General features: G+C 38.5%; 1 long non-coding RNA gene across 1 annotated transcript; it reads right to left on the minus strand.

Moving 5' to 3' along the window:
- Positions 1-38,872: 38,872 nt before the first annotated feature.
- Positions 38,873-106,133, minus strand: LOC146002613 (uncharacterized). The gene is made up of 3 exons (XR_014443729.1): positions 106,003-106,133; positions 91,548-91,706; positions 38,873-39,009 (listed from the first exon to the last, which is right to left on the minus strand). It is a non-coding gene; the product is annotated as an uncharacterized LOC146002613 (long non-coding RNA).
- Positions 106,134-144,179: the final 38,046 nt, after the last annotated feature.

Below are 144,179 nucleotides of genomic sequence, written 5' to 3' on the forward strand. Positions count from 1 at the left end.
AGATTTGGGTTGGGTATGCAGCGGTTGTTAGGTAACTAAATCACGTTTGATGATTCCCAATGTAAATAGTACTTTCGTTCTATCCACGGGATTTTCGTCCCTGTCGCAATTATTAATCATTCATTGAACAAACCATTCGTTAACTTAATATTACGCACGTTCTCTCCAAGAACCAAGTACTAAAGTTAACTGTTGCATTTCGAAGTCCCTCCCGCCTTTCGTTTCACGCTACGGGGTTAAGAATTTCAAATAAGACGTCCTTATGTTTCTTTGTTTGATTTTCCTTGTAGATACAAGATTTAAAGAAGAATAATATAATATATAATAACGAAATATTGGATCACAGGTCTGTTTCCTAACTAAATCGTCAAAGAAAAGTAAACGCTGTTATTAATTTCGTTGATTCATAGTTCATTCTTTGCTATCTTCTTTATGTTAATTTTAGCGAAAGAGAAAACTATTTCACTAATTAATCTTTAATAATAATAATAATAATAATAATAATCGCCATGTTATAACACATGAGGTATAATTTTGTTACACATTGCTTGCAGCCAGCAGCGAAAATTACATACCAGTCAAAATAATTGAAAGCACTACTACTCTCGCAGCCTGGCAGGTGGAACACGGGAGTGTAGATTACTGAAGCAGATAACATCCACTCCTGCAAGCAGCAGAAGAGCTCTGAAGTTGAATTATATCGAGCTGAGGCATTTGTACATCTTATCATGATGCAAGAAAGGACAAGTGCAAAAACATGCTTTTCTGGGTTTCAAACACTAAAACTTTAACCTTTCGCGCTACACGTAAACAAAGACGGACTGCAAATAGAGAAACGCTCGTTTTTTTTAAAAAAAAAATTTTAGTTGATCTTTGTTATGAGGGAAAGGGTATATGCAGCAGATCTTTGGAAACACTCATATAGTTTGCAGGTAATGATAATTCCGTGTTAAAGTAGTATATTCTGTGAAGTAAGGTATTTTTTGGGGGATCAGTGTAGTATTTTTTTTGTCACCAAGTAACTTGAAGTTCTAAATTATAATTTGACTGGTACAGTCCGGCCAAGGGAAACGAAACTAGCTGGAAAGTACGATTCCAAACGCGAGAAGGGAAGCAGGTAGAACACCACCCTGTGGCTCTTGCTTGCTATAGTAAAACCACAAGCAAAAAAACCTGCTCAGACCAGCAAAGCCTGTGCACCGTACTCCTGCGAGGAGAGGAGGGGGAGAGTGGACCAGGCTTCCTTATGGCACGAGCTGAACGCTGGGACATTTCGTCCATGGTTTTTTTCCTTGTGGTCGCTCTGTATGGTCCGCTTGCTGTGTTTATTACTGCTTTCTGTGTTGTGTTTGTGATGTCTCTTACAATTCGTAACAAACCGTTTCGAAGTGGAACAAAGAAAACAAAGACGTATTGGTCCCTGTTGCACATTCTACAAAACACCCTTGATATAATACACAATGCCACAAACCAATCAGTTACTACATGTTCTTTACTGTATTTATAATAGTTTGCATAATAATACTGTTGATACTATTCTGATTACTGCTGTGTACATTTGTGCTAATTATACGATTTAATAAGGATACCAATTTAATTGAATGACCGAAAATGAAGTTCCATGTTTACAAACAAGTTTATCTACTAATGTGACGTAATGAATACTTTCCTGATATGTTCCGTTTGCTTATATAGTATATGGATGGTTATTTCTTTCATTCTGTACCCTTACATAATTCGTAAACATCTATACGTATTTTGGCGGCGATGTTACTACGTTTGAAACTTCATTGTTTTTTCAACAGCTGACGATTTTCACGAAACCGGCTTCCTGAACAAAGTGCCCCTATTTTGCCAATGCGCACTTTCGTCCATGGTCTCAGCTAAGGTAGCCAGACAGTATGTCTGTAGGGCCACCCCGATGGTGGCAATCTCTGTGCCTTGTAAGCAAGGGGTCCTGTGTTCGATGGAGACACGTAGTGTTATAATTCAACATTAAACTCTAGGTCCACCATGACTAACCTATTTGTACATAAAGTGGATTTATAATAAAACCTCAAATCAATTTAACTGATTCTTCTAAGCTTTTAGGCCCAAAACATTAACAAAATATAGGATATATATTATTCGTAACTCCTTTTCGCTCTTAAATTTTACAGTGATTTTATACTTCTTTTTTTTAAATCCTGCAATATTGTATATTTCCCACTATTGAAATTTTTCTATACATATATTAATGCTGGACTAAGAACGCCTCAATTTCCAATCAAGATTTGTAATCAAGGGGTCCCGGATTCGATGTCTAATAGACACACATATTGGTTCGGATCCCATTCAGTCCCGATTAGTCTATCTGTTCACAAATCAGACTTGCAACAATCCATTATCTCTTTACCTTAATATCCAGGAACGGTAACTTGTCGATCTGAATTCTAATTTGCTAATTCTTCACATGTTTACCAACACGAGTCTGCGAGGAGTAGCGATCGACAAGCGAAAATAACAATTATACCAATACAAAATTAGATTATAGCAGTATACATTGACTTGCATTTTGTTACTTCCAGTTTGCAAATGCAGCAGTAGTCACGTTGTCATTGTGCACATATTTTGATTGAAAGAAAAGCTATAAGAAAACCGAGGACAATGTCAGAATGTCAAAGAACACGGCACACAGTAGTGGCAAGAGAGAGGGGTGAAGGTACACGTCGCGAAAATTGGTTGCTATTGCTAAGACCCTTCATTCATTTCTGACATTCACTTGCAACCTCGCAATTAGCCAGAAGTGGTAGAAATGCGACGTCAAATAAACTAAGTAAACTAACAATAAGTATAAAACAATTGCAAAAAACATGCATGACGCTTCGAAATATGGATTTTTGAATTTAGTAATCCTCTCTCAACAGTGGCGTAGCAACATATAGCGAAGCCCTGGATGAGATTAGAATGCGAGGCCCCCATCCAATGGTGGAAATTAAATGGAAGTGGGGGTGAGCAGTCGCTCCCCTCTTTTTTCAGAACTGTGCTGAACCTTATCTGCCAAGGGAAACTAAACTGACCTTGTAATTTTTGTTTTCTAATCATTGATGCGTGTTTACAAGACATTCCAATTTAGTCGGAACAGTCTATTCTTTCAAATCCCTGTCCCAATTTCTTTCAAACTCAAGTCGTAATTTTACTAAATGTTTCGAGGTTTTATTTTGGAGGCGTTAACCCCCATTTAAACATGTTCTTCATTTTAATAATGATTGCTAATTATTAATAATAATTAATTAATAATTATTTCTTCCCGATACTTTGGACCTTAACATTGCAACTCTACAATTCTACAATTAGGAAAGATAATAGTAGGCAAATTGTTCACCACCATTTTAATTCTCTCATTACTCTTTAGTGTTGCCCATGGGACGAGACGGGACAGGCTTTTAAAAATTCGAGACGAGACGAGCTTGACCATGTGTCATAAGACAAACGAATATTTTCGAGACGAGACAGCATTTCCACGAGACTCCACGAGACGAGATAGGCCAAAGTCTCGTCTCGTGGGCAACACTACTCTACATCCTGTGTTCTTCTAAGGGGTCATTGATTCTTTTGATGCGAAGCTTATGTTGACTGCGTTTCTATTTCAACCCATTATCATGACACTGTGGAAAACAGACTGAATGAAAATACAGTGGAGATGGACATATTGCTTTTACCGTTGGGTGTACACTTAGCACTATTCGAGCTACGAGCTAGCACTAGCTCGTACAATAATACTACCGAAACATTGGTGGTCACATCCAGTACTCCCAACAGCATTTCACCGACCAGGGTCGACCACCTGGTTAGCACAACGCGCTACGACGCTGTGGGTTCCGGGTTCGAATCCAGGGTTGGGCATGAACGTTCTTTGTGAGTGTTCCGTGATCAATTTTCATCATATCATCACTCATCCTCATCATCGCGATCAGCCAAAAGTGTCAGAAAATCGACGTAAAATAACCTAACTCAACAAATCCAATAGAATTTCGGATCTTCTCTTTTGTTCCACATTTTCGGATCTGTCTCCAACCTCCTCAAAAAAATTCTGGGTACGGGCCTGTTCTAGGAAGGAAGGAAACAACGCAAGCGTTGAAATGTCTCGCGCTTGCTTCGTGCCAGTTAGAGGTGTTTGTTGTTAACTTATTAAAATCGGGAGTGCAGGGTCAAGAGATTGAAGAGAATACAAGACAAAGGACGTTCTATTCAATGAAAGAATAAATGTGTAAAAATGTCTAAGCAAGTTTTCGTAAATTTTTCCTAACTGTTTCACATGAGAAATACGACGATCATTTTTTACTTCTTTCGTGCCCCTTAGACCTGCCTGCCTGTATGTTATGCCTCTGATTGGACGTATTCTTTCAAATTATAACGTTTAACTAGAATTTAAAACCAGATAAATACAGAATGTTTTAATATTACTGCTCACAAAAAAATAGCATTTTCCATGACCCCCCCCCCACTTCTATTTATAACATTTTTCATATCAAGCTCCTTTAAGCGCGAAGTCCCGTGCGGTCGCGCACTTCTTCCACCCCTTGCTACACCCCTGCCTCTCAATGCCTTGGATTGTCTCGAAAGTGAATATTCTTTACGTTGCTAAACTAACATTTTCCCCCTAGGATAGTGAAATGATCCACATTAATGAAGCGACTGAAGAATGCGACGTATGTTTACGTTAATTTTAAGCGTTTTTCTACGTCGTAGGTTAATCGTTAATGAGCATTAATGGTGGAATCCGAATGAACACGATGATATATTCATTCCTCACCCAGGATTCAAAAGTAGGGCTTCTGGCTTCGTAGCCACTTCTTCATGGAGGCTGGAAGGTAAGTAATGAATACATTTGATTAGATGATTTTTAGCGTCGCTTTTTTCATTTTTGGCTAATCCAAACGACGAGGATGAGTAATAATATGATGAAATTGATGAAGGGCACCGTCAAGGGAACACCATGCCATGTTCCTCCACCGCGTGTCGAACCCGCGACCCCTAGATACATCAGAGCGTGGTGTGTATCATTCATGTATCCTTCACTACGGCAGAGATCGAGAATGTGTGGAGCCATATCATTTGCTCGAATGGTGTCACGGCAGACTGCCATACACAGGGGAGAACTTTACCTTTTGTAGCAGTCGCCACAGATATTTTGATGGCATAAAATCTTCGCTGTCCCTTCAAGTACAGTTGCTTCTGTAACTTTGTAAATATTGTTATATAAAGACCACACTGAGGGAAGGAATACGCTATCTTTCACTAAACCTGAATACTGTGTGACCATTTACTTCATTGCATTATTAATTATAAAATTCAATCAAATACACGGCTATAAATTATCAGGTTTAGAAACGGGAAGAGTATTTATGTCGTTTACATTTTATTTTGCCATCTAGAAAGTAATGTTTACTACAGTGGATTTAATATTTTCGTTAAGGTCATAGAAGGCAAATATGTTGTTTTCAGGCATTATATAAAAAATTAAATCGATGTCTTCAACTCGAGCTTTTTCCCTCAAAGTTTTCTGGTGGGGAACATTATCAAATGTACATGTCATTGTTCTCTCGGTTGTTTTATGCATAAGATGGCGCAGTGGTAGCGTCGTTGCCTTGTAATCAAGGGATCCTGGGTTCGATAACCGGTGGAAGCTCATAGTGGTTCGGATCCCACTTTAAACTGTAGGTCCAGTCCCGATTAGCCTTATTGTGCATAAAGTGGACTTAAAACACCAAATCAATTAATCAATTATATATAAGCGAATATCTCTGCGTAAGCATTTGTATGTTATCTTTTTACATTTGAACTATGAAGAAACACACGCAAACCGAAGTGACGAGCAGGACACAGTTCCTACTTTGTGAAAATAACGCAATGGAGAGATCAAGCGTAAGATACCGTGACAACAGACACAGGGGCAAAATGCGCGGTGAAGTTACTACAAGCAGGGAAGCAATTGTTTTGCCCCTGCGACGTTGTCGGGTGAAGACTTTCCCCTCTCGTTTAGTCGCACGTTAAACAGAGAGAGCGAGTACAGAAGACGTCAAATACGTGTAGCATGCAACGTCGCAAAAAGACATCGCAGCTCTCTGTCCACGGTTTCGGCACGGCTGCAGAGGCGAGAGTGAAAACTTCGCTTCACTTATCAGTGTTGCCAAACACGACTGTTAAAAAAGAACTGCATTGAAATTAAATGTAGTTAAGGATTGCAATCAAGCCGTTAACTTTGAGAAGTATAAACGTTTGTCTTCATGTTCTACGAATAGGGATCCTATGTTCGAATACCGTACGAGTCTTGGGATGCTTTCAGACCGAAGCGAGAAGCGACACGTGTCACTTGGAAACAAACACTCAATAATATATGCTATGCTGCACGGGTAGTGTTACTTCAGTGAGAAACCCCTCGTTGCTCGTCGCTTCGTCCCAATGGAACTTTCGTACCGAAGCGATAAATGGCTTTGGAAACAAAAATTCTTAAATAAATAAAACTTTCTAACAAATGTGATATGACAAACTACACGTGCCACTTGCATGTTTCACGCACTGGGGACGTTATGGTGTTACTTCGGTCTGGTGGTCATGCCTACGCATTGAATGCTTTCTTGCAGAGAGATTTTAAACCGAAACGACAGGCAACAAGTAGCAAACGACGGCTGCAAATGACACTGAAGTTCATACCGAAGTGACAAGCGAAAAGAAAGACAAGCCACTTCAGTCTTCAAGTAAGCATTCACTGTTAAAGCCCGAACACCAGACCTAGGTGACCCAATTCAGGATATTGACAAACGGAAGTAACAGGCGAGACTTGCTTCTTCGTTTCGAAACGTGTCGCTTCTCGGCTTCCGCTTCTGAAAGTCATGGATGTCATGCAGCGTGTCGCCTTGGTCTGTTAGAGCATTTGAGAAAAACGCTTGCTTGTAGACAGAGGTATCGTGTCACTTGTCACTTCGATATGAACACCCCCTCCCTTTTGCCGGATCGCTTGTCGCCTTGGTCAGAAATCTCCATTCTTATCCTCATCATGGCCGAAAGGAGACAAGTAACGAGTTTCTACTGATAGCATCGTTTCCTGGTAATGGAAGAAAATGAGCTTTACAAATGGATTTCTGTTTACCAGTATTATAGTAAAACCCAACTAATAATTTGTTATAGGCACATATAGAAGGGTCACATTTGGAGGAATAAATTCTATTGTAGCATTTTGTTTGATTGCAGGATTAAAGCCGACCCCCGTGGTGGAGTGGTTAACACATCGCGCTACGACACCAGGGTTCCCGAGTTCGAATCCCGGTCTGGGCATGGATGTTGTGGGAGTCGATTCATCAATTTCATGATATCATCAGTCATCCCCATCTTCGCAAATTAGCCATCAGTGGTACAAAAAGCGAAGTAAAACAAAACAAATCAATTACAATTACACTTGGAGGGTTAGAAGATAATAGAAAAACAGATCTGGTTCCAAAGTTTTAAGTTGGCAACATTGACAGCTCGGAAGCAACAAGACGGCCAGGCGAGAGGGGAACCCCGTCGGCATTTGCACGTACCTTTCCTCGCCTCTCAACCCCCTGGGATGTTCGGTACCAATACATGCGAAATAGATCCAAGATTTTACACACCCACACTTCTCGGTACCAAGGGATGCGATTAAACACCACAGTTTTACACAGCCTTGAAGGTACCAGGTTTCACCAGCAGGTGGCAGAGTGTAACACAGCGACATAAACACTAATCCAACAAATATGAACTTTTTGGTACCTTCGAAATACTTCGCGTACAGGTCGCAAGGGCTCTCAGGAGTCTCGAAATGCCTTTTCCTTATTGGGACCGGCAAAAAGTCCCAACATTTTTTTTGGTCCCATTAAGAAAGGTGTTTAAAGATACGCCGGTCCTAAGAAGAATATATCTGCGTACCCACACACACCCACACCCACACACACACACACCCACACCCACCCACACCCACCCACCCACACACACACACACACCCACACCCACCCACACACACACACACACCCACCCACACACACACACCCACACAAGTAGTATAATTGATGATACAACCAGTGCACTTATAGCGTAGAAAAGAAAAGGTCATTTGATTAAACAGCCCGATTTGCCTACACTTAAAATTATGCCAAGATGCCCATATTCCCCAATTCTTCAAGTGTGATATGCCCTTAATTCTAAGAATTTTGAATCCTAGTGTACAAAAGAAGAGTTCATGTGCCCCGATTTGCCCACACTTAAAATTATGTCAAGTACCCATATGATTTTATTGTTTATAGTGTGTTATTCTGTCAAAATCCCATGAATCTTGAATTCTAGTGTAGAAATGAAGAACTCCCCTCAGACAGATTTGCCGATGTGTGTAAAAGCTACATCTGCCAGATTGTTGTCCATAAACTTGTCAAAAATATGCCCCTCTTGATATTTTTTTGGCTACACTTAAAACTAAGGCAAAATGCCACACACACACACACACACACACACACACACACACACACACACACACACACAAAGCACATTGTTGAACCCAACTGATATTTTTTATTAAGTATGAGTTTTGATTTGAACCCCAAGAAATTTTATATAAATACCAAAGCCAAAAATATTAACACACATACACACATACACACAGTAAATATACAAAGCACATTGCTGAACCCAACTGATATTTTTTATTAAGCATAGAATTTTGATTTGAACCCCAAGAAATTTTATATAATAAACCAACAACAAAAATGCCAAATCAAAAATATTGTAATCAATGCAATAAGAATATATCCAGCCCCAATTGGGTTAAGCACCAAAAGAATTGTAATCCAGATAAAAGCAGAATTCTCACAAAAATATGCCCAAAATGCCATAGAAAATATAACATGAAATATTTCTCTTATACTTGTTCTGCAGAGTCATCAACATTTCCAAACAAAATTGATTGGAAATATTTGTGTGATTGCCCTGTATAATTTAGATTGCAAGGCCATATTTTGTAATTTTCTAGATCAGGAGCTAGACCCTGTGCACCAGAAATAGGCCATAAAATGCCTATCCACAAATTATGTGAGCATCATGGAGCACACAATACACTTTACAATTTTGAGAATCTCAATTTAAATTCAGGAACAAGAGATTTGGATTTGATGTATCTGGAAATATCTCTTTTTTTTCAAAAAATGTTTGCATCTTGAATCAATTTGCAAACAATATTACATGTTAGGCTGGGCTATCTCAATAGCAGAGGCATGCAGCTTAGTGGTTTCCCGCACTCACACTCTGTAAATATATTCCATGATTTTATTATCCTATTAAAGCACCCAATGCTGCAATTTTTAAATTTTTGCTGAAGAAGATACATGATTATCTCAGTCATGTTCAACATCTGAGAATTGTATGCATCAAAATATTGCAGGTGATGATTAAAATCTGCACCACTATACAACATTCCACTATCTGTTGTAACAAATTCTGCCTTTTTGAACCTATCCAGATGCATCATCAAAAATCTAAAATGTTTCCAGTTTGAGCTCTGATTGGGAAGAATCTCAAAATCATAGAATCTCCCCACACTTGCATGATTTGAAAACCATCCTCCATAATAGGAAAAATCAATATAATAATAAAAAAAACTGTCCCACAATTCTCCTTCAAGAATTATACCTGTGGCACTCAAAATCAGTGATGTATTTCAAGTTTAGATAATTGAATTTTTGTGTGCTGTTCAGGGCCCAGCGGAACTCTGTTTCATTATTGATTGAAAATAAATCATACTCTGAGAGTGTTGAGAATCTAATTTTGAAATCAGGAAGAAGAGATTCAGATCTAATATATTTTGTAACATCTCTTCTGTCAAAAAATGACATGAGCATTGATCCTATTGTGCACCTACACAATTGTGGAGAGTAATCATGTAGATATAAACAGAAATTGTACATGGCTCTGTGTACCTCCCGATCAGAATTTGAGGTTGAGATTTGAAGATTGCAAAAAATTGCAGTTTAAAGGTTCAAAATATCTCAAATCATGAAATTTTATCTTCAAACTCAGCAAATACAGAATAATCTCATTTGCATTTATGACCCCTGAGATATATTTTTCCCTTCTAACAAAATCCGCACCAGAAAACACCAAGCCTGTATCTGTGGTTACAAATTCAAAATCATCATAGGATTTCAAATAAGTATCATAATTTAAATGTTTCCAGATCTCAGATATGTCAAATGGGATATGAAAACAATACATTGATTCAAAATATTTTGTTGTGAACCAATAATTTTTTCTGTAACAATCATAAAAATCTACAAACAGCCCAACAATTCTCCTGTGCAACAGATATATGTATTTTTCCTTCTTGCCCAACAATCCCAGATGTATGCATCCAAATTCATGGTCACTGTCAAGCACCCACCTAAATTCTGTCTCATTTCTAACTGCAAACACATCATATTCACATAAATCGGAAAATGCAAGCTTGAACCTTTCCAACAGTGATTCCGATTGTATATATTGTGACAAATTCCTTCTCTCAAAAAACATTGCAACAAGTGCTGTGTGTTATCCATCTAAAGCAATGACACATTCAAAAATGCAATGCTGTAATTTTTTAAGAGCATGCCCAACACTATGCTTAATAATATTGTTCCTTTGTTGCTGATAATCCCGATTTATTTCCAAATCACACTGCCCGGGATACATGTTTGCTGAATAATATTGCAAAATTGGAACTGTAGCAACTATGTATGTATTATTGGGAGTTTAGATAATTGTTCCCCACACCTGCATGTTTCATTCCAAGAGGTTTTGTCTAGGCACAGTGCAAGGCACTTACTGCTGCAATTTCTGAATTTTTGCCTCAGAAAATACAGAACAAGCTCATTCAGGCATTTGTGCTTTATATACCCAACAAGATCCGGGTGGAAATCATCTGCACTGAACAAGTGCCCATCATCTGTGGTCACAAATTCAATATTCCTATTAAACAGATTGGGATTGGAAATTATTCTGTTCAAAAATTTAAAATGCACCCAATTTAAGCTCTGATCAGCCATGAGCTCTAAATCATAATCTTCATACCCATCACAACAATTGCTGTACCAACATTCATCAAACAATTTCAACCTGCAGAAATAATAATAGCTCCCAGTGTGGTGATGCACAAACATACCACAAATTCTCTTAAACTTGATGTGCATAAATTTTTCAAACTTGCTGATGCTCTTCAGTGACAAGTATTGAAAATTCTTGTCACTATCAAGCATCCAGTGCATTTCAGTCTCATTCTGAACTGTAAACAGGTCATACTCGGACAGGTTTAGGAACCTAAGCCTAAAATCCCCAACAAGTGATTTAGATTTAATGTATTTTGAAATTGATCTCCTGTCAAAACAATTCTGCATTATGACAGGCACAATGGCAGTGTGAACAATTCCCTGCCGCATTGGCATGTATTTTGTATGTTGTGTGCTTCAAGTGACAGGCATATGCATTCATGCTCACAGTTTTTAAATTTTTGCCTAAACATATACATGAGAATTTCATTGAAGTTTGTATGTTTTAAAAATTTGCTCATGCCTGGCTTAAAATCTTCAGGTAGGTATAAATTGCCCTCATCTGTAGTGGCATATTCAAGAGGATTCAGGTCCACATAAACTCTGTTTGAGATTTTATAATGGACCCAGTTTAGACTCTGCGGCATAATTATGTCCATTCTGTGCACAAAACAATTCTCATTGCAATTGTTGTACCAGTAATCATCATACATTGCAAATCCACAATGCCAATAATAACACTCTACAGAATAATGCACAAAAAAATCCAACAATTCTTTTGCATGTATTGAACATGGATATTTCAAATCTTGTCAGGGATTTCAGGGACAGGTAGTGAAAAGCAAAATCACTTGAAAGCACCCACTGCATCTCAGTTTCATTCTGCACAGAGAACAGGTCATGCACAGAGAGTCCAGAGAACCTATGCCTGAAATCCCCAACAAGTGATTCTGATTTTTTATATTTGTAAATAGATCTTCTGTCAAAAATTCCATACTTTTGATTCAATCCTCTCTCCCACTGCTCTGCTTTCCCTGCTGTTTCTGCTCTATCTGAAATTAAATTTTTAATCTAGATAATTGTTTCCCACAATTGCATGTTCCGCTGAGATTGCTCCCACCTAGAATCTTTGCAATGCAATCAGAGTCACAGTGTTTGAATTTTTCTCTTATGAAATATATAATAATCTCATTCAAGTATATATGCTTAGAGTACCACACACAATCAGGATCAAAATCATCCCCACTGTACAAGTGGCCACTGTCTGTTGTAACAAATTCAATATTATGATTTGTAGATATCCTGAATTTGTAATGCATCCAATTCAAGCTTGGGTATGAAACAATATTCATCCTACGCTCTGCAAACAAATTATAGCAATTACTCAACCAATGATTATTGAATATTTTAAGCATGAAATAATAACCATAATTATCTGTGTAAAAATTCACAAAAAATCCAGCCATTCTGCCACACTTGTTGTAAACAATTTTTTAATCTTACTTATATGTTTGAGGCATAGGTAGTGAAAGGGCAAGGTACAGTCAAGCAATCATTGCATCTCTGTTTCATTGCAAACTGCAAACAGGTCATACTCAGAGAATCCAGATAATCTGATTCTGATATTTTCCACCATTGTTCCTATACGTTGAACGTATGTTGAAACGTTTATATATTTCCACATGTGTGTTTTCAAGGTTCGATTAAATCTTTCCACGATGCTGGCTTTGATGTGACTGAAAGTCGAATAATGTCGAATGTCATGTTTTTGAATAAACTTTTGGAATACGGCGTTGTAGAATTCCTTCCCGTTGTCCGTGTGCAGAAACTGAGGTCGTCTGCCGCTTTTGCGAAAAATAGTCTTGAATGCTTCCGTGACGCATGTTCCCGTTTTCGCCTTCAAAGGTAGAGCCCATGCAAATTTCGAAAATGTGTCTATGACGGTGAGGAGGTACTTGTTGCCCTTGTTCAATTTATGTACATTTTTTAACTTGCCGCTGCTCATCTCCACTAGGTCACTTTCCCAGAGGTCATCGATGCCCTTGGCTACCACCGCCAAACGTTCGTAGTTGCGGCGTGCAGGTTTATGCAATTCTTCGACGATGGTTTGCCTAGACATTTTTAGAGATTACGTTTGAAGAGAAGCACGAGCGTGATGGGATTCAAAGAGGGTGGCACCTCACTCGTGTTTTGAATGATCAGCTTATCACCGGCACTCACGTCGAAAACGGTAAGATCTTCGTCTTCGTGTATTTCATATATGTTGCGCGTTTCGTTCCAACGTGCCAGAGGAATGTTTCCTGCTTTCTGGACACTACGATTCGATATCAACGTCATGGTGGGAACGCTAGCTTTTCTGCCGTGAGACCAGTACGAAAATTCGTTTACCTGAATCGTGCCATCGAGGAGAAACTTGTAATACGGATGATAAGGATGTAACATGTACAGTTTGTTACCTTCGACGAACGTGGAGATTCTCTGTTGATTGGGTACGCTGTTGATTTCGATGGCTTGCAAGGTGAACAATTTGGCGATTTTTAGTGTCGACGCTGAGCAGATTACTGTGAACGTGTCCAAGTTTATTTTCAATGGGCAACAAATGCTCGACTATGGTATCCGTTACGGCAGAAAATGACGGTTTGATTTTCACTTCCACGTTCAACTGCTTGTAGTTTTCGTTCAGTTCTTGCAACTTGGCACCGAAAGAGGTCAGCGTCGATTCCTGCGTGGATTCCAGCACTCCAACTTGATCTCTGATGTTGACGACAATGTTCTGAAAGTTCTCGACTTGATTCAATTTCGGACTTTTCTCGGTAAGATCGTTCACGATGCTTCGAATCTCGGTAAACTGCGTGTGAAGATCTGCGACGCTCTTCGAAGTGTCCAACGTCGACACCAGCGAAGTAATTTCATCTCGAATCTGTTCCACGTTTGCCGTTTCCGTTTCTAGTCGTTTCAGCATTCGAGATATGTTCCTTTTCAAAGCGTGTAATTCTTTGGAGGTGGGGAGATTGGCCACCGTACTTTCGAGATCGCTCAATGAACTTTTGATGTCACTCGATTCGGATAATGCCGTCGCTGCCGTTTTCAATTTTTCCAAATCTTCCTTCGAAGGCACGCTCGTCCGTAACGATTCCAAGTCACCCTGTACGTGATGAAAATGAGCAAGGTTCGATTCCACGTTCAAATTTTCTAAATATTCGATCTTCTGTTGAACCGTGCTTAACGTGTCTTGAATACTCGTCAACGCGCTTGCTTGAACGTGAATATTTTTAATTTCTTCGTTGATCAACTCCAGAGACGCCTGAAGCGTAGCGATGGTGGTTTGAATGTGTTCGAAATCTTGATAAGCCTCCAATTGAATTTTTATGTTCGCAACGCTTTTGCCTGCAGTTCGTCTGACGATGGTAGGTTCGTCATGGTATCTTCCAAAGTCTGTAACTTGGATTTAATTTCTTCCAACGTGCTGGTGAATTCTTCTTGTAATTTGGAAACGACGACATGCAAGCGTTCTACATCGATATCATTCACGACGGTTTGAAGTTCAGAGAAATTCTTTTCAATTGCGGAAGTTCGTTCTTCGATTTCGAGTTTCAATTTTTCCAAATCTTCATTCGATTGAAATTGCTGTAATTTGGCCAAATCATTTTGAAGCGAATCCACGCTCAACTGTATATTTTGAACGTTGTCGTAAGAAGGTACATCAACATAATTTTTTATGAGCGTTTTCAGTTCGGAATCGATTTTCAGAATAGGATCGAGATATTGCGTTTGGAGCGTAGCGATCTCCGACTCTAAACTTTTGTTTAAGGTCTCCTGCAAAGCGATCAAATCGCTCCTCAACTTTTTAACTCGAATATCCAACATGAGAATCTCTTCTGCGTGGTCTACACGCTTGGTGTGTCCGAAAATGTCGTTAGGCATTTTGTTAATGGTTATTTATAATAGGATAGACGATTCGTAATTCTGCGAAGAGAGGAACGAGTTTGTCGTAATCTCCGAGGAGTTCCACGTAAAGATAATCGCCTGCAGGAACATCGTATGCCATGTTAGAAAGCATCTTGTCGTGCTTCATTCGAAAAATGTTCTTGCCGGTAGAAATTTTGATTTCGCCTGCGTTCTCCGGATTCACGGTGATCCGAAGTTTCCCGTCGATCGGAATTTCGTAGAAATAAAAATTGTTATTGAAGACGTAAAAAATCTTGCCCACGTCTTCATCCAATTTCGTCCAAATGCTGCTGAGGTGAATGATCAACAGACCGTTGAGTTTAGTTAACACGGAAGGTAGAAATTCATGATCTGTCGTGCGGTGTACAGTCTCCATTGTTTGCTTTCGGAAACCAAAGAGATTCATTGTCCTTGCTAGTTATTTATTGTGTATGAGACAGTTAAAGTTTTTTTTATTTTAGTTATAGTTATTTAAGTTTATTTTTTTTCATTTGCATTGCCTACAATTTTTACTAATTTCTAAACGATAGTGCCCCCAAGGCAACGTGTGGATTCCACAAGACAAAATACATCTTTTATCGTCATGCGGATCTAATGCTACTTTCTTAACTTTGTTTGTGGTAAGCACGTGGTCTACGCTTTGTATCCTTGTCTTCAAACGTAGAATCATCGACTGTGAATTGAGGCAGTTGATGTAATCCTCGAACACAAGCTTGTTTTTCACGGTATTTTTACGAACACCTTTGGCTTTTTTGGTGATGCTGGTTTCTGTTTTCACCACATACATTTTGGAACGTAAGCCGGCGAACTCCAGAATGATTTCTCCGTTGCATTCATCCTTCATTTTACCAAGCACTTTTTATTGCGAGAAGGGAGATCAAATCTGTTTGGTTGAGGGAAGGAAGATGTGTCGAAATGATCAACCATTTTCAGTTGTTTCAAATTGTTGTAGAGGTCAGATGTCTGTACGGAATAAATAAAACTGTCCGTGTCCGTGTACAAAAGTGTTATATTTTAATTATAGAAGGGTTTCATGACATTATAATGAAATTCAAACATATGCAGTTTAGATAAATCCAAAACCGTCGCCCCCACGTAGATTGGTTTGTTGAACTTGATTATTTTTTTATCCATCACAAACAGGGCCAGGTTTTCATCATATATATTTCGTGATTTGAATGTCGGTGATGCTATCAATTTTCTACATTTATTTGAATCGGGAACTAATCTCACGTCCACGTGCTTCTTGACATTCTCCATTGTTTTTCCGTAAACAGCATTATTCATGATTTAAAAAAAATCTTTATCTAAATCTGATGTGGCGCGTGTTCTATGATACGTATTTTTTTCAATGTAAGGTTTTAACCACTCGGAATGTTTGAATTTCATTATTCTTCTCACATTTATTACTTGAACTCCCTTCTCAATTAAGAATTGAAGATTCTATCCAATGTTAACAGAAGCTTACGTTGATTTGAATCAGGCGAACATTTTAGTTCGGGTGCAGGAGGTAGATCTTTGAAGTAATCGTGTAGATGGTCGGGGAATTCGAGGTCCACCTCTATAAACAAGCCAAATTCACAGTCGTTGAAATTATTAATGTTAATGGAAGTGGTATCCACCCATTTGAACCCGCCGTAAGGAAGTTTTTGTATCATAGCATGTCCGTATAAATTATTTGCATCCACATAAAATATGTATTTCGATTGTTCGTTAGGATCGTATTCTTCTGTCATGTGAACGTTATTTGCTTTTGCATGTCTCTGTACGCATTGCACCATTCCACCTCGTATCCCCCTCTCGATAAAATATAACATGTCCACGTCCGGTATCAATTCGAGTTTTATTTTTGTCTGTAATAACATGGCAGACCACGCTAAGCCCGAGAGACCGTAAAAATATGCAGGATCTAATTTGTAAATATTCGCCGTCGTTTTCCTGAATGCTTGAAAAACATCCGCGAGTATTGTCACGTCCAGTTTTAAGTAGGCATCGTGATAATCGCCGAGTGTCCTACATCCTAATTTGTCCCACATCCGTTGCGCGTGTTCGTATTCATCGTCCGTGATTCCTTTCTCTCTGAGTCGACTGTAAAATTCTTTTTGAGGTGGAAGAGTGTCGTCGTTAAATTTAGAATTATCACTAACATATTCGTAAGGATAAATACCTTTACGTCTAATCATTTCTATGTCTACGTTGGGAAAACTAGCTCTCGTTATTCTAAATTGTTCAGCCGAAAGTTTGCTTGCAAGAGCGTCCAAGGTCGCAGATAAAAATCTGTAAGAATCTAAAAATCTCATCTCCACAGTTTCGTTTGTTCCCGGAATCAATACTCGCTTGCTGACACTGATGTACCTTTCTTCATTCTCTGCTAGAATATTTATTTTTTGTCTATCATATCCAAGATTCCGAATTAAGATATGGAAGTCGTAACCGCTGCCATTATGAAGGTATATGGGGACAAAGGTAGGTTTTTGGATCTTTAGATTACACGTGTTACAGATTCCACCGATGTAGTTTCCGGTGAAGTGATTATGGTGAAATACTTTCCGGTTCTCGTCGGTGAAACGTTGATCGCACACCGGACACGTTTCAATGTTATTGTGAGATTGAAGTTCATCGCTGGATAATGGAAGCATTGGTTTCGATTCGCGTAAGAGGCTGCCAATGGTCTCAACCTCTTCAACCATCTTTTCAAAAAAATGTTTGATTACGTCTGGTCCTCGGTAAACATACGGTTCATCTATCCTATCCTGTCGCACAACAACATATCCGAAACTCGAGGCTTCGTACAACTGATACGGTGTTGTGGAAGAAAGTCCGGGGTCTGGTTCGCAGTACGACAACGGTTTGAGAAAAGACTGAAAATCAGCAATGATGATTGCGGGATGTTCGAACAATGCCTTATGCATCCTAAATTCTTCGACCTCTTTTGATTTCGGCATCAACATGCGAGTCGGTCTGTTGTCACCGCAATAAATTTTATGTTCGGCAAGTTTCTCGATAGCAATCTGACGTCCGGTGTAATTTTGATAATCGGCTCGTTTTTTACCGTTGAATGTGGTTAGACATCTCGGGCAAACTTCGATGTGGTTTGCATACTTGGTAGTTTGACTTCTGACCAAGCGTGATAGTGAACGAATTAGTGTGTAGTGATGAACACTGTCGTTTGAAATTAGAAGAAGATTAATCACACGAGCATCATCATCGTCGACATCGCTTATCCTGACGGGATGCACGACATGTTTATCCAACGTATAGGAATACACGTTGATGATTAAGCGTTTTCCTTCTGCATCTCGTGCTCGTGTTTCGAATTTTGATATATCAGAAATGGTCACCGGGTATTCGATGCCAGCCATTGCATTTTCCAGTTCAGGTTCATGCTGCTTGTAATGATAAACCCGTTCTGGATTATTTGACCAATGAATCCGGTGAAGTTCCGCCAACACACACCAAAGAAAACACTTGTTATCGCTGTTCTGTATATTTAACACAGCCCTCTTGTGTTGAATGTTCGGTGGAAGAGGAACGTAGCTGGAAGAGCGAAGAGGCGAGAATCGGTTCACGTAAACTGTTAACGTGTGAGGACTACCACACAGTGACCATCCCGACCCTTTAACCTCGAAATCGTCGTGTTTCTTAACCAGCTCATTTGAAAGATCGGAATAAAATTCGTCCAAATTATCGACGTCCACCAAATGAAGAGCCTGGTTTTTTGTTCGATGATAAAAGACTCTTGTTGTACCATCGACTTTTTCGTATTCGGAAAATAGATCAACGTATACTTTTATAGAATTATTTTCCAATTCATTTTTTAGAATATTTATCACGGATGTTTTCGTTTCACGCAAGAAACTAAGAATGTCGCAGCCTGGTTCCGAAGTAAAAGAGAAATCCTGAATATGACGGTTAAATGCAGATCTATATGTAATTGGTTTGCATTCATTAGATAATTTAATTTGCTTGGAAGTGGAAGCTTCGGTTCCTGGATCATCGATTTTTCCATCAATGTTCCTTGTTCGGTCGATGGTTTGCAAATTTTCAGGTGTTTACTTAAATTTGTAATGCTGATCATCTTTCCGCATCGAGCACAAGGCTTAGATGGTAACGAACGATTAATTCTCGAACCTGTTTCGCTACATCTTGCCCTGTGCTTGCTAATATTAGTTTTAGATATTAATTTTTCGCAAGTAACACATTCGATGAAACTGGTGGATTCCATTATGCTTTCTCAGATCACACAAACCAAAAAGTCTAGTATATAGCGATACAATTTTCAGGTATGTTATATTATATAGAATTTCTTGGTGTGATTACAAAACTCAAGAAGTCAATCTACTGTGAATACAATTTTCAGATATGTTATTTTATATAGAATTTCTTGGGGTGATTACAAAACTCAAGAAGTCAATCTACTGTGAATACAATTTTCAGGTATGTTATTTTATATAGAATTTCTTGGGGTGATTACAAAACTTAAAAATTCAATCTACTCTGAATAGAATTTCAGGTATGTTATTTATATAGAATTTCTCGGGGGAATACAAAAATTAAAATTCAGTCTACTGTGAATATAATTTCCAGGTATGTTATTTTATATAGAATTTCTCGGGATGATTACAAAAATCAAAATTCAACTTAACGTGAATATAATTTCCAGGTATGTTATTTTATATAGAATTTCTAGGGGTGATTACAAAAATCAAAATTCAACTTAACGTGAATATAATTTCCAGGTATGTTATTTTATATAGAATTTCTCGGGGTGATTACAAAAATCAAAATTCAACTTAACGTGAATATAATTTCCAGGTATGTTATTTTATATAGAATTTCTCGGGATGATTAAAAAAATCAAAATTCAACTTAACGTGAATATAATTTTCAGGTATGTTAGTAGTGGTATTTGCTATAGGATAAACCCGAGAAATGAGGAGGTCTTGCCTGTGCTAAAATTTGGCTAAGATGTCTATAAAAGTTTATTGCTCAAGTGTCCTCCTCTATCAAATTTAAGATTTTTGTACAAGAAAACTTTTTGAGAAATGAGGACCCACCTTTCAGATTGATTTGACTACACCTGAATCTGCCACCTACCCACCCACACCCACCCACCTACACCCACATATATATTTACTTCCGGTCCATTTCTGGTTTATTAAATTTAGAATATTAATATGTTAACTCAAATATTTTAATTCAGGACCAGGCTCAACTTGTTTATCTAATACTAAACACAATATAATATGCAAAGGTTTTCTAGAATTGCTCTGTGACTCTCTCATTTCTTACATCATAAACATATGATTTTTCACCTATAAGAATAACACTACATATGGTATCATCAGGAAGTGTTTCATGGAATTCACAGATAATTTTAATGTTTGTCCTGTCATTAACCTCAACTTGTTTTCTTTTTGAGGTGTTGATAACAAACATGGGTCTCTGTGTTTTGAATTCATCTGGTGAGTAATACATGTCAGTATTCCCAATTGTAACCCTTTTGTATGCTGTAAATGCTTCATATAATTTGAGGAAATCATCCTTGGACATGTTTAAATTATAACTTTCTCTAGGGAACACCTCATTTCTGCCATTTTTAAGATATATCTTTTTGATGTTGCAGTTATCAAATTTACTTGAATTTTTTTCTTGATTATTGTGTCTTCCAGTCTGAAACAGTACCACCACAAAATCTGGCATGTCATATTGTATACTGGAGAATGAGTTTGTAGCATCAAATTCATAATAGCTACCAGTGGCAGGCTTCTGCACACATTGATATGTATAAAATTGTAAATGTATCTGTGGATTTTTTAGTATATCTGCTTTGTATTTAAGAGCATAACTGGCTTCATATTCAACTACTGGAATTCTTAGCTCCATAGTCTGAATAAGGCATTTGCCTTCATCAGGTAGGGTATTAGGCAGAGCTGCCCCAGTAGAATTTAATGAACTGTACCCCATCAAAGCATTATTATCATTGGCAGATTTTCTAAATGTAATTCTTAAACCACCCTTCCACATAATTTCTTTGTAATCTGTGAAGAAACCAGGCAACAGGCGCATAGGAAATAATACTGTGTGGCTCTTAGATATTATTTTATCACCAGCCTCAAATCCACCTATTTTGTAGTAAGAAGCCTCGGTCTTGGATAATTTTAGTGTGGCCAAAGCAGTAGATGTAATACCAGGGTAGTCTATTCTGTTTATAACAACACCATGTTTTCTGATCTCAATTTCAGAGAACAGATGTGGCACAAAATTGTCTACCAGTCTTATATTTGAGTTAGCCGGATAATCTGTACCATCGAGTTTTACAACATCAAATTTAATGTATAGGTCTGCTCTGTGAGGGTGTATAAACCCATCTCCTACATCAAGGTCAACCTCAATCTCTGTGTTGGCTTGATTTAAATTTGCAAAAGTCCTCCGGTTTGGAGGGAATGATTGTAACTCATAACTCTCAATATTTTCCATTCTATTTATTTATTTATTTATTTATTTTTTGTATGTATTTTTATTTAAATATTAATTTCTGTGATGGAAGTTGTTGTGGCTCCAGCAAAGTCAACTAATTCTTCTTTTTCATTAGTGACCATCAACTCAATATAATCTATTCTATTATGGCACACAGGAAAATATAATGTTGGTGATGGAGTGTAGATGATCGGTTCCTTAAATTCAGAGTTAGGTTTGAATGTTGCAATGATGCCAGTTTGTTTGTGAGTGCCTATGCCATTTGATTTGGTGATCATACCCTCGGCCACATTGCAGTGAATATTTAGTGTCTATGGCTAAGAATTTAGGTATATTAATAGCAGTGTGTTTGATGGCTGGTTCAAGTTTTGTGTTGTTCTCGAATCCTAATAGCTCTCCTATAGTACCCAGATCTACTCTTTCTGTAGCAGACACAATTTCTACTCTGAGAGTAACAGAATTTTGAGTTAACAATATACCTCTAGGTAACTGAGCATTTAAAGTAGACAAATTATACTGGCCTGGAGTAATGACAATTTTTTGGTTACCAACTGTGATTGTGTTGTTGTGGTGTGTAATATTAGGTATCAAGTACATGCCATAAAATGCTCTGAGAGCTATTGTTTTGGGTTATACTATATCATAATGTAGTTTGAGCTTCAATATTGAATTTTGGCTGGTAAGATGGAATACCCCCATGATGTTTCAGATACCACAAGGCTTTTTGAAAATTTTCAATTTATGGTTTATTAATTTGAGACAGATATCTAAGAACAGATAAACATAGATGTCCACAATTAATATCTTTGAAATTTTGAATACGGGTATTATTATAATAAAGATTAGTTGATTTTACATATTTCACTAAATTCTCAGGTGGAACACCTCCAAATGAATCAAACACAAATGCCTCATTGTTTAAATATTTAAGATAACAAATCCAGTGAGTGCCCTGATTTTTGTACTTATCCAAATTAACTATGCCACACTCTTTGTTGAGTGATTGTTCTGGTAAAGAATCGGACATGTATACTCCTCTAAATTTTTTGATGCCTAGTGGTTTTATTAAAGCTTCAATATCTTGGTTGGTAAGCGGCTCTTGTTTTTTTAACTTATTCATAACTTTCTTAACACCTTTGCCTTGTTTTTCTATGGACAGATTATGGCGCTTTTGTTCATCTAATTCTGCCTTATTCTTCTTGGCATCTATTACTGTTTTTGCTATGGCAGCCGATCCCCCAGCCAAGCTCCCAACAGCCCCAAGTGCTGCTAAGATGGCCGGGATAGTAAATATGAAGCCACCCACATGTGATTTTTTCCTGGATTACTGTAATTTTTTTAATTGGGGGTACTAAGTAATAATTTCATACCATGTCCCTTGGCAAGACAAGAACTTTTCTTCTTGCGCTGTTTTTTGGTTAGAAGACTATCAATAGTTTTAAGATTTTTGAGACCGGCATAAGGTATTTGATACATAACACCCTTGGCCTTCATTTTTGGTTTATTATATACATATTCTGGGATTAACTACCTCAATTAAATTGTAACTAATTTACTTAATTTATTACAACCCCCACCCCAATTTTTGTTTGGTATTCATAGCTATGGTGGTCCCCAATGCTGCTATTCTCTCACCCAAAGAAGCATTTTTGCTTACAAATCTACCAAATGCAGCCTCTTCTAATTTTGTGTCTGCCAAATGTCGCTTGTTCAGATCGGTATGTGTGTTGTATGCTATGTCATGGTCTCTGCAAGCAGCATCTAGAGGATTAACACCAGGGTTACCTCTGTTTAATCTATGGTCTAGTTTGGTACCGGGACCACAATACTGATAGCCTGGTATATGTAGCTCAAATGGCAACTTTTTTATAATGTCATTAACTAGCCCTCGACCCTCAGAGATATTCCAAAATTTAGGTGGTAGAGTATTAATAATTTTTATAAGATATCCAATGCCCTTAGTGTCATTTACTATAAAATTAGACAATTTGGTGCTTATCATGTCCATAATTCCAAACTTTTCATTGTAAAAATTGTGGTTACCGGCATTTTCCTCCCCAGCTATCACCAGCAACCTATCTACAAGTTTCCTGACATCGTCAACCCACACAAATTCTTTAGGCAGGGTGTTGCATTGTTTGATTCCACTACCTGTCTTGATCTGTGACCATATGGGTTTGATTAAGTTGTTGTATTTTGCTCCACTGCTAGACTTGACTCTTTTTTGTGTGGGATCATTGTTCTGGTATAAAGCATCTGATTTTATTAATATTTCTTTGTAGTGCTCATAATCTTGATCTGTGTAGTTGAAAGGTCTCTTCCTAGTCATCAGTTCCCACAATCCAGGTGTGCCAGGATACTTAACAAAAGCACCTCTTTCTCCAAGGTGAGATTCTGAATATACTATTAGATCATCTCCCATAAATGTTTTTCTAAAATTGCCAATTTTATGTATGATGCTACCATCAATTTCTGTGTCAGCATATAAACAAAAACCTCATCTTTGTTGTCTTTAGGTGTGCTTAAATATTTTTGAGCAAGAAGACCCAATTCAATAGGATCCTGAGTAGCTTCAATTCTTCGAGGAGCAACAGGACTAGGTGTATGAATACTAGAAAGTGGGGTGATTGGATAATCTAATATGTTCCTAGCAGCTACAGGTACAAGCTCTGTGATCAAATTTTGATTCTGCTTTGTAACAGTTTTAATATTTTTACCTAGTTCACTAATAGCATCAATAATCGGCTGTTCTGTGCGCTTGTGTTGTTCATAGATTCCTCGGTTCTCTACTTTCCATCCCTTAAATCTTTTTACAAGATAGTCTTTTAATTTAAGATCATCAATAATCGGTCTTTTCATGGTTATTTATATATGTTTCAATGTCTAGATAATTGTTAATTTTATTTCTATATTTGCCACTATTAGGTTTTCTTGTCATATCAATTGTGACAAGCCCATAACTGTCCTGATTCCAGCACCTACTGCAAAACTTAGAAAAATTATTGTAACTCAAGTCGCCACCTACATATTCATCATGTATGTGTTTGAGGTTGGTATGGTCTTGATGAAACACACATATAAAATTGCTGTTGTCTCTTATCAATTGTTTTGGTATTTTAGAAAAAGTTTGTGCCAGGTAGAAGCAATCTATATTTTTGTGTCGGCCCTGTGTAAAAAAATTTCTAACCTTGTTTTGGTTTTCTAATATAATATCATCAAATACAACATCAGAGTTATCGAGACATTCATGAAGTGGTTTAACATCTGATTCAAAAGTGGCTATATCCAGTCCATCATATATCTTCATCAGTTGCTGATATTTTAATTGTTCTAAACTCTTAGAGAAGACATACAAATGCCTATTTTTCCAGTCTAGCCAGTTGGGTGCCAATAAAAAATTATCAATCATTAGTGTAGTTTTACCACAAGCCGATGGCCCAACAATAAGACATCTAATATTATCAGGCAGCATCTGGTCATTTCTCTTATTCTCCTGTTCAGGATCTGGTAGTCTCTTTATAACATCCCAGGTGTTCATAGTATCACTTTGTCTGCCTCGATCCAACTGTGTTCTGGGAGACCTAGCCATTTGACCAGTATTTTGTTGCCTTTTTTGCGGATGACTTTTTCTATAAGATATGTGTCTGGCTGTTTAGTTTTGTTAAGTTCTTCTTCATAAAACCTGCCTTTGAGAATTTCACCTCGGTGATCTTTTATTATATATGTGTTACAGGTCCCAGGTTTAACTTGAACCACTGTAAATAATTCGGTACTCCAATTTCTTGTAAAACCTTTTTTAAATAAGTGCTTATATTTGCTAATTCTTACTTGATCACCAACTTTGTATTTAGCTCTTTTGGTTGTTGGCTGATATCTAGGATAGTAAACAGTGCTGATTAATTTCTGCTCATCAGATGAAGTTACCTCAGAGGGTTTCATGTTAATTGTAGTGTGAACTGAATTATTATATCTATCTAAAAGTTCTGGTAGAATAGTAAGCCATTTATAATTACCTTGAAGGGTAAATTGTTTATACATATGATTTTTTAGAGTTCTGTTGAATCTTTCTACAATAGATGCCTTGAGATCACTGTAACTCGAGTAATGTTTTATTGACTGGCTTTTAATAAATTGTTGGAACACCAAATTATAGAATTCTTTGCCATTATCTGTTTGTAGATAGCGTGGTAATCTTCCACTCTGATTAATAATTGTCCTGAAGGCTTCTGTAACACATTTTCCAGTTTTAGATTTTAGCGGCAATGCCCAGGCAAATTTTGAAAATGTATCTATGACAGTAAGTATATACTTGTATCCTTTGTTGACCTTGTCTAAGTTTTTCAACTGTCCCCCATGAGGTGCCATCTCGACCAAGTCGCACTGCCATAAATCATCTATGCCTTTTGTGACCACTGGCAGTCGCTTATAGTTACGTCTGGCTGGTTTGTGTAATTCATCAACAATAATTTGTCTAGACATAGTATGTAAACAAGAATATTGCAACTATAGGGTGTTCAGCAGCAGATACCACAGGATTTTCTAAATATAATTTGTCTCCTATTTGTATTTTAAATTCCAGAGATCCATCATCTTCAGCATAAGATGTTTCTAATGTATTGGGATCTGTAAAATCTTCTAACTCTATATTGGTGACCTTTGGTTTGTTGTCAGCATTAGTTATTGATAAGGTAGGGTAGTGGTGTGCCTGTGGTTGTAACCAATATTTGATCTTAATTGGTCTAAGTGTACCTCCAACAAAAAACTGGTAATAAAATTGTGCAGGGGACAGCTTATACAGTTTCCCACCTGGTGTAAATGGTGAATTATATTCATTGTTAGGGATACTGTTTAATTCAAGAATTACTGCTTAGGATTCTCGATTATGCCAGTTATTTCTTTTTCTGCTGTAAGCAATCTATTTATTACAGATTCAAGATGCTCGTTGATAGTCCTAACAATTTCATCGTGGCCTGGTTTTATTCTTATGTCTACAGCAAGTTTTTTGTATTGTTGGATAATTTCTTGAAGTTGGGTGGCAAAAACAGACAGAGTATTTGCTTGGTTGGATTCCATGGTCCCTAGTTGTTGCTTGATGTTTGCTACAATTTGCTGTAAATTTTCAACAACTGCCAATTTAGAATTTTGGGTAGTAAGATCATGGACTTGTCTTCTGATATCTTCAAACAAAGCATAAAGTTCATTAATATGTTGATTAGTTGGAAGAGTGGCCACTGTCTGAGTAAGTTGTTTGATCTCTGTCTGGATATTCTTGATATCTTCTGATTTTAGTATGCGATTTACTGCTCTTTTAATATTTTTAAGTTCCTGTGATGTACGCAGATTTGCTACAGTATTCTGCAAAGATTCAAGTGCTAATTTCACACTATTTAATTCCCTAGCGTCAGCCACACTACGCATAGCACCTTGGAGCAGAGTTATGTCTGCCTGAGTAGGTGTCGATTGTTGTAAAATTTCAAGTTTTGTTTGGATATCATCGATCAAGTGGTGAAAATGAGATAGCTCAGATTCAGTGTTGAGGTTTTCAAGTTTTGTGATCTGTTGCTGAACACTGACAAGAGTGTCTACAATACCAGGCAAGCGGGATTCTAGTGTTTCTTGTACATTTGTCAGATCACTTTGTACTGCTGCTATGGTACCCTCAAGGTGAGTTATGGTACTCTGAATTTTTCCAAAATCTTCATATGTCTCAAGTTGCAGCTTGATGTTGGCTACACTGCGAGTTATAGCACTCAGAGCATCAGAAGATGGTAAGTTGTTCATAAAATTTTCAAGTGTCTCAATTTTTTCTTTAACCTCGGCTATGGCATTGTTCAAGGGGTCCAGATTAGGTATTTGTAGTGATTGAATTTGTTCTTTTAGAGTAGAAATTACTAGATCAAAATCTTCTTGTGATTTTATGCTTTTGACAATTGTTTGAAGTTGTGCCTGGACACTACTAATCTGCTCTTCTAGTTGTTGTTTCAATTGTTCAGAGTTGGTATTCTGAGTTTTTAATTTGGCTTGAAGAGTTGCTACAGCTTCCTCTAAATTTTGAAAATTATCCAATGTTGTCAAATCAGTATATTTTTGAAGCAATAATTTAAGTTCTGAATCAATTTTAAGAAGAGGGTCCATGCATTGTGATTGTAAATTTGTAATTTCTAGTTGAAGACTGGCATTAAGTGTGCTTTGTAAAACTTGTAAATCACTTCTTAATTTTTTCACTCTGACATCAAGCATCAGAATCTCATCACTGTGATCTTCATGTCTTGAATGGCCAAATATATCATTAGGCATATTTATTTTTATTTTATTTTAGGGGTTATTTATTATTGAATATCTAATTCTTAATTCTATAAAAAAGGTATAAATTTGTCATAATATCCCGGGACCTCAATATATAAACAATCACCGGCAGAGACGGTATATACAGTACCAGAAATCATGTTTGAGTGCTTAATTCTATAAATATTTCTCCCTACTGAAATTTTGACATCACCCTCGGGAGTTGTAATAAATTGTAATTGACCACCTATAGGTAATTGGTAGTGGTTTAAATTATTGTTAAATATGTATAATGTTTTACCTGTTTTATCATCAACATCTGTAAGTATGCTATTGAGATGAATAATTAGCAAACCAGTTAGTTTAGATATTATATCAGGAGAGGGTGCTGGTGTCGGCAGGTCCATAATAGCTTTTTTTTTAAATCCAAATAAATTCATTGGCATGTTTTATTTATTTTAAATTATGCTCTGTAATTGGGCATTGATTACCACTTCTCAAGTCATAATTTCCCCATGGTAGAGTATGTATGCCACATGATAAAATTCATCTCTTATCGTCATGTGGGTCTAGAGCCACTTTTCTTACAATATTTGTGGTCAACAAATGATCCACACTCTGGATTCTACATTCGGATGTTCTAATTAACCTATCTGATTTAAGACAATCTTCATAATCTTTAAATTCAAGCTCTTTATCTCCAATTACTCTACCAACGCCCTTGGCTTTTTTAGTAACACCACCACTACATGTTTTAAAACTATACATTTTGGCCCTTAACCCAGCAAATCCTACAATAACATCGCCAAGGGTCTCATCTTTTAACTTACCAGGCACCTTTTTGTTGTGTGGGTGAATTTTTGAATGTTCACTGGTATCAAAATATTTAATTAATTCAGGATGTGATATATCTTTATAAACATCTTCTGTTTGAATATCAAGAATAAAACTATCTGTATCCATATATATTAATTTTATACTATTACCATAAAAAGGCTTCAACACATCATAATAAATTTTTAACATATGTAATTTCGCTAATTCTAATATCACCGCCCCTACATAAATAGGTTTATCAAACTTAATCTTCGTTTTTTTCATATTAAAAAGTGCCATATTCTCATCATAAATTCTCCTATAATTGAAATTCGGCTTTGCCACTAATTTTTTGCTCCAGCTGGGGTCGGTATCTAATTTAACATCACTATGCTTTCTGACATTTTCTATAGTTTTGCCATATACTGAATTAACCATTAATTTAAACAATGTTTTATCAAATTGGCTCACTGCAGATGTTCGAAGCTCGGTGTTCGTATCAATATATGTTTTCAACCATCTTGAGTGCCTGAACCTCAAAACTTTGCCAACCTTAGTTACTTTAACACCATGACGCATCAAAAACTGCAGGTTTTTGTAATATATTACATAATCCTGTTTTGCTTTCAAAGTCATCATCAATTTCTTTTGTTTAGAACCGGGTGAACACTCAACCTCAGAAATTGGGGGCAAATCAGAAAACTTATTGTGTAAATCTTCAGGAATTATCGAATCAACTTCTAAGAACAGACCATAGTTAATGTCATCAAAATCCTGAAGATCCCCAATACTAAAATTTTCAACCCACTCAAGTCCTGCATATGGCAATTTATCCATCATAGCGTAACCATACAAGCTATTTGCATCCACATAAAGTATATAATTTGATGGCAATTCTGGATCATAATCAGAAATATATTTATTATTAGCTCTGGCATATCTCTGAGAGCATTGCACCATGCCCCCTCTTATACACTGTTCCATAAATAGATACATATCTTGATCTTGGATTAAATTTAACTCCATTTTAGTGTTTAAAAACATTGCAGACCATGCTAGACCTGGTGCACTATAGAAATAAATTGGATCTAGCTTATAATTTTCTATTGAAGATTTTCTAAATGCCTGAAGTATATCGGCTAAAAGAGTTACATCAAGTTTTAAATATGCATTATGATAATCACCAAATATCTGGCATTTGAAGTTGTCCCACATCAACTTGGCATGGTGATAATCTTCATCAGTGATTTCGGATGCCCTGAGTTTACTATAGAATGCTTCTTTTGGTGGCAAAGAACACTCATCAAATTTAGAAAAATCAGTAACATAGTCATATGGATATACACCTTTTCGCCTAATTAATTTCAAATCCTGATTTGGAAACATATTACAAGTAATTTTAAATTGATCATCAGATAATTGACTGGCCAGAGTAGTCAAGCTAGCCGACAGAATTCTATATGAATCAAGAAATCTTAAGTGAATAGGAACACCATTAACTTTAATTATCTTGCTAATAGATATATATTTCTCATCATTTTCTGCTAAAATATTTAAATTCTGCTTGTCAAACCCCTCGTACCTGATCAGATGATGAAAATCATAATTACATGCACCATGGCAAAATATCGGGACAAATTTTGGTCTTTGGATCTTAATATTACAGTTATTACACAGTGCTATTAAAAATTTACCATTTGTATGGGAATGGTGTTTCACCTTGATATTTTTATCTGAAAATTCACAATCACATACCAGACATTTTTTTGTATTTTTAAAATTTTGCATTTGTTCTTCTGTTAAAGGCATCATAGGCCTGGATTTTAATAAAATATTAGATGCTATGTCATGGCACTCATTTTCTATTCTATGTGCAAATTCTTTGATAGCATTTGGTCCCATGTATAATTGTGGTTCACTAGCAACACCATCCCGTATAATTATATAACAAAAACTAGAAGGTTCATGTAACTGGTATGATGTAATTGAAGATTCATCAGGATCTGGGTTGCAGAATGCAAGAGGTTTCAGGTTTGACTCAAAATCACAAACTATATATGCTGGGTGTTCCAACAAGGCTTCAAATTTTTTAAATTTGGCATTTTCACTTGGCATAGGTATCACCATATGAACAGGTTTATGGTTGCCACAGTATTTTAAATGTTCAATTAACTTGTTTTTAGCAATTTCTGCATTCACTTCACTAACACCATTTATCATTTTTCTACCATCAAATACAGTTAAACATCTTCGGCACAACTTGAATATTGTATTAGATTTGTCTAGTTGTTTTCTTACTAAAGCTTCAAGATTGCGTATTAGAGTGTAATGGTATGTGCCATCCCCCTCAATTAAGAGTAAATCAATCGGAATAGCCAAATTATCATCAAGTGTACTAATTCTGAGAGGTTCTATCAAGCATTTCCCAGCACCAGTGGAACAAATAAATACATTAATAGATAATGGTTTACCATTGATATCTCTGGCCTTTTTTTCAAATTTATCAATATTTTGAACATACATTGGATATTCTAAGCCCTCCATTGCATTAATAAAATCATTTTCATATTATTTATAATAAGTTATTCTCTCAGGATGCCTTAAAACTGGATATAAAGCAGCTAAAATACACCACAGAAAGCATTTCTCATCAATATTTTCTATGTTGACCACGGCTCTTTTGTTTTTAATATTGGCAGGTAATGGCAAATATGTAGAACCTTGTAGTGGGTTAAAATATAGAAATATTAATATATAACTTGTGTGGACTTCCACATAAACTCCATCCAGATTCTTTTGCTGCAAATTCAGAATGTTTAATAATTAATTGCTCTATCAAACTGTTTATTATTTTGTCTAAATTTCTATTTGAATATATAACTACAGTTTCTGTTATGTGGGGGTGTGTAAATTTCGTTCCATTTGGCTTCTTATATTGTGTAAATAATTTGAAAGATAATTTATAAGATCTATTTTGTTTATTTAGAATATTCTGCACATCAGAATTTATATTATTTAAAAAATTCTCAATATCACATTTTGGCTCTGATATAAAACGGTAATCTTTTAGTTGGTTATTAACACTACTTTGAATAGGCGCATAGCATGGCTTTTTTGCTGATCTAGTATTATTAGATGTTTCAAGTTTTCTTTTTAGACCAGATGAAGATGTAGATGGTTGTACATAACAAGTATTTTTATGTTTATATAAGAAATATTCCAGATTATATTTTCTATGGCATTTTGGGCATATTTTTGTTAGTGTTCTGCATTTTTCTGGATCACAATTCTTTTGGTGCCTAGTCCAGTTATGGCTAGATATATTTTTATTGCATTGATTACAATATTTTTGATTTGGCATTTTTATTATTAATTTATTATATAAGATTTCTTGGGGATTCAAATTAAAACTTTATACTTAATATGTTAATATTTTTTATTATTAATAATTTATTATATAAGATTTCTTTTATTATTATATAAGATTTCTTGGGGTTTAAATTCAAACTCTATCTTTATTATGAAATATCAATTAAGTTTAGCAATATGTTTTGTGTACTTAGTGTATATATTTAGATTGTGAGTATTTTTTTATCCTAGGTTTATCATATACAATTTTTTGGGGTTCAAATCAAAATTCTGTACTTAATAAAACTATGACAGATTGTCTAACTAAAGCCACTTGTGTGAAGGTAGAATAATTGGTTGGTTGGTTAATTTAGTTTATTTTACTTCGCGTTTTGTGCCTCTTGGCTAATTTGCGAAGATGAGGATGAATGATGAAAGGATGAAATTAATAAATGGACATTCACAAACAACCAAGCCCGACTGGGATTCGAACCCGGGACTCTTAGCGCGGCAGCGCAATATGATGACTGCTCAGCCACAGAGTCGGGCGAAGGTAGAATAAATATTGATCTACGGAAGCACCGACTCCAGAATCAGTGACCTCGTGCAATTGCATGTTTCTACGGGCATAAAAGCAGTGACCATAATAGCGTGTGTTATGTTTCGATCTTGTATATTGCTATATCTATCAAACAACAAAACTTGCCCACGCAAAACCAAGCTGCAACACTCAACAAACTGAGAATAGCCACGCGAAGCCCAAACAGCAAAACTCGGCAAATTGAGAATACCTACGCAGAGCCAAGCATCGAGACTCACCCATGCAGAGCCAAGCAGCGAGATTCAACAAATTGAGAATAGCCACGCGAAGCCAAGCAGAGCAATTCTAGAAAACCTTTGCATATTATATTGTGTTTAGTATTAGATAAACAAGTTGAGCCTGGTCCTGAATTAAAATATTTGAGTTAACATATTAATATTCTAAATTTAATAAACCAGAAATGGACCGGAAGTAAATATATGTGTGGGTGTAGGTGGGTGGGTGTGGGTGGGTAGGTGGCAGATTCAGGTGTAGTCAAATCAATCTGAGAGGGGGGTCCTCATTTCTCAAAAAGTTTTCTTGTACAAAAATCTTAAATTTGATAGAGGAGGACACTTGAGCAATAAACTTTTATAGACATCTTAGCCTAATTTTAGCACAGGCAAGACCTCCTCATTTCTCGGGTTTATCCTATAGCAAATACCACTACTTATGTTATTTTATATAGAATTTTCTCGGGGCAAATACAAAACTCAAAATCCGAGACAGTTCAGTTTTAACGTATTCATATTTGAAAAAAAATGCAAAATACGCCTTGGATATTTCAACCAATCCACTTTACTAGATTGGAGAAAATCTAACTATTGTCATTTCGAACCTTTAATTGCCCCCCTTGTTATTTTTGGATCAATTACCTTTTCCAAATTAACAACAGAACTGAGGCGGTTCCTAAATGACAATAGTTAAAGACATATTTTAGCGAATTACGCCGGCATAAGCTAAGTACGTGTTGCTAGAAGGCCTTCGTCGTTGCAAGTCACCTAACCCATTCACTAAGAAATAAGAAACAAAATATTGACGTACTGAAAAAAGTTGACTTGTGTTCACCGAGTTCAGATGTTTACTCATTGATGACTCCGTCGTTGTCGTCTATCAAAAACCTATAAGTACCTTGGAAACAGTGAGAGTTATCGAAAAATCTCCCCTTGTCGATTTCTTTTTGGTGACGTATAGAGTACGCGTAGAGAGGTCGGGTTTAGTGTGTCGGTCGAGTCTCGGTGTCCTCTGTCCTCCCATACCAAAATAAACATAGGTCGTCATGGAACCAATTTTTCATCAATCGAAAATTTTCTAAGTCCAGCGTTAAAAAATCTTAAATTGCAAATATCTCGAAAATGGTAAGAGTTATCGAAAAAATATATCGAAAAACACCCCCATCCTGGTATCAGTATACCCCCCTGTCGATTTTGGAGGTGTAGAATACGTGTACCAAGTTTTGGTGGTCCTGGGGTCAAGGGGTAAGAAGTTAGCCCACACGCCAAAACTTTGATCACTCGTAACTTTTGAACGAATAGTCGTAGAGAGGTCGGGTTTACTGTGTCGGTCGAGTCTCGGTGTCCTCTGTCCTCCCATACCAAAATAAACATAGGTCGTCATGGAACCAATTTTTTTTTCATCAATCGAAAATTTTCCACAGCGTTAAAAAAAATCTTAAATTGCAAATATCTCGAATTTTTGACAAAAAAACCCTACAAAGACAGAGACATGGACATAGACATTACACATAGACATTAGACAACTTAACCTAACTTAACCTAACTTAACCGGGACAGGGATAGGACCCCGGGGACAGGGGTCCAGGGACAAGGGGAAGGGGACTCCCGGGAACACGAGCCCGGGGACAGTGATAGGACCCCGGGGACAGTGGTCCAGGGACAAGGGGTAGGACTCCCGGGAACACGAGCCCGGGGGATAGGGGTCCAGGGACAGGGGGACCCCCGGGGACAGGGGGTAGTTACTCCTCCGTAGCGATGATCGAATATTTAGACAGTGAAACAACAAACCCGTCAAACCTCGCTCACTCAGGATTCATGATTTCCTTAAATCCCAGCCTGCAGACCAGGAACACGAGCTAAAGTAAGGGGCCATTATTCACACTGAAAAACTACCGACCACGACAGGATTCGAACCTGTATCACATGTATGTCAAGAACATGTCAAGAACGAGTGAACGCGCACGGCTACGGAGGAGAACCGAGAGAGGTCGTGTATAATTGTTCTTATATACCCAACAAAACTCAGAAACTGTCATACGCGAGAGCTATATTTTGCAACAAAATAATTACCCAACACTAGCAACAAGAACAAAAAAAATATATCAATTACTTGTATAATATTAATTAGTAACTTTAGATAATATTAATTATTAGTTTTCAGTTGTAATTAATTTTAAAAAAACAATTAATAACATGTTAGGTGATGATAACCAAGTGCAAAAAGCATTGCATTTTTTTTTTACACACAGACAAAGCACCACTTAGTTCACAAAAGCTCTAACAGATGGCAGATAGTTACATGGTTCTAGTTAGGATGATCATTTTTGGGTTGTTGGATTGGGGTTGAAGAAGACTATTTGTTGTAGTGACCACAGTATTATTTTTTTTGTTTTTTTTTGTGTTTTTTGTTCTCTTAAGAGAATTAATATTGGTTGTCATAGAACCCTCCAATTCATGACTTAGGAGAAATCCGTTTGCGGATTCATCATGTACGCCTATACGTGAGAAAAAGTATGAATAGAACCTATGTTCGGAAATCCAAAATGGCGACCGGAAGTGGGGTTATCTTGGAAACGGTAAGACTTAGGAGAAATCTGTTTGCGGATTCATCACGTACATCTATACGTGAGAAAAAGTATGAATAGAACCTATGATCGGAAATCCAAAATGGCGACCGGAAGTGCGGTTATCTTGGAAACGGTAAGACTTAGGAGAAATCTGTTTGCGGATTCATCATGTACACCTATAAGTGAGAAAAAGTATGAATAGAACCTATGCTCGGAAATCGAAAATGGCGACCGGAAGTGGGGTTATCTTGGAAACGGTAAGACTTAGGAAAAATCTGTTTGGGGGTCACCGAGCTATATTTCGGGCAATAAAGTACAACAACTCACCCTAAGACAAGTGCCTAAAACAACAGCATAGCCTTTCACAAGAGAAGAGGGGAAGAGAACATTACAACAACTCACCCCTAAGGCAAGTGCCTAAAACAAGAGCGTAGCTTTTTACGATGTATATTTTTGAGGGGAAATCTGTTCGAACGATCGAACCAACATCAAGATCGTTTGCGAGTTCAACAGTCCATTGCCCGAGGATACCGTGTGCAGCGTCATCCTGGTCGCAGAGAAGTCCTTCGCGTACGACGTGAAGAACGAGAGGGTCACAGAGCAGTTTTAAAATTCGTAAAAAAAAAATTTGCCATATACTAAAAAAAAAAATCTACTAAGTTTACTACCACAACTAATTATTATTCAATTATGTCATTTGCTTAGGTGAAAGGGAAAAGAATGGTCCAAAAAGGGAAATTTTGCCCCTTGGGAAGGGAAATTGTTCCCTCATACTGTGGCAACACTGCGTCCAAGTCGCCGGTGGTGACATCTAGTAGCAAACACTAGAAATATTTCCACAGGTATCGTCTTCATGTTCTCGACTGAAATATTAAAACAAACGCGGAGTCCAATGTAAGTTAGTTCGGTGCGCAAATAAAAAAGAAATGATAGGTTAAGTTATATCACTGAAGATCGTAAAAAAAAATCGTAAGAAAAAAGGATAGGTTAAGTTATATCACGTAAGATCGTGGCGTTCGTACCAAGTACGAGGTGGGAAAAAAGGGAAATTTCACTAAAACATCGCTAAACGCTAAAACATCGACAAAAAATTGTCAAAATATGTCAAAAACTGATATTCAATTGATAAAATAAAAGGATAAAAAAGGGCTCGTACCAAGTACGGCGTAGAAACAATCAATAAGCACTACTCTTGCGTATTCGATTTTCACTCTAACGTAAGCATTTTAAAACATCATTAAGCTTCCGACATTTTTGAACTCTTTGCATGTACGCATTATAAATCCCAGAAGTCTGTAAGCCTCGTTTGTTATAAAGTTAACGCGCGCGAGAAATGTAAGTTTAGAATCAAACAGAACTCCTAGATCTTTGATTGTTTCTACCCGTTTTAATTTTTGTTTATTTATGCAATAGTCGTATTTTATTGATGTAGTGTTTCGAGTATATGACATTTGGTAACATTTTTCGCTATTTAAGATTAGTTTGTTGCTTTCGCACCATTCCACAAGACTGTTTATGTCCGCTTGTAACTCGGTACAGTCACTGCAACTGCAAATTCTTTTGTATATTTTTAAATCGTCCTCAAAAAGTAGTTTACCCGATTGATTCAGATGTTCGTGAAGATCATATATGTACATTAGAAAGAATAAGGGACCAAGGTTAGAGCCTTGGGGAACTCCGGATGTAGCTTCAAATTCATCGGAAGTATTTCCCTGAAACGTTACGTACTGTTTGCGGTTTGTTAAGTAGGATTGACACAATTGTAACATCGGATTCGATAGATTGTATGATTTCAGTTTTTCTATTAAGATTCTATGGTTTACGGTATCAAACGCTTTCGAAAAATCTGTATATATTACATCTACTTGAGCTCCGCTATCCATCAGGGTTGCGTTAAAATGAGTTATTTCTGATAGGTTGGTACAGACAGACTTTTTACATAAGAAACCATGTTGATAAGGAGAGATCACTGATCGTATGTGATAAGAAATGTGCTTGTAAAGAATTTGCTCTAAGAGCTTGGCAGGTCCTGCCAGGACTGCTATCGGCCTGTAATTCTCTACATCATTTTGCTTATTTGTTTTTGGTATCGGGGTAATTTTTGCTAATTTCCAAATATCTGGAAATGTTGAGGTGGAAAGTACAAGATTGAACAGCGTGTGCAGGGGGTATTTGAGAATCTCACCGCATCCTTTAAGTATGTAAGGCGGAATTTTATCGGAACCAATAGATTTTTTCGGTTTAAGATTTTTAATGACATCTTCGATTTCTTTAAGACTAATATTAGTTTATCGATTTCACTGTAAGATTGAATATTCAAAGTCTTATTTTTTCCATCATCCTGCCGGTACACCGATTGAAAATATTTAGCAAACGCTGTTGTTACTTCTAGAGTGTCAGAAAGTACTTTACCTTGATATTGAAAAGGTTCTGCTATTTTTTTTTCATATTTTTGGCAAAGCTGTAGATGAGATTAGGAGTATGAAGTATGTTATATATACTCTGTGCTTGAAATATAATGCGTATATGCTTTTTGAATCCCTCGTTTAACAATATTCCGAAGTTCTTTAAATTTCTCATGATGATGTTCAGCGTGGGGAGCGTTATTTTTCCATTTTTGCCTATGATATGCTTCTTGTTGAAAGTTTTAGCATCATCTGAAAGTGTGTATGGGATTGGTGGAGAGAATGTGTTAACATAATTGGGTAGGTTGACAATACTAATGGTGTATTCCTCCGCCTAGGAAAACCTAAACAAATTTGCCAAATACAAATTATTTTGGGTAGATTTACATGTTTCTTGATTCTGCATACAGTAAAACCTCGTTAATCCAGACCCCGTTAAGCCGGACGTCGCTTAATCCGACCAAAAAATGCAAGATTTTAAATGTGGCTAGAAGTCAACAAGAGAACTTCACAAAGAGAAGGCAGTCAACCACTGATGAAATTCTTTTTCCCGCAGACTTTGTACTGTACTGTATAGTGTATTTAGGCCTATGCCCTTTAAATACACCGTAATAATCGTGTTTTGTTGCTATAAACGGAGTTCTACTGTTCTTTTAGGTTATTTCAGTAAATCCGGACTTTCGTTAAACCGGTCAACTTATCCCCCCATTAGTCCGGATTGACGAGGTTTTACTGTACTAAACAAATCAGCCAAATATGGTTAAATGAAGCTGAATTCGTGAAAAGATTAGTAGATAGATGTGTTCATTGCTCTTAGAAATAGGTGCACGTCTATTGGTCGGTAACGTCTTTCAAGATATACTATTGATAGTTATTTGAAATGAAGATATCTAAATTCTGATTAAGATTTGTGTTAATTGAATACTCCGTTGTATATATTGCTACCTATATCAGAACACAAATCCATCTAAATGTAAATTGACTGAGTAATAATTGTGTTATAAATAACAAAATAACTTTCATACACTCACACACTTTATTTAGGCAAAAATGCATTGTCAAGATGCCATACAGAACGAAAAATATATCTACTAGTTGTATTACAAGATCCAAAAAAGACATTCTCATTTAAATTTTCGTAGTACTCCTCTCCAGAAATAGAATCACTAGCAACGAATTTGTTGAAAAAGTGGGCCTATGACGTCATAACAATCATGTGACGCATTACTAGCGCAGCTGCATCAGGATCGTGTAGTATGAGAATGATGCTGTTACAATCTGAAAGAAAAGTAATAATGTATGAACAACTATATATAAATAAATATAAATAAAATATTTATTTTATTTGTGCAGAGGGGCTTTCTGGATGTAAAGTTCCGGGTTCGATTCTATATGGAATCACATTTCACTTCAAATTTTCAACAATAAAATAAACTTCTATATAAGAGTATATAAAAATGGATGTATGTGTATATGTTTCTTCCAGCATAACTCTTGAACGCCTGGAGCAATATCAACCCAACTTGGTACACATGTGACTTAGAATTTGGAAAGAAATACTATTGGGGTAAGACACCCCCTGACACCCCTAGGGGAGGGATTGGAAGGGGGTGACATGTAAAAATAATGGAAAACGACCGATATTAGTGTGGAATCCATAGTTTTCGGGGTCGCTAAGATGAATAGTGACATTCCGAATGCCGTTCAATTTATTTATTCCTGCTCCTGGAGGTGAAACTGAAAATGTTGTTTATAATCAAGTTGTGAGTTAAATTAATATTACAGTGAATCTGTAAAAGATTTTAGTTTATAATTTGTATACTGTACTTATACCTGTGAATGAAATTAGTTACATCATACACTATACGTAGTTAAAATTCTATATTATCCTGTCTAATAGAGGATTAACTAACTAACTAACTCTCTAGCCTTCTTAAACCCGTAGGTGCATGACTGCAGCAACACAGGTCTGTCCCTATCCTGAGCAAGATCTATATCTATACTCTTTACCATCCGTACCGATTTAATTTAGGTCCATCTCAATATTATCCCTCCATCTTCGTCTTGGTCTTCCTAATGGTCTCTTACCATCAGGTTTCCCAACAAGAATCCTGGAAACTCCCCTTTTCTCTCCCATTCGTGCCACATGGCCTGCCCTCTTAAGTCTTCTTGATTTAATCATTCTAATAATATCTGGATATGAATACAAATTATGTAGTTCTAAATTATGTAACCTTCTTCACTCACCTGTCTCCTCATCCCTTTAGGACCAAATATTTTCCTAGGGATCTTATTTTCAAATACTCTCAATTTATGTTCCTCTTTTAATATGAGGGACCAAGTTTCACATCCATATAATATTACATGCAAAATTACTGTTTTGTATATTTCCACTATTAGTTTCTTAAATATTAAACTAGAAGACAAAAGTTTATGAAGAAAGAAGTAACATATAAGATAGAAGATAACTAATAGAAGATTTGGATAAATAAATACCCGGCAACGCCTGATAATCAGCTAGTATAATTAAAGAAACATTAATTATCTCGGTTTGTATACCGAGTGTATCACAATAGAGTAGACAACTTCTCAGGTTACTGTAAATATATCTGAAACACAACAATGAGGTTTATTGTACAAAAATGAGAAAATCTTCAAGTTTTGCTTTCGCAAACAGGATCATTCTGGCGCTGGTATAGTGTTAAAGAATATGGCGACTTTCACAGGTGCAGATAGAGCAAACTGCGTCTTAAAATTTCATGCAGTGGCGCAACTACAGAGGGACAGGGGGTTTTGTCCCCCACCCAACCTTCGACGGAAGTCGTTTCTAGGGGGGGCAATCATTGACGGCCAAGGGCACCTGCAGGGGACGCACATAGGAGCAATTGCCCCCCTCGATTTCAGATTTTATGCAAATAAATATACATTTCGTAAAAATTTGTTAATCGCAATGCCTGTTTTTCTCAGTCTTATCAAGTTCAGAGCAGCAGCTGTGGACGTTGGGAGTCGGCGATAGATGCCGAGCGATCTAAATGAAAAAAGTTGTAAAACAGAGAATGCGATGGTGTCCAGTGAATTTATTTTCGCCCAATAGCTGTAATCAATATTGTTTTCAATTTCAAGAATTAGATCTATGTGTAAATCATATGTTGTACATAAAAGTTAAACATGTTATATGTGCAAAAAGAATCTTCGGAATGCATTTATCATTCATTTTCTGCCATTCAAAAATACAGTTTGCGTGCTTGTTTTCCATTATTAGGTAAGTAGTATCGGAATACGATAAGCTCAATCGCTATTTAATATTCGCAATTCATTTGCACGTACTTATAACTAATTTGCACGGGTTTTAATTAATTCGCATGTACTTAGAATTTATTTGCAAGTATTTAGAATACTTTACATTTATGTATTTGCATGTTTATAACTTTTTATGAATATATAATTATTTATTTTATGCAAAATATGTATATAGAAGGTAATTAGAGGTATTTAACGCTATGCATATGGTTTTATATTCATTACTGCAAAGTATGTAATGTATAAAATGTTAATAATTAATGTTTATAGTATTGAAAATAAGTTTTCTATGGTTTATGAACCGCTATGAACGTTGTTAATGGGTGTAGGTACAGGTCCAATTACGAAAGAAGACGGTCCCGGTACTCGAACCCGCGATATGTAATATTATTAATTAGTACTATGTAATAATGTATGTTATTATGTTATGAAAGACGATGATCTCAGACGCTAGACAGAATACTGTCTCAGAATCTCGACTCGGCGGTGATGCCAGACAGAGAGAATGAATTAATATTCAGCGCAGGTATCAAGAATGAAGCCTCTGTTAATGTAGGTCAAGGCGAAAGGGTTTGCTGACGAGACGGGTTGTTGTTGTGATGGGAGAAATATACAACAAGTCATTTTGGGTAAAATAAATTGGTTAGAGAAACGAACCGCTTCGATTTCAGGTGGAAAAAGAAAATGTATCACGGGGTGATTGTGTCCCTTGAAAAAATACAAAATATTGTAAAATGCTAATTTTAAAAGTCTCCCGCTAAGCGGAAACTCCCTCTCTGTGTGGGTGTGGTGGGGCGATACGGACTTTAAAATAGTAATCGCCAAACCAGGTAGAGAATTTGGACGAAAAAGGATTTTAAGTTAAAAGGACATGAGGTGAAGGTGATATAATTCAAGGCGGGTGGACGTAAGGAATTTATCTAATGGAAAAAAGAGGCTGTGGGTTTTAAATTTGGACTCGTAGAGTTAGTTAACGAGGCAGCGAGAATTTAAAGGGAATGTTAGTTTTCAAGTATTGAAAATAAGGGTGGGTAGAAAAGGCTTTGATTTTTCGGCCTTGAACCTTTGGGGTATTTAAACTTGGGAATCCGAATTTGACCGCACATTTCTACTTTTTCTATTGAGTTTGTTGGTGTGTTTGTTTTCTGAGTTTTTCTTCACCATGATGATCCATATTGTAAGTATTGCATTTTTTATCTAAGTACAAGTGTTATACGAGAATGGAATTTGACTAGTGTTTTATTGTAAATACAAACTAACTTGTCAAGTTCTATCTCGGTTGTGTTTTTTTGTTTAGCGGCAAAGTGTTTAGCGTGGCGAGACGGAATAAAAGTGAATTGTAGTAACACTCGCGATTAATGTATTTGAGATTTGTGCAAGATCCCTAACAAGGATCGAACCTAGGACCGTTTGCACCAACAATATTAGCTTTTTTTTACTCTACATATAACTATAAACCTTTTATTTTTTAAAAGAAATAAAACGCACAAGTCTACTACATACAAGTTTATTGTTCTAAAACTAATCTACTACAAAATAAATACAGAGTCAAATTAATTTTACAAATTATTTATACATAGCGTTTACACAACGCTTTACAGTTTTTTATAAGTCAGGTTATACATATACAGAATACATAGCGTTAACACAACGCTTTACAGTTTTTTATAAGTCATTTTGTACACATGTTGTAATACATAGCGTTCACACAACGCTTTTATTTTCTCATTCATTTTGTTATGTACCCGCACATGTAAACCATATTCAAATGACAGTGTTACTTTTATAGAAAGTTTTTTCTATGGCGTGTCAACCTTGACACGCCAGAAGTTTTTCATTTTTCTCACACCAAGTTCACATTCAGAACATGTAGGCTTGGGATAATTTTCTACTATTGCTTGTGCAATAGAGAAAATAAGACACTGGTCTTCGATGCACTATTCACTGCAGGCACACTGTAAATTAATTAAAGGCACTTGAGAATTTTGTCCATACAATTCTGTCATTTCTTTTTAAGTTTGTTCCAAACAATGACAGAAAATAGGTTAGGGGTAACTCACGGCACATATAATGTAAAAACATAATACAATAAATTCCACACATTGATGAGTTTGGGTTTTGAACCACCGTTTCACTGATGCACCATGATATACAGTTCTTTTTTATAAATTTTAGTACATTTGCACTAGGAGGCTGACCAAAACTATCAAAGTACATGGCCTCCTTATCACTGTTTATAAACAAACTTGTCCAGTGTATCCCTGGTCCAGATTCATTGTCGGTGTTAATAATCAATGCAGCAGGCAATTGCACATTTTTTGGCAATGTGTTATTAGCAAAAACACCTCGAAAAATAAAAGACAGACATTTGTCTGATTGAACAGTTTTTTCAATTTCAATGTTATTCATTGTTCACTATCCGAAAATGCACTATTTTCGGAAGAGCAACCTTGCTCGGATAAGTAATACACACTTGAAACGTCGTTGTAAAACGAAGCTAAAGAGGAATATCCACTGTCTGATGTTGAGGTGTTCTGTTTAGGTGCAGTCCTTGTGGCTTCTCCTATAATATGCTGTTGAAGCATGAAGCTACGGAGATAAGATGCGTATAAATGTGCGTCTCTAAGAGCACATTTGATTGTCCTTAATCTGTGATAATTGCGACAGCAATTTTGTGCAGGGAAGGCTAACAGTGACGCTTTAGGGCATCCTAGGTCCTCGAGGTTAACCACAGTGCGGTGAAGTATTGTAATCAGAAACTTGCATTTATCAGCTCCAAAAGAATAAATAACTGATGCGTTTTTGGTGTACTGCGAAAGTACGGAAACCAATTTTGAATAGCAAAGTTCACCGATAGGCCATTCGAGAGAATGCTTGTTTTGTGTTTGCCACATATTTTCGTTTTTTGCTCCAATATCTAAAGTATCCCATTCGTAAGGTGGTAGAAATATCCATGATTGCATACTATCTGAGTCTGCATCGACTATAGCTAGTTCTTTAGGAATAAAATTGCCAGAATTGTCTCGGAATCCTTGAAAATCAACGACAGCCCTCATATTGTGATCCGTACTCCTTCCTGGCTGGTACTCAACTGACTATTATTATTTTGTATTATCTGGGAAAATACCTCTATGCTTGTCTATTTGGAGCAGAGAATCGAACTCTCCATAAATAATGCACGTGACCGCCGTAGGCAACGGCGCAGAGAATGACAGTTTAGCACTTACACTCCCATCGCGTAATATGTCCCAAGTAGAGTCAATTTCCATTGTGGGTGAAAGAATAAAGGGATACAAAGCAAATCCATTATCAAAATCTTCTCGGGAGAGACTATTTCCTGTATCCTGGTAATGTATTCCCGTTCCAGAGAATAAATTGTAATATGCTTGGATAATATTTTTGTCTGTGAAGCTGGGGTAGAGAGGTTGGTTTGGAATGGTTCTAGTTCCAACTTGGAGTTGAATTTTATTCAATCCGAAATGATGGAAATTAAAGGGGTTTTTATGTATTTGACCATTGAAAGCTGAATTTTCAACAAAACCTAATATTACACGTTTAGGAACAGTACCTAAAAATATATTATCTAGATTATAAGAAGTAATATTTTGAGGGATAGTTATTGATTTTACTTCCACGCGTGTAATTGGGTATTTAGCTGTAGTAGTTTCAAGAGCATTTGCATGAGCAAGACCTATATCTGGAGATACAGTAACTCTTTTTACATAAAGAGAAATGTCCTGTATTTCTACACGATAAGAAGAATTCTCGGCGGCCATCAATGAAAATGGATCGTTTGATCTATGTAATTTAATTCTCATGGACACATTGTTCAAGAGAAGACGAGGTTGGCACATAAAATCAGAATACAGTCGCCCATACATGTCGAATGACCGACTTTGCGCAGCAAGACTCATTCGTTTTTCAATTCCTTTATTTTCAGTTAGATTTTCTAATTTCCCAGGCGTATCGCGATACCAGAGAGCAGCAGTGAGATGAGATTTTTTTAGCCTCATTAGAATAGTTGAGTAATGTTTCAATGTATGCCCTGTAAGCGTAACACCCTGCAGAGGACGAAATCAATTTGTCATTTAACGAAACGTCGACCTGACTGAATGCTGTATGTAGAAAATTGTTTCCGGGGGCAACCAGGTTATCGGCAGCTAAGGCCGTACCATCTGGTTTAGTTATTTTACATTTTAGGTACAGATAAATGTGTGCTGGATCAATGTATTCCCCACTGTCTCCAGTAATGGCAAACTCGACTGGACTTTTACTAGTTAAAGATGAAATGGGACGATACTCCACTAAACAAGAATTTTCAATGCTAGTTTGAGTTAATGGCAGAGAAAACAAATCCAATTCTGTATTTGTGCATTCCGATGAGTTACAGTTTACTAACGACATGGTAGTTAATTAGCGAATATATCTCTGTGTACCCTTCGCCTCTTTTTGCGTGACTGGCAGGTAATAAAGGGTGGTTCGAATTTTATAGTTTTACCCTTTCTTTTTTGTCTCCCCTTTCCTGAAAGAATCTGAGAAATTTTTCTCTCGCCTTTTTCACGAAGAGCTTCTCCCGCCTGATTTACACGATCTCTGAAAGATTGTTTGAGAGGCCTGTTTTGTAGAACATCCCCAACAAATTCCATTCCCGATTGTAATGCTTGATGGCCAATTGCTTTAGCACCCTGTTTTAATAAAGGGGCCGCAAAACGAAACAAGCTTTTAAATATTGAACCGAGGGCTCCGTGGCCTTTTTGATAGGGAGGACCAGAAAAATAAGGTAAACCTGTTCCCGCCTGGTTGAGATAATAATCTCGATACAACTGACGTCTATCGTATCTCATTGTCCCTTGAAATGTAGTTTAACACTCAGATCTCCGAAGGCAAATGAGAGTTTACGACCTGTGTTGTCTCTTAAAACTATTTCTATTGTATCAAATAAATATTTCGATACAGGCATATAATGAACGGGGTTAAATATTATAGATTGTGACCGACCATAAGGGACCGAAGAAAATGTAAACATTCTTAAAAGAGGTGCCTTTGTATCTCCTACAAACTGGTAACTGAGTACATTAGTGTATACTAAAACCTGCTGGGGATAACCAATATTTAGGTTGGTCTGTTTAGAACTATGCTGTTGTTTAACAAGATTTCTATTTGGTTCGAATCCTAACTGCAGAGCCAAAATATCAGAGAGGTTCAGTGTAGATAATTGTGCATTGTATTTTCCCTCAACAATATTGCTGGACGGGTTATAACCGAATCGAAATAGCCCTTCTCCAATATGATCTTGATTTAAAACTTGTAAAACAGACTCCACACTTGAATAATATCCAGGGGGAACGATTGTTTTACCGCTCTGTTTACTTGACTGATCCGAGTCTTGGTTATAAGAAGTCCACATAATTTCATTTTGTCCTTTTTGAATATTAAACAGACTGTTTGTGAAATGAATTTCAGACAGACCCACTAACCAGCCTCCAGACTCGAGCTTAACAGCATTAGAAAGTTTAGTTAAAAAATGAGAAGGTGTATTAGTCGGAAAAATATTTTTGGATGCATTTGAAACCAAAGTTACATAGTAATCATTATCACTGCCTTCAGAAATCATTATTCCACTTTTTTAAAATGTAATGTAACGCTTGACGCTCCAAACTCAAATGGAAGCAAAGTTCCATGCTCTGTTTTTAATATAATTTCAATTGTTTCAAAGTAACGCTTCTCTACTTTTAGATACTGCCTGGGCTCAAATATATAACTTTTTATTGCTCCATATTCATAATCAACCACACTAACCGTTCGTATTACGGGACCTATATTTGCTTGATATTTGACAATATCTGTGCATATGTTGATTTCACGGGGGATATGATAATCTAAATTACAAGGATAAATAGAACTTGATCTTGCCGTACCTGGACCAATAACCGAATGTATAGATATTTCTGACTTGGGAGTATCCAACGAAAAACCAAACACTGGAGCTAATTGTGGAGATATATACAATTCCATAATTTCATCTTCCTCTAGCGTTGTTTGTGTATACATACTATGCGTGGACAAAGTATAACCAAATCGGACATGTTGAGCAAGCAGTTTTCTTTTTGAAGGGGGAATATTGTTTAATAATAATTGAATATTGGAGTAGTAACCTTTAGGAACTATACTTTCACTATAAAAAATCTGGTCCTTCTTTTTCGGTTTAAATTGATATGAAATGCTATTTGTATCGGAAACAATATTATAAAAACTCCAAGTTAAATGAAGCTGTGTGGCCGCCACCACCCATTGTTCATTTAATTCTATTGGTTCGCTCAGCTTAGTACGGTAATGTGCTATTTTATTATCAGGAAACAAGTTCAAGTTTACATTGGAAGGTAATGTAACATAGAATTCGTCCAGCGGCATAATGGCAACTAACCTAAACACGCGTAATATCTGATTTATGTACATAACTTGCACATGCGAGGGGGTAGTTTTTCCATTTTACTAGGACAAAGTCTCCCTTTCGTTTTAGAATTTTCTCGATAGTAAATGGCTTGTCTGGATCAAGTGTAATTTTTTGTAATTCTGGTTCATAGAAAATGCCTTTGACAGGATCGTTACTCCAGTCTTTTATACGATATGTAGGGGGATCAGTACTCATACGATCACTAATTATAAAAATTTCCTCTGTCCAACTAGGTAGATATCCTTTCTCGAATTTCATTTTGGCTTTACTTATCCTTACGTAGTTACCGATATTAAATTTAAATTTGATATTATTGGTTTTTTGACTTGTATTGTTTCTAGACTGAGACCAGACCTGCAGCGCATTATTTTCTCTCACCTCAACAGGAGCCATTTTTATAGAACGGTGATACGAGTGATTATATGATTTTACTACAAGGGGGAGAATATCTACATAACGATACGTATTATTGGCTGAGAAGTGTTTATACAATTTTGATTTTAAAGTACGAATAAATCGTTCCACTACTGCTGCCTTTAGTTCTGAATAAACGCTATAATGAATAATATTGTACTTGTCAAACACTTTTTTCACTTGGGCGTTATAAAACTCTTTTCCTTGATCTGTCTGGGAGTAAACAGGAGGATATTCTAACATGTTTATAATCTTAGTGATTGCTTTTGCCATAATTTCACCCGTTTTGCTTTTCACTGGTATACAGAACGCTTGCTTTGAAAACACGTCAATTGCACAAAGTATATAGCGCATACCGTCATTGTACTTGGCGATATTCTGCATATCTGAGTAGGTGAAACCGTACGTTCTGGAACGGTCTTTTGACCTACTTTTGAAAGTGACTTACGACATTTTCCTATAAGGCGGCGCAGCCCTTTGACCTACTTTTTATTTTACGATGTTTTACGCACTAAACTAACCTACAATGAGAGAAAAATGGACAGAAAAAACTCTGGCATTATTTTTTAAGCTATTTTTTACCTCCTGCAAATTTTGCTCTTATGCTAACTCGCTTTTTGACCAATTTTTAAAATGACTTACGACATTTTCCTATAAGGCGGCGCAGCCCTTTGACCTACTTTTTATTTTACGATGTTTTACGCACTAAACTAACCTACAATGAGAGAAAAATGGACAGAAAAAGCTCTGGCATTATTTTTTAAGCTATTTTTTACCTCCTGCAAATTTTGCTCTTATGCTAACTCGCTTTTTGACCAATTTTTAAAATGACTTACGACATTTTCCTATAAGGCTGTCTCCTCTTACTGTAAAATTCCTCAGTGTAATCTAGCACGACCTGCTAATAGGCTTCTGCTCTGCTGGACGCATCCTTTCACCCATTTTTGAAATGACTTACGATATTTTCCTATAAGGCTGTCTCCCCTTACGATGTTTTCCTGTAAGGTGGCGATTTTACGATTTACGATGTTTTACGCACTAAACTAACCTACAATGAGAGAAAAATGGAGGGAAAAAGCTCTGGCATCACTTTTTAAGCTATTTTTTTACCTCGTGCAAATTTTGCTCTTATGCTAACTCGCTTTTTGACCTACCTTTGAAATGACTTTCCTATATGGCTGTTTTTTTTACTGTAAGGTCCCTCAGTGTAATCTAGCACGACCTTGCTCTCAGCGTAATCTGCTATGATGTGTTTTTATTTTTTAAAACTCTCAGGTGCGATCTTCTACGATGTGTGTGTGTGTGATAATCAAAATTTATTTTTGTTAAGAAAATCCCTGGCCCCTGCTACGACCTAACAGGGGACTTCTTCTACGATGTTTTGGGCTCCTGTTACGATATTTTTCTGTAAATTGCTCCTCATAATGTAAAAAATTGGTATTGTAGCGGTATGTGAAATCGAGTGTGCCGCGTGAAGGGGGGAAAATCTCTCCATGTTCACTGAACAATAGGAGAGCGGAAGAGTAGTTCCGGGCTTTTCATCGAAAATCGTTGGGGTGCGATGAAAAGCCCGGAAGAGCACTCCCCGGCTTTTCATCGAAATCGTAAGGTGCGATGAAAAGCCCCCGGAAGAGCAGCACTTCCGGGCTTTTCATCGAAAGCGTGGCGTGCGATGACGTTCAGTTCAGACAATGCGAATTGAGGGACTATTGCTCAACATATCACTCCTCGCATCCCCTTATAATCCGAAGCTCTGCCATGGAAACTTCCATATCATCTAGAGCGACTGTTCAGCGAGTTGATTCTTGAAACAAGCCAAACACCCCTTAACATATTGTTGAAGGAAAATATACTAGCAGAACACAAAGTATAGAAAGTTTTTTTGTTCCTGTTGAGTGTGTGTTCCAGAGAAAAGTAAGTACCTTGCATGATATGTTTTCTTATTGGTGTTTTATTCTGTGAGTTGATTCTTGAAACAAGCGACTCGCATGAAACAAACCAAAACAGCCTCTTAACGTATTGTAGAAGAAAATATACACGCAGAACTACACATACATTTTAGCATGCATTTTTTGTTTGTGTACCGTTTGTTGATAGGAAAAAATGTGTGTGCGGGACACATTATTAGGCTATTTTTTTATTGCGCTTGATATCAAGTGGAAAGTGTGGTTCGGATTTTAACTGTTTTAATTTTTTATACTCAAAAAAAAAAAACAACTGTAGGCCTATTTATGTTCAGAAGAAAAAAAAGTGTAGACCCAAAATTTTATGAATGTGAATTTTCAGCTCAAAGGCTGTATTGCATGGGGGCTGTCTGCTGTTTTAAATCCACTTTATGCACAGTGAGGCTAATCGGGACTGGACCTACAGTTTAAAATGGGATCCGAACCAATGTGTGCCTCCACCGGGTATCGAACCCCGGGAGCTGCCGATTACAACAATGACGCTATTACTGCGCCATGGGGTAGGTCCTGTCTGCTGTGTTTTTCTTGGCTAATAACCGGTTGCGTGGTGCTAACCACATCACATATGCGAGTTGTTCTAAATCCAAAAAGCGGGAGAGTTAGGGGAGATCCGTGAAGGCACTAGACCAAAAAGTTACATTGTTGTAGGTCCCATAGGAGCCGAGAAAATCAATGTCTTGGAAAACGTCTTAAGACAATTATCTTAATCTTTAAGAAAGTCGACTTCCGGTCTGTCAAGATGTTACTTCCGATCCATCAAGAAAATTTTCTTAAGACAAATATCTTAAGACGTTTTCCAAGACATTGATTTTCTCGGCTCCTAATTGAGCTAGGATGATGATTGTGGGTTTGTTGGATAGGTTTTGATGATAACTACTCAACTACAAGCAAGTGCCCCCTCAAGTTTGTTTTTTTTTTTTTTACGAAATTCTAGTTTTGTTCCTGCATCCTATTGGAGTGCTTTGGACGTTTTTAGATTAAAAATTTTGTAATTGGGATTGTAGAAAAGCTATTCTTGCTCGACGAAAGGGGATATTTAAAACTGCTCTGTGACCCTCTCGTTCTTCACGTCGTACGCGAAAGACTTCTCTGCAATCAGGATGACGCTACACACGGTGTCCTCGGGCAAGGCATCGTGGAACTCGCAGACGACCTTGATGTTGGTGCGATCGTTGACCACAACCTGCTTTCTCTTAGATGTGTTAATGACAGTCATGGGTCTCCGTGCTTTGAATTCGCTGGGGGTGTAGTACATGTCCACGCTTCCCTCGGTCACGCGTTTGTAAGCCGAGAACGCTTCGTAAAGTTTGGGGTAATCGTTTTTGGTCATGTCGAGGTTGTAATTCTCGCGCGGGAACACTTCGTTCCTCCCGTTCTTGAGATAAACGTTCTTGATCTTGCAGTCGTCGAACTTGCTGGAATCTTTTTCCTGATTCTTATCGCGTCCGGTCTGAAAAAGCACTACGACAAAATCTGGCATGTCGAACTGTATGTTGTTGAACTGCGTCGTCACGTCGAATTCCATGTGACTTCCCGATGTCATCTTCTGCACGCACTGGTAACCGTGAAAGTGAATCGGCACCTGCGGACTTTTCAAGATCTCCGCTTTGTACTTGAGGGCGTAGTTCGTTTCGTATTCCACCACCGGCATTCTCAATTCCATGCTCCGGATGACGCATTTCGCTGCTTCGGGTAAAGTGTTGGCTATCGGCGTGGTGCCGTCCGGACCCAAAGTAGCATATCGCATCAGTGCGTCGTTGTCGTTGGCCGCTCTTCGAAACGTGATCCTCAGTCCTCCCTTCCACATGATCTCCTTGTAGTCTGAGAAGAAACCAGGCAGCAGACGCATGGGAAAAAGCACCGTGTGACTTCTCGTCGATATTTTGGCCCCGGCTTCGAATCCCCCGGCCTGGTAGTACGCTGCGTCCGTTTTGGATAATTTCAACGTTCCCACTGCCGTCGACGTGATGCCTGGATAATCTATTCTGTCGATGACGGTGTTGTGTTTCCTCACCTCCACCTGCGAGAACAGGTGAGGCACGAAGTTGTCCACGAGTATCAAGTTTGCTGCTGCAGGAAACGCGTCTCCGCTTTCCTTCTTCACCACGTCGAATTGAAGGTAGAGGTCCGCTCTGTGAGGATGAATGAACCCGTCGCCTACGTCCACGTCGTATTCGATCTCCCTGTTCGCTTCGTTCAGATTGGCGAACGTGCGACGGTTGGGAGGGAAAGATTGCAATTCGTAACTTTCGATTTGCTCCATTTTACATGTATGTTATTTATTATACGTTGATCTCCACGATGGCTGTCGTAGTGGCACCTGCGAAATCCACCACGTCTCCTTTCTCGTTCGTCACCACCAACTCTATGTCGTCTATGCGGTTGCGACATACTGGAAAATAGATCGGCGAAGAGGGCGTGTAGATGATCGGTTCCATGAACTCGGAACTTGGTTTGAAAGTGGCTATGATTCCCGTCTGCTTGTGACTTCCTAATAATCCGTCCGAAGATTTCCTGATCATGCCTTCCGCCACGTTGCAGTGTACGTTCAGAGTCTCTATGGCCAAGAATTTAGGAATGTTGGTTGCTACGTGCTTGATGCCAGCTTCGAGTTTTGGGTGGTTGTTCTCGAAACCTAAAAGTTCTCCCATGGTGCCCAGGTCCACGGTCTCCGTCGCGGATAAGATTTCCACTCTGTGCGTGACCGAATTTTGAGAAAGGTATGTGCCTTTGGGTAATTGAGCTTGCAAAGTGGAAAGATTGTATTGTCCTGGCGTGACGACGATGTGTTCGCTTCCGACGCTAATTTTGTTGTTGTGCTGCGTGACGTTAGGTATGAGGTACATGCTGTAGAATGCACGCAGAGCCACGGATTTAGGATAGACGATGTCGTCGTGCAGCGTGAGTTTCAAGATTGAAGATTCGCTCGTGAGATGGAACACGCCCATCCTAGTGATGCTGTTTGAGGTTCCACAATGCTTTCTGGAAATCCTCGATCGTAGGGTTATTTATTTTAGAGAGAAACGCGAGCACGGAGAGGCAGAGATGACCGCAGTTCACGTCTCCGAAATTTTGAATGCGTTCGTAGTTGTAGTATATAGAGGTTTTGTTCGTTTTCAGATAATGAATTAAATTTGTAGGTGGAACACCTCCGAAAGAATCGAAAACGAATGCTTTATCATTATTTTTGTGGTAACATATCCAATGCGTGCCTGGATTTTCTTGACCGTCCAAGTTGACTACTCCGCATTCTCTTCTTTTAACGCTTGAAGGTAACGAGTCGGACATGAAAACTCCTCTGAAGTGTTTGATTTGTAACGGTTCGATCAGAGATTCAATATCTCGGTTGGTGAGTGCTGTTTCTTTTTTTTAAACTTTTTCATCACGCCCACCCCCTTGCCCCCTTTCTTCTCCATGGCCAGGTTGTGACGTTTCTGTTCTTCCAATTCCGCCTTGTTCTTCTTCGAGTCGATGACGGTTTTCGCGATGGCGGCACTTCCGCCAGCCAAACTTCCAACGGCCCCCAATGCTGCCAGGATGGCCGGGATGCTGAATATGAAACCTCCGATCTTTTGCTGTTTCCGCGAACGCTGCAACCGTCTCAATTGAGGTGTGCTGAGCAGCAATTTCATTCCATGTCCTTTGCTCAAGCAAGAACGTTTCTTCTTGCGCTGTTTCTTGGTGAGTAACCCATCGAGGGCACCTAGATTTTTAAGATTGGAGTATGGTATCTGGTACACGATACCCTTGGGCTTCATGTTGATGCTTTATGTGTTATTTTCACGGTATGTTATTTATATATATATTCTGAGATTTTTTCTCGTGTAGTTTTTTTACGGTATGTTATTTATATATAAATGTTCTGAGATTTTTTTTCACGGCCTCGCACTCGTTACACAAATTCTATTACGTGCTTCGTTTTCTTGCCAAGAAGTTCCTTTGTCCCCTTGTACACGATTCGAGTTTTGTTCTCGATTAAAATAGATAGCTTCTCGTCGGATAACATGTTAGCGTATCGATCTGGTAAAAATAGACTGTATTGTGCGTTGAGCAACAGGCGTACCTTGGGACCATACTGGGTAGAAACAATTGAACCGGAAGTTATCGTGTAAGGTTTGTCGACTTCCAATTCCTGAATTTTTACATACTCGACTGACAAATTTAGTATTTGTTTTAATGCTTGGAGATCACTCATTTTTTCAGTCGTCACATCAAAAAAATTTCAGAGTGTTAGAGAGAAATTTAATTGTTTTTCACGATGTGTGTTATTTATATATACCAAAAATTTTTTTTTTTTCACGATGTGTGTTATTTATATATCAAGTTTTTTTTTTGATGCGTATATATATTATTATTTTTTAACAGAGGAAGAAAGTCCGTGCTTCGGAAAACGCGATGATGTGCGTAATGATATCTTCCGTCTCCTGCTTAGACTTGCGCCAATCTACTGTGTACCGTCTTCTTCCCTGCCTTGCCTCGTGCAATTCATCTAACCTATCGTTTAATTTTTCCCCTGCAGCCGAAAGCAGAATGTTGAGATCACCGCACCTCAGACCGCTGATCTCCCAAAGATGGTCCTTGAGAACCATTTCACAAGGGATGCGAAATTCCGGCGTCGTTCTTGCTATGATTACAAGTTTCCCTACATCCTCACAATCTCCGTTTACTGCGTGTTTGAATATTTTACATAGTAGCTCGGGCGGCAAATCGGTTATACGAGACATGTTGTTATTATTATTATTTTTTACTCTATGTTATTTATATACCCCACCCCAATTTTTGTTTCGTGTTCATGGCGATGGTGGTACCCAGTGCGGCGACCCGTTCACCCAGCGATGCGTCTCTGCTGACGAATCTTTCGAAAGCTGCGTGCTCTAACTTTCTGTCTGCTTCGTGACGCGCATCCAGATCCGTCTGCGTGGTGTTGTAAGCAATGTCGTGATCTTTGCATGCCGCGTCCAACGGATTCACACCCTTGTCTCCTCTCTCCAATCTTTTCTCGAGTTTGGTACCTGGTCCGCAGTACTGGTAGCCAGGTAAATGCATCTCGAAAGGTAACTTGTTGATGATGTCGTTCACGAGTCCCTTTCCTTCGGCCACGTTCCAAAATTTCGGAGGCAGCGTGTTGATGATTTTGATCAGGTAACCTATGCCCTTGTCGTCGTTCACGATGAAGTTGGAAAGTTTCGTGCTGATCATGTCCACGATGCCAACCTTCTCGTTGTAGAAATTACGGTTGCCTGCATTCTCTTCGCCGGCTATCACCAACAATCGGTCCACGAGTTTCCTCACATCATCCACCCAAACGAATTCTTTGGGTAACGTGTTGTAGCGTTTGACGCCGCTGCCTGTTTTGACCTGGTTCCAAATCGGTTTGATGAGATTCCTGTACTTCTCGCCGCTGCTCGATTTCACCCTATTCTGCGAGGCGTCGTTGTTCTGGTACAAGGCATCCGTCATGATCAGAATTTCCTTGTAACTCTGGTAATCTTCGTCGGTGTAATCTTTCGGCTGCTTTTTGGCGACAAGTTCCCACAGTCCCACCGTACCCGGATACCTATTCCAACTATCCTTGTCGCCTAAATTGACTTTAATGTCGTTGCCTTCGAAGGTCACCTTCGATTTCCCAATCTTCCACACCACACCGCCGCCTTCGCTGGTTTCCATGCTGGGATACAATCCGAACACTTCATCCTTGTCGAATTTTCCCGTACTCAGGTAGTCTCGCGCCAAAGGTCCCAACTCGATTTTATCCGAAGACGACGACGTGCTACCAATAGCTCGACGTCGTGCCGGTGCATCCTTCAGTTCGAACGGCGTCGAAGGAATGCTCGAAATGGGCGTGGGTACGGCGTAACTTTTAGCTGCGAGCGGTACGAGTTCGTTGATCAAATTTTTATTTTGTTCCGTGACACTTTTAATTTCTTTACCTAGACCGCTGATGGCATCGATCACAGGTTGATCCTGACGTTTCTTCTCTTCGTAAAATCCGCGATTCTCGGATTTCCAACCTTTGAAGCGTTTCGCGAGGTAATCGCGAAGCTTGAGATTTTCGTCCTCGATTTTTCGTTTCGTCATAACGTTATTTATACACGTCGTTTCTCACAACGTTGCAACGTTTAGAAAGTCGTTGATTTTGTTTCTGTATTTTCCGTCGTTGGGTTTCCTCGTCATGTCGATCGTCGCGAATCCGAAATCGTCACCGTTCCAGCAAGTAGAGCAGCAGCGTTCCGAAAATTGATTGTAGTTCATGTCTCCGCCTACGTAGTCATCGTACGCGTGCTTGAGGTTGGTGTGATCTTGACGAAACAAACATATGAAATTAGCGTTGTCGCGTACTAACTGTTTTGGAATTTTGGAAAACGTTTGAGCTAGGCAGAAGCAATCCATTCCTTTGTGACGACCTTGCGTGAAAAAGTTGCGAATTTCATTTTGATTTTCCAGGATGGCGTCGTCGAACACAACGACTGAATTTTCACGACAATCGTCGAGTGGTTTTATTTCCGATGCGAACGTTGCAATGTCCAGACCATCGTACAGTTTCATCAGTTGCTGGTATTTGGATTGCTCCAAACTTTTCGAGAACACGTACAGGTGCCTGTTCTTCCAATCTAACCAATTCGGTGCGAGGAGAAAATTGTCCACGAGCAGTGTCGTTTTCCCACACCCCGAAGGACCTACGATCAGACAGCGGATGCTGTTGGGAAGCAACTCGCCGTTCTTTTTTTTTTTTCTCGTTTGACTTTCCGGATCCGGTAGACGCTTCACCACGTTCCACGTACTCACAAGATCACTTCGTTCGCGTCGATCCAACTCTTTTCCGGAAGTCCCATCCATTTGACAAACAGTTTGTCACCTTTCCTACGCAATACTTTCTCGATGAGGTACGTGTCGGGGTGTTTCGTTTTAGAGAGTTCCTCTTCGTAAAATCTTCCTTTCAAAATCTCGCCGCTACTATCTTTTATTATATACGTGTGTCGGTTTCCGGGTAAAACTCGAACCACCGTAAAGAGTTCCGTGCTCCAATTTTTTGTGAACCCCTTCTCGAAGGTGCGTTTGAATTTGCTGATCCTCACCCGGTCTCCAATTTTGTATTTAGCTTTCTTTGTCGTGGGTGTGTACTTTGGACAGTAAACTGTAGAAATTAAACGCTGCTCGTCAGATTTCGTAACGTCAGCCGGCTTCATGCCTATCGTTCTGTGTACCGTATCATTATAGGTGTCGACGAGTTCCGGCAGGATGTCGACCCATTTGTAATTCCCCCGAAGCGTGAATCGTTTCCACATGTGTGTTTTCAAGGTTCGATTGAATCTTTCCACGATGCTGGCTTTGATGTGACTGAAGGTCGAATAATGTCGAATGCCATGTTTTTGAATAAACTTTTGGAATACGGCGTTGTAAAATTCTTTACCGTTGTCCGTTTGCAGAAACCGAGGTCGTCTGTCGCTTTCGCGAAAAATTAATTTGAATGCTTCCGTGACGCACGATCCCGTTTTCGCCTTCAAAGGTAGAGCCCATGCGAATTTCGAAAACGTGTCTATGACGGTGAGGAGGTACTTGTTGCCCTTGTTCAATTTATGTACATTTTTCAAATTGCCGCTGCTCATCTCCACGAGGTCACTTTGCCAGAGGTCGTCGATGCCCTTGGTTACCACAGCCAAACGTTCGTAGTTGCGGCGTGCAGGTTTATGCAATTCTTCGACGATGGCTTGCCTAGACATTTTTTGTTTAGAGATTACGTTTCAAGAGAAGCACCAGCGTGATGGGATTCAAAGAGGGTGGCACCTCGCTCGTGTTTTGAATGATCAGCTTATCGCCGGCACTCACGTCGAAAACGGTGAGATCTTCGTCTTCGTGTATTTCATATATGTTGCGCGTTTCGTTCCAACGTGCCAGAGGAATGTTTCCCGCTTTCTGGACACCACGATTCGATATCAAAGTCATGGTGGGAACGCTAGCTTTTCTGCCGTGAGACCAGTACGAAAATTCGTTTATCTGAATCGTGCCATCGAGGAGAAACTTGTAGTACGGATGATAAGGATGCAACATGTACAGTTTGTTACCTTCGACGAACGTGGAGATTCTCTGTTGATTGGGTACGCTGTTGATTTCGATGGCTTGCAAGGTGAACAATTTGGCAAATTTAGTGTCGACGCCGAGCAGATTACTGTGAACTTGTCCGAGTTTATTTTCGATGGGCAGCAAATGCTCGATTATGGTATCCGTTACGGTAGAAAACGACGGTTTGATTTTCACTTCCACGTTCAACTGCTTGTAGTTTTCGTTGAGTTCTTGCAACTTGGCACCGAAAGAGGCCAGCGTCGATTCCTGCGTGGATTCCAGCACTCCAACTTGATCTCTGACGTTGACGACAATGTTCTGAAGGTTCTCGACTTGATTCAATTTCGAGCTCTTCTCGGTAAGATCGTTCACGATGCTTCGCATCTCTGTAAACTGCGTGTGAAGGTCGGCGACGCTCTGCGAAGTGTGCAGCGTCGACACCAGCGAACTAATTTCGTCTCGAATCTGTTCCACGTTCGCCGTTTCCATTTCTAGTCGTTTCAGCATTCGAGATATGTTTCTTTTCAAAGCGTGCAATTCTTTGGAGGTGGGGAGATTGGTCACCCTACTCTCGAGATCGCTCAATGAACTTTTGATGTCGCTCGAATCGGATAGTGCCGTCACCGCCGTTTTCAATTTTTCCAAATCTTCGCTCGAAGGCACGCTCGTCCGTAACGATTCCAAGTCACCCTGTATGTTGTCGAGTACGTGATGAAAATGAGCGAGATTCGTTTCGACGTTCAAATTTTCTAAATATTCGATCTTCTGCTGAACCGTGCTCAACGTGTCTTGAATGCTCGTCAACGCTCTTGCTTCAGCGTGAATATTTTTAATTTCTTCGTTGATCAATTCCAGAGACGCCTGAAGCGTAGCGATGGTGGTTTGAATGTGTTCGAAATCTCGATACGCCTCCACTTGAATTTTTATGTTCGCTACGCTTTTACCGATGACCTGCAGTTCGTCCGACGATGGTAGGTTCGTCATTGTATCTTCCTTAAGTCTGCAACTTGGATTTAATTTCTTCCAACGTGCTTGTGAATTCTTCTTGTAATTTGGAAACGACGACGTGCAAGCGTTCTGCGTCTATATCGTTCACCACGGTTTGAAGTTCCGAGAAATTCTTTTCGATTGCGGAAGTTCGTTCTTCGATTTCGAGTTTCAATTTTTCCAAATCTTCATTTTTCGATTGAAATTGCTGTAATTTGGCCAAATCATTTTGAAGCGAATCCACGCTCAACTGTATATTTTGAACGCTGTCGTAAGAAGGTACGTCGACATAATTTTTTATCAGCGTCTTCAGTTCGGAATCGATTTTCAGAATGGGGTCGAGACATTGCGTTTGGAGCGTGGCGATTTCCGACTCTAAACTTTTGTTTAAGGTCTCCTGCAAAGCAATCAAATCGCTCCTCAACTTCTTAACTCGAATGTCCAACATGAGAATCTCTTCTGCATGGTCTACACGCTTGGTGTTGCCGAAAATGTCGTTAGGCATTTTTGGTTAACGGTTATTTATAATAGGATAGACGATTCGTAATTCTACGAAGAGAGGAATAAGTTTGTCATAATCTCCGAGGAGTTCCACGTAAAAGTAATCTCCTGCGGAAACATCGTATGCCATGTTAGAAAGCATTTTGTCGTGCTTGATTCGAAAAATGTTCTTGCCGGTAGATATTTTGATTTCGCCTACGTTCTCCGGATTCACGGTGATCCGAAGTTTCCCCTCGATCGGAATTTCATAGAAATGTAAATTGTTATTAAAAACATAAAACATCTTGCCCACGTCCTCATCCAATTTCGTCCAAATGCTGTTGAGGTGAATAATCAACAGACCGTTGAGTTTAGTTAACGCGGAAGGTAGAAATTCATGATCTGTCGTCGTGCGGTGTACAGTCTCCATTGTTTGCTTTCGGAAACCAAAAAGATTCATGTTGGTTATTTAAGAAAAAATTGAGATCGTATCTAATATAAATAACACCACAAAAAAATGTGCAATTTTTAGTAACTTCATCTTTTTTTTCTTAGCAAAAAAAAATGGAGAAGAAGGAAGCGAAACGTGCATGCGACCAATGTGGGAAATATATATCCATTTCTAACTTGAGAAGACATCGGAAGGATATGCATGGCGAAGGATCAAGTAAGAGAGAGCTCGATGTTGACGATCAAGCGCCACGAAAGAAGCAGAAGAGTGCCGGCGAAAGTATTCGAAATATTTTAACCGAGGAGACTTTCCGATCTGAAGAAACATCTGATCTAAACAACTTTTTTCGCTCGGTCAAAAGCAAGTTAATTTCGTCTATCACCGAAGCTTTGTTGCAATGCTCGTTGAAAATCCACCTCATCGTTTCCGTCATTTATGAAAACGTGAAAAAAGAGCGAGAAACTTTCCATCATTACACTGGTGTAAAGAGCCTCCACGCCGCCGACGTCGATGAGGTGGATGCCATTTGCAACCAGATGTTTGACGCTTTGTTGAACAAGCACGAGACTTTCCAAAAACGTGGATCGGGTTGGACACTTTGCGGTTCGCCTCACACTTTAACTTTGAAGGTGGCACGATACAACCCGATGGGAGCATCCAGCTACATAAATTTACCTCCGGAAATAGCCGATAAGAAAGCCATAATCAACATACAAAATGAAGATAACAGATACTTTTTGTGGTGCATCATTGCCGATCATCACCCAGCCAATAATAACAAACATCGTTTATACCACTACAACAAGCCAGAATATCTCTCAGAATTTGAAAAACCTATGGCTGGCATTAATTACCCTGTAAATCTACGAGACATTAGTAAATTTGAGGCACAGTACAAGACATATAAAAATGAAAGTATAGCCGTACACATATTCGGATTAGACAAAAACAACACCATCTACGTTCTCAGACATAGCAACATTAAAAGTAATCGTGTCATCAGATTACTCCTGATCGAAGATGATGATAATTATCATTACTGTCTAATTCAGAATCTTCCAAAATTAATAAGAAGTCAAATTACCACAAATCACCATAAAATTCGAGTATGCGACAGATGCCTGAGTATATTCTACGGTCAAGGAAAAAAGAACGCTGATGAAGAACTCAGAGATCATCATGAAATGTGTAGTAAACATCCGGCCACGGCTATCAAAATGCCTTCTCGAGACATGACATTTTCCAACTACAAGGCATTACTCTGGCATCCCGTGGTGATATGCGCCGACTTTGAAAGTTTCCAACTTCCACTCGCCACATGCGAACCGAATCCCAGCGTATCGAGCACTACCGAAATTCTACATCACGAAGCCTGCGCTTTTGGATTGATGGTCAACAACACAGGCAATGTTATTTTACATCGCGGCAATGATGCTCCACAAAAATTCGTTCAAACCTTGAAGCAGATGGCCATACAATTCGCTCCTCTACTAAGAGAAGACAAAGTAATGGAGTCTCTTACCCAGGAAGAGAAGAAAGCATACGACCTTGCCTCTCAGTGTGGTGTGTGCGAAAGTAACTTCACCCTCGAAAATGTCAAAGTTCGCCACCACAATCATCACACGGGAAAATATGTGGCCCCCGTGTGTAACAACTGTAATCTTCAAATCAAAAAACCAAATTTTATTCCTGTATTCATTCACAATTTGGAGGGCTACGACGCCAAAATCTTCATAAAGGAGATGGGATGCGACGCTCAACCCATTAGCGTCATAGCTCGCACCAACGAGAAATTCATTTCATTCAGCAAGAAGGTGGACGTTGGAAATGGCAATCACGTAGAAATTCGCTTCTTGGACTCCTACAACTTTCTGTCTTCGAGTTTGGCGACACTCGCGTCTCAACTCACCGACGATGATTTGGTCGCCACCAGGAAATGTTTCGGCGACCAACATTTAGCACTGTTGAGACGCAAGGGTGTTTACCCCTACGAATACATGACGGATGCTTCCAAATTCTCAGAAACATCGTTACCACCGAGAGAAGCATTCTACAGTCGTCTTAGCGACACCTGTTGCACCGAAGAGGACTACCATCATGCTCAGCTCGTCTGGTCTACATTCTCTTGTCAAACCATGGCCGACTATCACGATCTGTATCTGAAACTGGATGTTACGCTATTGAGCGACCGTTTTCATCTCCATCGCTCGAGAGGAATGGCAGCATATGGTTTGGACCCCGCTTTCAGCTACACCACACCGGGTTATTCTTGGCAGGCGATGTTAAAATCCACGAAGGTGGAGATAGAACTCATCAAAGACGTCAATCAACTTTTGTTTGTCGAAGAGGCAAAACGTGGTGGAATCGTCCAGTGTCCCCTTCGATACGTCAAGGCCAACAATCCATATGTCGCCGATTTTGATGCAAAGAAACCGACAAACTTCTTGGCATACTGGGACATGAACAATCACTATGGTTATGCCATGTCCAAGCCTCTGCCCATCGGAGAATACGAATGGATGAGCGAGCAGGAACTTCAAGATTGTTTGGAATGGAGCGAAGATCATGAAAATGGATGTTTCCTGAAAGTAGATTTGGAATATCCTGCATCGCTTCATCGAAAACACCATGGATTTGCGATGGCACCTGTGATGGAATCGGGTCCGGAGAAGAAGCTGATGCTCACCTTCAAGAGCAAAGAGAATTACGTGGTGCATTATCGTCTCCTACAATTCTACCTCCGGCATGGATTGGTTTTGAAGCGCGTGCACTCGGGATTGAAGTTTAGACAGACCAGGTGGCTAGCACCCTATATCGACGGCAACACTCAACGTCGAGCATCAGCTTCTTCTTCCGCAGACAAAAACCTATACAAATTGATGAACAACAGCATCTACGGCAAGAGCATGGAAGATGCGAGGAAAAAAAGAAATATCAACTTGGTCTCCAACCCGAAGAAAATAAACAAGCACGTCGCTCAGCCCACGTACAAAAACTTCACGATACTGAGCGACACGTTGGTATTGATCGAACGTGCTCTCCACCACATAACATTCGACAAACCAATCGCCGCGGGAGTCGCGATCCTCGAGTTGTCGAAGCTGGCCATGTACAAGTTTCACTACGACATCATGAAACCACGCTATGGAGAGGCGATCGAGGTGGCATACACCGACACGGACAGCTTCGTGTACAACATCCACACCGATAATCTATACGAAGATCTGAAAAACATGAGCCAGCATTTCGACTTCTCTAATTATCCGAAAGATCACGCTCTCTTCGACGACAGCCAGAAAATGACGATCGGGAAGATGAAGGATGAAGTCAACGGCCGCATCATCACAGAGTTTGCGGGTCTTCGAGCGAAAATATATGCCATCAAAATTCAGGATAAGACCGAAATAAAGAAGACAAAGGGGGTGGGGCGTTCGAGCACAAACAAACTAACCGTAGAAGATTACAAGTCGTGCTTGTTCGACAAAAAAATCAAACGCATGACCGAACATCGGATCACGAGCACCATCGACCAATTGCGTACATCCACGATCAACAAAGTGGCGCTTGATCCCCACGACACCAAATTAAGGGTGCTGGACTGTGACATCCACACCCGAGAATGGGGATACCATGACGAGGAAGAAATCTGCTCGCACCATTAGACTTCCGCATCAAAAAAATACGTATTATTTCTTGCACCACTTTTTATTTTTTTTTAAAAAAAAAAACAATCATTCAGACTAATTTTTGCATTCACACATTTTTTTTATATTTTTTCTATCATATTATGTACACTATTTGAGTATATTTTTTTTATTTTTTTTTAGATGCTGCACCCCCACGGAAACTTTTTTTTAGTTCTTACACATTCCATTCTTAACCAAATTTTTTTTTCTTCTCTTCAATCATAAAACACACACATTACACACGGAGGTCCTCTGTAGGGAGTCATGGGGGGGGGTTAAAAAAAAACACGTGAAACTCTACAGAGGCATGATTTTGTTAGCCGTGGCCATTAGAACTGTGTTGGGCACCACGCACCCTCGCGAGGTTATAGGGGCCAGGTATCCTAAAAAAAAACAATTATTATTTGTTTGTTTGCGTCACAATACAGGCGCGCGCGCGCGTGTGTGTGGCACATCGTTCCCCGAGAGAGGTTTACAAAGGTCACGATATACGGAGTTGGAAAATTACGATATGGCGCATTCGCTCACCACTGTTGCCAGCCATGGGTATCTCTCTCTCTCTCTTCATCTTACACCAACGTTGGCATCTCTATTTTTTTTTAGTTGTAAGTGGGTTTCCAACACACTCTAGTTAATAATGCTACATATTATACACACACATGCACACACATACTGCGTTGCCATCCATCCATCTCTCTCTCTTTTACGGCAGTGCCGGCTCTCCTTGCCCAGTGTGTGTAGGTTGGCAAAAATTGCTTTATGCACTGTAAGGCAAGCCTCAAGCAAAGTTGCCACCTCCTTGCTTTAGGTTGGGTTAGGTTAGAGAAAAAAAAAACCTTGGTGATTTTTTTTTCGAGTGAGGAGTTGGCAACGCTGATCTCCACTTGAGGGCGGTCAACCGGGTTGATTGCACAAGCAAAGTTGCCAGCTCCTTGCTTTAGGTTAGGTTAGAGCAAAAAAAAACCTTGGTGATTTTTTTTTCGAGTGAGGAGTTGGCAACGCTGATCTCCACTTGAGGGCGGTCAACCGGGCTGATTGCACAAGCAAAGTTGCCAGCTCCTTGCTTTAGGTTAGGTTAGGTTAGAGCAAAAAAAAACCTTGGTGATTTTTTTTTCGAGTGAGGAGTTGGCAACGCTGATCTCCACTTGAGGGCGGTCAACCGGGCTGATTGCACAAGCAAAGTTGCCAGCTCCTTGCTTTAGGTTAGGTTAGAGCAAAAAAAAGCCTTGGTGATTTTTTTTTCGAGTGAGGAGTTGGCAACGCTGATCTCCACTTGAGGGCGGTCAACCGGGTTGATTGCACAAGCAAAGTTGCCAGCTCCTTGCTTTAGGTTGGGTTAGGTTAGAGCAAAAAAAAATCTTGGTGATTTTTTTTTCGAGTGAGGAGTTGGCAACGCTGATCTCCACTTGAGGGCGGTCAACCGGGCTGATTGCACAAGCAAAGTTGCCACCTCCTTGCTTTAGGTTAGGTTAGAGCAAAAAAGGCTGTGGGTAAGCTGTCGGTTGTTTAACTCTTCCCTCTCTCTTTTTTTCGAGTGAGGAGTTGGCAACGCTGATCTCCACTTGAGGGCGGTCAACCGGGTTGATTACACAAGCAAAGTTGCCAGCTCCTTGCTTTAGGTTAGGTTAGGTTAGAGCAAAAAAGGCTGTGGGTAAGCTGTCGGTTGTTTAACTCTTCCCTCTCTCTTTTTTTCGAGTGAGGAGTTGGCAACGCTGATCTCCACTTGAGGGCGGTCAACCGGGCTGATTGCACAAGCAAAGTTGCCAGCTCCTTGCTTTAGGTTAGGTTAGAGCAAAAAAGGCTGTGGGTAAGCTGTCGGTTGTTTAACTCTTCCCTCTCTCTTTTTTTCTTGTAAAAGGCTATGGCAAAAATACTAGTGGGTTGGTAACCTTGCTTTATGCACTGTAAGGCAAGCCTCAAGCAAGGTTGCCAGCTTCTTGCTTTAGGTTAGGTTAGACCAAGAAAAAAACCTTGGTGATTTTTTCGAGTAAGGGGTTGGCAACACTGTCATTTCAAAAGTAGGTCAAAAGACCGTTCCAGAACGTACGGTTTCACCTACTTATCTGCCAAATCCATTTGCATAAGTTCCAGGGGAAAAGTGGTTTCGTAACGTTTACGTGGGAATTTTTTTCTAACTGGAACATGTAAAGTATATGCATCTTGTTTTGATAGCCACTCAGAAATATTCTTTCGTGATTGCGTAGAATGTTTGGATAATTTTTCAGTATTGGAAAATGAAGTCGGTAGTTCATGTGTATAATACAATGTTTTAAGATCCATACTTTATATATCTTCCCATATAAACTCAGCTTTCCTATTTCTTGAAGGGGGTGGGGGCGTGCGTGTAACTATATATTCTTTGGGTATGTTTAGAGAATGAAGGATAGATTGGAACTGATCTCTCCCGACAGGATCTCTACTTTTCTTACGGGGGCGAACAGAATCATTAATCAGATCGATGATATTTGAACCCTGAATTCTTTTTCCATTTATGTACACTGTTCCATATGCATCCCAATTTATATATTGAGAAGAGAATAGTCTTTTAAGTAAAAGTTCTGTTTTCTTCTGAACAGTTTTCGGTACTGAAGCAAGAATTTCTTCCCTGAGAGTAACACTAGGAGGGGGGTCGTCTTGTTGCACTGGTTCACTTATTTGTGGCAGCTTATTTTCTTCTTCGATCAATGGTAGGTGTGTGGGAATAGGCTTAGTAAAATTAACAAATTGTCGAAGTGCCTGTTGGTAAAGTTTCCATTTTTCACTTTCCCCTATATCTTCACGTGCTAATATTGTACGAATATTAGAATCTAATCTTGATTCGTGTCTCTGAGCTTTCTCAACGGAGGCATGCATATTAGTGGCAAAGTCCTCGGGAACAAGAATCATTTTTCTCACGCTCATTGTGAAAACAATGCACTACCTAATGCTGATATAATAGGACCGATTAAAAATGGCAAAAACCCGGCGCCTTTTTGAATTAATATTTTCTTTTCATTTTTGAGCGAAGTGCCCTTCGCCGCTAGTTTACGCAAACTGACCTTATACTTTTGAAGCTTAGTTTTTTGTACCCCTGAAAGTGGAATATTACCACGTACTGTATTGGCTGCACATTGTCCTAGTACACGAACTAGTCCTGGTGTTGCTCGTTGCAAAAGGCGTTTCCGTTGAATAGGTTTTAATTTACACAATAATTTAAGTGCCGGAGCATGTTCTTTTAGTTGTGATGTCATTCTGACGTTCGCACAAGAAATGGTTTGTTGACATGCTTTCCAGTGGCATAAATAGCCATTTGTTCATCGGGGAAAATATGTGCCCTCATAAGTAAAATTTCAGGTGTATTTTGTGTTAAATCGAACATTAAATAACTGTGTGGTGTTTCAGTTGCATTTTGAAAAGCTTCCAAAACACTTTTACTATTGTCGGGTTTGAATTGTCGTGCTAAATGGTATATTTGGTGTTTGTCACGTGGATTTTTGAATATCACAAGATAGTGTGAGTTGAGGCTTATGTCTCTCATTTTAGCACCTTTGTGAAATAAATTTTGTACTATAAAAATAACACTTATATTTTTGTGATGAGAATATTTCGTAAATATATCTGCGACTGCGGAATCTTTGCTGCTTTCATTCATTAGATCATCAATGACTATTAATCCAGGAGTTTCAATATCCATATTTGCTACATCAGGGATTCCTTCAATAAAGTGAATATTTGTATTTTGGCTTAATTTTAATCTGGGAGGAACCGCACCATACGCCCATATTACTGTTTTTGGAACTTGTGTAAACATTTTATGTTTATAAAATAGAAGCTTATCCACAAAAGTGGTTTTTCCACTTTGTGAGGGCCCGCAAACCATCATTGCAAACGGGTGTGTAAAACGCAATTCCATGTTGAACAACACACGTTCTCTGTTTGAAGCGCAGACACACAATGGCCCAAATATATACCACAAATTAATTTTATCTTTTATTTTCAGGATGAAATCAAAAGAGAATGCGATATCTGCTGGGAGGTGGGATTTAGGGGCAAAAAGGCCCTTATGGACCATATAAGGGCAGAACACCGCCTGCGCCTGGTGTCCCCTCCCTCGTCGCGTCAGAGGCGGCGAAGAACATCTGACAGATGTAGTGTCTGTGGAAGACAAAGAATTGAGGGGGAGTGCCCATGGATAAAGACCCAAATTGAGATTTTGCAGATGGCCCTTGGACTGTAAAAAAAAACAATAAAAAAATAAAAAAACACTCGTTTTTTATTTAGATTCCATATGGAACCGTTTCAAAATTTTCAATTTTTCTTCGTTTCGTGTGGACTGCTTGGTGAGTTTTCTGCTCAGATTCAGAAACAATTTCAAAATTGGCTTTTCGTTTAATTTTACGGGGGTTCTCAACAACTCGCTTTTCAATTTCCCCTTTGACCAGTTGCTTAAAATAATCAAAATTAATCTGGAGTCGAGTTCTGTAATTCATGGTAATGCCCCTTACTTTAATAATATGTTTCTCATCCTGAGGATCATGTTTGTTCCCCATTTTATATGCATAGTTTTTGGGACCACCACCCAAAAAGCATGTAATTTGGTAGGGCTCTTTAATCTCATCCGTCATTTCACCAAGAAATGAGCCTGTAGGAATAAGTTTTTCATGTTCTCTTTCTACATAGAACACAGAGTCCGTATCCACGTAGTGAATACTTTCCTTGACTTTGTCCATAAAAGAATATAAGTGCATTCTTCCATAAGCAGTAATAAACGCAGAGACAAGTACATTTGAGAGTACTAACGGTTCATTTTTGCTTTCCAGATCAATATAATTCACTAATAAACAAGATTCGGAAATAGGGACAACATTACTGATTTCATACTGCGGATTAAACACTATATCATGGAATTTCTGTTCAGTATTTACAAAAATAGACTTAGTTTTTAAAGGATTTTGGGCAAATTTCCCGTACAAAGAATTCAGCAGAATTTTGGAAATAAAACGAAGTCCCGGGTTAAATGCAATTTCATCTTTTACAAGTTGAATTCCCTCACGATCGAAATAATCTTGAATATACTTGTCTTTGTCATTTTCTGAACTGCAGCCGGAAGGATATCCTGAAGACTGTTGTTTCAGTCTAAGAAATGTTTCTACATAGTCTTTGAACACATTATCATTCTGGTGAGCCGAAGGAAAATCCCAAATTTCATATATTTTGAGTATTTTGTACCCTTTTTTTACAGTCAGTTTCAGTTCTTCCGATACCCAGGTGCCATGTAAGTATCTTTCTTTATCTGCGTGTGAACATTGTTCTTGATTCTCGCTTTGTGCACAAGTTCTGCATAAAGCAAACATTAATTTGTTGTTGCATGACATGCCCAGTACTGGTAAATATAAATCTTTAGGGGGGAGAATATCACATTTTACAACCCCAAACACATTATCCAAGGTAGGAAACTCTGACGTGTAAATCACTGGTTTCCCGGTAGGCATTTTTCTTTGCTTCATCATTGCAGGGTAAAGGGAAACTACATCTAGCAGTTTCATGCTCGTATTTTCATTCTCTTGTTTTTCATAAACTGCCCTGAAAAGTTCAGTGCGTCCCCCATTAAAAGCTTCTTTTGGGATAAGTGGGTTATTCAGTGAATAACAATTCTCAGCAATAAATTTGCGTAATTCTGGACCTTTTTTAATTTCCTCATTGAATTCACATTCCCATTTTTCTACAACCGTGTACCCCATTTGCTCTAATATTTCTTTACGGGTAACAGTACGTTCGTACCTATGGTCTAGGGTCTCGCCAGTCTCGTTAAGAGGCTTATCTCTGTTGTCAGGAAGACAAATCCGGCAAGCATGGTAGTAGCACCCTTGGAAACTATAAACAGTTTTGCTTTCTTCATGGAGCCCATCCAACTTATAACGTCCTATTTTAGCCTCCCCGAGATTCCCTGCGTGTCTTAGAGTGATCTTTTCAGTATTTTCTACCCACTTTAACCACTTTAAGGCAATTAGAGACTGTTGGTCTTGTTCCCGAAATCCAAATGGGGGACTTTAATAAGAGTGTTTTCTTTAAGATATTTACTTCTAAATATCAAAGACGCTAACGACGCAAGAGTCGCGCAGCGAACAAAGCACTGTGTTCCAGTCAGATCTTCGATCAGATTAGAAAATTTAATACATGCAGCAGCAAGAATTTCCACATCTTTAATACAGTATTCGCGCAACTCTTTTTGAAAATCAAAAATTTTCCCTGCTTGGACCGTTTCCTCGTGCCATTTTAGCATCTCTTCTCTTTCTTTTGGGGACTTGGAATCTATATCATAATATTGAATATCAGGGAATGGACCTACATAATTCTGATTTGCAGGGGTTGAAAACAAATACGGAAAATCGCCTTTCTACAAATCTTCCGCTAGTCCCAGACTTGTAGGCAGATCTTTCAATTTCATGAGCATGAAATTCAACGAGTCCCTGAAAACTATTTTCTTGGTAATAGACATTTCTATTATTTTCCTACCCTGCATAATTACGGAGGGGGTAATATTCTGTTTAGTAATCAAGTAATTTAAAACAAAATGTGAATCGTATCGCCCTGCATTATGTGCAATACACACAATTTTATCAAACCCTTCCCTTGGAGTTTGAATATATTGCATAAATTCTTGAATATTGGGGAAAATATGGACACGGGGACCACACGTCTCGCAGAAATCTGCATCAGTGTCTTTACAGACATGACAAGCTTGCTTAGCAACAGCCAGATTGACTTCGTGTTTCTGCTCATTTTCTCTTTCTACCAGCATACACTCGAAATCATAGAAAATGTAGAGAAACTTTGCACTTGGTTCGGGCTTAACAGGCTGAATATAGCATTTGTGTGCTGGATCAACAAAAGCATTACAGCTTTTACAAAAGAATTCATCGCATTTGTGTGGTGTTTTGCGATTTCTTTTGTTCACTACTTTGTAACAAACGTTACATTGGTGTATAGTTTGACAAACACTTGATTTCCGCCCTTCGGTGCGCAAATGATTTTCATAACATTCCGGGGACAAAAATCTCCTATTACATGCAGTGCATTTTCTGGGAATAGTGTTAGTGGATTGATCACTATGACTGTATTCACACAATGAACAATACCTCGTGCATTCAGTATGTTGATACTTGTGAGCGAACCCGACTTGGCATTTGGGGCAGTAGTAATTTTTAACAAGAAGTTTGGGGACAGAATTAACTATATCAAAATGTTGATCGTGATACAGTAAATTAATCTGTTTAGAGGCGAACGGCGTTGACCGGATAACTTCATACTCTCTTTCCCCCTCTTTCATTGAAAACACAACAATTTGGTACTCTGGTCCCAAATAATTCTGAAATTTAACAATGTCCTCTACAGTGCACCCATTGGTTGGATCGACGCGTGCTTCATGGCATAACCGCATAGCCGCTTCTTTCAGTTTGTTATCAGATCTTTGAAAGGATTGGGATTTGTTTCTATTCTTGTCGACTTTAGCTTGCGCAAATACAATAGCGCGCGGCAAGCATAAATTGTCATCGTTAGTCAGAACAGTGATAGCCCGCTGTCTCTGGTTAGCATTGTTTATTGATAGTAAAGGGGCATACTTTCTGTAAAGGGGGTACTTTTTCTTCCCTCTACCGCGCTTGGGTTCGACAATATGCGCCATGCATTTCAAAGAATTATCTACAAAGAAGGATTCATTGCTGTTCAGCACTTTGGTTACATAGTGTTGAATAATTTTAGGATTTAATGCCGAAAGGCGGCGCCAAGGGATATAAATATCCTTATTGGTTTCATTGCCGAAAATAATCAAACCAACCTGACTGTCCGGTGCCACATCAAAAAAAATCTTTTTCATTAGAAATTGAAACATAGACCCAACCAAATATTCAGGGTCGCCCACAACCTGATTAGGTATTTCAATGGATACCTCCCGCCCTAGCATTCCAAATCGCCTAAAATATCTTTCTCTTTCATCCACAATAGAAAACTGACTTGCCCCCACCCCTAATTGACACATTGCTGTTTGCACTGTCTCACAGAAAAAAGTCGGATCACATGAAGGGATATCGTCGTGGAAAATAACTCTGTCACACATATCATAGTATGCGTTAACAAGTTCAAGTGGGGAAGTATACTTTCCAGAATGAAAATTACATATAATTTCGTTCGAAGTACTCACCGCAGTGTGGTTAGCCTCGTTTGTGGAGCTTGTAGACGCCATCTTTCACTAACAGATCCTTCCAGTCGCACGCACACAGACAATAGAATCACCTGTAAAAAAATAGAAAACATAGTTGTAGTACTTGTTCACATTACGCATATTTGTTTCTTGCTTCGGTTCATTATTTGTTTTACGCATTATTTAAAAGCACCATATAATAAAAACACTTACCTTAATTATAGCTTCTTTTGAGTTCTTTGTCTTCAAATCTCAGACAATAATCACAAGTTGATATCTTTTCTGACACAATGGTTCAGAAATACTTCTCAAACTAACATCTTCTCGCTTTTACGCGTTTCTTTATACTTCATAAACAAAACTGACGCGTTCTCTGATTGGTTGAAATAAAACCGACGCGTTTTCTGATTGGTTGAAATATAAACAGACGCTTTCTTTGTTCTTGCGTTCTAGTTCACCTTGAACTCCTTCCCATCATCCTTTGTTCTAGTGTTCTCGGTAACCTTGGCATACTTTGACAGAAACATGTCGTAGCATGCAAGCGACGCTCAGTTTCAGAGATTTGACCCTTGCTGTGCATTTCCAGACATTCTTTGTTGTCTGGTTCAATCCCTCCCCTGCCCTACACTATTGCATAGCTTTCCCCTGTTCTTGCGTACTGGTTAACCTTGGGAAAAAAACCGGTTCTGAAAACCTACCGACGCGTTCTCTGATTGGTGAATCAGCTTCTTCCTTTGTTCTGACGTTGTGACGTCATTTGACCTTGACCGCTCTTCCCCCAAATTCCTTTCTCGTCTACCCTCAGCGCGGAGCGCGGAGTTCACCGTCTTCTGTCTGGCGTCTGAGATCATCGTCTTTCATAACATAATAACATACATTATTACATAGTACTAATTAATAATATTACATATCGCGGGTTCGAGTACCGGGACCGTCTTCTTTCGTAATTGGACCTGTACCTACACCCATTAACAACGTTCATAGCGGTTCATAAACCATAGAAAACTTATTTTCAATACTATAAACATTAATTATTAACATTTTATACATTACATACTTTGCAGTAATGAATATAAAACCATATGCATAGCGTTAAATACCTCTAATTACCTTCTATATACATATTTTGCATAAAATAAATAATTATATATTCATAAAAAGTTATAAACATGCAAATACATAAATGTAAAGTATTCTAAATACTTGCAAATAAATTCTAAGTACATGCGAATTAATTAAAACCCGTGCAAATTAGTTATAAGTACGTGCAAATGAATTGCGAATATTAAATAGCGATTGAGCTTATCGTATTCCGATACTACTTAGGTAATGTGAAATTGACGGCGTTGAAAAAATATTTCAAATAGTTTGTTCCAAACAAATGCTTTAGCACCGACTTCTACCCCATTTTTTCATAATTTATGAGGATAATAACGTATTTGATACTACTACTACTACTACTACTACTACTACTACTACTACTACTACTACTACCACCACTATCAGTATAGTGGAAAAGGCCTTAGAAAGAGCGTTTCGGGGACCAACAGCAGACGTCGCTCGCACACTATTGCCGATACTCTCGTGTCGTCTGCTCCTCAGCCGAACAAACAGGCCGAGGTAGCAAGAGGCAGAGGTCATTCACCCTTCCAGAAGGGTGCAGCGAGCTAGCTGTGGCAACCGGGCTCGCTCATTCGCGGACCTGATTTGTTCTCGCAAAAACACCCCCATATGTCGTCTGCTGTAAGCCCGCGAAGCGATCTTTCTAAGGCCTTTTGCACTATAATAATAATAATAATGATGCCATTATTAATGTTATTATTATTTTTTTTCATACTCTTATCCTGGTGCGTGCTCACCCCAGACAAAAATTCGTGGTTGCCTCTCTGGTTTCATGAAACAAAGTCCGCAACGATGGTTCCGTACTACGTGGACAAGAAGCCGGCGTCATCAAGACAATCTAGTTACCTGTTACACAAATATTTCCTTGAAACTGGTTGTATGTTTGCGAAGAACACAGAGAAAGACCATCGGTACCCTATAGAATATGAAATATGTTGTAGTTTATGAAGATTTTGATGTTTATGAACGCTTTCAGTTGATTTTAGCTCTCGGAAATGTGTCCTTGTGAAGTAAAGTACGTCTGTTACCTTAGCGTGTCACTTTACCGTGTAGCAGAACAGCCCGAAGGCTTCGCGCAAGTGAATATAGCACCCAAACGACGTTCCACAACAGCAGCTATAATTTTACGTAGTTAGGTTAGGATTGTTAGGTTTGGTACTGATCGTTATTTTCGACGTGTTCTTTCGCTATTTTAGTGTGCATACAAACAGCTTTTACTAACAAAGAGCGGCGAAAATACTCTGGAATTGGAGGTTTTAACATACGTGGGCCATTCTTTGGGATCAAATATCTCCATTATTTGTGCTTTCCTGGAACCACTTTTACATTACGTAAAATATTGAAATATGTCGATTAAAAGAAAATTCGACGTAATTCTCGAGGGGGTACAGTGGGTAAATGTTGATCGCTTGCGGGAAGTGTTGTTCCAACGTAGTCTACAAAAATCAACGATACAAGCAAGCAAAAATTTGGGTGATGTTTCTCATTGCACAGATTGGAGAGTGTTACGCAAGAGAAGTGTGGCAAGAACTCGAATTTCAATGCCTCCCCGATGGCGTAATGGTAACGTTGTCGCTCTGTAATCAACGGATCCAGGATTCGATACCGGTGGAGGCACACAGTGGATCCGGATCCCACTTTTAAACTGTAGGTGCAGTCCCGATTAGCCATACTGTGCATAAAATGGACTTAAAACACAATTTCAATCAACTATGAATCGAATTTCAATTGAATGTGTGTCGCATAACCATAGGCGCCGATTTCTTCTGATATTTGTTGAGGGGGGGGGACAAAGCTAAGTAAAGCATAAATACGGATTTCTTTCAATTTGCGGGCGGGGGTCGAGAGCAAGTTTTTTAATATCAATAGTAGGGACCTAAGAATAAACAATTGAGTTAACTTTGAAAAATTGTAATTACTAACTCTGAAAAAATAATTGTAGATATTTCGATTTTGATTAGCTGAACACAAAATCATTATAATATGATTAAATATAATTATTCAACATAATACTTTGTATGGAACGTTGGTTACGCATTATAGAAATGTGTAACTATGTACTATGAAGTAGCACACACACGTAAAGCTTTCAAAATTATTGATTTAACTACCAAAATGACAAAAACGAAAGAAACTGACCAAATACTGACAAATTACTGATCAAATACTGACCAATTTATTTACACCATATCAATAAATTGCCATTCTAAAATTAATACTGGTATTTCATTTTTTTAAAAAAACCTGATAGCTTAGCCATCACACAATTGTTTTATCAATGCTAGTTTTCATAAATGTACAAAATTATGCAATAAAATTTCTACGTAGTACATATCCTGTGTGCGCCTAATATACAATAAAACAATTATTTAAACAATAGTGTGTAGCAGAAACTGAAAAGAAACACGTATGTTGTGTTAATTTAAAGTCTGTCTTTGGTATTTTACACATAAAAAAATTATAACTAAACTCTTTTGAGATGGAAATCTGCGACTGCCTTCACAAGAGAGCACTTCAGACTGGCATTGCAGGTGTGTGCCTTCTTGCAAGAATGTCTTAAAGCACAGACCACAATTTGTAATCTATAGGGTTGAGGTCTTCATTGCCAGATGGCCAATCCAAGGGAGAAATGAAATCAGGCACATTAGTCACAAGCCAGTGATGGGTTGTTTGTGTCTTATGAGCTGGCGCAGAATCCTGCTGAAAACTCCACTACTGACCATGAAAAAGAGTGTTGAGATCCTCGACCATTATGTCCATGACTGTCTTCTGGTACACTCAGGCTGATGTTTTTAACCCTTAATGTCATCATAACTCACCCCTCACCCCATCATGATAGAAGCAGGACCCTTCCGGACCCTTCCGTCCCACTACCTTCTCATAAGCAAGTGCCGTACACCCTGTCATTTTGAGATATGAAAGCCTCCTCAACAGTAACAGTAAAATAGTTTTCCATTGGTAAACAGAATTCTTCTATGCCCATTTACTGTAACATTCTATCACTTCTGTACCCCAAATATTAATGATTCACGTGTTGAAGAAAGCAAATACTCAAGAAATGCTTTCATCACTGGTAGGAAAAATGTATACCCTTTCCTTTAGGTTAATCATCTCAGTGGGAAGTGAGATGTGAAGTAATTAAGTAACAAAATTATAAAAGTAAAAATTTGCATTGAGGCAAACACAATAATACTGACTTTACTGGCCATATTTTTCAAACAATACTGACAAATTACAGATTGACATGAAAAAACTAATTTTTACTGATTTTACTGACCATTTTCCACCCCTGTATACATCGACAATAGAGGAAGAGAAGGGAAGTTAAAGTAGCTTATTTTCTATGAACTCCTTCACTCACTCACTCAAGTACACTAGGACTGCTACTTCCTCCATTCTCGCACATAATCATGATATAACCTGCGTTTTCCGTAATTCAATGTGTACTTAGAAAAAATATATACTGAAATAGAATAAACGCACAGGTAAACTAGGAAACACTCAACTGAGTGATAGTCCCACATTGCTGACGTGCCCACTTCATAGGAGAATCCCACGTAATTTCGCTCCTTTGCATGCAAAGTTCCTGCATACACCTTGGACATTTATAGACATTTGTAGACATTCCCATTGATAAATAACAAATATTGTTGGATTCCATATAGTTTAAAGTTGTTTCCTCGATTATGATACACCATATATCTTGAAAACTTCGATTTGTAAAAAGATATAATAGAAATTAAAAGGAAATTTAATATTATTTTTAAATATATAAAAATGGATGTATGTGTGTGTGTATGTGAGTGTGTTTGTTCCGGCATAACTCTCGAACGCCTGGGGCGATTTCAACCAAACTTGGTACACGTATCACTTGCAATTTCGAAAGAAATACTGTGGGGTAATACACCCCTGGCACACCTAGGGGTGGGGATGGGAGGTGGGTGACATGTAAAAATAATCGAAAACGACCGATATTAGTGTGGAATAAATAGTTTTCGGGGTCACCAAGATGAATAGTAACACTCCGAATGCCGTTCAACTCCACGTTCATCACCTATCGGGATGGGGGATGAGAGGGGGTGAAAAATAAAATGTAAAAAATGACCTAGATTAGTGTCGAATCCATGGGGTTCTGAGTCTCTAAGCTAATTGGTGACATTCACGGTGACCAAACTTCGTACACATATGACTTACAATCTGGAAAGAAATACTGTGCTGGCAAGACGCCCCTGGCACCCATTGGAGTGGGAGTGGAAAGGAGTTGACATGTAAAAATAATCGAATACGACCGATATTAGTGTGGAATCCATAGTTGTCGAGGTCTATAAGATGAATGGTGACACTCCCAGTGCCGTTCTATTCCAAGTTCGTTTTACACTATAGTTGGATGCATAATATTCCTGTCTAATAGAAGACTGGGATAAATAAATACCCGGGCAGGCGGGCAATCGTATAGTATTAAAGAAATGTTAACCATGCCAAAACTATGTATTAAAACAAGGTTTGATATGATTTGATTTGCTTTGTTTTACTTCGCTTTTTGTGCCACTTTTGGCTAATTTGCCAAGTTAAGGATGAGTGATGATGGGAATGAGTGATGATATGATGAAATTGATGAATTGACACTCACAAATATACATGGCCAGGCCAGGATTCGAACCCGGCGTCGTAAGGCGATGTTATTAAAGCATGGTAAACATGTATTCCAACAAACTGATGTTCGAGTCCGGCGTTATTTCCGCCATGCCAATCCCGACGAGGTGTTTTATTGGTCGAATCTCGCCGTGACATGTTTTATTTACATTTTTGATTAATGCAAACATGTAAATAAATAAATAATTTAATAAATGTATAGAGCTTTGTGTTTCTGAAAAGTAACATTGATACAATTCATCCCTAGTAATGTAATTTGCAATACGTAAAGATTAAATATATGTTTGTTGAGAAAATCTGGTTTGTTTTGTATTTCTGCGTATTCCTGCATGCAGCGGGTTTGACAATCCATTGGGTTTATCATTTCAGTTTCAGTAAGGAGATACACACACTTACAGGCTGTGGTTTTGATACTCTGGCTTGCAGCAAAACAAGTGAAGCAAACTCTGACATATGCTACGGGGGTATTAAACCGATAAGACGCCTCGTCGGGATTGATACAGCGGAAATTACATAATTAATTCTGCTATTTATACACAAATTTAACATCTTAATATTATATAATTGAACTAGTGGTACGAACAACGTTGTAACTCAATATTTTTCACTATCGAGAGGAAAATTCATTGTTCTGTGATTTGCCATTATTGTAATGATCTCACTCATATTTCTCTTGTACAGTCTCTCTCAAAAGTTTTAGGACAACGACATTTTAAACTAGGCAACCCAATTTCCACAAGGCGTTGGTGGGTTGCGTGTAGAGTTAGGCTCAATTTCAGGGTTGCCACATGCACAATAGATATTTGTGAAATACGCGAAAGAAATGAAAAGAAGTATTTTTGTATAAAATTATTAAAAATATCAATTTTATATCGCAAATGACGAATTTCTTTCTAAAAGAAAAGAAACTAGGTTTTCTAGTATTTCATCGCTGATGAGCCTAAGGAAAGGATAAGAGGTTACAGGAAACGAAAGACGACAAAGGAGAGGAGAAAGAAAAGCGAAAGGAGAAGAGGAAATGTAGAGGAGAGAAGAAAGAGACGAGAAGAGGAGAAGTAGTGAGAAGAAGAAAAATCGAGGAGAGATGAGGAAAATGGAGCAAAGAAGAGAGGTGAGGAGAGGAGAGGAGGAGACGAGAAGAGGGGAGTGGAGAGTAGAGTAAAAGAGAGTAAAAGGGAACAATGAAAAGAAGAGGAGAAGAGTTCAGTGGAGTCGGAAATCTAAGACAGGAAAGGAGATAGGAGGAGTGGAGAAGAGTGGGATGGAGACAAGATGCGAGAAAAATAGAGAAGATGATATGAGAGGAGAAGGAGGGGAGAGAAGAATAAGAAGGAGAAGAGACAATTGAAGGGAATGGAAACGAAAGGAGAGAAGAGGTAGTTGGAGAAAATATCGTCTCGGCGTGAAGAATTGATGAATTGATCAAATTATCATGAAACAAAACACTCAATAACGTTTTGAAACATATTGGAGAATGTATTAGATCGGTGCCATATGCCTTTTGGCTGAGTTCAGAGCAAGATGAAATCTTTCACGTAAGATCATTGATTTTACCTGCGATTATACCACTAAAAACATGAATGTAATTTTAACATTTATAAGAATTATCCAATTTTTCTCGACTTCTCGGTTCGTTGAAATGAAGATATTGTAATTTAATATTTCCCCTCCCCCCATCGTTAATTCCAAACTGATTCATTCCGTTTCACACAGCGTGGACAATGAACACAATGGGATATGTCTAAAACTTACGAAAATTTTCTGCCACCGGAGGGGTTTGAACTTACGACCACCAGATTGACAACCCTTAACGGTAACCATTACCCTACAAGCCGTCGCTTCTGAAAGCAGCTAGAAGGAGCTGACCAACGTGAAATGTAGATGCAACTCTACTCCTACATGTAATGTGCAAAGAAAACTTGTTTGTAACAAAGAAAACGAAGGTAGAACGAATCGGCGAGAACATTTAACGGAGAATTGCACATGTTGAAAACTTTTCATTCGATATTTGCGGAGGTATCCTTTCATTGATCTCGAGTGGGAAAAGGGGTAAAATTAGTATATCCTGAATTGCCACAAATATAAAGAGTTATTTCATTAATATTTGTCAATGTCTTTAAACGAGTACAGAATTATTGTTAGAGTATCATAATTCATGATCTTATACATGAAAATATCCCTTTGAAAGTTTGTCAATTCATTGATTTGTTATTTTATATATACATTCCAGATGCAGAACAATGTAGCCACTTTACACTGCTATTACAAATAATGTTACCATGCTCTTGTTTAATAGAAGGGGAAATATGTTTTCTAGTATGAAGGATAACCTGGGACCCCAATCAATGCTTTCAAGAACTCTAACCAATACAGTACGCCCTTCGTTTTCCTTGGAGCAACAATTCTCAATCATTCTCTCGCCTCAATATTGTAAACGTTATCCTGCAAAAGAAAAGTTCAAAATCTCTGATATAACTCTGTACTTCTAGAATTAATTTATGCACATGCATTTAATTTTGAATTTCTTTCTGCGTATTAGTATATCTAAGCTTGTGAATAATTTATTTGTAATTTCATAACGGTTACATAAATATTTACGAGATAGTTCCTTACAACTTGGAATCTAGTAAATAGATACTTTCAAGTCTAATAACATGGGTACTTGGGGGAAACCTGAGGGGTAAAGGCGGTCAGGGGCGTGATGCTGATCACATCACCCCCACTCACGACCGGATCAAGAAAGTGTGGGGCGTTACCCCCACACCCCCTATACGCCTTCATGGCGTAGTGCTATGCACAGGGGAGCACTTTACCTTTACCTTTACCTATAAATTAATTTCAGACTACTAGATTTTTGCAAGGGAATTGTATATGTGATCCGTTTCCAGTCATTCATTGCTGAAGCAAAGTTTTAAAACTCTGTGGAATTTTCATTCTGAAATAAGTTTTTTTACTTGCTACATTACATTTACTACACTCAGCCCCACTTATCTCTGGAGCAGGTGAACGAAAACAAGTATCTGAGCAGCGATGAACACGTGAGAGGAACGGGATTGCGTGGAGGGAGGAAAGCCACTGCAGTTACCTGCCTTCCCAGCAGCCTGCACTGTTTCGCTCTGTTCAGTCGATCCCCCTTTCCCCTCTTCTCCCCTCTCCCCTTCTTTTCTGCTATGCGCGGCTTTGCTCCAGAGATGCTGGGACAGGACACAATTAATTGTTTTCGCAAGAAGTATCTCTGTGTGCCACACATTTCATTCTTACTCACATGAAAAAATGCCAATTTGCATTCAGGGCTAGTTTCACAGTTACAAACTCTTTTGTCCTCGATGAGAAGTTTAGTATAAATAGGCATTTTGTTTATAATTTTGAAATTGAGGTCTAAGGTTAAAATCCTCATATTTAGGGCATGAACTCGTAATCTAAGAGGCTTGAAGATCCGTCCTCTTCTTTGTGCGTGACCTTTTTTTTTATTTCTTTCTCTATTCATTATTCATCCTCATCGTCGCGATTAACCAAAAGTAAAATAAGAAAAGTTCCCATCCTTTACTGTGCTGTATAAGGCGCTGTGCATTGGACTCCGACTGCGGGACATCATGGGGTCATGGGTTCGAGCCCGCCTGTGTTCAGTCTTAGGGTTCTCGGCCTTTGGTATTGGACCGGTGGCAACCCACCATTGTGAGGAAATTGGGGAGCTACGAGTGAGTAGCGTAATCGGGTCTGGGAAACCTCCTATAACGGCTGGGGTTCGACGTGCTGATCCCACGTCACCCCATTACCGGTTGAAGAACTCCACACCTCTAGGTAGGATTGTGGCAGGGAGACTGGCAGTCGGGAGATAGGTCAAGGCCCTTCGAGGATTGTCGAGCCAAGGGTTATTATTATTATTAAAATAAGAAAATACAAGGGAATGAAGAAAAACATATTTTAAAAATATGTATCTATAATAAAACAACCATTCAGTTTTATTTTGTTTTTCATGGATCTATTGGCACTACTATGCTGTAATCCCGATAAGTATTTTACATGTTACAGGATAAAGCACGTGTTACTATTCGAATACTTATTTAATAAGCTTTTTGTTTGTCAGGAATTATGACTTAAACTTATGCATGTTGAGCTAGTGCCCACCCCCATACAGCACACAAAGTTTCAGACATATTTCAGAAATATTACAATCTTTCATTAATGTTTCTAACATTCTGGTTTCGCGTTGACATTACAGAAAGCATCACATGAAGTCCCAGTTTTGTTTCTGAAACATTGGAATGTTATAGTTTCATTGTCTAGTTTCTGCAACGTCTCATTTTTCTTACATCTCTGAGAAATGTTTCAGAGACATTTCCGCAACGTTGGATTCGGTCATCATGCATGCGTGGCGGCCATCCCGGACATTTTCTGCGGCGGCCATGTTGTTACCTTCAACGCTGACCGGGAGTCGTGCACATCTTATGAAGAATAATGTTGTTTATTGCGTGGTAAGTTGAATATTATTAATGCCAAAGTGTGTTTAATTGTGTTATACTTATGCACGCTATATATTTAATCCGTGTTGTATAACGTGTGTGAAAAAGTGAGTGGAAACAAGGCAGTTCAAGCCAGTGTTTAAAGAAGTATTTTGTTTTGTTTGTTTAATTAAAATATGTGGACGTAAAGAAGCACTGAACTTCTCCACTTCATGAAACTATAATCGCGAGAAATAAGTTGTCTACGTTGTGTGTAGTGAAAAAGTGAATGGTCGAGACGCAAAGTATTTCCCTGCATGTTTTTACTGTTAAAAATAGCTATATAGTTCTCGTTTACGGTATATGACCCCACCCCCCCGTAAATTTTGCACAAAGTTTGTCCTCTTCTTTTTAAAAAATGTTGTTTCTCACTTCCCTGTGCGTAGAATACCACGTAAGTTGTTACGTTCAGAGCCTCTATCTAATACAAATTACGAATCAACTGATTTGTTCTGTGACATCGTTACGTAATGTAAGTCTACGGCAGCACCACAGGCACAGTCATACTTGTTAGATCAGCTCTCGATTGGTTGCACAAGCTATCAAGAATAAAATTATCCTATGAAAAAACCTTTAATAATAGCTCAAATGAACATAGCAGTCATAATCAAAATTCTGTTTACAATGAAGTGCAATTATAAACAAAACAAACATGATGCTGGCTTAAAAAAAAAAAAACACAGCCCTCTGAAAGTGACAGTATGCCATGACTACTAGTAGTGTCACAGTGCCAGGACTAGACAGTGTATATTATAAAAGAATGACTAGCTATGCCAGGCTATCAAGCTAGTGTTTATATAAGTATTTTGACCTGTCTCATTATCCACTATAATGTGAGAAATTCTTGTGATGAAATACATGTAAAATCAGAAGAGATTTTATTGTATACTTTCATCTTTTCATGCTCCTTATCAGGTCAGGTAGATAATATGGAAAGCTAGCTTTTCCTATATTTCCAGCTATCAATCACCACATGGGTAATTTTTTGTGTGACAAAACTAAATTCCTAATTATATTTCTCTCTTGATCACTTGTTAGGTTACTCACTTATGTTAATAATCTCTCTCTTTCTCTCTCATGTAGTCTTGTATAGTTTTGTTTCTCATGAGGCTTGTCATGCCCTCCATATACTATATTCATAATTAGGTAGGTAGAATTATAGATTATTGACAAGAATAAAATAAAAGGTTAAAATGTAATTATGATGCTGCACGATTGCACAAGTTGCAGATGTTGTATTTAACTTGACATGCTAAAAGAAAGATGAAACATGAATTTTTTTGTACGGAATGCCGAGGAATTTTTAAAAAAGTAGATGGAAACACTGATTTTCACTCATATTAACGATTTGGATGTTACATGACATATTGAGCATTCACTAAAAACCTTTATGCTAGTTCTGAGCAAATAATATGAATTAAAAGCAATTTTTCTTGCCAAAATTCAATCTGTTTTACGGCATTCTCCGAGGTTACATTTATAAAAAAACTGATTGGTGCTGACATGAAGAATGTAAATTCTTGATGTTGCTTTGCAATTTTCTTCAAGGCTATGATGTTTATGACTCCCACGGTTAGTTTTTATGCAGATTTAGCAGTAATTGAATATTTTTTGGCTGATTTAAGATTAGTTTCTTTCGCAAGAATGATCATTTTTTGACAAAATTTGGATTTCAAGTTACAGTAATTCAAAACTATGAAACAATACAAGTTTAATATACTAGATTTGGGTCATTTGTGGTTCAATTGTTATTATTAAGTTTGAATAGGTAAAAAATTGGTAATATTTAGTTGTTTTTGTGCTAAAAATCCATTCAATCATCATTTTTTTTGTAATTAGGTAGGTAGAATTATGGATTATTGACAGAAATAAAATAAAAGGTTAAAATCAAATTATGATACTGCACGATTGCACAAGTTGCAGATGTTGTATTTAACTTGGCATGTTAAAAGAAAGATGAAGCATGAAATTTTTTCTGCGGAATGCCGAGGAGTTTTCTAAAAAAGTAGATGGAAACACTGATTTTCACTCATATTAACGATTTGGATGTTACATGACATATTGAGCATTCACTAAAAACCTTTATGCTAGTTCTGAGCAAATAATATGAAGTAAAAGCAATTTTTCTTGCCAAAATTCAATCTTTTTTACGGCATTCTCCGAGGTTACATTTATAAAAAAACTGATTGGTGCTGACATGAAGAATGTAAATTCTTGATGTTGCTTTGCAGTTTTCTTCAAGGCTAAGATGTGTATTTTACTTGTGTAAAATATTGTTTTTTGAAATGAAAATTCTGACCAGAATTGATATTATGACATTATTTCCTTTCAGGAAAAAATGAATGTTACTGCACTCCAACAAGAGGTTATAGCGGAGAACCTGCAATGAAATACTTCTTAACAGAACAGAAGCAATTGTATTTTGACAAATTTAGACAAATAAAGAATATATTTTATGAAAAAATATTATTTTTACGTATAATAATGTTTCTTTGATGTGATGCATGTCCAATTTTTAGAGTTCAATGGTGACATGGATAGTGTCTGATCACTCGCTGGTGTAAAAAAATGTATCAAAGAATGCTTATTTATATTTATTTGTTCTTTGAATTGATGCTTTAAGTCCACTTTATGCATAAATAGGGTAATCGGGACTGGACCTACAATTCAAAATGGGATCCGTATCACTGCAATGTGCCTCTACCAGAGTTTTGAACCAGAAATCCCTTCATTCCAAGGAGCTTAATTCAATTTCTCAGTGTATTCTGAAACTGACTAACCCATCCTAACCACTATAACAACGTTGAAAGTCAAACATGGGTGAAATATAAATTATTAAAAAATAATAGAAATGAGAACGTATTATTATATCTTTGAAGTAATAATTCAATGGAAATTGCTCACAAGTAACATTAAGAGAATTAATTTATCTAACTAGTAACCACAACCTCTGATAGACGCTGCACATTTAATATTATAGAGAATGTCAAAACTTTTCATTGATTTATAAATTTTTAGTTATTATTCAATTATATTATTCGTATTGTTACTGCCTAAAAATTGCTAAAGTTTAGCTTGTCTCCATTTTACACCTGTGAATTGATATTTATTTCCCAGTTGTGGTTACTGGTTCATTTACTGAATTTATTTTGTGGTCAAAGTGTATCTACATTTCTCCAATTATGTAAGTATATAGGATATTATTACATTCATTTTGAATTTTTATTTGAGATACGTAAAAGGTGAGAATGTCACATAGTAAATTTTAGTATCCGAAAGTTATATTTGAAGACATGTGCTCAATTTCTGATGTTTGAAATTAATTTGGAATATTGCTGTGTAATTCTGAAAGTTCGAACACCATATAGGTTGAAAACCATACATGTGGAACATGTATTCTGTCCAGGAAAAATGTTTTTATTCATACAGACACATTAGAGTAGAATTTTCAGATGACCGTGACTCATAGAATCATGAATGGATTTCATACAACACTAAAATGCTTCCAGCTTCTCATCTATTAGTAGAGGGGACGGGAGCATTATGCTGATCACAGCACTCAAATCCCACCTTCTTTGTTGGTTGGTGCTTTTAAGTCCACTTTATGCACAGTAAGGCAAATCGGGACTGGACCTACAGTTTAAAGTGGGATCCGAACCACTTGTGCCTCCACCGGGTATCGAACCCGGGACCCCTTGATTACAAGGCAATGACGCTACCACTGCGCCATCGGAGAGGCCCCACCTTCTTTGTGACATGGTGCAACAAACCACGGAGAGCTTTTTATTACATGTAAAACTTTACACACATTTGAAGGTAGTTTAGGATTTGGTGGCGAATACGAGTATTTTTCTTTTTTTTAGTTGTAACTGTTGTCTGGTTTGAATGAATGTGTATTTCGTAATTTTATGCACTTTTCCCCCCCTCGAGAATAATTGTAGCAATTGAGATACGTGGTCATTTGAGGAGAGGTAAAATAAATATAATTAAATATCATTCCTAATTAGGTATCAAACATTGTGAATTTTATTTTCAGGAAATGATTTACAAATAAATATTGAAATAAAGGGGCTTAACCCCAATAGGCCCCCTTAAATATTTCACTCGTGAATACAGTACTGATTCGATTCAATATAACCGTAATGTAAAATTATATCACTGTAATGTAGCTGAAATATCAAAAAACCTTACGGAAATGTATTTGTAATGTTACACTGACATGTTTCTGCAATGTTACATTGACACGTTTCTGTAGTGTTGCACTGATATGTTTCTGTAACATTACGAATGTTATGTTAGATTCGCGGACATTTTTACATTGCTGAAACATACCTGAAACATCACAGTAATGTTTCGCAATGTTGCTGCAATGTTACAATGTTTCACGAGTTACGTATCCGTAACATATCTGAAACCATGTTGTGCTGTATGGGCCTAACCGCCTCTGATGAAATCCATCATTCTTCAGATTCTTTTTAAAATTCGACTCTGGTCACTTGTAATTTGCTGGGTGCAGACGTTGTGCATCGACGCACAGTGTTTTGCGATAAGAAGCGGCCTTGAATATAGCGTGAGTCACTTTGAACGCGAGCAAGCTACGCTACCAAGATTGTCTGCCTTTGAAAACCAAGTATTTTTTTTTTCACCGTTTCCGAACGCGATTGCTATTGTAGAAGTATATATTCTCTCAAAAGAGCAAGAAAGGAAATTCGACCAATGTTCTCCCGTCGTTTTCTAAACATAGAATTATAATGAATTTTCAATGGCGCTCGTACAATTTGAACTGTTTTGTAATCTCAATCTCTCGCTCTCTCTCTCTTTCTCTCTCTCTATATATATACCTTCCTCAAAGAAATCCTGGATACGTGCCTGGTCTACGTCAATGACAGAAATGCAAGCAATATTTTTATTTATTTTTAACCCAATTAAAGGAATGTGTAAGAATTTAAAAGAAATTAGAAAGAGTGGAACTACTGTTGCTCTACCTTAAAAATTGTTGTTCTTCGATGAAGAAAAATAAGAAGCATTTAGTCCAGCACCTTAACACAATGTCCCACGAGTATCTCTTGACAAACACTGTCAAATGTGATGTGATTTCATGAATAAAATTGTTCCCCTGTCTACGTATAACGTTTCTTACATTTGGCAGTTCGCAAACAATTTTGCAAACGGTATAATTATTTCGTGTTACCTTGCGCAACAGCAAATACATTTCATAAGACTGTTCTGGACACGAGACTTGCGTCAGTAAACAAGCATTTCGTCTGTTACAGTATCACAGGAAGAGAGCATCGTTCTGCAATGTTCAAGCGTCTAGATATTTTCTGTTCCCATTCATAATATCTAATCACAATAATAAGTTAGAAGAAATAACTCGTATTTTCACAACTACTATCATTCTAGTTTTTCATCATCACATCAAATTATTTCTCGAAGATAGCTACTATTGATTGATTGATTTAGTGTTTTAAGTCCACTTTATGCACAGTAAGGCTAATCGGGCTGGACCTACAGTTTAAAGTGGGATCCGAACCACTATGTGACTCCACCGGGAATCGAACCCGATACCCCTTGATTACAAGGCAACGCGGAAAGAATTTACAATACCGGACCCTTCTGTAATTTCTATGCTACGTCTTATACTCACGAAATAATTAGTCGCGATGATTTATCTCAGGTCAACATGTTTGGGTGAGGTGAAGAAATTGTTATTAACGTGTAGAAGTTGTAAAATAATCTTTTCAATTCTCGCAATGACTCTCCGTATACAAGTATGGGAGCCATATTTGTTGATATGAACAATTGACGTTCGCAATTAGTAACGCTGTCTACAGCGTTGCCACACTGTTGATTTCATACTTGGAGAGCAAGGAAATGCGTCGAGGATGACGAAGACGACAGTGACAGTGACAATCACGATGTAGAAGAACATGTGGAATGTGGACTGATTTGATTACAGGTAAGTTTGGCAACAGTGCATCGATCGTAAAATTGCAGGATACGAAACGGCGTCTTCGATGATGAACGTTTCCCGTTAAAGTGCTACGAAGTAAGATTTTTTATCGGTTTGTTTTCACAATTAGCGCAAAACACTGACCATTCTCGGTAAGCTTAGGTTAGGTTAGGTTAGGAAAACATAGTTAAAATTTGAGGTCGTAAAACCATGCACGGGTAGACCCACAAATCATTGACGGATAGCCCCACGAACCATTCACGGTGGTTAGATTAGGTTAGGTTAGGCAAGACAAGCATAATTAAAATCAGGAATGTATATTTCTTTTTTTTAAGTATTGGGAACAACATTTTCCAGTAAATAATGAGCAATCGTGCCGATCGCCAACTCAATTTCGCTTATTTTGCAATTTCTACACGTGACCCTCAAATTTTAACTTTAAATTCGTGATTAGGAGGCCTCAATTAGTGAGTTTGCGAAATATTACGAAAATCGAGGAGGGGTCCGGTATTGTAAATTCTGCGCCATCGGGGAGGCTGATAGCTGCTATACTACAAGAAAGCAAGTCAAAATTAAAGTAAAAGCTTAACTACATGTATACCCAACGACATTTACAATATTGGAAGGACATAATATTTAAAAATTCATGCTTCAACGGAAGGTAAAAGCGCGGTGTAGTGGCTAGTATTCTCGATTGGGCTGCTAGCGGTCCTAGGACCGATCCTCCTTACGAAGTGTTCTCTTTTTTTCGATTCTCATTTTATTAAACAACAGCATGGTGGCATTATTTGTAATAGCAGTGTAAAGTGGCTACATTGTTCTGCATCTGGAATGTATATATAAAAAAACAAATCAATGAATTGACAAACTTTCAAAGGGATATTTTCATGTATAAGATCATGAATTATGATACTCTAACAATAATTCTGTACTCGTTTAAAGACATTGACAAATATTAATGAAATAACTCTTTATATTTGTGGCAATTCAGGATATACTAATTTTACCCCTTTTCCCACTCGAGATCAATGAAAGGATACCTCCGCAAATATCGAATGAAAAGTTTTCAACATGTGCAATTCTCCGTTAATGTTCTCGCCGATTCGTTCTACCTTCGTTTTCTTTGTTACAAACAAGTTTTCTTTGCACATTACATGTAGGAGTAGAGTTGCATCTACATTTCACGTTGGTCAGCTCCTTCTAGCTGCTTTCAGAAGCGACGGCTTGTAGGGTAATGGTTACCGTTAAGGATTGTCAATCTGGTGGTCGTAAGTTCAAACCCCTCCGGTGGCAGAAAATTTTCGTAAGTTTTAGACATATCCCATTGTGTTCATTGTCCACGCTGTGTGAAACGGAATGAATCAGTTTGGAATTAACGATGGGGGGAGGGGAAATATTAAATTACAATATCTTCATTTCAACGAACCGAGAAGTCGAGAAAAATTGGATAATTCTTATAAATGTTAAAATTACATTCATGTTTTTAGTGGTATAATCGCAGGTAAAATCAATGATCTTACGTGAAAGATTTCATCTTGCTCTGAACTCAGCCAAAAGGCATATGGCACCGATCTAATACATTCTCCAATATGTTTCAAAACGTTATTGAGTGTTTTGTTTCATGATAATTTGATCAATTCATCAATTCTTCACGCCGAGACGATATTTTCTCCAACTACCTCTTCTCTCCTTTCGTTTCCATTCCCTTCAATTGTCTCTTCTCCTTCTTATTCTTCTCTCCCCTCCTTCTCCTCTCATATCATCTTCTCTATTTTTCTCGCATCTTGTCTCCATCCCACTCTTCTCCACTCCTCCTATCTCCTTTCCTGTCTTAGATTTCCGACTCCACTGAACTCTTCTCCTCTTCTTTTCATTGTTCCCTTTTACTCTCTTTTACTCTACTCTCCACTCCCCTCTTCTCGTCTCCTCCTCTCCTCTCCTCACCTCTCTTCTTTGTTCCATTTTCCTCATCTCTCCTCGATTTTTCCTTTCTTCTCACTACTTCTCCTCTTCTCGTCTCTTTCTTCTCTCCTCTACATTTCCTCTTCTCCTTTCGCTTTTCTTTCTCCTCTCCTTTGTCGTCTTTCGTTTCCTGTAACCTCTTATCTTTTCCTTAGGCTCATCAGCGATGAAATACTAGAAAACCTAGTTTCTTTTCTTTTAGAAAGAAATTCGTCATTTGCGATATAATATTGATATTTTTAATAATTTTATACAAAAATACTTCTTTTCATTTCTTTCGCGTATTTCACAAATATCTATTGTGCATGTGGCAACCCTGAAATTGAGCCTAACTCTACACGCAACCCACCAACGCCTTGTGGAAATTGGGTTGCCTAGTTTAAAATGTCGTTGTCCTAAAACTTTTGAGAGACACTATACAATTGGAAAACTTTTCTACACAGATTTCATTATGAAAAGCAATATGGCCGATCGTTGAACTGTTTCTGAGAGGGGCCGTGTGCCTCCCCCCCCTTGAACAAAGAAATATTTTAATGCGAACCTATTAAAAACTACGAAAATAACATTGAATTTTATTAAGATCTTGGGATAAAAATTATTTCTTCCTTGCATAAATGAATAGGTGGTTGTGGATAGATGCTAGAGTGGTCTGCAGTCTGCAATATTCAGTAATTTTAGTAGTTTCATAACCATGATGCAAAGCTACAGGACATCCCAACAATGCATTTATTTTTAATTTCAGTTCCCACATTTTTACGAACTGCACTCGAGATGTTCTATATTTTAATATTCATTGTTGATATGTGTAAAGCATATCAGGAATGCATATGTATAATGTAATTTATATTAATTTCTAAACAGAATTAAGATGGTCCTGGTCCTAATATAAAAAAATTCAAAGGAAAGTTGAAGACCTTGTTAATTTGCGCCAAAGAGTATTATTCGAATACTTCTGTGAATTGAATGTAAACAATAAGCTCAAAGCTGTAAGCTGCGTGACACCCTTTTGTCTGTAAACGACGGCGTTGCTGATTGTCTGGGAAAGGGAGGGGGGGGTTGTCTATTGGTGATTTGAGATTTCTATCCGTTATTTTGGACAATAATATCACAGCTCTAGAATTGTACGTTTAACTCTAGCTGAAGTATTATAATAACACCCAGTGGAGGCATATAGTGGTTCGTATTCCACTTTAAGCTGTAGGTCCAGTCCCGATTAGCCTTAATGTGCGTAAAGTGGACTTAAAACACCAATTCAACCAACCAACTATCATAGCGTTGGTGGTCACATCTAATACTCCAACAGCATTTTGCCCACCAACGTAGCGTAGTTGTTAGCACTGCGCGCTATGACTCCAGGAATCCCGGGTTCTTCCTGAGTGTCCATTCACCAATTTCATCATATTGTCACTAATTTTCAATTGCATTTAGCCAAAAGTGGCAGAAAACTACGTACGATAATCTAATTCAATCAATCCAAAAGCATTTCAGATTCCCCCCTAAACAAATCTGTATTCCTTTGTCTGTATCTTGTCTTTTTGCTATTGATTTATGTGATTAATAAACATTAAATTCATCGCACGATATCTGACGAAAACTACAAACAACACTGCCATCTATTGAGCGATTGTTGAACTAGAAGATGCCTTACCGAAGCGAATGGTTCCAAGGATAGCGTATAGATGCTGCCACCGTCGCTTATCTGCAGCCGTCTTCTGCTTCGAAGGAAGATGAGCTTCAGGCAGCCCTTCACTTGCATTGGCCACTGGTACCAGTTTCTCGAATAAGCCTCGTTTGTGATAGAAACACTCTGGAAGAGAGATTATTAGCTCTATTAATATTAGCAAAAATAATAAATACAGATTTTTTTGTTCGAGTAAAATGTTCACATTATGCACAGATGGGCTAATAGGGACTGCACCTACAGTTTAAATGGAATCCGAGCCACTATGTGCCTTCTAAAGGTACCAAACCAAGGACCTCTTGATTACAAGTGAATATAGGCAACAGTGGTTTAATAACTAGTGTAACTCGCAGAGAAAATATATGTTCCTGTTTAAAATCTCAGTTTGGGTTGCATTTTCGTTGTTTGACACGGTTTTGTATCTCTTCCTGATAGTTTATCACTACCATGATCATAAATGGTGATTAGCTGGAGTAGAGGATTTAAAAAAATCAATACCCTGGTGAATATCTCTTGACTTCGGCGCGTGTAATGATAAACTTGCCGAGCTACGAGGCCAACAGTTCTAGGATCGAAAATATTGTATGAAACGAGTATTATTAACGCCAAAACGTTACTTCTAATTACATAAGCGTGGCTTGAGTTTATTTTGAAGTCCACTTTATGCAAAAAAATAGGCTAATCGGGACTGGACCTACAGTCTAAAGTTGAATTCGAACCACTATGTGCCTCCTCCGGGTGCGTGGCAATTTGTTTTAAAAAGAGTTGGATTTATTGTTCAAGAATCATTTGAATTTACTGCGTCATGACATAATTAGTATATTTAAGAATCATGTAGCAATTTAAGTTAAAGCATAAGTGTTATTTTAATACCATTATGTAGGAATAAAATAAGCACATACCTAAAGTAAATCTATTCTTTATCAGCATAACTTAAGGTATTTTGAAAATACCTTAAGTGTATTAAATTCTTAAATGTATAACACGGTCATGTTTTTTTATCGGATAAAGGTGGAAAGTAGGAGGACAAGGTATAAATATCGGAAAGAAGAAGGGGGGAGGGGGTAAATCTCCATGTGCAGCAAAACGAGCCTTCCTTCAATCTAATCTTTTCCATCCCTACCGATTTCCTTTAGGCCCATCTCAACGTTATCCCTCCATCATCGTCTTGGCCTTCCTACTGGTCGTACCACATGGCCTTCCATCTAAGTCTTCTTGATTTAATCATTCTAATAATATCTGGACATGAATACAAATTGTGCATTTCTAAATTATGTAACCTTCTCCACACACTTGTTTCCTCATCCCTTTTAGGTCCAAATATATTACTATGAATTTTATTTTCAAATACTGTTAATCCATGTTCCCCTTTTAATGTAAGGGACCACTTTCACATCCATATAATACTACAGGCAAATTACTGTTTTTTATGTTTTAACTTTTAGTTTCTTAGATATTTGATTTGATTTGATTTAGTTTATTTTACTTCGCGTTTTGTGCCTCTTGGCTAATTTGCGAAGATGGGGATGAGTGATGAAATGATGAAATTGATGAATGGTCATTCACAAACAACCAAGTCCGACCGGGATTCGAACCCGGGACCCTTGGCGTCACAGCGCGATGTGCTAACCACTTTTTTTTAACACTTTTTCAACTTTTACACTTTTTTCAATTTTTACAGTATTCTCAGTTTTTTACGTTTTGGACAAACACAAATACCCATGCCTTACCCGGGACTCGAACCCGGAACCCCTGGCGTTGTAGCGCGCTCTGCTAACCACTCCGCCACGGAGGTCGACACCACTCGGCCACAGGGTCGGGCAGTTTCTTAGATATTATACTACAAGATAAAAGTTTATGAAGAGAAATGTAACACGCATTTCCTGAATTAAGTCTGCTTTTTATTTCCTCTTTAATATCATGTTCATTTGTTAGTGTTACTCCTAAGTACATGAATTTGGAAACTGATTTAAACGAGTTATCATTCAATAATTCAAATTTGATTATTATCTAACACTAGGTATCGGCCTGTAAGCATATATTTAGTTTTCTCCTTGCTAACTTCCAAACCTGTCTAGTTAGCTGCTTTTAAAATATTTTAGCATTATCTTAATTGTATCTAAAATGACATAATTTATTAAAAATTACTTATCATATTTCTTAAATGAAGCAAACGTATTACAGAAGTGGCAAGTATGAATCTGTGCTTCTTTGTTTCGTTCATTTAGGATACATAGTATTGCGGGATCCATGAGTATTACCGTACAAATTGTCCATGACTATTTTCATTAATTTTTCTCTTAAATCCTAAGTGTTTTTAAGCGATGGATGTTTAGGTATGCTGATGCAGAAGTTGTCAACAGCTTGTTTTGAGTTTTCCTTTAATTCTTGAAGCTCTTATTGGGTCAAATAAAGTGCACGAACATGGTGATGGACAATTTGCACGGTAATACTCATGGATCGCACTGTACACTTCGCAACATCTTATTTGACCGCCCCGAAAGAATTCTAAATCCCGAATTCGTAAACTTAGCAACATTGCACTTCGGCTCCAAGTGAGTGTAGCCAACTTTGAGTTGGTCCTTCTAATAGACGAAAAAAGCTGCGGTGAGAGGTTTTCAATTTCGCACTTTCCATGAACTTAGAAACTATAAACCGCTATTATAACCTTGAGCAATTTTTACGATTTTGCTTGCTCGAATTGAAATTAGAGGGGTTTGAAACACTGAATACAGTTTATATCCACCTGGAGGATATCGCCATCAAGTTTGTGCAGAAAGATGCAAATTTGTGAGGAGTTTATCCGACATTTTATTTACAATAGCTTGCATAATATCGAACAGTTCTCAAAAAATAATATTTTTCACGATTTGTCGAGAAAATGTGCTTGGAACACAGGAAGGTGGGAGTCTTCATAAACGTCAACATGTTTTTAAGGGTATTACGTCTTGAAGTTAACGTAGAGCTGTTGGTTACACCCTGTTTTCCTTATTTTTCGTCAAGCGTGAAAGGTCGCGGGTCCAAATCCCACACTCTCCTCATTTTTTTTTTTTTTGCTGAACAGAGACCGTTGATATTAGAATATTTAAAAAATGAATCCGATGCACACTTGAGGGACGTCCCTTCTGTGCATATTTCCCCATAGAAGTTGCAGATTTCCAGTTTTTAAAGTTAAAACTTCTTTTTAGTTATTGTTCATATATTGTGTTAACACACACGTCATGATTAATTCACAGATCACATATATGTATTCAGGACGCAAAATGTAATGTTATTTAAGTTATGTATTGTTTGTTCTTTACTGACACTTAAAATATTGATTATTTGATTTCGATATACTAAAACAAACATATACAGTTATGTTAAGTAGTGATGTAGTGCATTACTGTAACGAAGGAGAGCGTTTAATGAGTTCAAATTGCTAAGATTGGTAATTTTATGTCCGTTCCTTCGTAATGACTGTTGTCAATCCCCTCACCACCATCTTACCATGCGCCTAAAACTAATAGTAAATCGCTAATTAACATAAGTAAATGGTTATTGCGACGGAGGCCGATTCGATAAGAAACTACTAATAAGTATTTATATAGTGAGTGACAAACAAAAAATTCAAAACCTCATAATGATCGTTAATTCGTCACTGCCTTTGTATCTAAAATGTTTGTCTTCTTTGAACAGAAAGTACGAGTATCAGATATAACACACTTTCCCCACTAACTTTGCAATATTTTATACCACCATTACAGACTTAGTTCTACGTAACTTGATTCTGATCATTCCACGTGGCACGTGACTTCCTCCTATCATCAAACAACTTTCTCTTACTATTTCCTTTCACCTCGTGAAATACAGAGACCAATGTTAACTTCTTAGCATGGTGGATAAACTTTACATACAACGATAAACTCCTGATAAAAATCCTGCCTAGGTGTAGAATCGAACCTACGACCTCCTTCGTGAGAATCAAGCACGCTAACCTTCCTCCAGGTAGGTCATGTTATGATTAGCTACCAATTTAAAGAAACAAATTCACAATTCATGGCAATTTTCATGAGGAAAGGAATTCAGAAAAAATCGAGAAACGTTGAAAGGGAAAGATGATGAACATGTCTATTTGGTGTTTTGTCATATTTTGTAAATTGTGTAAAAATTCCATGTTTTGAACAAGCAATTGTTTAGTTATGAAGTCTTATGTTATTTGTTTAAGGTAGGAACAGGAGAGTGAAAAGGAGTAATTTGAACCAGAACCCGGTTGCCAAGAAACTTCTTTGGAAACTTTTTTCCAAAGACTGTATGAAAAGAGAGAGGAAAGGGATATTCAACGTATAAAATATAAAATATGTGTGAAAATAAAACAATGGAAACCATTCAAGATAATACTAACGAACTTCAAACGATGAAAACATATTTTCGTGGTGGAAAACTCCAAGTCATTTTCGAAATATGAACTTGATTTTTTTTCTGTATTAGAAAGTGGAGATATGGGATGATACGATCCCTCAGCAAGAAAAATTTAAGTAAGCCGACTCCTTCCCTCCAACTTTTTCAATGGTCATAATTAGTAATTAGGGTCCGGAAGTTGAGGAAAAATCAACTTTTTTTCTGACCCTTAAAAACAAATCTAAACCTGATATCATGTCCGTTTCCCTTCAGTTAGAGCCTGAAAATACTTTCTATTTTACATTTCGTTTGCATTTTTCAGCCTTTTTTGGCTTTTAGTTTATTTGTCAGTATTCTTAATAGTTTTTGTTTCATTTTTTACTTATTTTTGAGGTTTATTTTTCTCCTCCCCTGTTGTTTCGGGTATTTTAAATGCATTTGCTAGTAAAACTTACATATTTAGATTTCTTGACATGGTCCTTTTAGCAAATTCATTATGAATCGAAAATACGGTCAATGGAAAAGCATAATATCATTCTTAACTGAAATGTTTGGCCATGGATTAAAATACTTTGTGTGAAGATTGCAACAGTTCTTTAATTCAAAGACATTTTTACAATTCTATTTTGTTATTTAGTTGTGAGCATAATCTGAAAAGAATGAAGAAAATTCTGTTGTGCTACTCTATTCAATGTTGATGTTATTTTGTTTGTTATTCGTAACTATAGTGATTGTAGAAATTGGTTAATATACTAATGTGATAAGTAACATTTGAAAAGTTATTTTTATTTAAAATATTGCAACAAACTGCTCCACAGTTGGGACAGTTGCAATAAATTGGCGACCTAGAGCCAGGATTCGAAAATTGTGAGTTGATAAGAACTGAACTGATAATACTATAATGAAGAAAAGAGAAGTGCCTTACGTGCTTCGAAGTAGTGTGGGCCTTCAATCGGATCTCAGTGATGTTGCTGTAGTAAGCAACGAAGAGGATAATTCTGGTAAGCAAATGGAGGATTTACTCTGTTGTAAGGACAGATTTTCTGACACTCGCATGATTGAATGCACGTCATGCAAGAAATGGGAACACGTAAATTGTAGGGGTCTTACAGTTATTCACTGGGTAATATTCAGCTCTATGAAAGAAGACTACTACTGTAAGGCATGCAAGCCAGAATTCAATCCATTCACTCTAAAATCATACTTGGATACAGTAAATCCCAATATTGACCAAATTTTATCTGCTTTTCACTTGAGTTTGGCCCAACATGAGAATAGGTTGCAAGACAAGTTGCTCCAGAATACCGAAACGCTGGAGAATAGGTTACTTCAGAATACTGAAGCTCTGGAGAATAGGTTGCAAGACAAGTTGCTCCAGAATACCGAAACGCTGGAGAATAGGTTACTTCAGAATACTGAAGCTCTGGAGAATAGGTTGCAAGACAAGTTGCTCCAGAATACCGAAACGCTGGAGAATAGGTTACTTCAGAACACTGAAGCTTTGGAAAATAGGTTACTTCAGAATACTGAAGCTCTGGAGAATAGGTTGCAAGAGAAGTTGCTCCAGAATACCGAAACGCTGGAGAATAGGTTACTTCAGAACACTGAAGCTTTGGAGAATAGGTTACAAGATAGACTTGATCAGAACGCTGAAACGCTGCGCGAAGGTTTACAAACAAACTGTGAAGTTTGGGGCACAAAATTGGTTAGGTTGCAGCAAAGTACTGAAAAACTGAACGAAGGGCTCCAACATGTAGAAAATAAGTTGCAGCAGGTTTCTGATTCTTGTCAATCAGCTAATAGGTTACTAAATGAACGTATAAATGATGAAGTAACTTTATTAAATGCGAAAGTCAGTGATCTTGAATCAAAACTAAACCATCGTGATGATGAGTTAAAACAACACTTATCAAACCAGTTGTACCAACATGAAACTTCTATAAGTACACTACAAACAAATATGAATACTACGCAGGTAAAGTTGCAAGAATTTGATTCTATGCTTAAGGATTTAAATGAGAAATGCATTAACTTAGAGCAAAGCGATGTTATTTGTACTAGTACGGTTAGAGACGTTCTACAACCAGATAAAGAATTAAGTAATGTTGATGCACTTATTAATGAACATAGGCACATAGCATGCCAAACTGATACAAGATTAAATTCTAAATTAAAGCATGTTGTTCTTAGTGAACACAATAAATGCGAAACATTTCATACAGGTTCTTCTGGCTATGATACATCTGATGCTGAAGTGAATTCTGCAAAGGAAAATGTAACCAAATTGTGCAAGGGCAAATCTGCTCACAAGAAAAGTAGAAATAAATTTGCTAAAGCTTCCACTTCACAAGGCAAGAATACGTATGCATTGCGGCATTGTGTTTTAGATAACACTGAATTTAGTAATAGCAATCCTACTGTTGACAAAATCCATTGTACATGTTCACTCAATAACCATTTATGTCTTTCTTCGTTGAACAACTCTTTACTGTATGATAATAAGCATGTACATACTTGTGATACTGAAAATAATGCACCTAGTTCTTTATGTGCTACAGACACATCAAAGCAAATTTGTTCTACATCTAACAGAAATTCCATACCTTCTAGAACTTATGTTGCTTGTGATAATAAAGCCAATTTCACAGGTCTTGAAACTTCAGTATGTGGTTGCCAACGTCAAAGTACATGTCATTCCTTAATCCATGATCAGTTTCCTGATGACTTAAATGTAAATCATAGTCCTTGTACTAGAACAAACTGTACCCGATGTGGCTGAATAATGATTCTACATGGAATTCTTATAATCAGTCTGATACATGCTCTAATAGATTTTCACCAGTTAGTGAACTCAGTCAATTGCCACGTTTTGGAGGAGATGTTTCAAAACAGTCTGCTAGAGAATTTATCGAACAACTAACTACAATGTTAAACATAATTGGTGTTCCTCCCAAGTATAAATTATGTATAATTCGTAAGTGTTTTTATAATGTAGGCGCTTACTGGTTCAACAGTGAAAAGAAGAGTTTCATTTCTTATGAGGACTTTGTACATAAATTTCTTGATCAGTTTGCATCTAATGAGTTATTAGAAAGTCAGTTGACATTGTTACGATCAAGAAAATACAACCCAGCTTCAGGTTTGTCATTGGAAGCATACGCTTTAAAAACGTACTCTGCTTATTGTAACCTTGTGGAAACTCCAAACAAAGTTGAAGTAATACGGATGATTTTGAAACAGCTACCTGAGTCAATTTCAAAGAATGTGGGCTGCCGTAACATTACAGATCTTAAGCAACTGACGCAGAAATTAAGGACTATTGATTTGTATTCGAGCGGAAAGAATAAAAGTTTATCTTTGCCCGGTGATAATACAGATTCTGATGACAAGGCTAATAAGAAGAGAAGTTTCGACAGACCAAAATACTTCGTCAGGCAAGTAAATGTGGAGCGGAATTCTTATGATTCTACAACACAGACCGAAAATGCAGGAATCAATGTGAATCATCGCCCATCTCCTAGAAGATTTGAACGCAATCCCTCAAGAAGGCAGTTTGTAAGGTCTGAAAGAATTAATAATAACGTAAATAATTCGAATTTCAGACTTGACAATACCCCAACATCTGATAACAGAAGATATAGTAGAACTGGAAATTACAATGAACAACCAATAGAGTATGGTAATGCATCTCATAGTTCACAGGAAAATAGTGTTACAGTAGGCAGCACCAACTTGCAGCGTAATTCTACAAATATGGAACACGTAACTCCGACTGCTACTACTACCACAAGTGCACATTCTTCTAACTACTTAAACAACTAAGGCAGGGTGATATGCTCCGATTTACCTTGCCACAAATAAATGCAAAGGAGCTGGATGGTAGAGTTAATAACCCTTATTTAGTACATGTTAAGGAATGTCTGAAGGATTATAATAAAATTAAATCTTTAGGTGTTACCAGAGATAAAGTTTTATCTGTAGCATTTTTATTAGAATGGTACGATTCTGAACCAGAGTGGATTATGTCAGAAAACGGTACTCCAATACCAAAAATTGAGAATCCAGAAATACAAGGTAAAATTGCGGATCTGTCTTTAAATTGTTTAATTGATACTGGAAGTCAGTGTAATTTATTAGATTATAAAATCTGGACAATTCTAAGTTCAATTATACCAGGAGCAAAATTGGAACAATTAGAAGGAATACAATTGGCTTGCTTTGCAGGAGATCAACGTATAAAGGTAATGGGTTTCAAATATGTAACAGTTCAAATAGCAAATGAGTTTTTCCACATGGGACTATATATTGTCAGTTACACGCTGATTTAATTTTGGGTTCGCCGTTTTTGTGGCAATATAAGGCGATTATAAATTACAGCAACGCAACCGTCATGCTTTCGAATTCATTAGGTCAGGAAATAATTACTCCATTTTTAGTGCAATCTGAAGAAAGTCTTCCGTCAACGAAGGGAATAGTACGTTCTTGCAAATTACCAATTTCAACCACTTCACAAATTGAAGGAACATCTGACATCGCTTCGGAGGAAGATATTCAGCGTGCAGCGTACATGAACAATACTCTTCCATCTGATTGTTTGGATCAGTTATTTCATCTTCTTCTCGAATACCAAGTTTTATTTTCTGACAGACCTAAAAAAGCAAATGTGGAAGCTTACGATATACAATTGGATACTGATGTGCCAATAATAGCACCCACTTACCCGGTTCCTTATGCTAGACGGGATGATATGGAAAGAGAGTTACGAGAGTTACAAAAATAGGCAACAGTGGGGCGTCATACAAGAAAGCACATCTCCCTATAGGAATCCACTCCACATAGTCCCAAAGGCGGGAGGTTTATGGAGACCAGTGGTCGACTTCCGTAAATTAAATCAACACGTAATTTCTCCGATGACACAGGTAGAGCCTATCTCGGAATTACTACAAAGATTGAAGGGAGCAAAATACTTCACATCTATTGACCTTAGTTGCGGTTATTTTCAGATTCCTTTGACATCAAGGTCGTTTAAATTTACGGCATTTTCTTATAGAGGTATTTTGATGGAGTTCCATTTTTTGCCTTTTGGAATCAAAAGTGCCGTGAGTGTGTTCGTTGATAGAATGCATAAAATATTTGGCAATCATACAAATTCTTTCCTGATTGTTTATATTGATGATATTTTAATTTTCTCTCCATCAATTCAAAACCACTTAGAACATTTACGTTATGTTTTATCAACTCTGAAGACAGCTAATATGTCTATTAAATTGTCGAAATGCAAGTTCTTCCAAACTGAAATACATTTCCTAGGCCATGTGATTTCTGAAAAAACCATTCATATTGATCCTGAAAGGAACCAAGCAATCATGGATTTTCCAGTTCCTCAAAACAAGAAGGCTGTAAGGAAATTTTTAGGAATAGTAAATTGGAGGAGAAAATTTGTTCACAAATTTGCAATGATAGCTGCTCCTTTGTATGATTTACTAAAATCAAATAACAAGTGGGACTGGAAGGAGAATCATCACCAAGCTTTTAATGATTTGAAACAGCTAGTTACATCTCCTGATGTATTAGCTCAACCTGATTTTAGTAAAATTTTCCATCTTAACACTGATGGAAGCAAAGTTGGATTTGGAGGAGTTTTATGGCAGTTATCAGATGAAGATGAAACGTTAGTAATACAATATGTTAGTAGAGTATTGCGTGGTACAGAATTAACTTATTCAACTCATGAGATTGAATGTCTTGCTATCCTCTTTTCAGTAGAAAAGTTTAGTGTTTATCTTAGTGGAAGAACATTTGTTATTCATTGTGACCATCAGTCACTTTCATGGCTGCAGTCGGCTAGAAGTTTAAACCCAAGACTAAACCGCTGGGCATTAAAACTTCAAAGTTTTGATTTTACTGTTGAACATATTCAAGGTTCTACCAATATTGTGGCTGATGCCTTAAGCAGATATCCTGCAAGGGCACAGGGAGATTTATTCACATCGAAACTCTACGTTAATAATACAAATATCGATCTCCTATCCCAAGATACTCCACAATATTGGGTACAATCTCAACAGAACGATGAGCAGTGTCAAAAGTTAAGAATTGCGATAAACAAAGGAGATTCTAAGTTCGAAATCAGAGGACATTTTAGAATGCATGAAGATATCTTATTCTATAAATCTATTGCGTCTAAACACTGGAGAATATTTGTACCTAAAAAAGCTGTGGAAAAGGTACTGTATGATCATCATGATTTATGTGGACATTTTGGTTATTCAAAAACTTTCAGAAAGTGTTCAAAATTTTTATTTTGGCCAAACATGAAAGCCAGCATTAAATTATATCTGAGAAATTGTCTTGAATGTGCCAATTCAAAGCAGAGAGTGCAACGTATCACACGAGAAGATCTTCACATATTAACTCCTAAAATACATCAATTCCTTTCATTAGATTTGATTGGTCCGTTACCAGCTTCTCAAGGTTATCAATATATACTAAGTATAGTGGATCTTGCAAGTAAGTTTATTATGGTTTATCCTTTGCGTAAAGCTTCATCTATGGAAATTATCAATAAACTAAACCAATAGTATTTTCATCATTATCCTGCATGTCTAATTATATTAAGTGATAATGGTTCACAATTTAAATCTAAAGAGTGGCGAAGTTTTATTACCTCCAAGAACATCAAGCATATTTTTACTTCGCCATATTCACCACACGCTAATCCAATTGAACGCTACAATAAAGGGATTGTGCGTTTACTGAGGTTATTTTGCAAGGATAATCATAAATCTTGGGCTAAATGTTTGACAAACGTTGTCAAATTGTTGAACAATTCATATTCTGAATCTATTGGTTTTACACCTGCGGAACTATTTTTACACGATCAAGTTAAAGATAATATAACTAATATTGTCGATTGGCCTGAGAATATTGAAGAATTATCCTGGAAGGCAAAATACTTGGAGCTAAAAGAAAAACTTAAACATCGAAGAAATTCTAAAGGTGTTCAAACAAGCTCTGGTACTAAAAATATTGTCAAAGGAGATTTAATCATGATTAAAAATCATGCTAAGAGCTCTGCTTTAAACAAAACTATCTACAAATTGTATGATTTGTTTATTGGCCCATTCTTGGTAATAGAAGTAAGAAACAATTGTGTGACTGTTGTTTCTCTAGATGGAAAGGGAACAAAAGGTAGACAAAACCTAGAAAACATTAAACCTTTTAATTGTTCGGAGGAGAAAAGAAAGGAGTTGTTAAGAAATACTGATTTATGTTTTAATTGTACATAAGTGTTGAATTTGTTGTAACTTTGTGCAAAAACGAGTTCAGTTGTTTGTATTTTATTATCATGTGTAAACCAGCATGAATTTATTATCTCTGTTCTGTTGATCATCATATTATCTTTTATGTAAGAACTTATGTTTGGCTTCTATTTTCATCAGTATGGTGTATGTCAATGTATTGAGGAAGAGTGTTGACACGAATAACAAAGGGAGAATTATACAAAGTGTCTCTCTGGAAGAATGATAAGAAGGAATATATATAATGTAAGTTGAATGTAATGTGGTTCGCATTTTTATTGAAGGGCTTCATTTGCACATATAGTTTCAAAGGGAAGAAGTGCACTCGTGAAGAATAAAACCTTTTGAAATGGACATAAGATGGTTATGAAATAGTAATGGTAATGAGATTGCAGTAATGAAGAAATCTACTGAAGATGGCTGTAAAGAAGATGTGAAAGGAATGAGATTGCTGCCAAAGAAGTAGTAGAAGAAGAAGTGAAGATGATACATTGAAGATATACGTATTTCTACATCAAAGTATGATGTCAAGGTTGTCAACCGGAGGAGGAGGCTATTGCAACAGTTCTTTAATTCAAAGACATTTTTACAATTATATTTTGTTATTTAGTTGTGAGCATAATCTGAATAACAAAATATAATTGTAAAAATGTCTTTGAATTAAAGAACTGTTGCAATATGGTTGAGGTTCCTTTTCTGGACACTATTATCGCTTTAATCTGTGGTTTTAAAGTAAAATTAGTCAAAATATTAAATGAAATTATACTCTTATGTACGCGAAGCAGAACTGTATTTTCGGATGCTGGCCGACCACAGTATCGTAGAAGGTCCACTCTGAAAGGAGATGTATTGGTTGATTTGGTGTGTTTTAAGTCAACTTTATACACAGTAAAGCTAATCAGGACTGGACCTACAGTCTAAAGTGGGATCCGAACCACTGTGCAATGAGCCTCCACCTGATATTAAAACGGGGACACCTTGATTACAACATGCTGTTTAAGAACATGTATTTATGATATATTAATTCTTAATGTGTGTTAACATAACTTTTGACAGCTAAATGAAAAGAGAGGTCTTGCCAAAAATCCTGCCAATCACTGAAAAATCAAGAAGATGAGTAGAAACATTTCCGAGGTATGCATCGCATAAATATTTACAGTGATTTAATGTAATCTTATATTACATTGTTACAACACTTCGTACTATGTAAATAACAATAATAAAAAAAAAGAATCAGGAGTGGGTGAGATTTGAACCTACGATGTTTAGTTCTTGACGAAAAAGCAAAACGAGACGACCGCATAACCAACTTCTCCAGAGGATTGCTAACGTGAAAGCCTGTAAAACAAGTTGATCTAAGTTGAAATAACATTTTGCGGAGTTCCGAACCATGTTCCGCCACAGATCAGGTAGAATCGCCGGGATTGTGCAATTTATCTTTACTGTAATTTTGCCTAAAATCAAGAGAAATTTGCTTCATTGCATTGATATGTGACTTCAATTCTCTCCAGGTGGTGGAGAACAAGTTCAGTGTTTCCAACTGCACATAAATTCCCCTATTTTCTATTTCAGAATGAATAGTCTTAAAAAATCAACATTTCTATTTCCAATTTACAATTTTTGTTAAATTGCATATTATATTACTGGTTTATGGTTTCTAACTTCATGGAATGTGAAGGAATGAACGAAATTCACAAGAGCGTTTTCGTTTAGAAAGAAAAACTGTTGCTAAGTTGGATACCATTTGTGGACTCTGAAGCGCTATGTTGCCACATTTACGAATTCAGGACTTTGAATTTTTTCAGGGCGGTCAATTAAGATGTTGCGAAGAGTACATTACTCTTCCCAGAGGGAATAGTGAACTCAAAACACCAGATAGAGGATATTTCCCTTCACTTCCTCTACAGATGTCAGCCTGTGTTCAACATAACAAAGGGACGCCTCATTGGCGCAGTTGTAGAGATGTTGCCTTGTAATAATAGGGTCCCGGGTTCGATACCCGGTGGTGACTCATAGTGGTTCGGATCCCACTTTAATAACTCTAGGTCCAGTCCCGATTAGCCTTACTATGCATAAAGTGGACTTATAAAATACCAATTCCACAATTCATTCAATCATCATAACAAAAGCTTTGGTCAGTTCGGGTGAGATATGTTGTTTACGAAATAATAGAAAAGAATACTGTTGGGACTTTTTTCGGACGCATTTTTTGCTCGAAACTGCTTTATATCTTACCCAGCCTCATAGAAAGTGAACATACTGTGATAACTATGGGGAAGGGAAGGCATGACGTTTCCAGTATTAAATCGGCAATACTTGCTCAAGTACCGTGATGTTTTCATTCATATTTATCCACGAAGAGATTTAAAAGATACAAGCCCTGACCGTGAAAAAATTTACACTTAAACGTTACTGATGATGCTTCAAGGACAGTGGTGCCTATTAGGGGGGCACCCTTTGCCCCGCACTATGCTAAACCTTATCTACAAAGGAAAATATACTGTATTTCCTCCCCGCCCAGTTTTGGCACTTTTCCCCCCGGTTTTGGAACCCAATCGCCGCCACTGTTCAAGGACAACTGTTAGATGCGATGGAGGAGGCATTCGGCAAACATGAAAAAAGTTTCTTGCAAAGTGTTACATGTCCCCTCTCCTCGCATCTCCACTGATTTAATCAAAACTGTGAGCGTATACATTTATATTAATAGTACACTAGCCTCATGCATAATCCTGAATACTCACCTTTGATGGAAGACTGGGAATTTTTCTTCGTATAAGCCTCCACACATCACTTGTTCATTCTTTTCTCAACACTGAAGGGAGTTATAATTATTCAAGTACACTATGTAGAGTTTACCATATGCATCTTCATTACTTCATCTTCACACACACACACACACACACACGTACACGTCATCCCCTCCTGCACCCTTTCGATGGTTACTGCAAAGATGTTACTGGTCGCCAGCTTGTGTGCCATGCGTCCCACTGCAAAACTGGCATCGAGAATTGCTGCAACGATAATCACACATTTTCTCAAACATCTCCATGTTACCATTCGCTGTGGTTGGCGATAAGTCCTGAGTAAATTCCTCCGATTCAACCTTCACTATGTCTATCGGATTGCAGAGTTTGTTGTCGCCATCAGGTTCTTTCAATTTCATCTTCCTTCCCAATTTTACACCGTGTCTTTGGCACCACCTGTACAGCGTCGATAGCGACGGTAGAGGTATACCAACGTCGCGAGCCAAGTAGTCATAGGCCTTTGCGGACTTAGAACGCAGTAGCATCGCCTTCCTAATGTCCACATCGCTCCAGTGGACATGGTGATGTCTGGACAGAAGCATCTCGATCTGTCCTGGTGTGAACACTTGCTGGAGAATGCTACGGACTTTCCGGTTGGTCCGTTCCTCGAAACCCCCTTTGGTTTTCAAACTCTGCACCTCCTTCTGCAGACTTTGTACCTCGGCGGAGGCGTTCATCTGAAGCAACATGTACGACTGCCTCATGCATTCTTTCTCAGCTGTAAGCTCTTGCACTTTTTTGTCGTATTCGCTCAGCAGATCCATCATCGTTTTGTTCTCCTGCCTCAAACAAAACACCTCTTCTTGCAAACCGAAGTTCTGGTTTTCCGATTGTTGCTGTCCGGCGCCAGTTGGAAGAAGAATGGCATTTTGGGATGGGCCAGCATGCATGTTCTGACTAATGTCCCCTACATGTGATACATTTAACTCAGGCGATGGAAGCAGTGGTCGAGAAGTTTGATACAACGGTTCTCCCATTTTACCACCAGAGGACTCTGCTTTAACGTAATTCATTGTTCCTTCTGTTATATAAATAGGAGGCGGTCCTGCCAAGTTCCCAACAAGAGACGGTCCTCCTAAATTTCCACCTAGAGACGGTCCTCCCAAGTATCCATCAATTGATGGATCTTCCAAATTTCCTAAAAGCGTTGGTCCTTCCAAGTTTCCAAAGGCAGCTGTCCTCCCAAGTCTCCAAAATATGACGGCTCTCCCAACTTTCCAGAAGGAGGCGTTTCCTCCAAATTATCGAAAACCGACGATCCTCCACAGGTATCCAAAGGTTCGTCGCAATTATCCAAAGACAGTGGTTCATAGAAATTATCCATAGCCAACCGATCATCGAAATTACGCATAGGCAACGATCCTACCAAGTTACGAACTGACGTCTCTCCAATGCTATGAATTTGTGACTGTCCTTCGTTACTAACACTTCCCAAAGTTCCCATATTAACCCCGGAATTCAATCCTTGCACATTATCATTCATTTCCATATTCTAAATAAAACTGTTTGAACGATTTGGCACCTGCAAGTTTCTGGAAGATATCTCGACACGAGTAGGCACTCACGTTAGAGGTCTGCACGGGCCTAAATTGTAAGGCCCGAGTCCGGCCCGGCCCGAGGAAAAGAAACCCGAACCCGACCCGAGTCCGATAATAAGTAAACATGAGCCCGGCCCGAGCCCGAAAACATAATTAAAATTACTTTCCAATTCAGCATTTGAAAAAAAATGGGCACTGTTGTACTTCGTTAACTAGCTGTTATAAAAAAATGTATTCTCATTCTCGAAGTAAACCATAATTTCAATAATTAAAAATTATTTTTCGATGACAATATTCGCTAACAAAATAGTCACGAGGCCCGGGCCCGACCCGAGCCCGAGAAGTTCTGGTTATTTATGGCCCGAGTCCGGCCCGCGGGCCGGGCCGGGCCTAGGCCCGAGAGCCTGGCCCGAGCCCGTGCAGACCTCTAACTCACGTACAGTGCAGTAACGTTAACGACGCTGTTCTATCACCCTATGCCCTGGTGAATACGCACCCCTTTGTCCACGTAATATGACGTGAGTCAAGCTCGATCGCCAATCGTACGCATAGAATATATCGCAACTGAAAGTCCACACGAAATGTCAACAAAGAACATGTTAATCGCAACCCAGCTGACCATCATGATCTCGCCATTGTGAACTGCACCCAAGAAGAAGAAGAAGTTACTGGATGGGGTAAGAATGGCATCCGCTGCATCTCGTATTACCATCAACACTACCATTAACTTGGTAAGACTTTTTCTTGCCAAATGGTGTTACGCAATCCAAATGTGTTCAGGTCAGACGCCACCTCGTAAAAAAAAAAATTTTTTTATCGAAGACAATGAGTGCTTTGTAAGAAGATCTGTGTAGTATATAGACATGCGATAAGATGCAGAGGGGACATTCCTTTTAGGTAATGAAAACATTCATGATATACTCAGATGCAACAGATAACGTTCAAGGAAAACACTTCAACACTAATTGTCATTGTATTTCCTCACAGTTGGACCGTCGGGCAATGGAACCGAAAGCCTCGCTGGCTCAATGCAATAAACACATTTGGCCAACTTCCAGCTGCATAATATAATATATGTGCATGCATGAATTATACGTATATGTCAGGGCTCAGCCGAAACCGATTTCGATCTGATTTTTGTTTAATTAGCGTTGCTCTTCTGTCACTTCTGGCCAATTGTGACGATGAGGGTGAGTGATGATATTTAGAGGAGACCGGGGGTAAATGTTAAAATTTTTCTTTGTTGTTTTCTCCTGGCTTTGTTTCTATTTAGGTAAGTTCATGTTAGATATTGAGTCATGTTCATACTACCCCTGTAAGTATTAGCTCCGGTCTCCCCTATCGGTTGCATTTTATTTGCCGATACCGCCCGATACATCCGGTGTTTTGATCGTTTGCGGGGTCCCCAAAATTAACGTGCGACTCAGTCTGAGTGTCTAATTATCCTGATAGATAAGGAAAGTTTCTTGTCTCAATTTATTCTATACCAATATTGTGTGGAAAATCTGCTTTGTGATTACATGACAGAATTTTTTTATATTCTGATGTAATCTTTTGTATCTTGAAACAAAAATGTAGTAACTTGATGCTTAAAATTGGAGTTGAATGATTATTCGCTATTATTAATAAATACTTTGAACACCCTTCAATTGTTACAATTTTCAAGCATCGGTATCGGTGGGAATGGGTAAGAGTATCGGTATCGGTGTGAATTTGTAAGAATATCTGTATCGGTGAGAGTATCGGTATCGGTGGGAATCGGTTAGATTATCGGTATCGGTGTGAATGTGTAAGATTATAACTGTATTGGTAAGAGTATTGGTAACGGTGGGAATCGATCAGAGTATCGTTATCGGTGGGAATCGGTTAGATTATCGGTATCGGTGTGAATTTGTAAGAATATCTGTATCGTTGAGAGTATCGGTATCGGTGGGAATCGGTTAGATTATCGGAATCGGTGTGAATTTGTAAGAATATCTGTATCAGTGAGAGTATCGGTATCGGTGGGAATTGGTAAGAATATCTGTATCGGTAAGAGTATTGGTAACGGTGGGAATCGATCAGAGTATCGTTATCGGTGGGAATCGGTTAGATTATCGGTATCGGTGTGAATTTGTAAGAATATCGGTATCGGTAAGAGTATTGTTATCTGTGGGAATCGGTTAGATTATCGTTATCGGTGGGAATCGGTAAGATTATCGGTATCGGTGTGAATTTGAAAGAATATCTGTATCGGTAAGAGTATTGGTAACGGTGGGAATCGATCAGAGTATCGTTATCGGTGGGAATCGGTTAGATTATCGGTATCGGTGTGAATTTGAAAGAATATCTGTATCGGTAAGAGTATTGGTAACGGTGGGAATCGATCAGAGTATCGTTATCGGTGGGAATCGGTTAGATTATCGGTATCGGTGTGAATTTGTAAGAATATCGGTATCGGTAAGAGTATTGTTATCTGTGGGAATCGGTTAGATTATCGTTATCGGTGGGAATCGGTAAGATTATCGGTATCGGTGTGAATTTGTAAGAATATCTGTATCGGCGAGAGTATCGGTAGCGGTGGGAATCGGTTAGATTATCGGTATCGGTGTGAATCGGTAAGATTATCGGTATCATTGTGAATTTGTAAGAATATCTGTATCGGCGAGAGTATTGGTATCTGTGGGAATCGGTTAGATTATCGTTATCGGTGTGAATTGGTAAGATTATCGGTATCGGTGTGAATTTGTAAGAATATCTGTATCGGCGAGAGTATCGGTATCGGTGGGAATCGGTTAGATTATCGGTATCGGTTGGAATCGGTAAGATTATCGGTATCGGTGTGAATTTGTAAGAATATCTGTATCGGCGAGAGTATCGGTATCGGTGGGAATCGGTTAGATTATCGGTATCGGTGTGAATTTGTAAGAATATCGGTATCGGTAAGAGTATTCGTATCTGTGGGAATCGGTTAGATTATCGTTATCGGTGTGAATTGGTAAGAATATCTGTATCAGTGAGAGTATCGGTATCGGTGGGAATCGGTTAGATTATCGTTATCGGTGGGAATCGGTAAGATTATCGGTATCGGTGTGAATTTGTAAGAATATCTGTATCGGCGAGAGTATCGGTATCGGTGGGAATCGGTTAGATTATCGGTATCGGTGTGAATTTGTAAGAATATCGGTATCGGTAAGAGTATTGGTATCTGTGGGAATCGGTTAGATTATCGTTATCGGTGGGAATCGGTAAGATTATCGGTATCGGTGTGAATTTGTAAGAATATCTGTATCGGCGAGAGTATCGGTAGCGGTGGGAATCGGTTAGATTATCGGTATCGGTGTGAATCGGTAAGATTATCGGTATCATTGTGAATTTGTAAGAATATCTGTATCGGCGAGAGTATTGGTATCTGTGGGAATCGGTTAGATTATCGTTATCGGTGTGAATTGGTAAGATTACCGGTATCGGTGTGAATTTGTAAGAATATCTGTATCGGCGAGAGTATCGGTATCGGTGGGAATCGGTTAGATTATTGGTATCGGTTGGAATCGGTAAGATTATCGGTATCGGTGTGAATTTGTAAGAATATCTGTATCGGCGAGAGTATCGGTATCGGTGGGAATCGGTTAGATTATCGGTATCGGTGTGAATTTGTAAGAATATCTGTATCGGCGAGAGTATCGGTATCGGTGGGAATCGGTTAGATTATCGGTATCGGTGTGAATTTGTAAGAATATCGGTATCGGTAAGAGTATTGGTATCTGTGGGAATCGGTTAGATTATCGTTATCGGTGGGATTCGGTAAGATTATCGGTATCGGTGTGAATTTGTAAGAATATCTGTATCGGCGAGAGTATCGGTAGCGGTGGGAATCGGTTAGATTATCGGTATCGGTGTGAATCGGTAAGATTATCGGTATCATTGTGAATTTGTAAGAAAATCTGTATCGGCGAGAGTATTGGTATCTGTGGGAATCGGTTAGATTATCGTTATCGGTGTGAATTGGTAAGATTATCGGTATCGGTGTGAATTTGTAAGAATATCTGTATCGGCGAGAGTATCGGTATCGGTGGGAATCGGTTAGATTATCGGTATCGGTTGGAATCGGTAAGATTATCGGTATCGGTGTGAATTTGTAAGAATATCTGTATCGGCGAGAGTATCGGTATCGGTGGGAATCGGTTAGATTATCGGTATCGGTGTGAATTTGTAAGAATATCGGTATCGGTAAGAGTATTCGTATCTGTGGGAATCGGTTAGATTATCGTTATCGGTGTGAATTGGTAAGAATATCTGTATCAGTGAGAGTATCGGTATCGGTGGGAATCGGTTAGATTATCGTTATCGGTGGGAATCGGTAAGATTATCGGTATCGGTGTGAATTTGTAAGAATATCTGTATCGGTAAGAGTATTGGTATCTGTTGGAATCGGTTAGATTATCGTTATCGGTGGGAATCGGTAAGATTATCGGTATCGGTGTGAATTTGTAAGAATATCGGTATCGGTAAGAGTATTGGTATCTGTGGGAATCGGTTAGATTATCGTTATCGGTGGGAATCGGTAAGATTATCGGTATCGGTGTGAATTGGTAAGAATATCTGTATCGGCAAGAGTATCGGTATCGGTGGGAATCGGTTAGATTATCGTTATCGGTGGGAATCGGTAAGATTATCGGTATCGGTGTGAATTTGTAAGAATATCTGTATCGGTGAGAGTATTGGTATCGGTGGGAATCGGTTAGATTATCGGTATCGGTGTGAATTTTTAAGAATATCTGTATCAGTGAGAGTATCGGTATCGGTGTGAATTGGTAAGAATATCGGTATCGGTAAGAGTATCGGTATGAATTGGTAAGAATATCGGTTTCGGTAGGAGTATCGGTATCGGTAAGAATATCGGTATCGGTATGAATTGATAAGAATATCGGTTTCGGTAAGAGTATCGGTATCTGTGGGAATCGGTAAGTGTGTCGGTATCGGTAAGAGTATCTGCATCGGTGGGAATCGGTAAGATTATCGGTCTCGGTGTGAATTGGTAAGAATATCGGTATCGGTAAGAGTATCGGTATCTGTGGGAATTGGTAAGATTTTCGGTATCGGTAAGAGTATCGGTGGGAATCGGTAAGATTATCGGTATTGGTGTGAATTAGTAAGAATATAGGTATCGGTACGAGTATCGGTATGTAAGAGTATCGGTATCTGTGGGAATCGGTAAAAGTATCGGTATCGACTCGTACATATTTTATTACATCCTTATTAATACAAATTGTTACACAGTTATTCCAGTGGGGAAAACACATGGCCTACAACTAAAAGCTTTTAAAATAGCTGTTGTCCGCAACCACCACACGCATACCTACACGGATAATATACCTATAACTATTTTTCGTAAATTTATTTCTAGTCTTGCTCTATGTGGAATACCAATTTTGAATACTTGTATCGTAGTTCATCAGGGTTTGATATTGTTTCATTTTTTGTAATTAAATAGCGTTGATTGGTTAACTACCTTCCCCATGACAGACAGTGCAAAATGTGAAATCACCATGTTTAAGTGTTAAATCTAATCCTAACTCAGTAGTGGCATTATTGCTATGATAAACAGTTGTGTGTGCATAATTTTACCATACTTTGTTTTGTTTCATTTACCACAAATATGAACACAATATCATACACGTTGGGTTAGCTTCATTTTGTGAATTTGAGTGAGTTTCGGATGAGATGATTTTTAGGTCCATGTTCTTCCACTATCGACTTGGCTTGTCCATTACGTCCACTTTCACGGCGTACATTACTTTAGTATTGGCTATGCATTTGTGTACTAATTGCAAAATGTCATGAGCTGGGAACTGATTTATGTGTGACAAGTAGTGTTAGAAATGCAAATATGTATAATCTAGTTATTTAAATTAAAGTATGAGTACAGCCCCTTGAATAACGTAGTGTGGAAAACGACCCAAGAGACTGGTTCCCGAGACGGATGAGAACATAGATGGCAGTGCGATCAGTATCGGTGCTAATTTTCTTATGAAAGTAATGCGGCTTTGTTAGTTTTTGGAATATATTGTGTAGATTTGTTTGTCTTGAAAGGCGGTACGTGAATTGATGGAAACAGTTATATTTGTTGAGTGATTTACAGTCACGAAATGACATTAATTTGGAAAGAAAAGTAAAATAAAATGAATAAATAAATAGCATGCGTGCATAACATAAGAAGAAACATCGCAATGTGATTCCGGACGTCAGGTCTTGGACTGTGTATTAGAGTTTATTTCTCTATGTTATTAGAATATAAATAGTATCCTGAGAGATATTTCATACTGAGGCGACAAACCACAAGTGTCGCTTGAAAGCGAACAGTCGGAAATCAATGCAGCCTTTCGAACCGTAGGGACACAAGCTTTGCCTGCACCGTTTTCTCAAGGACATTCTAGACCAAAGCGACACGCGACAAACGATACGAGGATTTCACACCAAAGCGACACGGGTCCTTTGGTCCAAAGTAGCTTTCATACCGAAGCGAGACGCGACACATGTCGCTTGGAAACGAGCCAATCAAGAGCAACATTTCTCATTGTAAAGGCATGATGGGTAGTACAGGCCAGCGTTCGGTTGGTAAAATCCTCAAGCTGTAAGTGTCGCGTGCCGCTTTGGTGCTTAATATCCCTAAAGCATCATTGCATCGTGCATACGCGAACAACAAATCACCGCAACACGTTGCAAGCTATTGAGGATATGGCCCAGTTTGAGCGACACACAAGCGACAAATTGTTGTTCGCACAATTAGCAGCAAACGCTTGCTAATAGACTGAAGTGCCGCTTCAAGGCTGTCGCTTGTCACTTAGTTGGTAACTCCCCCTGTAGCGCGTCGCTTCGGTCTGTGCACCCTTCCTTTAAGGAGCTTTCCGACCGAAGTAACAAGTAGCATGCGAATACGACATATGAACGTGTCGTTTGCTGTTTCGACCCTCATGCGCAATGAATGCTATTTTACAGTCTGGAAGTGTCTGTGTCACTAGTCACATCAGTGTAAACATCCCGTGTCGCTTGTCCCATTGGTCTGAAAGTTTCCTCACACTCATGTCGATGGCTTTAAGGACATTTTGTGGGTTTCCCCTTGTCGTTTCATGCAATCATCATTATCATCATTGCCGCGATTAGTTTAAAGCGGAAGAAAAGAGACAGTAAATATAAAATATATAAATGATTCATTGTGTATATCTTTAAAAGAAATGATGATGATGGTAATAATTAGGAACTTAATTCATACACAAAAATTTAGTTACCAAGAGCATTTCACGCGTATTTCTTCTCCCGTATTATTAAGGTAAGTATAACGATAACAGGACTTGGTCGACTGTCTAGAATGTTCCTTAATATCTTCGCGACCACTGTACCAAATATCATAGCAATTATCACATTCATAGAAATGCTTCATGTAAAAGAATCAGACGTTGCAGCGAAAACTCCATTTACTTCCATTATAAGCAGACGAATACCAAGCACCGGGTTCAACACCAGCGCCCCTAGCGGTATCATATTCGAGTGGAACCAGCCAGAGAGCTCAGAACCGTGCCGTTTTTCACACTACGTCATTCAAGGCGCTGTAGTATGAGTAAAATCGATTTATATTCTAATAGCTAAGACAGTAGTTAATTTAAATTTTATTTAATAACTTTGCATCAAAATGTAATGTTCATACATCATTTTTACGTACCTAACACGCTATAAAGAATTAATTACATGATTCACAGTTTACCTTTTACATTGCGTTACTGGATTTATAATTGTGAAAAATTGAAAAACTGCATCAAGAAATGGGTCCAGCTAATAAATAAAATGCATAAGGTTTACATTACATTAATTGTGATGCAAAATTCAAAAAAAATGTTTCATTTTCTGCTACCAAAATAAAGTATTACAAACATATTCAAAATAAGCATTGAGTTTCATTCCGAAAGCTTTGTCTTGAATTCCCCATTGTTGACAAGAATGTGAGAATAACTTTGGCATTTAACACAATAAGATAAAATGCAGTACAGTAAAACCTCGTTAGTCTGGATTAATGGGGGGGGTGGATTGACCGGTTTAACGAAAGTCGGGATTAACTGAACTATCCTAAAAGATCATTAGAAAGTGCATCAAAACTCCGTTTATAGCAACAAAACACGTTTTCATGGTGTATGTACAGGGCATAGGCCTAAATGAACTATACAGTACAGTAAAATGTCAAGCAATATGACAATGCAGTACGTACATGCGTTCTCCCACATAAGTTCTCCCATGGTTTTCTCACATAAGTTCTAGCCACATTTAAAACCTTGCATTCTGCTTTTTTTTCCTGTCTGGATTAAGCGAAGTCCAGCTTATCGGCGTTCGGACTAACGAGGATTTACTGTAATAGTATGAATATGGAACCTCAGAACGTCTATCGGAAAATGTTAGAAATTATGGTAATTATATCTACAATTAACTAAAATATATCACAGATGTGTGAATTGCTGATATGATATGAAAAGCACATGTAATACTTTGTATGGAAAATAAGAATAGCATTTTTATAAGCGTACTTCCCACGATTTGCAAAAACAATACAACATAACATTCATTCTAGCATCATACGAAGATGTATATTTACATACAAATCTGTTCCCTGTGGATGAGAATAGCTACAAGATGATTTACGTTGTGTATTGAAGGAAATATGGACGGCGCTTTGCACAAAGCAACCAATCCACACCACATTGAAACTGAAGCACAAAAACAGTCTTACAGTTGCAGTAAGAATTGAAGCTTTCCTGGCGACAAGTGATGAAATGATTCTCTCGGGCTACTGGCCAGGTGAGTTTGGAAAGAATTCCAAGCTTTCGAGAGATGACGTCACTCTCATCTTCACTTCTACCCTGAAGATGAGAGTGACTTGAGCTCTCGAAAGCTTGGAATTCCTTCCACAACTCACCTGGCCAGTAGCCAGAGAAAATCTTTTCAGTCTTAGTGTAATGCTCGTGACTTCTATCAGAAAAGGACGTAGTCTGTTACGTAGACAAAAGTATGTGAAAATATGAGTGATACTTTTAAAGAAATATACTAATTTTGTGGATTCCATGCAGCAAGAAGATTTGAAAGATGCAAGCCTTCTCTTTGGCTGGATGACCAAAGAAACAGTGACAGACACATAAAAATCCCTTCGCTTTTCTGCAGCTTTTTTTTTCTTCATAATTTCCTCCTCTACTTTCACGGCGTTAGAGTCTGGCAACTAGGGCACTTACCTGAGTCCCCTCGTTTCACGGGGAGCCTTTGCTAGATAAAAATAATTGTTTATGTGCGTTTTCTTTACGAGGTTTTACGACGCTGGTGCTTCCAATGAAGTAAATGATCTGATTTTTACTGACTTCATGGATTGTTTTGAAACAATCAAAAATATCCAAAACTTGCATAATTCATATTCTAAACGAAGTAGGCTACTACATGAAAATCATCTTCAAATATGTGTGTATTGTTCGTTTATTTACTGAATGAAATCATGATGTGAAAATATTATTTGATATGAATCAATGTAAATTCAAATCAGTTTCAAAATCCAATAAAATTTAAAAGATAAAATAATTGGATATGATTAAATATTGCTAAGTTTATAGTTAAAGTAACAGTTTGGTATTGAACTTATCCAGTTTTGTAATTAAATACAATGAACGTCGCACCAGGAGTACATCAGAATTGAAAGGAAACGATAATTTAAAAATGTTATTTAGACTGATATAATTCTTAGTTTTAACCTTCAACACATTCTGTTTATTGCTCTTACACAATAATACGTAATATATATAAATTAAATATAGCATGTTTATATTGTGTTTATACAGACTTCAGGCTGATACATTTTTATTGTAGACGCTGCAAATATTGTTTGCCCCAGGCCCCGCAACCACCTAGGACCGGCCGTGTCTACACTTAACTTACACTCATGACACTAGTCTGCCCCATATTCCAGTCCCTGGCCATAAGACCGGCAGAAATTTTCCGATGGAATAGTTTCCTCTTCTTATCCTGTTAGGGAATGCCCAAATATATGAAAAAATCTTGGGTAGACGTCTGGCATATCGGGCCTAAGTTTTCTAATGGCCCATAAATTCGAGATGGGCCCCTCTTCACCACGCACCACAACAAATTAAATCGATTATAACTCCTTTTAAATTGGTTTTTGACAATTTTGCATAGAGACATATTTTGTTAAGACTTGAAAACGGAACAAAAAATATTCTTTCAGTTCTTTTTACATCTTGCACTGTTATGGAAATATATCCCGTGAACCCTTTTCTGCAAGGATTCAAAGCAAGATTTTACACTTTACTTGACATTCTGTCATATAAAGGGCAACAATTACTGCCTATGATAATTTGTTGATGCCTACTATTGTGGCGCATGGCCTGTGTGACGTTATACATAAAAGATGGCGGCTTCTGAAGACATTAACAAAGAAAATCTTTATCTCCTTCAGAAGTCATTTTGACCATTTATAGGTTCGTTGGGGTTTTTGAATAAAGGGAAATCTTGTGTATGGATGATACCTTCCCTTCATTGTGCGGCATGCAATCATAAGTATAATACTAGGTGTTTTGCTGAACAATGTGTCAAGAGAAGGTACATGGCGTCGGGGATCGAAGATGGCCGCCACGGAGGTTCTGAGCATAAAATACTGCCCATATCCTGATTTAGAGTTCGTTCATCAGATTTTTCCAGAGGTATTATCTGCTAATAAAAAGCAAGTGAAAATATACTATTATAATTTTTGTAACCACTTCTTCTTGCTGCAGAATACAAGAAACACTGGAAGGAAATCTACAATGCCTGTTCAACACAGAACTATCAAGGCTGATTGGTTACTAGACCCACGTGACCACTACACGTCACCCCTCTGGCGGGAACAAGGTTACGCCTCACAGACCATAGCGTCATTGAGATTTGTTATGACTCACAAAGAGCTTATAATTAAATATACAATGACGGATTTAATGAAAGGGGAATGAAAGAGGAACGAAGGAAAGATAATAATTAGTCATTCTCTTTGTAGTGATAACAAAGAGAGAGATTATTGAGAAACATATGCCACAAGATCTGAATCAATCAAAGCGACGACGTCACAATTGTAGACCAATAGAATTCACTTCCTCATGAGCTATTGGGAAAGGAGTGTGTCATATCCGTGAGGGAAAATTTAGTTTCTCGCATTGTTGATTTTTTCAATCATGCCTAGAGTATAAGGGACAACCATTCCACGTAGTTCACTCAATTGTCAACCTCACTTCCACATAGTACACACTGGGCTGCATTTTGCAGATAACGAGGCTCTGGCGTCTGAACCTACGGCCAGTATAACCTTCGTAGGGTTGTGTGTGTGTTGTCCTGTGTTTTGTCCTAGTTTGTGCCGAGAGCCCCTTTCAGTGCCGGATCTACAAATCTTGCCCCCCCCGCAAAATATTACCAAAGGGCCCCCTCCCCCTACCTTCCTTTACACACACACACACACACACACACAAATATATGTCTATGTATATATATATATATATATTATATTATATAATGTGATGTGTATGTGTGTCTGTGATCTCATGTTGACAAAATCACATATAAGGGGCTAGAGGGTGATTCAAAGGTCCCTTAACAACCCCTGTAAACATTAAAGGAGTTAGACTGGATACAATTGGTTGTGATAAAAACAGATTAGGCTTAGGGGGAACCACATTGGTGCGTTCCAAGTGGATGTCCGCCATATTGATTTAAACTCATTTTTTTTTCAAATGGGAAGGGGGTGATGTGATATATATGTATATATGACACTGTTTTCTCACACCTGGGAAATTATACAATTGTTACAATCTTGCAGTCGTAACTTCTTCGTGATTAAAGATAGGTTGAAGAAACTTTCACCACTGCATTTCTCGTAAAATTCTAGCCTGATTTTATTCTAGTCTGACTGCAACGCGGGAAACCCGGGGTGGGTGATCGAAGGTCGGAAGTTTTCTGCTTTGCCCCCGCATATAACGGCTCTAGGGCCCACTGTCTCAGATCAAATGGTACCAGTGGGGGGGGAGGTAAAGGCGGCCTCAGCGTGGCCTCCAAGATGGCAGCCATCGAAAAAGGGTGGTGCCTCACACCCACATACCCTAAATGTGCCTTCATGACACGGTGCTAGATGGACAGGGAACTTTACCTTTACATTATATATATATATATATATATATATATATATATATTGTATTCGTTTCTGTACCCCTGAGTAACTAAGTTTATTTATTACATACGTACATATGAACCCTTTACTATATAAATGGCTTAGGGCTTAATTGATTCTGGGTTTCCCCGCACTGAGGGGTTTTGCGGCTTGTACAGTGTCTCTCAAATGTTTTAGGACAACGACATTTTAAACTAGGCAACCAAATTTACACAAGGCGTTGGTGTGTTGCGTGTCGAGTTAGGCTCAATTTCAGGGTTGCCACATGCACAATAAATATTTATAAAATACGCGAAAGAAATAAAAACAAGTATTGGTGTATAAAAGTATGAAAAATATCACTATTATATCGCAAGTGACAAAATTCTTTCTGAAAGAAAAATAATAGGTTTTCTAGTATTGCATCGCTGATGAGTCTACAGAAAGGAAAAGAGGTGAGAGAAAACGAGAGGTGACAAAGGTCAGGAGAAAGAGAAAGCGAAAGGAGAAGAGGAAAAGTAGAGGAGAGAAGAAAGAGAGGATAGACGAGGAGAGGAGATGTAGTGAGGAGAATGGAAAAAGATTCTAGGAGAGATGAGGAAAATAGAGCAAAGAAGAGAAAAGAGAAGGAAAACGAGATGAGAGAAGAGTGGAGAGTAGGGTAAAGGAGAGAAATAGAGAAGAACGAAAAGAAGAAGAGAAAAGTGCGTGGAGTCGGAAATCTAAGACAGGAAAGGAGATACGAGGAGTGGAGATGAGTGGGATGGAGATAAGATGCGAGAAAAGTAGGGAAGGCGATATGAGATAAAAGCAGAGCAGAAGGAGAAGGAGAAGAGAAGAACAGAAGGACTTAAGAGAAGAGGTAGTTGCAGAAAATATCGTCAAGAATTGATGCATTGCTGAAATTATCGACATGAAACATTCAATAACATTTTGAAATGTATTGGAGAATGTATTAGATCGGTGCGAAATGCCTTTTGGCTTAGTTCAGAGCAGGGTAAAATCTTCCATATAAGATCTTTCATTTTACCTGCGATGATACCACTAAAAACATGAATGTAATTTTAATATTTATAAGAATTATCCAATTTTTCTCGACTTCTCGGTTCGTTGAAATGGAGATTTTGTAATTTAATATTTCCCCTCCCCCATCGTTAATTCCAAACTGATTCATTCCGTTTCACACAGCGTGGACAATGAACACAATGGGATATGTCTAAAACTTACGAAAATTTTCTGCCACCGGAGGGGTTTGAACTTACGACCACCAGATTGACAACCGTTAACGGTAACCATTACCCTACAAACCGTCGCTTCTGAAAGCAGCTAGAAGGAGCTGACCAACGTGAAATGTAGATGCAACTCTCCTCCTACATGTAATGTGCAAACAATACTCGTTTGTAACAAAGAAAACGAAGGTAGTACGACTCGGCGAAAACATTTAATGGAGAATTGCACATGATGAGCACTTTTCATTCGATATTTGCGGAGGTATCCTTGCATTGAACTCGAGTGGGTAAAGGGGTAAAATTAGTATGTCCTGAATTGCCACAAATATAAATAGTTAGTTCATTAATATTTGTCAATGTCTTTGAAGCAGTACACAATTATCGGTAGAGTACCATAATTCACGATCTTATACATGAAAATATCCCTTTGAACGTGTGTCAATTCATTTATTTGTTTATTTCTTTATAAATTCAATTTGCAGAACAATGTAGCCACTATACACTGCTATTACAAATAATGTTACCATGCTCTTATTTATAATAAATGGAGAATTAAAAAAAGAACACCTTCTAAGGAGGATCGAACCTGGGACTGCAATCAGTGCTCCTTATGCAAATGAAAAAAAAAGCGTAATTACTTTCTATAGATAGGAAACGAAAATCTGCAGCAATAATGAAGAGCAAAATTCTTCCTATAGACCCAGACGAGCAAGCCACACAAAGTCTCATTCTTCAAGATAATAAACACGCCAGGAGTCACGTCATTCATAAATTAACTTTAGATTCCGGTGAAGTTGTCACCAGCCCTCATAGTATACACGACAGGATTTTGCAATACTATAAAAATCTTCTTGGTCAAGCCTTTAAACCAACAGAAACGCAATGTATTTTTTTTAACTACCTCCCTGCATCACTGACGGAAAATGAAAGAACTGAGCTCACACAACCGTTTAGTAAAAAGGAGGTTCATGATGCAGTATCCAAAGCTCCGAGGAATAAAACTACAGCCGAAGATGGATTACCATCAGAATTCTATCAATGTTTCTGGGATCAAATAGGAGACGAATTAACGAAATGGGTCAACAAAGTGTTGCCAACAGGGACAATAGGGAAGACCAGTAGCACGGGAGTTATAGTGTTAGTCCCCAAAAAGGCAAATCCAAAGTTCGTCACAGATTTTAGGCCAATTTCAATATTAAGTAGTGACATCAAACTTATAAGTAGGTGCATAAATCAGCGTTTAAATAAATTATGGTTAAACTTATTGGCAATTTACAGTTAGCTTGTAATACGTCTCAAAGTATACATCACTTGCTGCAAACGATAAGAGACGTAATTATTACTAAAAAAAATAAGACTGCATCAGAGGCAATTCTATCCTTAGACTTTTCCCAAGCATATGACAGAGTGAGCCATGAATATCTGTACAAAGTCTTAAAAGCATATGGCTTCGGAGACACTTTTATTAATTGGATCAAAACCTTATACTGTATAATCACACGCTGCTAAAACTCAAAATAAATGGTTTATTGACAACAAGTTTTAAAATGCGACGTGGTGTACTACAGGGTAGTCCCTTGAGTAGCACATCGTACGTCCTCACAATAGCCCCCTTTCTGTATAGTATCCAGCATCTTTTACAGGGCATTTCTATGGCTTCCACCACAATACAAGTTGGCAGCTTCATGGATGACGTGACTATGTTTCTCAAGGATGAAATAGATCTGTACAGTGTTCAAAGCCAAATACACAGTTTTGAGCACACATCAGGTGCAAAACTTAATAGTCGGAAGTCATTCCTGATACCCTTTGGCAAGGAGAATCCTTTCACAAACTATACGGAGATCCCTGTAGACAAGAAAATAAAAGTTTTAGGTATAAACTTCAATGCGAATATTGATGAAACGATCGAAGCAAACAGTAAACTCACGTGCGAGAGGTCAATCTACGTCCTCAGAGCGAGAAACATGCGCTCTCTGAGTTTAAAAGCACGAGTAAGATTTATCAACGTTTTTGCTCTCTCTAAACTTTGGTATGTAGCAAAAATCCTACCCTTTAAACCACTGTTTAAAAGCACGAGTAAGATTTATCAACGTTTTTGCTCTCTCTAAACTTTGGTATGTAGCAAAAATCCTGCCCTTTAAACCACAGCACTTAGCCAAGGTCAACAAAGCTGTGGGCTGCTTTATGTGGCACGATACAATTTTCCGGGTGGCAATAAATGAGGTCACGTTATCAGAGAAGACAAGTGGGTTGGCACTAATACACGCGAACACACAGGCAACGACCCAAGCATGTATACAGACGATAATACGGAACATTCCATTAGAACCTCCCAGCGATATCCAAAGTATCCCCAAAAGGTTTTTGTTTTATAAGGACATAGCTATACAAGTATGCTATCAGTTATTACGACATGAGACAATTACACCATCTGTTAAAAAGTTATATAGTGAAATCAATAGTTCAAAGAACACAGTACCACGAATAGTCAGGGATTTCTATACACATAATTGGTCACAGATATGGGAAAATGTCTCCGCCAAGCACCTTTCAAAAGCTGGCCAATCAATATGGTACACTTCGCAACATCTTATTTGACCGCCCTGAAAAATTTCAAAGTCCGGAATTCGTAAATTTGGCAGCATAGCGCTTCAGAGCCAACTAAGAGTAGCCAACTTTGCAACATTTCTTCTTCCTGAATGAAAACGCTCGTGATTTTTTTTTCATTCTTTCACATTCCATTAGGTAAAGATACCCTAAAGTAGTAATAAAATATATGAGTAGACCAAACAATGTTAAGTAGAAATACATATGTTGAAAATATTTCAAGATTCTTCGTTCTGAATTTGAAAATAGGAAAATGTATGTGCATTGTGAAACACTGAACAGGTTCTCATCAACCTGGAAAGAATTGAGGTCACATTTGAATGCAAAAAGGCAAATTTATGGTGATTTTATGCGAAATGTTTAGTAAAGATACCTTGCACAACACCAAACTATTCTGCAAAGTGTGCCTTTTCCTTGGTTCTTGGCGAAAAATGGTTCTAAACTCCGCCACAATGTTGCTTCAACTGAGATTAACGTGTTTTACTGAGCTTTCTGTCAGCACTCTCCTGGAGTAGTTGGTTAGATGACAGCACTTTCGTTTTTTTCTGTTTTCGTCAAGATCGAAACATCATAGGTTCAAATCCCACCCTTTCCTTATTATTTTTTCCTTTTTATTTACCGAGTTCGAAGTGTTCTAATAACGTAATATAATATTATATGATATTACTGTAAATATTTATGCGATGCCTGCTCAGTGGCGGCGATTGGGTTTCAAAACTAATGGGGCAAGGTGGGGAAGGGCAAGGACAGTTTCTTTCCCTTGGTAGATAATGTTTAGCATAGTGCGGGGTCATCTGCCTCTCCACACTCCATAATCGTCGCCACTGTGCATGCCGCAAGTAATGCTTCTACTAATGTTTTTAATCTTCAGTGATTGGCAGGATTTTAGGAAATACTTTCCCTTTCATTCAGCTGTTATAAGTTAACACATATTAAGAACTTACATGTCAACTTTCTGCATCCGGAAATGCTGGACATAAATCGCATAAATACCAACGGAAATATCCAAGAAACGTAGATAAGCATTCTCATCCAAAGCCGTTTACTTCCCGAAAAAGATTTTGCAAAGAAGTAGGTTTGAACCCATGACCTTCCATTCCATAAGCAAACCATCCCCCTACACCACACGGTTCACGTTATTTTATGCACTCGGTTCGGATCCCACTTTAAACTGTAGGTCCAGTCCCAATTAGCCTTACTATGCATAAAGATGACTTAAAACACCAAATCAACCAATTCATCTCCTTTCAGAGTGGGCCTTCTATGATACTGTAGTCGGCCAGCATCCGAAAATACAGTTCTGCTTCGCGTATACCAGAGTGTAATTGAATTTAATATTGTGACTAATTTTACTATAAAACTACAGATTAGAGCGATAATAGTGTCCAGAAAAAAACCTCAAAGTAGATATTCACACGAAGTATTTTAATCCATTGCCAAACATTACAGTTAGGAATAATATTATGCTTTTCCATTGATAGTATTTTCGATTCATGGTGAATTTGCTAAAAGGACCATATCAAGAAATCTAAATATATAAGTTTTACTAGTAAATGCATTTAAAATGCACGAAACAACAGGGGAGGAGAAAAATAAACCTCAAATATAAGTAAAAATGCAACAAAAACTTAAAAATACTGACAAATAAACTAAAAGATTTTTCATCAACTTCCGGACCCTAATTACTAATTATGACCATTGAAAAAGTTGGAAGTAGCTTACTTAAAATTTTCTTGCTGAGAGATCGTATCGTCCCATATCTCCACTTCATAATAAAGAAAACACGGAATTTTTTACACAATTTACAAAATATGACAAAACGCCAATAGACATGTTCATCATTTTTCCCTTTCAGCGTTTCTCGATTTTATCTGAATTCGTTTCCTCCTGAAAATTGCCATGAGGAAATTATACATATGACATTATGTGTGAATTGGTTTCTTCAAACTGGTAGCACATTTTAACATGAGCTACCTGGAGAAGAGGTAGCGTGCTTGATTCTTACGAGGGAGGTCGTAGGTTCGATTCTCCACCTAGGCAGGATTTTTTTCAGGAGTATTTCGTTGGGTGTAAAGTTTATCCACCGTGCTAAGAAGTTAACATTGGTCTCTGTATTTCACGAGAGGAAAGGAAATAGTAAGAGAAAGTTATTTCGATGATAGGAGGAAGTCATATGCCACGTGGAATGAGCAGAATCAAGTTACATAGAGCTAAGTCTGTAATGGTGGCTTCGAATATTGCAAAGTTAGTGCGGAAAGTTTGTTATATCTGATACTCGTACTTTCTGTTCAAAGAAGACAAACATTTTAGATACAAAGCAGTGAGGAATTAACGATCATTATGAGGTTTTGAATTTTTTGTTTGGCACTCATTATATAAATACTTATTAGTAGTTTCTTATCGAATCGGCCTTCTTCGCCATAACAATTTATTTATGTTAATTAGAGATTTACTATTAGTTTTACACGCATGGTAAGATGGTGGTGAGGGAATTGACAACAGTCATTACGAAGGAACGGACATAAAATTACCAATCTTAGCAATTCGAACTCATTAAACTCTCTCCTTCGTTACAGTACTGCACTACATCACTACTTAACATAACTGTATATCTTTTTTTAGTATATCGAAATCAAATAATCAATATTTTAGGTGTCAGTGAAGAACAAACAATACATAACTTAAATAATATTACATTTTGCATCCTGAATACATATATGTGATTTGTGAATTAATCATGATGTGTGTGTTAACACAACATATGAACAATAAATAAAAAGAAAAGTTTTAACTTTAAATCCTGGAAATCTCTAACTTCTAAGGGGAAATATGCGCAGAAGGGACGTCCCTCAAGTGTGCATCGGATTCATTTTTTAAATATTCTAATATCAACGGTATCTGTTCAGCAAACAAAAAAAAAAAGAGGAGAGGGTGGATTTGAACCCGCGACCTTTCACGCTTGATGAAAAAAAAGGATAGCAACGCCTAACCAACTACTCTACGTTAACGACATGACGTAATACCCTTAAAAACATGTTGATGTTTATGAAGACTCCCACCTTCCTGTGTTTCAAGCACATTTTCTCGACAAGTCGTATAAAAAATATGTTTTTGAGAACTATTCGATATTATGCAAGGTATTGTAAATAAAATGTCGCATAAACTCCTCACAGATTTGCTTCTTTTTGCACAAACTTGATGGCAATTTCCTCCAGGCGGAGAAAAACTCTATTCAGTGGTTCAACCCCCCCCCCCAAATTTCAAGTCGGGCAAGCAGAATCGTAAATATCCTTCAAGGTTCTTTTTCCAATTTATTATTTCTGTTTGATTGCCTATTATAATACCGGTTTATAGTTTCTAAGTTCATGGAAAGTGTTAAATTGAAAACCTATCAACGCAGCGTTTGTCGTCTAGTGGAAGGACCTACTCAAAGTTGGCTACTCTCACCTGGAGCTGAAGTGCAATGTTGCTAAGTTTACGATTTCGGGACTTAGAATTCTTTCGGGGCGGTCAAATAAGATGTTGCGAAGTGTACAAAGTGGTCCATCGTTATAGTGACAAGAGATAGGACATACCAATGTGGAATCAGTGATTCTCCTAACTGTATATCCTACAACATGCCAGACTCTTTAGCCCACAGGATAACGAAGTGTCGAAAATCCTCCACGGCATGGAACAAATTGAGAACAATGCTCTGTCGTATATGCCGCGCATCATTAACAAAGTTCACGGTTACAGATATAGTTTTACCTGAATTCAATTTTTTCCACTAACAAAACAACGAGCAGTACAATGGTTGATAACTGAATACTTATTATATATATTTCACAATGACGAGAGCAGTTTTCAGAAACTTCTTGCAAGAACAATACGAAAAAAATCATCTCCAAACAAGGAAGAAATGGTAAGCAAATTTCTTAATAGTGCTTTATACTTAATTTAGGTCAAACAAAAATGTAAAGGTTTCAACTAGATAGAAATACAAATTGTAATAGCAGTAATACACTTATGTAACCAACAATGTAATTCCATAACTTGTATATCAGAATGAGACAATAAAAAAAATAGAGCAGTTAGTTACACCCTGTTTTCCTTATTTTTCGTTAAGCATGAAAGGTCGCGGGTTCAAATCCCACCCTCTCCTCACATTTTTTTGCTGCACAGAGACCGTTGAGATTAGAATATTAAAAAAAATGAATCCGATGCACACTTGAGGGACGTCCCTTCTGCGCATATTTCTCCTTAGAAGTTGCAGATTTTCTGTTCTTAAAGTTAAATATTGTTTTTTTAGTTATTGTTCATATGTTGTGTTAACACACACATCATGATTAATTCACAGATCACATATATGTATTCAGGATAAAAAATGTAATGTTATTTAAGTTATATATTGTTTGTTCTTTACTGACACCTAAAATATTGATTATTTGATTTCGATATACTAAAACAAATATATACAGTTATGTTAAGTAGTGATGTAGTGCATTACTGTAACGAAGGAGAGCGATTAATGAGTTCAAATTGCTAAGATTGGTAATTTTATGTCCGTTCCTTCGTAATGACTGTTGTCAATCCATTCACCACCATCTTACCATGCGCCTAAAACTAATAATAAATCGCTAATTAACATAAGTAAATGGTTATTGCGACGGAGGCCGATTCGATAAGAAACTACTAATAAGTATTTATATAGTGAGTGACAAGGAAAAAATTCAAAACCTCATAATGATCGTAATTCGTCACTGCCTTTGTATCTAATATGTTTGTCTTCTCTGAACAGAAAGTACGAGTATCAGATATAACAAACTTTCCGCACTAACTTTGCAATATTTGAAACCACCATTACAAACTTAGCTCTACGTAACTTGATTCTGCGCATTCCACGTGGCATGTGACTTCCTCCCATCACCGAAACAAGTTTCTCTTACTATTTCCTTTCACCTCGTGAAATACAGAGACCAATGTTAACTTCTTAGCATCCAACGATAAACTCCTGATAAAAATCCTGCCTAGGTGTAGAATGGAACCTACGACCTCCCTCGTGAGAATCAAGCACGCTAACTTTCCTCCAGGTAGGTCATGTTATGATTAGATACCAGTTTGAAGAAACAAATTCACAATTCATGGCAATTTTCATGAAGAAAGGAATTCAGAAAAATCGAGAAACGATGAAAGGGAAAGATGATGAACATGTCTATTTGGTGTGTTGTCATATTTTGTAAATTGTGTAAAAATTCCGTGTTTTGAACAAGCAATTGTTTAGTTACGAAGTCTTTCGTTATTTGTTAAAGGTAGGAACAGGAGAGCGAAAAGGAGTAATTTGAGCCAGAACCCGGTTGCCAAGAAACTTCAGCTTTTTTCCAAAGACTGTATGAAAAGGGAGAGGAAAGAGATATTCAACGTATGAAATATAATATATGTGTGAAAATAAAACAATGGAAACCCTGCAAGCTAATACTAACGAACTTCAAACTATGAAAATCATATTTTCGTGGTGGAAAACTGCAAGTGATTTTCGAAATATGAACTTGATTTTTTCTCTGTATTAGAAAGTGGAGATATGGGACGATACGATCCCTCAGCAAGAAAAATTTAAGTAAGCCGATTCATTCCCTCCAACTTTTTTCAATGGTCATAATTAGTAATAAGGGTCCGGAAGTTGAGGAAAAATCAACTTTTTTTCTGACCCTTAAAAACAATGCCAAACCTGATATCATGTCCGGTTCCTTTCAGTTAGAGCCTGAAAACACTTTCTATTTTACATTTATTTTGCATTTTTCAGCCTTTTTTGGCTTTTAGTTTATTTGTCAGTTTTTTTAACAGTTTTTGTTGCATTTTTACTTGTTTTTGAGGTTTATTTTTCTCCTTCCCTCTTGTTTCGTGCATTTTAAATGCATTTACTAGTAAAACATACATATTTAGATTTCTTGACATGCTACTTTTAGCAAATTCACAATGGATCGAAAATACTATCAATGGAAAAGCATAATATCATTCTTACCTGAAATGTTTGGCAATGGATTAAAATACTTTGTGTGAAGATCTACCTTGAGGTTTTCTGAACACTATTATCGCTTTAATCTGTGGTTTTAAAGTAAAATTAGTCACAATATTAAATGAAATTATACTCTGGTGTACGCGAAGAGTAGACACAATAAGAGAGTTCTAAGCCCTCAATTGGGGCTCGAATCATCATGTGGGGCTCGGCTCGCCTTAATGGATTTTTCTCGTAAGGCATGAGCTCTATTTTCTGGCAGTGTTGCCAACTCACCCCACGAAAATTTCACCAACTGATATTTTGAAGCCTTTCACGGTGTATGTTAACCTCACAAGCAGTGTTGCCAACTCGGGCGAGGCGTAGCTTTTCACGGTGTATGTTAACCTCACCAGTAGTATTTCCAACTCGGCGTAGCTTTTCACGGTGTATAATTTTTTAGTTTTTTTTGTGTGTGAGTGTACATGTGTTCGGGCGAGGCGTAGCCTTTTACGGTGTATGTTAATTTTACTAGCCTCAGCGTACATGAGAGTTCTGAATTTTTTTTTTGAGGCTGGAATCATTATTTGAGGCTCGTCGTAGCTTTTTATGATGTATATTTTGAGGGCAGAGTTGGCAACACTATAACCTATTACTGTAGCTTTTTATGAGGGGGGTCTATTGCTTTCTGTTTACATCTGGCAACACTGCCGTAGATTGACAGTGTTGTTAAACCTACTGGGTTTTTCACTGTAAATTTTTATTAAAGGACCTGAGGGGTCTATGTATTTTTTATGTCTGGCAATACTGTTGGGGGCCTAGTGTTGGCGACACTGTGGGTTTTTACTGTAGTTTTTTATGAGGGGGGTCTATTGCCCTCTGTTTATATTTGGCAATTTTATTGGATGTTTTTTTTTTGAGGCTTGGGTTTTGCCAACCCATCCGAAGAAAATTCCACTATATGATTTTTTACTGGCTAAGCTAACCTACAAATAGAAATTGGCAACACCGACGATGATTTCGAGCCTCAAATGATGATTCGAGCCTCGTCGGTGTTGCCTACCCACTCTACAAAAATTCTACTATATGATTTTTCACAGGTTAAGCTAACCTACAAATAGGAGTTGGCAGCACTGACTTATAAACCCATTGGGTCCTCTTGGCATGTTTTTTTTATGATGTGTTGCTAGGCTATTGAGCATCTTGGCGTATACAATGTATATATTTTGAGAGGGGGGGGTTATAGCTTTTTATGCTGTACGAATACTGGAAGCTTGACAGTGACAACCAACAGAGTAGGTAAACCTACATCCAGGAACTGGCAACACTAGTTTCTGACAGTGAATTTGAAATAAAATATTAAACAAAATACATGAGTAAGCACTGTGATTACAAATAGTACCAGTGTTATGCCCCCAACTCCAACTGGACAACTGGGAAAATAATTGTACAACAATTTGTACCTAATTGTACAATACTTGTACCTAAATTGTACAACATATACACAGACATAAAAGAGAGAGCCTTCCCGCAACTTACTTCATGTACAATTTATATGATTTTACAACTGTGAAAAGAAAGCATATGTGTTCTGTATGCACACATTTATTCTTATTTTTCGAAGTTGAATGAAAGCACATGTTTTTACGCTCTCGTAATACTAACCTTGCTCCACTGGTTTTAAAGTGCTTCCATCCGCTTTTTTTTCTGTGTTATTTCCGCATGCACGCATTATTCGCTTTCAATAGACAGAAGGAGTGTTAGTATAACAGGCTCCGAGTTTACAATTTATTAAATTAAACAATAATTTATGTAAGAATATACTTGTACTTACCGAACACAAAATAATAAAAAGCACATGTGAATGTTTGCGTGTGTTCATGTTATATGACGACTGAGTAAAAAAATAATATTGACTCCCCGAAAAATAAAAGTTCCTAGTTCGACATCAGATGCATGCAAATTTTATGTTTTGCTCTCCAAAATCTTGATTTTTATGTTTGTGCTATTTGTCATACAGCAGAGGAGAAGAGGGGGGAGGGAGGGGAGGGGGTACTATTAGCGCCATCTATTAGCAAACAATAGAAATAAAAAAAGGTCAAACTTTTTCAACACCCAAACATTTTAAACGTCTTCACGTAGTAATACGATAGCTAAAGATGTTTAAAAGAGTACTCTTAGTCGACGAAGCTAATTGCTAGGGCCCTTATATTACTAAAATATTCTTTAATTTGCATATTTCTCATACCGCCATATGTTGTTCTAGTTGACTTCTTCCAAAAAAATGCTAATTAGCGAGAGTTAATTAAGCAAGGCAAGTAAAAGAAGCAAATAGGACAACATATGGCGGCGTGAGAATATGTAAAAATTCGATTCAGAGGTGGATCGAATTAAAGTTGGGGGATATTTTGCATTTTTTCCCTATAATGTACAAAACATTTACCGTACATAATTTTTTCAATTTACAACAGTATAAAATAAGAGGAATGTGTGACAATATCCATATTAATTAGGAAAGTATGTTGTATGCTAGGTTAGCTAATTGTGTCTTCTACAGCTTCACTGTATAGAGGAAAGATGGAAAAAGAGAGCTCTACAAAAACTGGTGCTCTTAACAATATTGTACGTCCGTGAAAATTACATATAAATAAGACTTAAGCGTATTATCTGCTTTCATGTCAGATTTTGCCGACCTGTGAGCTGTAGTGTTTAGGTGACAAGCGACCTGCTCAAATATGATACTGTTGACAATATTGTACGCCCGTGAAAATTATATATAAATAAGACATAAGCGTATTATCTGCTTTCATGTCAGATTTTGCCAACCTGTAAGCTGTAGTGTTTAGGTGACAAGCGACCTGCTCAAATATGATACTGTTGACAATATTGTACGCCCGTGAAAATTACATATAAATAAGACATAAGCGTATTATCTGCTTTCATGTCAGATTTTGCCGACCTGTGAGCTGTAGTGTTTAGGTGACAAGCGACCTGCTCAAATATGATACTGTTGACAATATTGTACGCCCGTGAAAATTACATATAAATAAGACATAAGCGTATTATCTGCTTTCATGTCAGATTTTGCCAACCTGTAAGCTGTAGTGTTTAGGTGACAAGCGACCTGCTCAAATATGATACTGTTGACAATATTGTACGCCCGTGAAAATTACATATAAATAAGACATAAGCGTATTATCTGCTTTCATGTCAGATTTTACCAACCTGTGAGCTGTAGTGTTTAGGTGACAAGCGACCTGCTCAAATATGATACTGTTGACAATATTGTACGTCCGTGAAAATTACATATAAATAAGACTTAAGCGTATTATCTGCTTTCATGTCAGATATTGCCGACCTGTGAGCTGTAGTGTTTAGGTGACAAGCGACTTGCTCAAATATGATACTGTTGACAATATTGTACGTCCGTGAAAATTACATATAAATAAGACTTAAGCGTATTATCTGCTTTCATGTCAGATTTTGCCAACCTGTGAGCTGTAGTGTTTAGGTGACAAGCGACCTGCTCAAATATGATACTGTTGACAATATTGTACGCCCGTGAAAATTATATATAAATAAGACATAAGCGTATTATCTGCTTTCATGTCAGATTTTGCCAACCTGTAAGCTGTAGTGTTTAGGTGACAAACGACCTGCTCAAATATGATACTGTTGACAATATTGTACGTCCGTGAAAATTACATATAAATAAGACATAAGCGTATTATCTGCTTTCATGTCAGATTTTACCAACCTGTGAGCTGTAGTGTTTAGGTGACAAGCGACCTGCTCAAATATGATACTGTTGACAATATTGTACGTCCGTGAAAATTACATATAAATAAGACTTAAGCGTATTATCTGCTTTCATGTCAGATTTTGCCGACCTGTGAGCTGTAGTGTTTAGGTGACAAGCGACCTGCTCAAATATGATACTGTTGACAATATTGTACGTCCGTGAAAATTACATATAAATAAGACTTAAGCGTATTATCTGCTTTCATGTCAGATTTTGCCGACCTGTGAGCTGTAGTGTTTAGGTGACAAGCGACCTGCTCAAATATGATACTGTTGACAATATTGTACGCCCGTGAAAATTATATATAAATAAGACATAAGCGTATTATCTGCTTTCATGTCAGATTTTGCCAACCTGTAAGCTGTAGTGTTTAGGTGACAAACGACCTGCTCAAATATGATACTGTTGACAATATTGTACGTCCGTGAAAATTACATATAAATAAGACATAAGCGTATTATCTGCTTTCATGTCAGATTTTACCAACCTGTGAGCTGTAGTGTTTAGGTGACAAGCGACCTGCTCAAATATGATACTGTTGACAATATTGTTCGTATATTGTATTGTATAGGAGACTAGAAGCATATAATTTGGCGAAAAAAAAACCCAAATAAGGTCATAGAAAATAGTTAAAAAAAAAATTAACAATTATATTTTGCATTGCACAGCATTAGGTATTAAATAACATACCCCCAAAAAATCTCTGCATTATGCGTTCTGTAAAAAATTGCCCTACGTGCCAAATTGCTGTGTCAAGTAAACGTTTTCAAAGACACTGTCGTACTTGTGTGCCGGGAAAGCGAATATGTGCAACCAAACTGTGCTCTAAGTGTGGAATAAATATTTCTATTGCCAACTTCAAGCGACACCAGCTTACTTGCAAGAGCACTGGAACATCTCTACCGCAACCTTCCAAGCGAAAGGTAGAAGTAACCTCCCTCGATGAATCGCCACCTGCCAAACACGTCAAGCTGGCGAAGAAAGCAGACCGATTTGCGTTTGAGCATTTATTAGAAGATTTTAACATAACATCAGACAGCTTCTGCGATGTGCGTAGTTTTCTGGAGAGCGAACGAGCTAAGATAATATCCATCCTCAACGATGCATTGGCTACATACTCCACTAAATTCTATGCTGTGCTATGCTGCAAGTATAAGAAACCGTCTGATGAAATATATAAATTCTTCCATGCCACAAAAGCAAAAACACTGCATCAGGCAGATATCACTGACCTCGACAGCATCTACGACAAGTTTGTCGAGGAGTTTGTGGCAAAGCACGAGGAGCATCAGGATAAAGGCTCGGGCGGTTCGCTGTGTGGCGACCCCCACGAACTTCGTCTGAAACTTAGCAAGTCCCTGCCACTGGCAGGGTCTAGCTATATTGCCCTGCCACCCGAGGTTGAAGCAAGGAAAGCTGTTCTCAATATTCAGAACAAAGACACTAAATGCTTCCTCTGGTCGGTGCTGGCAGCATTACACCCTGTTCACTGGAAAAACCACTCGTACCGTGTTAACCACTACAAGCAGTATGAGTCAGAACTGGAGGTTGCAATGGCCGGGATTGCCTACCCTGTAGAAGTCTCGTATATTCGCAAGTTTGAGGTTCGTGCTCGTGACTTGTTGGGCCTGCAATTAGCCATCAATGTTTACGGTCTCACCGAGAACAAAAATGAGGTCCACCCCATCCGGGTGAGCAACGTGAGCAACAACAACGAGGTACGAGAAATCAACCTCCTGCTGATCAAGGACGAAACCCATCACCATTACACCCTTATCCGTTCCCTCTCTCGGCTTGTTTCAAATCAGAAAAATAGACATAATGGTCACATCGTGGTGTGTCGCAGGTGCCTGTCCACTTTCGACAACCAAAACCATTATAAATTCAAACACTCTCGAGGACCCAACATTGCTGCTGAGAAGCTAGCTCGCCACATGTTCTACTGTGGTACCAACAAGCCTGCACGAACTATCCTGCCCGAACCTGGTGCAGTAGAGTGCTTTCGCATGCACAGTGCTATGGTGAAGCATCCTGCCTATATTGTAGCAGACTTCGAGGCCTTTCTTCAACCTCTGTCTAACTGCGAGCCCAACCCCGAAACATCCTCTACCATTCCTTTCCAAATCCACGAGGCCTCGAGTTACTCCTATGTTGTGGTGTGGCGAGACCAACATATTGCCTCCGAGCCCTATGTGTATCGCGGTCCCGACCCGGTCAAACACTTCCTGGAGAGAATGCAACAGGAAGCCATCAAGATAGGGAAGGTGCTGTTGGCCCCCAAGCCCATGCCGCCTCTGTCTCCGGAAGACAAGCATCAGCACGAAATGGCTCTAAATTGTCCTGTTTGCAACTCGGTCTTCACTGACGATAACAAAAAGGTCCACCACCATGACCATTATGGGACCGGAAGCTACATTGGCCCGTGGTGCAACAGATGTAACTTGAGAGCCAGGGACCCGCGCTTCATACCGGTCTTTTTTCACAATGGCTCGGGATATGATTTCCATCACTTGGTCACACATCTAGGGTACGACAATGCGAGAATCAATGTCCTGGCACAGAACGAGGAGCGTTATATTAGCGTCAGCAAGTGGGTGCCGATCCCCGACTCAAAAAGCAGGAGCATCGAGCTTCGGTTTCTCGACTCTCTGAGGTTCCTCCAGGCAAGCCTCGATGCTGCTGCTGGGAAGCTCAGAGACGACCAACTAGCCATTACCACATCAAGTTTCCCGAACTTAGATGTCACACTCATCAGACGTAAAGGGGTCTACCCCTACGAATACGTCACCGACCCTTCCAAGTTCGAAGAAGAGTTGCTGCCTCCCCAGGATAAGTTCTACAGCCAGCTGAGAGGTTCAGGTATTACCGACGAGGAGTACAAGCATGCTCAGTCTATGTGGGTCGAGTTGGGTTGCCGAACTTTCGGTGATTACCACGATGCATACCTGAAGCTTGATGTGACGCTTCTTGCCGATGTGTTCCAGGCGTTTCGGGCGACTGCGATAGACATTTACAACCTGGACCCTGTATATTTTTACAGCCTTCCTGGACTGGCATGGTCGGCCATGCTCCTGCTGACTAAAGTTAAACTTTCACTTATCTTCGATGTTGATATCATGCTTTTCATCGAGAGAGCTATCCGGGGCGGCATGGTCCAAGTGTCGCAACGCTTCCCACACGCCAACAATCACCACATGGCCACTGGTTACGACCCCTCCCAACCATCAAGCTACATCATGTACACTGATGTGAATAATCTTTACGGGCACTCCATGATGCAGCCACTCCCAACAGGACAGTTTGAGTGGGCTGATCCTTTATACCATGACATCGAAAAAGAGTGCGACGAGTTTGGGTTTTTTGCCGAGGTGGACCTTGACTTCCCCGAGAAGCTGCAGGATATATTCTGTGACCTTTCGCCTGCTCCGGAATTCAAGTGTCCACCTGGCTCGGATCAACCGAAGCTCGTCATGGACTTGGAGCCCAAAAAGCGTTATGTGCTACACTACCGGAACCTCCAGTGGTTAATGCAGCAAGGGGTCTCGGTCAAAGCAGTTTACGACGTGCTCTTGTTCAGGCAGTCTCCATGGTTGAAGCCGTACATCGAACTGAACACCAAACATCGCACTGATGCCACTTCGGAACTTGATCGCGATTTTTTCAAATTAATGAACAATGCGGTATTTGGGAAGACCATGGAGAATGTGCGAAATCGCGTTGATGTGAGGTTGGTGACGAAGAAAACACAGTGTCGTCGACTTGTTCCAAGCCCGCTGTTCAGGTCTCGAACAATTTACAACGAACAGATGTATCTGATTCACATGAACCGGGGCAAGATGCTACTCAACAAGCCCATCTATGTGGGAGCTGCAGTTTTGGATCTGAGCAAGTTGTGCATGTTCGAGACATATTACGGCATACTACGTGCACACTACAACCACAATATCTCGCTCCTCTACACAGACACAGACAGCTTGGTGTACCATGTTCGCACGGCCGATGCGTATGGTGATATAGCCAAAGTTCCAGCTCTTGTCAAGCTCTTCGACACATCGGGCTATCCCCACTAAACCGGTATGGAATTCTGCCCCGGAACAAAAAAATACCCGGCAAACTCAAGGACGAGAAAGACGGGGATGTGATTGTGGAGTTTGCTGGACTTCGTGCCAAAGCCTATGCGATCCGGGCTGAGGGTTCTGTAACAAAAAAGGCAAAGGGTGTAAGCAGGCAAGTGGTTCGGGAGCACCTCAAGTTTGAGGATTACCTCGAGTGCCTCAGAACAAAATCGCCCATTCTACAAAAAGAGCATCGTATCCAAAGCGTCGATCATGTGCTTACAACTAATATTGTCAGGAAAGTTGCTCTGGATGCACACGACGACAAGAGGTGTATTCTTGAATGTGGGGTCCATACACTTCCGTGGGGCCACTATCGCCTCCAAACTAGTAAGACCTGCCCAGAGTGTAACAAAAAGTAATAGGCAATGCGAAAAAAAAAAACAATTTTAATTTACTTCCACTTCCTCGATTACATGCATGCATGGCACAGCAAAATTAAACTTCTGGAAACTGCTAATTGCAATTTGTACTTATATATATAAAATTCCGCATTTCTTATTGTGTGCTATTTTTTTTTTTATTTATTTAAAACTGTTCAGTCACTCTTTCATTCTTGACGTCATACACAAATGTTTTCTCTGCAATAAGAATGACACTGCACAGAGTATCTGCAGGCAAGGCATCGTGGAACTCGCATACAATCTTGATGTTGGTACGATCGTTGACCACCACTTGCTTTCTTTTCGTGGTGTTGATGACGGTCATGGGTCTCCGTGCTTTGAATTCGCTGGGCGCGTAGTACACATCCACGCTTCCTTCGGTCACGCGTTTGTAAGCCGTGTAAGCTTCGTAAAGTTTGAGGTAATCGTCTTTGGTCATGTCGAGGTTGTAATTCTCGCGCGGGAACACTTCGTTCCTACCGTTCTTCAGATAAACGTTCTTGATCTTGCAGTCGTCGAACTTGCTGGAATCTTTTTCCTGATCGTTATCGCGTCCGGTCTGAAAAAGCACTACGACGAAATCTGGCATGTCGAACTGTATGTTGTTGAACTGTGTCGTCACGTCGAATTCCATGTGACTTCCCGACGCCATCTTCTGCACGCACTGGTAACCGTGAAAGTGAATCGGCACCTGCGGACTTTTCAAGATCTCCGCTTTGTACTTGAGGGCGTAGTTCGTTTCGTATTCCACCACCGGCATTCTCAATTCCATGCTCCGGATGACGCATTTCGCTGCTTCGGGTAAAGTGTTGGCTATCGGCGTGGTGCCGTCCGGACCCAAAGTAGCGTATCGCATTAGTGCGTCGTTGTCGTTGGCTGCTCTTCGAAACGTGACCCTCAGTCCTCCCTTCCACATGATCTCCTTGTAGTCCGAGAAGAAACCAGGCAGCAGACGCATGGGAAAAAGCACCGTGTGACTTCTCGTCGATATTTTGGTCCCGGCTTCGAATCCCCCGGCCTGGTAGTACGCTGCGTCCGTTTTGGATAATTTCAACGTTCCCACTGCCGTCGACGTGATGCCTGGATAATCTATTCTGTCGATGACGGTGTTGTGTTTCCTCACCTCCACCTGCGAGAACAGGTGAGGCACGAAGTTGTCCACGAGTATCAAGTTTGCTGCTGCAGGAAACGCGTCTCCGCTTTCCTTCTTCACCACGTCGAATTGAAGGTAGAGGTCCGCTCTGTGAGGATGAATGAACCCGTCGCCTACGTCCACGTCGTATTCGATCTCCCTGTTCGCTTCGTTCAGATTGGCGAACGTGCGACGGTTGGGAGGGAAAGATTGCAATTCGTAACTTTCGATTTGCTCCATTTTACATGTATGGTTATTTATTATACGTTGATCTCCACGATGGCCGTCGTAGTGGCACCTGCGAAATCCACCACGTCTCCTTTCTCGTTCGTCACCACCAACTCTATGTCGTCTATGCGGTTGCGACATACTGGAAAATAGATCGGCGAAGAGGGCGTGTAGATGATCGGTTCCATGAACTCGGAACTTGGTTTGAAAGTGGCTATGATTCCCGTCTGCTTGTGACTTCCTAATAATCCGTCCGAAGATTTCGTGATCATGCCTTCCGCCACGTTGCAGTGTACGTTCAGAGTCTCTATGGCCAAGAATTTAGGAATGTTGGTTGCTACGTGCTTGATGCCAGCTTCGAGTTTGGTGTCGTTCTCGAAACCTAAAAGTTCTCCCATGGTGCCCAGGTCCACGGTCTCCGTCGCGGATAGGATTTCCACTCTGTGCGTGACCGAATTTTGAGAAAGGTATGTGCCTTTGGGTAATTGAGCTTGCAAAGTGGAAAGATTGTATTGTCCTGGCGTGACGACGATGTGTTCGCTTCCGACGCTAATTTTGTTGTTGTGCTGCGTGACGTTAGGTATGAGGTACATGCTGTAGAATGCACGCAGAGCCACGGATTTAGGATAGACGATGTCGTCGTGCAGCGTGAGTTTCAAGATTGAAGATTCGCTCGTGAGATGGAACACGCCCATCCTAGTGATGCTGTTTCAGGTTCCACAGTGCTTTCTGGAAATCCTCGATCGTAGGGTTATTTATTTTAGAGAGAAACGCGAGCACGGAGAGGCAGAGATGACCGCAGTTCACGTCTCCGAAATCTTGAATGCGTTCGTCGTTGTAGTATATAGAGGTTTTGTTCGTTTTCAGATAATGAATTAAATTTGTAGGTGGAACACCTCCGAAAGAATCGAAAACGAATGCTTTATCATCATTTTTGTGGTAACATATCCAATGCGTACCTGGATTTTCTTGACCGTCCAAGTTGACTACTCCGCATTCTCTTCTTTTCACGCTTGAAGGTAACGAGTCGGACATAAAAACTCCTCTGAAGTGTTTGATTCGTAACGGTCCGATCAGAGATTCAATGTCTCGGTTGGTGAGTGCCGTTGTTTCTTTTTTTTAAACTTTCTCATCACGCCCTTCCCCCCTTTCTTCTCCATGGCCAGGTTGTGACGTTTCTGTTCTTCCAACTCGGCCTTGTTCTTCTTCGAGTCGATGACGGTTTTCGCGATGGCGGCACTTCCGCCAGCCAAATTTCCCACGGCCCCCAATGCTGCCAGGATGGCGGGGATGCTGAATATGAAACCTCCGATCTTTTGCTGTTTCCGCGAACGCTGCAATCTTTTCAATTGAGGTGTGTTGAGCAGTAATTTCATTCCGTGTCCTTTCGACAAGCAAGAACGTTTCTTCTCGCGTTGTTTCTTGGTGAGTAACCCATCGAGGGCACCTAGATTTTTTAGATTGGAGTATGGTATCTGGTACACGACACCCTTGGGCTTCATGTTGATGCTCTATGTGTTATTTTCACGGTATGTTATTTATATATATATTCTGAGATTTTTTCTTGTGTAGTTTTTTTACGGTATGTTATTTATATATTTTCAAGGCCTCGCAGTCGTTACACAAATTCTATTACGTGCTTCGTTTTCTTGCCAAGAAGTTCCTTTGTCCCCTTGTACACGATTCGAGTTTTGTTCTCGATTAAAATAGCTAGCTTCTCGTCGGATAACATGTTAGCGTATCGATCTGGTAAAAATAGACTGTATTGTGCGTTGAGCAACAGGCGTACCTTGGGACCATACTGGGTAGAAACGATTGAACCGGAAGTTATCGTGTAAGGTTTGTCGACTTCCAATTCCTGAATTTTTACATACTCGACTGACAAATTTAGCATTTGTTTTAATGCTTGGAGATCACTCATTTTTTCAGTCGTCATATCAAAAAGAAATTTCAGAGTGTTAGAGAGAAATTTAATTGTTTTTTTTTTCACGATGTGTGTTATTTATATATACCGAAGATTATTTTTTTTCACGATGTGTGTTATTTATATATCAAGTTTTTTTTTTTGACACGTATATATATTATTATTATTTTTTTTAACAGAGGAAGAAAGTCCGTGCTTCGGAAAACGCGATGATGTGCGTAATGATATCTTCCGTCTCCTGCTTAGACTTGCGCCAATCTACTGTGTACCGTCTTCTTCCCTGCCTTGCCTCGTGCAATTCATCTAACCTTTCGTTTAATTTTTCCCCTGCAGCCGAAAGCAGAATGTTGAGATCACCGCACCTCAGGCCGCTGATCTCCCGAAGATGGTCCTTGAAAACCATTTCACAAGGGATGCGAAATTTCGGCGTCGTTCTTGCTATGATTACAAGTTTCCCTACATCTCCGTTTACTACTTTTTTGAATATTTTAGATAGTAGCTCGGGTGGCAAATCAGTTATACGAGACATGTTGTTATTATTATTATTTTTTACTCTATGTTATTTATATACCCCACCCCAATTTTTGTTTCGTGTTCATGGCGATGGTGGTACCCAGTGCGGCGACCCGTTCACCCAGCGATGCGTCTCTGCTCACGAACCTTTCGAAAGCTGCATGTTCCAATTTTTTGTCTGCTTCGTGACGTGCGTCCAGATCCGTCTGCGTGGTGTTGTAGGCGATGTCGTGATCTTTGCATGCGGCGTCCAACGGATTCACACCCTTGTCTCCTCTCTCCAATCTTTTCTCGAGTTTGGTACCCGGTCCGCAGTACTGGTAGCCAGGTAGATGCATCTCGAAAGGTAACTTGTTGATGATGTCGTTCACGAGTCCCTTTCCTTCGGCCACGTTCCAAAATTTCGGAGGCAGCGTGTTGATGATTTTGATCAGGTAACCTATGCCCTTGTCGTCGTTCACGATGAAGTTGGAAAGTTTCGTGCTGATCATGTCCACGATGCCAACCTTCTCGTTGTAGAAATTACGATTGCCTGCATTCTCTTCGCCGGCTATCACCAACAATCGGTCCACGAGCTTCCTAACGTCGTCCACCCAAACGAATTCTTTGGGTAACGTGTTGTAGCGTTTGACGCCGCTGCCTGTTTTGACCTGGTTCCAAATCGGTTTGATGAGATTCCTGTACTTCTCGCCGCTGCTCGATTTCACCCTATTCTGCGAGGCGTCGTTGTTCTGGTACAAGGCATCCGTCATGATCAGAATTTCCTTGTAACTTTGGTAATCTTCGTCGGTGTAATCTTTCGGCTGCTTTTTGGCAACGAGTTCCCACAGTCCCACCGTACCCGGATACCTGTTCCAACTATCCTTGTCGCCTAAATTGACTTTAATGTCGTTGCCTTCGAAGGTCACCTTCGATTTCCCAATCTTCCACACCACACCGCCGCCTTCGCTGGTTTCCATGCTGGGATACAATCCGAACACTTCATCCTTGTCGAATTTCCCCGTGCTCAGGTAGTCTCGTGCCAAAGGTCCCAACTCGATTTTATCCGAAGACGTGCTGCCAATGGCTCGACGTCGTGCCGGTGCATCCTTCAGTTCGAACGGCGTCGAAGGAATGCTCGAAATAGGCGTGGGTACGGCGTAACTTTTAGCTGCGAGCGGTACGAGTTCGTTGATCAAATTTTTATTTTGTTCCGTGACACTTTTAATTTCTTTACCTAGACTGCTGATGGCATCGATCACGGGTTGATCCTGACGTTTCTTCTTTTCGTAGAATCCGCGATTCTCGGATTTCCAACCTTTGAAGCGTTTCGCGAGGTAATCGCGAAGCTTGATATTTTCGTCTTCGATTTTTCGTTTCGTCATGACGTTATTTATACACGTCGTTTCTCACAACGTTGCAACGTTTAGAAAGTCGTTGATTTTGTTTCTGTATTTTCCGTCGTTGGGTTTCCTCGTCATGTCGATCGTCGCGAATCCGAAATCGTCACCGTTCCAGCAAGTAGAGCAGCAGCGTTCCGAAAATTGATTGTAGTTCATGTCTCCGCCTACGTAGTCATCGTACGCGTGCTTGAGGTTGGTGTGATCTTGACGAAACAAACATATGAAATTAGCGTTGTCGCGTACTAACTGTTTTGGAATTTTGGAAAACGTTTGAGCTAGGTAGAAGCAATCCATTCCTTTGTGACGACCTTGCGTAAAAAAGTTGCGAATTTCATTTTGATTTTCCAGGATGGCGTCGTCGAACACAACGACTGAATTTTCACGACAATCGTCGAGTGGTTTTATTTCCGAGGCGAACGTTGCAATGTCCAGACCATCGTACAGTTTCATCAGTTGCTGGTATTTGGATTGCTCCAAACTTTTCGAGAACACGTACAGGTGCCTGTTCTTCCAATCTAACCAATTCGGTGCGAGGAGAAAATTGTCCACGAGCAGTGTCGTTTTCCCACACCCCGAAGGACCTACGATCAGACAGCGGATGCTGTCGGGAAGCAACTTGCCGTTCTTTTTTTTTCTCGTTTGACTTTCCGGATCCGGTAGACGCTTCACTACGTTCCACGTACTCACAAGATCACTTCGTCCGCGTCGATCCAACTCTTTTCCGGAAGTCCCAGCCATTTGACAAACAGTTTGTCACCTTTCCTACGCAATACTTTCTCGATGAGGTACGTGTCGGGGTGTTTTGTTTTAGAGAGTTCCTCTTCGTAAAATCTTCCTTTCAAAATCTCGCCGCTACTATCTTTTATTATATACGTGTGTCGGTTTTCGGGTAGAACTCGAACCACCGTAAAGAGTTCCGTGCTCCAATTTTTTGTGAATCCCTTCTCGAAGGTGCGTTTGAATTTGCTGATCCTCACCTGGTCTCCAATTTTGTATTTAGCTTTTTTTGTCGTGGGTGTGTACTTTGGACAGTAAACTGTAGAAATTAAACGCTGCTCGTCGGACTTGGTAACGTCGGCTGGCTTCATGCC

The sequence above is a fragment of the Lepisma saccharinum genome, chromosome 18, assembly GCF_977018435.1.
Source record: "Lepisma saccharinum chromosome 18, izLepSacc3.1, whole genome shotgun sequence".
Taxonomy (NCBI): domain Eukaryota; kingdom Metazoa; phylum Arthropoda; class Insecta; order Zygentoma; family Lepismatidae; genus Lepisma; species Lepisma saccharinum.